The 144,179-nt window shown below is 37.2% G+C and overlaps 1 protein-coding gene and 1 long non-coding RNA gene across 6 annotated transcripts in view; one reads left to right on the forward strand and one right to left on the reverse strand.

Annotated features, from left to right (window-relative positions):
* Window positions 1-18,003: 18,003 nt before the first annotated feature.
* Window positions 18,004-61,320, reverse strand: LOC142537635 (uncharacterized). The gene is made up of 8 exons (XM_075643135.1): window positions 61,229-61,320; window positions 60,766-60,914; window positions 60,639-60,708; window positions 32,476-32,788; window positions 20,163-20,583; window positions 19,973-20,054; window positions 18,362-19,785; window positions 18,004-18,075 (listed from the first exon to the last, which is right to left on the reverse strand). Exons 1-7 carry the CDS (start codon window positions 61,318-61,320, stop codon window positions 18,783-18,785), a joined length of 2,130 nt encoding a protein of 709 aa, XP_075499250.1. The 3' UTR covers window positions 18,004-18,075; window positions 18,362-18,782.
* Window positions 61,321-143,453: 82,133 nt separating this feature from the next.
* Window positions 143,454-144,179, forward strand: part of LOC142537904 (uncharacterized) — a 15,705-nt gene continuing 14,979 nt past the window's right edge. For 2 of the 5 annotated variants that reach the window (XR_012818583.1, XR_012818588.1), the window contains exons 1-2: window positions 143,804-143,892; window positions 144,145-144,179. The exon at window positions 144,145-144,179 is cut by the window's right edge and continues 83 nt beyond it. This is a non-coding gene — a long non-coding RNA (uncharacterized LOC142537904). Of the gene's footprint in view, window positions 143,663-143,803; window positions 143,893-144,144 lie in introns of those variants that run through there. The other 3 variants (XR_012818586.1, XR_012818585.1, XR_012818584.1) reach the window with 2 other exon arrangements.

The raw sequence follows: 144,179 nt of genomic DNA on the forward strand, positions 1-144,179 counted from the left end.
TTTGGCTTTCATTCCTAACAGCAGAACTCGAGAGAACCATTCAAAAAAACCTTTGAAAGCTTCAAATTCTTTGGTATCTTGATATTGTGCTTGTACAATAATTAACCATCCGATTTGTAATCCGACTTTAGTTCTGAGTTCCTCTCGACACGAGCTACACAAGGACGTAAGTTTTATTACGTTTTGAGATTATTTGAAAATATGACATTGATGGAATTGAATATGATTCATATATGTTGTTCTCGAGACAGTAGACATCGCATAATCGAAACCGGACTGAAGAACAAATACTGTATGGAATTATTATGATTTTCAAAAGATATTGATTGGGATTTGATATCAGGTTCGTATCGTTATTGATTATGAAGTGAGAGTTGATTATTATTATGTGTTCTGGGTATATCGTTCTTGTGCAGTTATGCCGTTGAAATAGAATTTGATTTCGTTCTGATTGTATCCAGTATTGATTTGAGAATGTCTATTGATCTTATGGCTATTCGGTCTTGTCATTGTCAGAGTGGATATGGACAGATTTGAATACGAGACTTCGACTTCGTCAGACCGAGAAGAGAAAGGTATAAATCAATGTTAACTGGGAGATCGGCTTGAGTTAGATTTAACTCGAGTTTCCCTAAACCACATACTTGTATGGTATTGTTTGTATACCTTTGTTTCTTAATGATTATGTTTATTCTATTGAATTAGAAAATAGAAAGAAGAGAGCTATTGAGTGAGAGTCACGGACAGAGGGGCTAGATTTTGACAGAGTGATCACTGGCCCATTGCACCTTGTCAGAATAGGATTGGCAGACATGCCGAGTCTGTGGCAGATCTGCCAAGACACTGGACGTTTGGTATATCGAGATGCTTCAGATACAGATAGCATTCTTATTACAGATTATTCGATATAAACTAGACCAAAGTCCAGAAATAAGAACGTACCGCCACCACGACCGGTATTAGTAGGTGGGAGACTTGTTACGTTCTTATTCAGACCGGGATCCCTAGATGAGAGATGAGTCGAGTCTGAGAGATTGAGTCAGAGTCTTAGAATCACAGAGTGTGATTCAGAGTCTATATTGATTCATATTTCTTATGTGATACATGTTCAGAGTATGAATTACTGTTTGATATCAATTTATGATTTCAGATTATGATACATGTCTTGATATCTATTTCATGCTTTTATATATGCTGTTATATGAAATGCATGTATACATGATTTATACTGGGATTTATTCTCACCGGAGTATCCGGCTGTTGTCTTGTTTTGTATGTGTGCATGACAACAGGTGTGACAGGCTCGGGGTCAAGATGATGATAAGAGAAGACGAGTTTAGAGTGGTGATTCCGGACTTATTGTAGACTTGGTTTAATACTTGAAATTTAGTAGTTGAACCTTAGACTAGTTTGAATAATTGTTGTACATTATTGTACTTATATGCTGAGATGTATATTATTTACAGTCCATTACGTTCCGCACTTACATTTAAAAAAAAAAGAAAAATTTTTAGACCCTGTTTATCTTAATTGTTAATTAAATCCCAAAGATGATTAAGAAGATGATTAGCGTCCGGGTCCCCACAATAGGTGGTATCAGAGCTATAGATCCTTTAGACTGAGATAGAAGAGAATGAGCGGGGTAGATTGAGTTTTCTTTCCTTGCATGTGATTGCTAGCTTGAGATTTAGTTTAATGTTGATTTACATTATGTATGCTAGCATGATACTATGATTTACTGCTTTGAAATACATATTTAACTGATTATCTGATTTGAGTTGGTATTATGTATTATTGAGTATGAATCAGATCTGATTCATGATCAGCAGTAAGATGATCCGAGAAAGAATGGAACAGGTTTGTAGTATTTGGGTTACTAATGGTTTTGGTAATCATATATACCTCCTAGAAGAATTCCAGAACGGGACAGTACTTCGGTTGAACAGATAGATATATCAGAAACTCAGATGGAAGTACTGAAATGTCTGAAGAGTGTCAGAATTGGTTAGATGACATAGAACTATTGTTTGAGTTACTTGATTTTTCAGATGAACAGAGAATTAAATTGGTGCCCAACTTGTTACGAGAGGCCGCCAGGAGTTGGTGGATTACAATCAAAGGAATATTAGAACAACGTGGTACTGTGATCACTTGGGAAGTCTTCAAAGCTGAATTCTATCGAAGATTTTTCTCAGTTTCATACCGAGAAGATAAAAGAGCAGAGTTTGAGAATTTGAGACAAGGCCAACTGAATATTGAAGAATATGTTGCTAATTCTCTACTCTGCTGCATTTTGTTCCTCAGATAGCTGGAGTTGATGAAGCTATAGCTGAGCAGTTCATCAAAGGATTGAATTAAGAGATAGTTGCATTGATAAATATGCAGCGACCTTACCATCTTGCTGATACTTTGAGTAGGGCAAAGAGAGCTGAGGTGAGTCTGATTCGACAACGAGAAAGGTTAGATGTGATTCAACTCCCGACATAGCAACTCCCTCTTAGATTTGATAAAGGCAGTACGAGTGGAAAGCAAGATTTGCTGAAAGCTCGAAAGAAACCGTTTAAGAAGTTAGGAAGCGGACTGAGTGGTTCGTCTAGCTCCAGTGGTTCCAGCCCAAGTTATACTGGAGTATATTGCAGAACTTTCGGAGGGAGACATCCCACAGAGCAATGCCAAGGAGTGACTGGTAGTTGCCATATTTGTAGACAGCCGGGACACTTTGCGAGAGTTTGTCCTCAGAGAAGTTCACGAAGATTTTAGGGAGCAGAAGACCGAGGAACAGACATAGGACACACCTGATAATATAGTGGCAGGTACTGTTCTTTTATGATTATATTGCATAGATATTGATATATACTAATGCATTCCCTACGATTATCTTTGACTAAAATGCATTGAGATATGTTGTATCTGTTGAGTCAGTTTGTACTGTAGTATTGATTCCCTTACTTTTTGGGAAAGAAAGATTGATATCAGAGATTTCTGTGAAATATTGTATACTACAGTAAGATGAGAATGAGGTCGAGTTAGATTATGATGTACTTGTGTTTCTGATTTAACCGCATTATTGTTATTAATATGCTGACCAAGTACAGAATTACTGTAGATTTCTTCCAGAAAAATATAAGATTTAAACCAGATAGGGCTGATGAGTAGAAATTCTATGGTAAGGATTCTAGATCTAGAATTCCTTTGATATCTGTATTGTTTATGACTCGATTGATACAGAAAGGAGCAGATGGTATCCTTATGTATTCAGTAGACATGCTGAAATCGAGCCTAGTATTGGCAGATTTGCCAAGTGATTTACGAGTTGGTTGACGTCTTCCTAGATAAGATTTTTGATTTGCTTTATATCAGGAAGATAGATTTCAGAATTGAATTGATACCAGGTACTGTTTGTGTTTTAGAATTCAGTACAGAATGATATTGAATGTACAGAATGTCACTGAATGAAGTGAAAGAATTGAAAGATCAGTAGAAGAGTACTGGCCAGGAGTTACATTTTATTTAGGGTTTCTCTGTGGCATGTTTCAGTATGTTCAGAGATATTCTGATGATTTATGCTTATTATATCTATGATATGTGGATATATTCGCAGCGTCTGATCGATTGAATCAAACAATTGAAGATTGTATTGGATACTCTGAGAACTGGGATTATTGTATACAGAAATTATTTAGATAAGAATCTTGCTTGAAACATATTGTATTCAGAATAAGCAATAATTAAAGTTAATATACCGATTGATTTTGACACAGTTGAGATTGTGATCAGTGATTGAGAACGATACCGATACCAGAAAGATCAGAAATTTCAGAAATGTCAGAAATTTATTTTTGGTCTGATTTGGCAGATTATCTTATCCGATTATGTTTTGAACTGCTTGGGAATTGTTAGCTTCTAGATAAATATTTGATACAGATTATTCAAACCGAATCAGAGCTGAATTCGAGAATTTCGGCAGTTCAGAGATTAACCAGAATGTTCAGAACTTAAATTCGATAATCAGAGCAGAACATCGATCAGAGTGGCAGATATGTGATTTTTACTATATGAGAATGATTATCTTGTGATATCAAATGTTTCAGAATTGCACGACAGAATTTGATATCGATAGTCAGAACCGAATACAAGGTAGGTATATTTTTTTTAATTTAATTTATATTATTAACTGATTTGTTTGTACCAAATAGTTCGAATTTGAAATGACAGGTAGTGTCCGAAACGCACCGTAGTAGATTCGGTTTCATTTTGGTGAATTAGAATGTATGATATTCGAACAGATAGTTTTGACATAGACAGATTAAATCAGTTGTGACAGAATTTGTACTGAAATGTCTGAATCGCCAATAAACGATGATAGAGAGATAGAAATCAAAAGAGTTATTACAGAATTGGTATATTTCTGACTAGACATGGGGAGTATAATTCGATGAATTGCGTAGTGAGATCACTATAATACTTCCCAGATTGTGATATGATATGATTGTGATTGACAGATTGTTCAATCTATATCTAGTAATTGTACAAGATGACGTACACACACGACCAGATGACAAAGATCGATGTCAAAGAAATAGTCAGATTGACCAGAATGTTGAAATAGATTATATCAAATTATGAATTTTGATGGAGTTTGTAATTGACCGCACCTGCGGTCAAGAAGCCCGGAGGTCTACTTCAGAGTTTAGCTATTCCTGAATGGAAATGAGATCACATTTCCATGGATTTCGTTACGAAGTTACCTCGATCATCCCGGGGCTGTGATGCGATTTGAGTCATTATTGACAGACTGACCAAATCAGCTTGTTTTATTCCGTACAGAATGACATACCGACATGATCAGATGGCCGAGATATATGTTAGAGAGGTAGTCAGATTGCATGGTATGCCGAAGTCTATCGTATCAGATCGTGATCCACGGTTCACTTCACACTTGTGGCACAGTTTACATCAGGCTTTAGGTACGACATTACACCTAAATACTGCTTATCATCCTCAGACTGACAGATAATCAGAGCAGACTATCTAGATACTAGAGGATATACTTAAAGCTGTAGTGCTAGACTTTGGCACTAGTTGACAAGATTCACTACCTTTGTGTGAATTCTCGTACAACAACTGCTATCAAACGAGCATTGAGATGGCTCCGTTTGAGGCATTATATGGCAAGAAGTGCATATCTCCGTTGTACTGGGATGATGTATCTGAGGTACCAGAACTTGGACCTGATATAATACATCAAATGACTGAGAAAGTGAAGATCATTCAGAAGAGAATGAAGACGGCACAAGATAGACAAGCGAAGTATGCCAATATCAGACGTAGACCGTTAGTATTTGAGCAAGGAGACAGAGTGTTTTTGATGATTTCTCCTTTCAGAGGCATTGTCAGATTTGGCAAACGCGGAAAGTTGTCTCCTAGATATATCGGTCCGTACGAGATTCTTGAAAAGATTGGCGATCGAGCATATCGACTTACTCTTCCTCCTTCTCTATCTGGAATACATGATGTATTTCATGTATCGATGCTGCGTAGATATACGCCTGATGCTTTTCATGTCATTCAGCCTGACGAAGCCGAGCTTGATCAGACTTTGAGTTATGTTGAACAACCGATACAGATTCTTGAGCGGAAAGAGAAACAGCTCAGAACAAAGACTATTCCACTTGTGAAAGTTTGGTGGAGTCGTCATGGCATCGAAGAAGCGACTTGGGAGACAGAAGCAGATATGAGACAGAGATATCCCGAGTTATTTACATGATGTGAGTATGTCTTAAATTTTAATTATAGTGCTTTTCATATATGATTTGATAGATTGTTTGCGATTTTGAGGACGAAATCATTTTTTAGAGGGGGAGAAATGTAAGGCTTGAGATTTATTAGTCTTCATTGATGTGATATTCAGAAGATATGAGTATGCATGACATGTAATGAGAGGCACTAAATGAGATTATGAACTGTTGCATGAGATATAGAGCGCACCCGCGCCTAAAAAAGGACTGCACACGCAGTGCATGGACAGAAAGTTGAATAGAATTACAGTAGCAACACCGCACCCGCGGTCCCAGAGGCAGCGCACTCGCGGTGCTGCTACAGTAGGGTGAACGCACCCGCGGTGTAAACCAGAGCGCCCCCGCGGTCGATGGCTCTGCATTTTGGATAAGGCTGCCGAGAGCAGACATCACCTGCTGTCAAGAAGCCACCGCACCCGCGGTGCAACGTGTAGTGTGAAAAATAAGACACTTGGCCTAACCGTGCAATATAAGGTGTTGTGGCTTTCATTCCTAACAGCAGAACTCGAGAGAACCATTCAAAAAAACCTTTGAAAGCTTCAAATTCTTTGGTATCTTGATATTGTGCCTATACAAGAATTAACCATCCGATTTGTAATCCGACTTTAGTTCTGAGTTCCTCTCGACACGAGCAACACAAGGACGTAAGTTTTATTACATTTTGAGATGATTTGAAAATATGACGTTGATGGAATTGAATATGATTCATATATGTTGTTCTCGAGACAGTAGACATCGCATAATCGAAACCGGACTGAAGAACAAATACTGTATGGAATTATTATGATTTTCGAAAGATAGTGATTGGGATTTGATATCAGGTTCATATCGTTATTGATTATGAAGTGAGAGTTGATTATTATTATGTGTTCTGGGTATATCGTTCTTGTGCAGTTATGTCGTTGAAATAAAATTTGATTTCGTTCTGATTGTATCCAGTATTGATTTGAGAATGTCTATTGATCTTATGGCTATTCGGTCTTGTCATTGTAAGAGTGGATATGGACAGATTTGAATACGAGACTTCGACTTCGTCAGACCGAGAAGAGAAAGGTATAAATCGATGTTAACTGGGAGATCGACTTGAGTTAGATTTAACTCGAGTTTCCCTAAACCACATACTTGTATGGTATTGTTTGTATACCTTTGTGTTTTAATGATTATGTTTATTCTATTGAATTAGAAAGTAGAAAGCAGAGAGCTATTGAGTGAGAGTCACGGACAGAGGGGCTAGATTTTGACAGAGTGATCACTGGCCCATTGCACCTTGTCAGAATAGGATTGGCAGACATGCCGAGTCTGTGGCAGATCTGCCAAGACACTGGACGTTTGGTATATCGAGATGCTTCAGATACAGATAGCATCCTTATTACAGATTATTCTATATAAACTAGACCAAAGTCCAGAAATAAGAACGTACCGCTACCGCGACCGGTAGTAGTAGGTGGGAGACTTGTTACGTTCTTATTCAGACCGGGATCCCTAGATGAGAGATGAGTCGAGTCTGAGAGATTGAGTCAGAGTCTTAGAATCACAGAGTGTGATTCAGAGTCTATATTTATTCATATTTCTTATGTGATACATGTTCAGAGTATGAATTACTGTTTGTTATCTATTTATGATTTCAGATTATGATACATGTCTTGATATCTATTTCATGCTTTTATATATGCTGTTATATGAAATGCGTGTATACATGATTTATACTGGGATTTATTCTCACCGGAGTATCCGGCTGTTGTCTTGTTTTGTATGTATGCATGACAACAGGTGGGACAGGCTCGGGGTCAAGAAGATGATGAGAGAAGACGAGTTTAGAGTGGTGATTCCGGACTTATTGTAGACTTGGTTTAATACTTGAAATTTAGTAGTTGAACCTTAGACTAATTTGAATAATTGTTGTACATTATTGTACTTATATACTGAGATGTATATTAGTTACAGTCCATTACGTTCCGCACTTACTTTTAAAAAAATAAATAAATTTTAGACCCTGTTTATCTTAATTGATAATTAAATCTCAAAGATGATTAAAAAGAGGATTAGCGTCCGGGTCCCCACAAAAATCAACCTTATCAAGCGTGGTTTTGCATCCTTCTTGGCAAAAAGGTATCGAATAGCTGCATGGTCAGTGAAAACAATTACCTTTGTGCCGACCAAGTAAGGTCTAAACTTGTCAAATGCAAACACTACTGCAAGCATCTCCTTTTCAGTAGTTGTGTAATTTTGCTGTGCAGCATCCATGGTTCGACTTGCATAGTAGATTGATCTAAAAAATTTATCACGCCTTTGGCCCAACATCACACCTACTGCATAATCACTAGCATCGCACATCAATTCGAAGGGCTCCTTCCAATCTGGTACTATCATGATTGGTGCTGTCACCAATGCCTTCTTGATCTTCTCAAATGCCTGCAGACAATCATCATCAAAAATAAAAGTTGATTCATTTTCAAGCAAATTACACAAAGGTTTAGAAATCTTAGAAAAATCTTTGATAAATCTACGATAAAACCCGGCGTGTCCTAAGAAACTCCTTATCCCTTTGATGTTCTTCGGTGGTGGAAGCTTTTCAATTGCAACCACTTTGGCTCTGTCTACCTCTAATCCCTTAGAAGACATTTTATGTCCAAGAACAATACCCTCTTTGACCATAAAATGACATTTTTCCCAATTAAGAACTAAGTTTTTTTCTTGACATCTCTGCAAAACAAGGGAAATGTTATGTAAACAGTGATCAAATGAAGAGCCAAATACCGAGAAATCAACCATGAAAACTTCCATGATGTCTTCCACCATGTCTGCAAATATGACCATCATACACCTCTGAAAAGTAGCAGGTGCATTACATAATCCAAAAGGCATCCTCCTAAAAGCAAACGTGCCATAGGGGCACGTGAAAGTTGTCTTCTCTTGATCCTCCGGTGCTATAGCAATCTGGTTATATCGTGAATAACCATCTAAAAAACAGCAGTGGCAATAACCAGCAAGTCTATCAAGCATTTGATCAATAAAAGGTAATGAAAAATGATATTTCCGTGTGGCGTTGTTCAACTTCCTATAATTAATACATACTCGCCATCCAGTTACAGTACGAGTAGATATTATTTCATCATTTTCATTCTTTACCACAGTTATTCCACCCTTTTTAGGCACTACTTGCACAGGAGACACCCAACTGCTGTCAAAAATAGCATATATAACTCCAGCATTTAACAATTTCAACACTTCATTTTTCACTACCTCCTTCATGGCTGGATTTAACATTCTCTGATGATCCACATAAGGAGCGTATGACTCCTCCATTAAAATCCTATGCATGCATATGGTGAAACTAATCCCTTGATATCAGAAATCGACCACCCAAATGCAGTTTTAAATTTCCTCAACACTCTCAAAAATTTCTCTTTTTCATCTAAAGTAAGAAAAGAAGAGATAATTACCGGATATGTTGACTTCTCACCCAAGAAAGCATAGCAAAAATGACTTGGCAATTCCTTCAAAACAGGGGATGAATGTATAATCTCTAAACACTTTTCTTCATCCAACTTCTCCTTTTCGGCTTCCTTCACCCTTGGCAACTCCTCAAGAGCCAAAAGTTGCTCTCTCAATTCCCAATCATCATCATCAACTCTACCAACAGTACTTGAAAGGCATCTTTCTAATGGATCTTTTACTGTATGACTTATACCAATCTCAGCAACACAAGAGTCAATTATATCAATGCTTTTACAAGTACTCACCTCGTCGTTACCTTTAATAGCCTTATAGATGTTGAATATCACAGCTTCCCCACCAACTCTCAAGGTGAGTTCTCCTTTGTGTACATCTATCAATGCTTTTCCAGTGGCTAAGAAGGGTCGCCCAAAAATCAATGGAGAATCTTGATCTTCCTCCATATCAAGTATTACAAAATCAGCGGGGAAGATAAACTTGTCAACTTTTACCAAAACATCTTCAACAATTCCACGAGGATAGGTGAGTGACCTATCTGCAAGTTGCAAAATTATAGTGGTTGGTTTTACCTCCCCTAGATTCAAGTCCCTATAAGTAGAAAATGGCATAAGATTAATACTTGCTCCAAGATCACATAAAGCTTTATTAACATGATTACCACCAATAATGCAAGGAATAGTAAAACTCCCTGGATCTTTTAGTTTTTGTGGTAACTTCTTTTGGAGAATGGCGCTACACTCTTTGGTCAACTTTACTGTCTCGAACTCTTGCAGCTTCCTCTTCTTTGACATCACATCTTTTATGAACTTTGCATAGTTTGACATTTGCTCTAAAGCATAAGCAAATGGAATGTTGATGTGAATCTTCTTGAAAATTTCCAAAAATTTTGCAAATTGAACATCAATAATCTTCTTCCTAAATCTCTGTGGGTATGGAAAATTCGGCTTAAATACTGGAGGTTGTTCAACTTCAACTTCAGCTTTGGATCCCTCGGTTTCAACTTCTTCAATTGTCTTCTCTCTTTCCTCATTCTCTTTGGATTTTTTAACCTCAAGTTCTCTTCCACTTCTCAAAGTTACAGCTTTGCATTGCTCCTTTGGATTCACTTCAGTATTACTTGGGAATTGGCCTCTATTTTGATCTCTCAATGCATTAGCCAACTGTCCAATCTGTGTCTCCAATGATTTTATTGTGGCACCCATATTTCCCTTGTGAGTTTCCATGCCATCAAGACGAGATTCAGTCCTAGCCATCCTTTTACTAGATTCAGCAACAAATGTCCCAACTAGATCCTCAAGTGAAGGTTTTCCTTCCCCCTTTGATGTATTGAACCCCGGTGGAGGATTCAACACATTCTTATTATTAGCATATGAAAAATTCTCATGATTTCTCAAACCAGGATGATAAGTGTTAGGGGGAGGGTTACCTCGATATCCTCCATAGCCACCAAAATTCCTATTGTTAATATAATGAGCCTCATCAGGAATATGTGGTTCTTCAGTAACAATCGATGCATTTTCAACCTCTGTTGTACTAGCTTTATTCATAGCTGCAATTTGAGTTGTTAAAGCTGAAACTTGTGCAGTCAGTGATGTAATAGGATCTATGGCATAAATCCCAGCTGGCTTCTTTACTCCTGACCTCTCAGATGGCCACTGATAACTGTTAATGGTCATCTGTTCAAGCAAATCATATGCTTAATCAGGTGATTTGGCAAATATCGTGCCACCAGCTGCTGCATCCACAGTGCCTCTTGTTTGTCCATTCAAACCATTGTAAAAGGATTCAATCTATACCCAATCTTCAAAACCATGGTTTGGACACCTCCTCAACAAATCCTTATACTGTTCCCATGCCTCATATAATTGCTCAAAGTCAGTCTGCCTAAAAGTACTTATCTCAATTTTCAACTATGCAAACTTCGCAGGTGGAAAATATTTAGCAAGGAACTTGGTTGCTAACTCCTGGCATGTAGTGATACTCCCCAAAAGAAGCGATTGGAGCCATCCTCTTGCTTGGTCCCTAAGAGAAAAAGGAAACAAGCGCAATCGAATTATATCATCAGGAACACCATTTATCTTTACCGTGTCAGTGATTTCAAGGAATGTTCCGAGATGTAGATGAGGATCTGCGGTAGCTGCTCCTCCAAACTGATTCTGTTGAACCATGTTTATTAATGCAGGCTTGAGTTCAAAGTTGTTTGCATTAATTGTGAGGACCCGGACGCTAATTATCTTCTTAATCGTTATTAGGATCAATTTAATAATCAAGTAATTAGGGCCATAAAATTTTTTTTTCTTTAAACTGCGGAACTTAATGGGATTAATCTAATATACAAACAGTATTAAACTACAAGTTTTGTACAACATGCATTCTAGTTCAAAATTAAGGTTCAACTACTACAATCAAGTAATGAAACCTATCTACATCAAAGTCCGGAATCACCACTCTAATCTCGATCTCTCATCATCTTCTCGACCCTGATCCTGTCCCACCTGTTGTCATGCACACATACAAACAAGACAACAGCCGATAACTCCGGTGAGAATAAATCCCAGTATAAATCATGTATACATGCATTTCATATAACAGCATATATAAAAGCATGAAATAGATATCAATACATGTATCATAATCTGAAATCATAAATTGATATCAAACAGTAATTCATACTCTGAACATGTATCACATAAGAAATATGAACCAATATAGACTCTGAATCACACTCTGTGATTCTAAGACTCTAACTTAATCTCTCAGACTCGATTCATCTCTCATCTAGGGATCCCGGTCTGAATAAGAACGTAACAAGTCTCCCACCTACTACTACCGGTCGCGGTGGCGGTACGTTCTTATTTCTGGACTTTGGTCTAGTCTATATCGAATAATCTGTAATAAGGATGCTATCTGTATCTGAAGCATCTCGATATACAAAACATCCAGTGTCTTGGCAGATCTGCCACAGACTTGGCATGTCTGCCAATCCTATTATGAACAGGTGCAATGGGCCAGTGATCGCTCTGTCAAAATCTAGCCCCTCTGTCAATGACTCACACTCAATAACTATCTGTTATTCACTGCTTCTATATACATCAATAAAATCTACATACTTAGACAAAGCATACAAAAATATGAAAACAATAACATACACGTATGTGGTTTAGGGAAACTCAAGTCTAATCTGACTCAAGTCGATCTCCCGATTAACACTGACTTATACATTTCTTTTCGTTTTGTCGATCTGGTTCTGTCGAAGTCTCAAACTCACTGCCTGTCCAAAACAATTTGGCAATAACAATATCGAATACACTGTATCAATGTATAGCTTAATTCAAACTCTGTTCTGATTAATATCCAATCTACTGTATCAATATTCAATTCAATTTAAGATCTCTCAGTCTTATCAAATTTTGACGGCACAATGGTCCAATTTCCAAGTACCGGTAGTACAGATCAGTGTATATCAATCTCCATAACTCATAATCAATCGATTAACATAATCTGATACTAAATCGGCATCATTTCAATCCTATCAAATCTGATAAATTATAAACAATTGTATAAACAGTCTGTTCTTCGATCTAACTTCAAATACATACTGATCAGTATATCTAGCACACATAATAATAATCAACTCTCAATTCATAATCAGTAACAATACAAATCTGATATCAATTCCTACTCAATATCTTCCGAAATTCATAATAATTCCATATCATATCTGTTTTTCAATCCGGTTTCGATTCTACGATGTCTACTATGTCTAGAACATCATATATGAATCCTATTCGATTCCATCAACCTCATATTTTTAAATCATATCAAAACGTAGTAAAACTTATGTCTAGTTGTAGCTCGTAGCGAGAGGAGCACGATACTGCGTTCGGATTCAAATTCTGATACACGGATATTTCAAAATCACGATTTAAAGGTATGGGAAGCTTTAAGGAATTTGCTGAGGGAAAATCACGATTTCTTCTGCTGAAATCGTGAGGAATCAAGATCTATATATATATCTCAATTGCATGTAAAACATGTGGCTAAATCTTCATACTGCACGTCGCACCGCGGGTGCGCTATACCTTGGACCGCGGGTGCGCTCAGTGTACTGATATACATCAATTTTTTCAGAAGCAAGAACCGCGGGTGCGCTATTCTTTATACCGCGGGTGCGCTCACCTTACTGTAGCAACACCGCGGGGGCGCTCTGTCTGGTACCGCGGGTGCGCTGTCTTATTTCACCAAAAACGTACCCTACTTGCCAGTCACCGCGGGTGCGGTAGAATTTCTTGGCGCGGGTGCGGTCTCTCTTTGCCAAAACACTCAAATTGCAACGCCGCTTCTTCCCGTCTGTTCTTCTATCGCCTTATTCATAATATATACCAATTCATAAGTATCACACTCAAATCTCGGGCATTACATTTCTCCCCCTCTAAGAAATGATTTCGTCCTCGAAATCACAGACAATCATCTCCTAAGCAATAAGATCCAATGCAATAAACATGAAGAAATTATAGAAGCTGAATTAAATACTCACATCAGAGCCATAATTCATTCAATATTTAAATTCTTGTTGTAATTACCAATAGCTGTCGACTGATATCGACATATTTATCCAGTCTATACTGATCTGTCTATCCTCTTCCGAATCAATTTCAATTTTCTATTATATCTCTGACTATGTCAGGTTCAATCTCAGGTACCACAGAGATATTATCGCAATAAATAGAGAATCTGCACTTCTTTCTGTACAACGGTTCCATCTCAATATTCGTTTGATAGCTGCGCTGTACGATAACTCACAAAATGGCAAAGAATCTTGTCAACTAGTACCAAAATCAAGCACTGTAGTTCTAAGTATATCTTCTAATGTCTAGATAGTCAGCTCTTACTATCTGTCGGTTTGAGGATGATATATGGTACTCAGCTGTCACTTTGTACCTAGAACCTACTGTAAACTGTGCCAATGTACAAATAAACCAAAAATTATGAACTAATCCAATCAATTCCGGCATTTCATGCAATCTGACAACTTTTTTGACATAAATCTCTGTCATCGGGTCCTGTCTGTACGTTCTTATGTACGAATTAAAATTCGCAGACTTGGTCAGTCAGTCATTCTTAACTCAAATCAATGCTCTCTTTCGGCAGCATTGCAATAGCTTCATCACGATTTCCCTGGAAATGTGATCTTATTTCCATTCAGTAATCGATAAGCTATATAATCAATTTCCTGGTTTCTTTCTTTCGATCGCCAGGATGAATACTGAATTACTTACTGTACATATCTGACAATATCTTTCGTTTCAAATCCGAAACATCTGACACAATAAGTCAGTTATTCACATATTATACAGTACCACATACCTGATATTCTGATTGGATACCCCGCTCCAACTATCGATATCAATTTCCGAACATTCTGATCAACTTTCTGAGTCGCTTTAATTCTCAAAATCAGTTCTGATTCAACTGGAACAATATCAAATTTCTACAGTCTTTCATCTGTTTCAAATATTCATTCTGAACAACCGAAATATCAAATCAAATTCAGAACATCAGTGATAGATAATAGCCTGCTAATACTCCTAGAACTGCCAATATCTAACACTGACGTCAATTTTGACCAATTAATCACGATCTCACTCCGCTAAGATCAACAGATATATCATCTTTGAATATAACAAGCCCCGAATATAACTTGTCTCAATCAAGATTCACATTTTAACAGTTTCTGTATACCATATCTCAGTTTTCAAAATATTCAATACCGTCTTCAAATATTCAACAACTGAATACATAAGGAGTCCCTCTGCTCCTTTCGGTAATACTCAAATCATAATTAACACGGATATCAAAGGAATTCTAAATCTAGAATTCTTACCGTACTATATTCATTCTTCGGCCATTTCAGGTTCGAATCTTACCATCTTCTAAAATCCGTTTATGATAACTCTGTACTTGATTAGCATAGCCATATCAGTAATGCAGTCATACTCAGACACACAAGTACAGTACCAGCTAACTCAATCTCATTCTCACCCCACTGTATTATATGATGCTTACAGCAGATAAGTACTCAACAGATAATACATAAATCAATGCAATTCGTTCAAAAATAACGTATAGAATGCACTAGTATCTATCAATCACAATACAGGATAATCATAAAGAACAACTACTTGTCACTATATCATCAAGTGCATCCGGGGTCTGTTCTTCGGTAACTGTCACCAGATTCTTCTGTTCCCTGTACTCTTCAGGAATCTCTTTGTGGACATACTCTAGCAAAGTGTCCTTGCTGTTTGCAAATGTTGCAACTACCAAGTTCCTTGGCATTGCTCTGTAGTATGTCTCCCTCCGCAAGCGCTGCAATAAACTCCAGTATAACTCTGGCTAGAACCACTGGAACCAGACAAACTGCTGTCAGACCTCTTGAACTGTCTTCCTCTGGCTTCCAAATAATCTTTCTTTCCACCACTGCTACCACCAATCTCAAGTCTGAGAGGTGGTTGCTGTGGTCTCAATGTTGGAAGTACAAACGAAGCTCCTTTCCGTCTCATTAGACTAGCTACGGCTCTCTTAGATTTACTCAAAATATCAATAAAAGTATAGGGTCGGCTCACACTTATCAATGTCAATATCTCAGGATTCAATCCCTTGATGAAACGATCAATCACAGCTTCATTATTCTCAGCCACGTGAGGAGCAAAACGTAGCAAAATAGAAAAGTGGGCAACATATTCTGCAATGTTTAGTTGACCCTTTTTCAAATTTTCAAATTCTGCCTTCTTGTCCTCTCGGTACGAAGCTGGGAAAAACCTTCGATAGAATTCAGCTTTGAAGATCTTCCAAAAATCACTGTACCACGCTGTTCTAAGACTTCCTTGGTTGCAATCCACCAGCTCTTTGCGACTTCCCGTAACTGATGTCCAATCAGTTTAACTCTTCGTTCCTCTGGATACTCAAGTGAATCAAACAATATCTCTATATCATCTAGCTAACTTTCGCAATCAATAAACGTCTCAGTACCCCTTAAAATCGGCGGTTGAAATGACTGAAACCTCTGTAACTGTGTTTCCATCAGAGTTTCAGACACATCCATCTGATCAATCAAGATACTTCTATGTTCTATTATTCCTCGAGGAGATAGATCTGATTATCAAAATCATCAGTAACCAGATATAATAGTTCTGTTTCAATCCTCCTCCGATCATCTTACAGCGGATCAAGAATCGGGTCTGATTCATTCTCAATCATATATATTATCAAATCAATTCAGATATTCAGGAAATCAAGTATTAAAGCAATAAATCATGCTAGCAATCACGAGCAAGGAAAGAAAACTCAATCTACCACGCTCATTCTATCTTCTATCTCAATCTAAAGGATCTATCGCTCTGATACCACCTGTTGTGGGGACCCGGACGCTAATTATCTTCTTAATCGTTATTCGGATCAATTTACTAATCAGCATATGCGATTCTTACTTTTCATCAGATCAGAGCATCATGCATTTTAATGAAACTAATTATTCACATCCTTCCATGACATTGCATGAGACACAGTCATCAACTCAGTGTTGTATTTCCTATACGAGAATAAAAGCAGCTAAATAATACCTGCCACCCAGATGGAAGATCTCTTGAAAGTTCAACAAGATTGGGTTCTTCAGGTCCAGTAGGTTTTGAAACATTGTGTTCAGTTTCTTTCATTTGTTGGGCTCTCTTCCGCTTCACCCTTTCTCGCCTGTAACATAACATGCCAGTCGCCACATCTTTTACACCAAGGGGATCGATAACAGGGGTGTAAATGAACCGAGCCAGTTTGCGAGTTTTTCGAGTCAGCTCGAAAAATATTTGATTCATACTCAATATAATCAAATTTGAGCCAAACTTGGCCCCAAATTATATTGTTTACTAGTTCACGTGCAACTCACAAGCTTTAATATTTTATTAAAATAAAAAAATTATATGTTAAATAAATATTTATCGAGTTTTTTATTATCGAATAGCTCGTGAACATCCTCAAATATTTTCAACCGAGCTCGAACTTGAGCCTTGATTCGACGAAAATATAAAGTTTTCGGATTTCAAATCGAACTCGAGCTCGAATTTGAGCTTTCAAATTTTTGTGATATTCAGCTCGATTCGATTTGTTTACACCTAGAGTCCTCCATGAGGTAACCACTTAATTTTTACAGAGGGCGACTCTAATCCCACGTTCATGGGAACTCATGTATTCGACAGGGGCTACGTAGGGAGGATTCAAGCCTCAAGGTGTGCTCGAGAAACACAAGGAAAGGTCACAACACACCGTATGAGGGTATTACAGCAGAATAAGGCCAACAATCAACTACACAAGCTTAATTTTAAATTTTGATCTACAGTCAGAAAGTTACCTAATCACCACCCAGTGGCTGAAAATTAGCATTCTCTTTCGCCTCCCCACTGGAAATCTTCTGGGCTTGCCACTCCTGAGAAAAGAAAACAGTCAAAGAAACAGGGGAAGAAAGCCCAATTTAATGATAATAGAAACATCACTGGAAGTCTGAAATTTCTGTACCTCAATTTCTCGTTGCCGTTTCCTCTCTAACATTTCATAAACGTTTTCAGGTTCTTCTTCCTCTTCATGCAACTCTTCTTTTGCAGCTTTCCACTGAGAATAGAAGGGATACACTCAATTTTGTATTTCAAGGTAAAAAAAAAAACTAAGATAATTAAAAATAGATGAGTCAGTACCTTGTCCACCAAGCTGGAAACTTTCTTATTAGATCTCAATGTGGATACCATAGCAACATTTCTCTTTTTACTACGTGAAACTGTAAAGGTGGAAAAACCTAAAAATCAGGTGTCTTGAATCATTTTTAAAATCAAATCATGTGGCGCTGAAAGTCGGACTATATATAAAGTTTAATCACGAGTGTTTTCAGATGCAATGATATGTTATGCTTGATGTTTGATATGTCTTAAATGCAATACCTAGCACATAAGTTTACATTATCACACAATAATTATCTTGCTAGTTCCTATAAATTAATATCAGTACGTGCCACATTCATTAACTTTAACCATCGTGAACACAAAGAACACTTTAACAATTATTACCCTTGGATTGAACCTTGGAACTTGCAGCAGCAGCAGAAACCAAAGTTGGAGTATCAGAGGCTGACAAACCATTAGCACCATGGCTCGTGGAACTAGTCTATTGAGATCCATGGCTCGTGGAAGTAGTTGATTGAGATTCAATAGCAAGTTGAGCATCCAAGAACTCTGCCTCCTTTACGGACCCTTGACCATACTTGACAACACTAGGATTAGCTTTTGAAAATAAATCACAGGCAGTTTCTGCATGGGAACCTAACGAACATGTAGCATCAATGTCTCAGTTTGTGAGAACGGTTTCACTTTGAATCCTTGAAGACTCCACAGCTGCACCACTCACCAATGAAGGATGATTTAGACTGCCATTTTGAAGGCCGTAATATGAACTAGGTTCTCCAGGGTTGCCTACCAAAGGTGTAACTGCCTAGATATTCGAAACTGGTTCGTAATAAGGTGTTATATGGGAAGCAGAAACTTGCACTCCCTCAGGATGGGAATACAGAGTGGCGCCAGAAATTTCAGTGTTTGATTGCCCAAAATAATCAAGATTTGAGGAAGGATATGCCAGCACATAGTGCTCTGAATAAGGCAAAGAATGGACGGACTCGAAATGTGATGGTGGAGGATAAGATGTTTCTGGAGGCTCGTCAGGCGGTGGTGGGGGAAAAGGATAGTCATCAGGTGGTGGAGGGGGGAAAGGTTCATTATCAGGAGGTGGAGGGGGGCAAGGTCCGTTTTCAAGAGACAGTTGATGAATCCAACTTGTGGCAGGTGGTTGTACACTAAACATTTGCCCCTGCAGCAATGGCTCGTGGACTGCAGGTGGATGTTGTAGATTTGATTGTTCGTGGGATAGGATATCATAATGAGCACCTGATGCACCTCCAATAGATGATTTCAGTGAAGCAGATGTGTCCTCAACTTCCATGTCCACATCCATGTCTACCTCTTCTCCACAATAAACAACAGATTTGGCTATTATTTCACTATGCACTTCAAGACCAATGATTTCATCCTTTCCTTCAGTCTCAGTATTAGAACACGTGATGGGATTAACCACTGAAGACACAAGTCCAGTTGTGGTGCCAAGATCACTATAAGCTTCAATATGTGACTTCTCAAAAGTAGAATCAGGATGATTTGATTCTTTAGCAGCCTGACATGGTCCCTTCTTTTCATTTGAATCAACTTTGAAGGCTTCTTGTGATTTAACAGTAGCTTCATATTCACCTATAGGAGCAGAACCATATTGCCGAATAGCATCATCTATGGCTGCATCAAGTCGTTTTAACTGTTCCTCAGTATACAACCAAAATTGAAGTAAGGCTGATCCATGAGATGCTAAAGTCATAATGTCCGAGAGTCTGATCTCAACTTCCAATTTGTATTTTAATTTAATATCTTGCCACTGCATATTCCAATTCAAACTGAATTGAACAGATAGAGAAGAATCAGTTAAGTAAACTAAATGAAAGCGGTAAACTCACTTTATTAATTGGATATAGAAAACTAAAGAATCTGCATGGCTTAATCTTCATTTTCATAAAAAAAAGGGCACACTCAGTGATAATTGGAACGGAAATGAAGATACGATATGGACAGCTAAACTTGTACCTTTCCAAAGAGTTCAATCGCTCTAACAGGATGTCACAATGCTTTAACAGATGCGCAGAAAAATGAGTCCCTGATTTGCAGTCTACAGAAAGTAAATTGCAGTTATATTTAGCATCATTAACTATTGGAGCATCATCAAGCAAAGAAGTTCGACAATTTTGACAGGCATCTGTATTTCCTATTTCATTACCAAGAGAATCACCCTTGGATCCTTCCTCAAATCCATCTGCTTCTGCCCCTTTACTAGAATTACCACTAGTTTTGTAAATGGCCTCAGAACCTTTTTTAAGTTTCTCAAACGTGGCATCTTCTTGTTCTACATCCACAGATGTTCCTGATGTATCACCAACAGTTTTCTCTAGATGACTCACAACAGCGGCCTGAGTCAAAACGTCAGGTACTTCCCATGAAGTTTCACCAGTTAAAATATTCCAATAATAATATTGACTACTCTCTTCATGCAACACCTTTTTCCAGCTTGAACTCTCGTCTCCAACTTGTTCACTGTGTATTGCAGCATGTATACCTTCTTCAATCGACTTTGTTTCTCTGTGCAAATCATCAATATAACTAAATGAAGTGCCTCCTTTCCCAAATTTTTGCAAAAGATCCTGTGACACAGAGTCGGTACGTTCTTATTTCTGGACTTTGGTCTAGTCTATATCGAATAATCTGTAATAAGGATGCTATCTGTATCTGAAGCATCTCGATATACAAAACGTCCAGTGTCTTGGCAGATCTGCCACAGACTTGGCATGTATGCCAATCCTATTCTGACAAGGTGCAATGGGCCAGTGATCGCTCTGTCAAAATCTAGCCCCTCTGTCAATGACTCACACTCAATAACTATCTGTTATTCACTGCTTCTATATACATCAATAAAATCAACATACTTAGACAAAGCATACAAAAATATGAAAACAATAACATACACGTATGTGGTTTAGGGAAACTCAAGTCTAATCTGACTCAAGTCGATCTCCCGATTAACACTGACTTATACCTTTCTTTTCGTTCTGTCGATCTGGTTCTGTCAAAGTCTCAAACTCACTGCATGTCCAAAACAATCTGGCAATAACAATATCGAATACACTGTATCAATGTATAGCTTAATTCAAACTCTGTTCTGATTAATATCCAATCTACTCTATCAATATTCAATTCAATTTAAGATCTCTCAGTCTTATCAAATTTTGACGGCACAATGGTCCAATCTCCAAGTACCGGTAGTACAGATCAGTGTATATCAATCTCCATAACTCATAATCAATCGATTAACATAATCTGATACTAAATCGGCATCATTTCAATCCTATCAAATCTGATAAATTATAACAATTGTATAAACAGTCTGTTCTTCGATCTAACTTCAAATACATACTGATCAGTATATCCAGCACACATAATAATAATCAACTCTCAATTCATAATCAGTAACAATACAAATCTGATATCGATTCCTACTCAATATCTTCCGAAATTCATAATAATTCCATACCATATCTGTTTTTCAATCCGGTTTTGATTCTACGATGTCTACTATGTCTAGAACACCATATATGAATCCTATTCGATTCCATCAACCTCATATTTTTAAATCATATCAAAACGTAGTAAAACTTACGTCCAGTTGTAGCTCGTAGCGAGAGGAGCACGATACTGCGTTCGGATTCAAATTCTGATACACGGATATTTCAAAATCACGATTTAAAGGTATGGGAAGCTTTGAGGAATTTGCTGAGGGAAAATCACGATTTCTTCTGCTGAAATCGTGAGGAATCAAGATCTATATATATATCTCAATTGCATGTTAAAAATGTGGCTAAATCTTCATACTGCACGTCGCACCGCGGGTGAGCTATACCTTGGACCGCGGGTGCGCTCGGTGTACTGATATACATCAATTTTTTCAGAAGCAAGAACCGCGGGTGCGCTATGCTTTATACCGCGGGTGCGCTCACCTTATTGTAGCAACACCACGGGGGCGCTCTGTCTGGTACCGCGGGTGCGCTGTCTTCTTTCACCAAAAACGTACCCTACTTGCCAGTCACCGCGGGTGCGGTAGAATTTCTTGGCGCGGGTGCGGTCTCTCTTTGCCAAAACACTCAAATTGCAACGCCGCTTCTTCCCGTCTGTTCTTCTATTGCCTTATTCATAATATATACCAATTCATAAGTATCACACTCAAATCTCGGGCATTACATTAATAGTCCCTCGTGCTATTCCTGAATAATGAGTATTTAATACCGGCCTAAAATGATCTCTGATGGGTATTGCAGGGGGTGGATTTTCATTATCTCTGTTGTCAGCCATTGCTTGAATCTCTTCTCTTCTTGCCTTTCTTAATCTTCTTGCGGTTCTTTCGATCTCAGGATCAAAGATAAGCAAGTCAAGATTTTGCGATCTTCGCATGCACTGTCAAACAAGGATAAGAAACAGGTCAATGTTTAATGTAATACAATAAAAACAACTCTAAATTAAAATCAATACTAATTGGTAACAATGCTAATATAAATTTAAAATAAACACTCCCCGGCAACGGCGCCAAAAACTTGTTGCATATTTTCTTAATTGCTCGCAAGTGTACGACGTCAAGTTATAGTAAAATATATTATTGAGTACAAGTGTCGATCCCACGAGGAGTGTGTATATAAACGTATATTAATGCTTGTGATTAAAATAGTCTTGACTTTCAATTTAAGGATTTTGATTTTATGAATGACTAAATTGAAAATGGATTTAAAAATAAATAAATATAGATATATATAACACCAAATTTTAGCAAATAATTTTAGCAAATAACTTTAGCAAATAACAATGAGATAAAAGATCTAGAGGTCCGATTTCACGCAAAAATCCACCATGTGTAATTCTTATTAGCTTTGTTATAAAAGTCCTTTTTATTCATTAGCAAAAAATCATATTATTATCTACTCCCTCTTCCAAGTAATAAGTAGATATTTGTTATCTAAAAATGAATTGTGACATTCCCATCAACAATTTACATTTAAATAACACAACAAGCACTAGATTCTCTATAGGCTTCGATAGCATTATAGGCCTTCCGAACTCTATAAATACCATTGATGTATTTGATCTTTTTCTTGTTTATAATTTCATCTTCCGAGTGATACATTGTAAACATATAAATCATTCAAAATATGGCCAATAAATTGAAAGCATTAAGATTAGAACAATACAAATGAACAATATAAAGAACTTAAATAACTTAATTTATAACTTCTAACATATGGTTTCTAGTTTTGTTCCATCATTCCTCTAGAATTAAAACTTAGTTCATAATAACACAATCAAAACAACAAAACATGGTTTTAAAATAAGACATAACAAATGAAAAACAAAGGAAAGAAGAACTTAGAACAAGAGTTTGAAGAGCTGATTCCGTTCCCGGAGTTGTACAAAAGATTTCTTCCAAACTTGATGAATTTGATCTTCAATCTAGTAGTAGCCTCCTTCACTCTTTCCTTGGCTCCCCAATACCCTAGATAGTAGCAAATGATCTCTTAATATAGTCCAGACAAGATAGAAGTCGTAGCACACAAAAGTCTCAAACTTCCACGCGCAGCACACAAAGTTACAGAATTTCCGGATTCTGCTTTTCGAAGACCGCGGGTGCGGTGAAGAACAGACCGCGGGTGCGGTCCTCTTTCTGGTGTATGTGCGCAGGTGCGCTGCCTATTTCAGTGCGGGTGAAATAGCTTACCGCGGGTGCGGTACATGAATAAGCGCGGGTGCGCTGCAGCTACTGTATTTTTTTATCTTTTTGCACTTTCCAATTCAACACTTTTAATACTTCACACTCTTATTCTATACTTCGAAACTATAACAACAAAAACAACAACAAATCAAATAAACTGCTCAAGAATCACATAATTCTAAGTTAAAAACATGTAATAAAAGTGAAATAAATTACACTTATCACTACCGCACATGCTTCCATTAGTCAAGAATTGGAGGATGTGGATATTGTCAGAGACTTTCCTAGTGTCTTTCACGAAGACGTTCCGGGCATTCCACCCGATCCTGAGGCGGAATTTTCCATTGAGTTGATGCCAGACACTATTCCTATATCTAAAGCACTTTATCGTCTAGCACCCGCTGAAATGAAAGAATTAAAAGATCAAATCCAATAATTGCTAGACAAGGATTTTATTCGCCCTAGTTATTCTCCATGGGGCGCACCATTATTTTTGAAGAAGAAAGATGATAGTATGCGACTCTGCATTGATTATCGAGAGCTTAATAGGGTCACTATCAAGAATAAGTATCCTCTACATAGAATAGAAGATTTATTTGATCAATTACAAGGAGCATCGATATTCTCGAAGATTGATCTTCGTTCTGGATACCATCAATTGAGAGTGAAAGAGTCGGATGTTCACAAGACAGCATTTCGTACTAGATATGGGCACTACGAGTTTATGGTCATGCCATTTGGGTTGACCATGAGCCAGCGATCTTCATGGATCTCATGAATTGCGTATTTCAGCCGTATCTAAATCATTTTATTATAGTCTTCATTGATGATATATTGTTCTATTCGAAGAATAAAGAGGAGCATAGTCGTCATTTGAGGACAGCACAGCAAGTAATGCAAGATAGAAAGTTATATACAAAATTCAGCAAGTGCGAGTTTTGGCTTGATGGAGTGGCTTTCTTAGGCCACATCATTTCTAGTGATGGCGTGGAAGTTGATCCAAGTAAAGTTGAAGCAGCGAGAGAGTGACCAGTACCCAATAGTGTTACCGAGGTTCGCAGTTTCTTGAGACTAGCTGGCTATTATCGCAAATTTATTCAAGGATTCTCATCTATAGCGGTACCTATGACCGCCTTGACAAAGAAAAACACAAAGTTTGTATGGGGATCTGAGTGTCAAGATATTTTTGACAAGTTAAAGCAATCCTTGATATCAGCGCCAGTGTTATCGATGCCATCGAGGAAAGGTAAGTATGTTCTCTATACTGACGCTTCTAAACTTTGTTTGGGTGAAGTTCTGATGCAAAATGAGCGAGTTATAGCCTATGCGTCGAGACAATTGAAAATTCACAAGAAATACTACCCTACTCATGATCTTGAGCTTGTAGCGGTAGTTTTTTCATTGAAGATTTGGAGACATTACTTATATGGGGAAAAGTGAAAAATTTTCACCGATCATAAATGTTTGAAATACTTCTTCACCCAAAAGAAATTGAATATGAGACAGCGAAGATGGCTTGAATTAGTGAAGGACTACGACTGTGAGATTAGCTATCATCCGGGGAAAGCTAATTTTGTGGCAGACGCATTGAGTCGAAAAGCAGCAGTTATCACTCAATTATCACTCGAAAAGACCGTTGCAGTCTGAGATACCACGGTTTGAGCTTACAGTGTATGCTAGGGGCGAGGCCCCTAATCTTGTCACGTTTATCAGTGCAGTCGACTTTGAGAGATATAATCCATGAGGGACTGTTGTGACTTTGATTGTTGCACTCCCAAGAGCAGGTTGTCCACAAGTAGTATAATTCGGTGAGTTCGAGTATCGTATCCACAGTGATGATAAGGTAATTACAAGTCCACTACAATGTCTTTTTGTTTTTGTTTTTTTCTTTTAATGGTTTGAATCTTTAATTGGTAATTTTTAATTGTTCAAATTTTAATTTAAGTAGTTGAGATTAAAGGATCCACTATTGGTATTTTAATAAAGTTAACATTAATGAACATTATTGAAATCCACTTAATAAAATGATTTCAATATATATTAAATAATCATATTTATATTATATTATATATTATTATCTCATATGTATATAATATATACCAAAACTTGTAAATGTTGTCAAGTATTTATTGTGCTATTTATATATTTGTAAACACTAAATCAAGGTTCCCATTTTAAATGGTTGGTAAAACCAAACAAACATTTAAATGGTACTAAGAAATTAATATTATGATATTAATATATAATAAATCAAGGCATCTACTTTAAATTGTTGGTAATACCAAACTAACATTTAAATGGTTCCAAGAATTTAGTCTAACATATAGCAACAATAAATCAGAACTCTCACTTATAAGTAGGGTATAATAATACTTAAAGAAATAAATATAACATAAACAATAAATAATGATTAAATAATATAAAACATAGATTCTTAACTTTTAATAACCTTATTATCATGCCAAGAGTTTCACCATTTCATCTCAACTTTGGGAAGTTAGCTACTTATTATTCAAAGTATACAACTTTGAATATGAACTTAATATGCTATATATTTAAATGAAGAAATAAAGGAAAAAAAAAGAGAGAAATATTACGAACTCAAAGGTTTGTTCATAAAATGAGAGATATCTCAATACATTACAATGCACCCCTATTTATAGCAAAATTTGGGAGACAACCACAACTAAAATATTATTTTTTACACATAAGTCTTCATTGGTGTTCCAAAAAATTAATATTTTAATACACATCACTTTTGAAAATCTTTTTATCCAAATTTTCTTCTCCGCATAAAACAAAACATGTAGATATCTGAGTTGTTTTAATTGTGGTATTTTTTTTAACCATTTGACCAAGTAATTTTAGAGATATGAACAAAATGCTGGAGCTTCGAAAAACTGCCACTTCTTTGGTAACTTTAGTTGTTGCTTAATTTTATCCCACTTGTGAGAAGATTTTCATCTCATTCTTGCCACCAATATTGTAGATATTAACATCAACTTTCTACAGGTCCAATAATCATCTTAATCCCATTTGCAACGCCAAGGTTATTCTTGTTTTATCGAACCTGTAAAAAATAGTAAAAACTTATAATTACACAACAACTTATAGTTTATACAATTTATTATAAAACATATAATATTTAAACATTTAATAAAACAAAAATTATAAATTTATATTATAAAACATTTAGTTAATATAAAATTTTTTATCTTTATCACACTCCCCAACCAGCTTATTGCTAGTCCCTAGCAATTTAAGCGTTAATAGCAACACAAAACATATTGATTAATTTAAATAGAAATGTAAAAAGAACTATCCAAGTGTTTAAATTAAATTTGAAAACTGTCAAATTTATATCAAGATCATTATAATTATAATTTATGAAATAATCTGAACTGATCAATTCAAAGCTTATTTTCAGGTAGTTAAATATACATGGCCTTCAGAAATTCCTTGTAAGAGTCTCAACTCCCTATCCTCACAGGTTAATAAGTGTTTCAATTTATGGAAATGATTTCTCTCATGGAGTTGGAATACAGATAAATGATCAGGAAAATGGTTTACAGAATGCAGACAGACAAACGAGCCAAACTAATCAAAAGATAGGAAATCCATTGATTCAAAATCCAGTTGTTCTTATTATGTATTTTTCCCTGATTTTTTTTTTACACCATGGCATGAGACTAAGTTTATGCTTCTTGACCACATATTTATTTAATTTGTACAATATATTTCTCTCTTTCTTTCTATTTTTATTTTTTTATTTTTATTTTTATGAGAGATAAATTGGTCGCAGCATATAACTTAAAAATTTAATAGATCTTCAACATCTTTCTTTGTTTTTCTTTTTTCTTTTTTTTTTCAGGAAATAACATTTTTTTATTCAAAATAAGAACTCAATATCTAAACAATAGATAGCCTCTCTGATGATCAATAAAAGCTCGCAACCTGTTTTCTCAATCCTCTCCACTTACTCACAAAATATGTATGAGTTTAAAAATTTTAGGTACTCTTATCAGGTATATCTTGGGCCATATACTTTAATAACTGATTTTATCACAATGGTTAATCATTCAAAAAGATTTAATAAATCATATTTTTATAGTGATCAAAATATTAAAATTGACTTTTTTTTTTCAAATCAAAATTTAAACATCCTTAGATAGATTATTACAATTTCTAATCGAAATCTTTCAAACATGTAATGTAAGATATTTTTGCAAAAATTACTAAGATACAAACAAAAAACATGTTTTTATTTTAAAATAGAAATTTTTTTTAAGTTTGTTTTTCCCCCAATCAGAATATTACATTTTTCCTAATGTCAAAATAACTATTAATAAATAGTACATAATGAAGAGTTTATTTCCCTTTCTGATCCTTAAATTTTTATGTTGCATTTAATTTTGTTTGTTTTTATTTCAGGTTTCATTAATCTTTTTATTTTCCCGGTTAAATGATGGATAACGGTACTCCGTGACTCTCATAGTTGGTTAAATCAGTTTCTCACAATTGCTGATACAAAAATTAAAAAAAAATCATTTATTTTCTTTTCAAAATGGATGAAAATCGAGTGAAAGATTGAGATTGCTAATGAAAAAAGGAATTTCAGAAGATATTCGTCTTGTACTAGAAGTTAAGGTTCGATTAGGAAGAGAAGTTCCACAATCATTGCTAATTCGGTATTTTTATGGATTAGGAAAAACCATTTATGCGAAAAAACGAAGGCTAAAAGGTTAGGGGTTTGTCATAAGTGTGCAAGATGAACTTGTGACAAATGATGCAGATATTTGGGATGTATTTCCAATAAAAGAGAAGATAAAATTGGTTTCATTAAGAATGGGCTGAGTAAGGCGTCTTTAGATAACATCTTATTGACTCTTGAGACGCATTCTAGTGGACATGTGCATATTGAACTTTACGTTTATGGAAACAATTTCAAAATGAGCGTCATAGTCTTGGGAATCCGACTAAAAAAGACCCTGTTTGCAAATTTATAAGAAAATTGGATGGGAAGCATATCCTCGACTCATAGAATGCGTTGATGCCGTTTCTGGACGTAAAACTAGAGGAAAATTGTGATGAAATTTGTAGAGACCTGAAAATTCTTACTTGGAAATTTGTGGAAAATTTAAAAAAATTTTCTTTTAAATAATTAAAATTGCCTCATTCATAACTTAACTGATAAATAAAGTTTGATGTACGGTTTAAAATATCTGATTTACGTCGTTAACATCAACTATAACTTTTGGTAAAGCGACAAACAATCACATATATTTGGATTAAAGATTAAAGACAGATCAATTACTCGGAAATGTATCACCAAATTCAATTTCCATGCAAATCAATCCACATGTGATAGCTTCGTACTAAATGATTTTTTTAGTTGTATTTTAGTGATGTTTTTTAATGTAGAATGACATTTTCTGGCTACTGCTTATGGTTTTTTTTTTTTTACTGCAATATTGAATTTAAAGTTCTAATTTAATATAACAATTTGAATCCAATCCCGTTACTTGATTATTCAAAATTAAATCTTTAAATCCAAACACAATATGAGGATAATTATAGTTTTTTTCCAATGTAGCGCTGATCTAATGTTGATTGATTCTTATATGTGAAATGTCATATCAACATCTTGATGAAAAATATTTAAAATTACCAATATTGAAATATATATATTTAAGATCCGATTTTAACAATGTATATAACCAAAATTTTTAAGAGCAAAAAATCGCAATTTTCAATCGTGTATAATAAATTTGACTGGTAAATTGTTACTTGTTACAAATTTAATAGAATATACAAGAGAAAGGAGATGAGATAATTCAGATAATGACTCAGGAATCAATTCTTACCTCAACCAAAGATTTCTATGCACATGGAACAATTGAGTGATACATGTTTGGAAGTGTTACACAGAAAGATCTATTTACTTCCATAGCATTAATCATAATCATCTAAAAATCTACCCATTTATAACACTACCCTTAGATGGTTATTCATGTAACAAATATTTCATCAAAGAAATATCTTGCGATAGATTATTGGGGAAGATTTGGAGATTCGAGTATTGCTTCATTAAAATCTTGATAGTAAAACTTAGTGGGAAAAATATAAACAAAAGAAAATGAATACATCAATATATACTTCTCTTAAATGTCTTTCAGATGATGGATGTGCTTCTTTGAAACCTCATTGAAAAATAATCCAATGGGAAAAAGAATATGGCACCATCGCTATTTGTTGATTGTTCTTCCTCTTACAAGCATCACTTAAAATCTTTTCTTTGTTGTCTGATATTACATGCTACATTTTCAATTTTGATATCGATAATGGCCTAATGAAAAGATCGGTCACATTATCTTTCATCAATGTTCATATATGGTACTTTAGGACCAAAGACCTTTTGAATGTTTAAATAATCAAACAATCATCAATAGATATAATATATCCACATTGGTACGTATGTTTCTATTAATTAATCTTTAATCAATGCTTATATTTGATATTTTAGGACCAAAGACCTTTTCAGTATTTAAATAATCAAACAATCATACATTAGTACGTATGTTTATATTAATTGATTAAGGAGTAGGTGTATATTATATGATATCACATAATTATATATGTGAGACAGACTAATCGACAATGAAAATTAAATTTTTTGATATAAAAAAATTAATATTTTTTATAGATCGCGTCGAATCAAAAATTCATTCCGAAATTGACTAGTGAACGCATTTTCATAAAAGTTTTTTGTTTTCACATGTTAATAATTTATCTTTCTTCTATTCCTTTCACTTTTAGTTATAATAACTCAAACGTTTGACAAACATAATTTCAAAAAATCTATTCGACTATTTGTTTCAAAGTTTTTTTCATCAAATCATCTTATCCAGTAACCTTCAAGTCTGCAGTTCAAAGCACAATTATTATTCACATATATGTCCTTTTTTTAAAACTTTTATCAATCAATAATAATGTACATTAATATTTCATTTAATTGATATAATATCACTAACATATTGTTGAAAACATTATAGTTTTCTCCCTCAAATTTCTCATATAAAATCCAACTGAACAAAATATAGCTAATAAGACTTGAAGATAGTAGATAAACACTCACTCCTTGCTCAATGTACTTACATCAACAAAATCACATGTATACATACCAGAATACAAATTAACTACAATCAGAACATTTCATGAAAATATCAAATATTTACTGGAAAATACTAGCGCATTTTTCGTGCACGTTTAGGACGAATCCAGAGGACAGTCAGCCACTGTTTCGAATCAAAAGGAAACTTTAAATTTTATTGGCATCCTTTAATACATTGAATCGCTCATCTGCTCAAGTTTTGGATATGCTTCATTGCACTAGGAGGCAGGGCATGCAAGCCTAATTAGAACTTTGATCCAAAAGAATAAAGGCAATCCCTTTACAAGCAATGCGTTTCTAATATGTTTTGATAGCTATCAAGAAATATAGCCTTTACTCATAACTCGAGCAGAAAATTACCCACTTGTGGGAAATTCCGATGTCTTCGAAACATCGGAGTCTCTCACTTTCAACTGGTGATAACCTGAACGCAGATCTATTTTGGAGAATATCGAAGCTCCCTGCAACTGGTCAAACAGATCCTCAATCCTCGGAAGTGGGTATTTATTCTTCACTGTAACCCTGTTCAACTCCCGATAGTCAATACAAAGCCTCATAGAGCCATCCTTATTCTTAACAAACAAGACTGGCGCGCCCCAAGGTGAAAAACTCGGGCGAATGAACTCCTTGTCAAGAAGTTCCTGAATCTGCTTCTTAAGCTCTGCCATCTCCGTCGGTGCTAGTCGGTACGGTGCTTTGGAAATCGGAACCGTACCTGGCATAAGCTCAATAGAAAACTCCACCTCTCTCTCGGGTGGCTTACCAGAGACGTCATCAGGGAAAACGTCTAAGAAGTCTCTAACAATCGGAACATCTGCGGCTAACTGACTGGGCGCCTCGGGGACAGATATAAAGGTCGCTAGAAACGCCCGACACCCTCTATGCATGAGCTTCCTAGCCTGAACATACGGAATAATGCGCGGTAAAGGAAAGTACCTGTCCGGCTCAAATAAGAATTGGGTCATTCCAGGCGGTCGGACTAGAACAGATCTCCGCTGGAAGTCAATCAAAACTCTGTTCCGCAATAGCCAGTCCATCCCTAGGATGATGTCAAACTCTGGCATCGGCAACACGATCAGATCCGCATAAACGAGGTTTCCATGGAGCTCAAGATCTATGTCTCGGATCACATTGGTAGCTGCCATCTCCTCACCAGAAGGCAATACTACTGAATAGGCTACATCTAGCCCGATGGTCTTGACCTTGAGGAAGTTAGAAAAGACCTCCGAAATAAATGAATGAGTGGCCCCTGACTCTATCAGGTCTTTGGTAGTTGAGCCAGCTATGAAAATTCTCCCTGAAAGTTCGGAACACTAAGTTGAAACCAATAATCACAAGAGCTAAGCTTATAGGCATGCAAAGGTCAGAGTTCTTCTATCTTAATCCCGAAAATAATACTGAGTAGAGCATGCAGTCCTATCGCAATACTAAGTTCAAAATCTTAATCCCGATTGCCAAAACATTGGAATGCAAATATAAACTTAAAGCTGTAAGGTACCTATCATCAGCATGGTATCGGGGTTCGTCTCCTCAGCATGGAGAGCAAAAACTCTGCTTTCGGTGGGCAGATTCTTCCGGGGGTACTCCTGCAGCACGTGGTCTGTGCTGCCATACTTGTAACATTTCCCTGAGCCATACATGCATGCTCGAGGATGACGGCGTGAGCACTTGGGACAGACTGGGTAAAGTCCTCGGGACGGCACGTCCCTGCTTCTGCTGCTGCTGCTGCTGCTGCTGCTGAGGTCCTCCTCTGTTTCTGGGCGGGCCGTTATGCGGCCTCTTATGCTGATGCTGCTGAGGAGGAGGAAGACGGTGTGGTACCTGTACTGGTGGCTTTCCCAAGCGATCCCTCTCTATATCAATCAAATCTTGCTCTGCAGCCAGAGCCCTAGAAACAGCAACCTCAAAGGTAGTAGGGCCCGCAACCCTAACATCACGGCGTAAGATCAGCCGCAGACCATCCATAAAGTGCCTCAGCTTGGCACTGGCAGCGTTCGCAATCAAGGGCACAAAGTGACAGCCCCTGTCAAACTTATGGATCAACTCCGTAAAAGTCAGATCTCCCTATCTCAGGGTCATGATGTAACGCCCCAGATTCGACGACTGTCCTCACTGTACCAAGACGAGTCCTTCAAGCGTGCTTATGTCCTCACTCACACGCACCCTGGGAAATTTCCCAGGAAGTCACCCATCCCAAAATTGGCCCAACTCAAACGCGCTTAACTTTGGAGTTCATATGTGATGAGATACCGAAAAGAAGATGCACCTTCGTGATATGAGTAGTACCAATCAAATCTTTTTAAGCCTTCTTCAACTGTACAGTCCATTAAATTGAACAGTCTCGAAATCCCTCTCATTCCCGTATGGGATCGGTTCATACATGTTCCCTCCACCTAGAAGCCTGCTAGGAGCCGCTCATTGTCCGTGCAACTGATGGCACCGGCGATCACCCCCCGCCCTCTTCGGCCCCGGGCCTCACATGCCCACCAGCTTCCGCCTAGTTCGTCCCCGAACCACACCGTACTAAGAGAGTCGGCTCTGATACCAACTTGTAACGTCCCAGATTCGACGACTGTCCTCACTGTATCAAAACGAGTAATTCCAGCGTGCTTATGTCCTCACTCACACGCACCGTGGGAAACTTCCCAGGAGGTCACCCATCCCAAAATTGCCCCAAGTCAAGCGCGTTTAACTTTGGAGTTCTTATGTGATGAGCTACCGAAAAAAAGATGCTCCTTCGTGATATGAGTAGTACAAATCAAATCTTTTAAGCCCTCTTCAACAGTACAGTCCATTACATTGAACAGTCTCGGAATCCCTCTCATTCCCGTGTGGGTCGGTTCATTCATGTTCCCTCCACCTAGAAGCCTGCCATGAGCCGCTCATTGACCGTGCAACTGATGGCACTGGCGATCACCCCCCGCCCTCTTCGACCCCAGGCCTCACACATGAACTCCCTGGTCAAACGCGAACACACCTCATCCGTAAAGTATTTGGAGTAAAACACCTCCGTGAAGCGCACCCAAGACAGTGTAGCCAAGTTAAGGGCTATTGAAGCTCCTTCCCACCATAAGCGGGCATCTCCTCCGAACAGATAAGAGGCACAACGAACTCGATCTGAATCCCCAAGCTCCATAAACTCGAAGATAACCTCTAGGGACTTGATCCAGCCCTGGGCAATCATGGGGTCCGACGTCCCTGAAAACTCCTTCGGACGCATCTTCATAAATCTCTCATATACAGCCTCGGGCCATGCCGGCCTCCTCGCCACGGCATTGTTCCTCGCAAACTGTGCGAACAACTGAGTCATCCCAGCTAGCATCTGGGCATTCATGTCAGGCGGAGGTGGTGGTGGAGGTGGAGGTCCGTGCCTCTCTTGTCTCTGATCATCGCCGTCCTCATAACGGCGTTCCTCCTCTCTAGTGCGCTCGAGAATGCGTCTAGGGGGCATACTGTTACAATCATAACCCGTACGTAACTAACATGCATAATTCCTTAATTTAATTAAATTTAAATACTGAACAATAAAAATATGTACGTAAAATAATTCACGAAAACATGCTGTCAAATAATTCATGCTTTAAATAAAATGCGTAAATGTAAAACTTACAGACCGAAGACTTGACTTCATGAGCTTCTCGTGGTCAGTAGTATTACAACCCTATACAGAACCATTGCTCTGATACCAGCTGTAGAAGCCTGAAAATTCTTACTTGGAAATTTGTGGAAAATTTTAAAATTTTTTCTTTTAAATAATTAAAATTGCCTCATTCATAACTGAACTGATAAATAAAGTTTGATGTTCAAAGTGGCAGCGGAAGAAATTAACATTTTCGAAATAACAGTAAAAAGTTTATCCAACGATAGTTTGAGCAATCAAATAATAATAAATGCTGAACTGAAGTCCTCGGGTCCTACTACTGCCGACTCGAGCTGGCTCACTGGTCCCCGCCCTCGATCCCGACCTCATCAGTACCTACAACAATCAAGTCTAGTGAGTCTAAAGACTGAACATGCATATATCGCTAATAACAAGTAAATAAATAATAAGCTTGCATGCAAGTGAGAATATCATGTCATGAGGCATATCGTAAAAATATCGTGTCATGATTAATTATAATACGTGCATCACTGAACTGAAAATCATAGTGAAAATGTTTGCTCCTTGGAGCCCTGTACTGAAATAGCATATAATAATTTTCTGGTGAGATTATGGTCTACGCAAGTGGTCCCTGAACTGAACTAAACTGAGCTGACCGGTAACTGGCGACCAGACCGGTAACTGGCGACCGGGTTTAATAATGTGCGTCTGATCAGACTACTGCCACAGTATACTGGGTGAAACAACTGAACTGACCTGTAACTGGCGACCAGACCGATAACTGGCGACCGGATTTAATAATGATAGTAAAGTAACCACAAGAAATACCGCATAAATCTCAAAATTTGTATTTTTGCACGTAATATAATTAAATAACTGAATTAAATATCCTGTACTAATTTTACTGATTGGATTGGATTGCTTCCAGGCTCGCTGCAACCTAAATATTCGATGAAAAATATGCAATAGATTTAGGGGACCAAACTATGCAATAACATTAGAAAATGTGACAATTACGCCCAACGACTTCGTATTTAATCATGACTCCGAACCAACCCGAACCAACACTGAACCATCATGTAGTCATGATTAAAATATGCCCAAAATGATGAAGTAATGCTCCTAAAATGGGGAGGGTCGAAATCTAGGTGAATGGAGGCCAAAACATGAAACGTTCTTTCGATAGTCAATTTGGCACATCGCACCGTAAATTCTCGTACGACCTCAAAAATGATCCGAATCACAAACTGCCAAAAACATGACCTTCCTAACTCGATGAAGCACTGTCCAGTCCAAGGCCATAGGCTAAAATCCAACCGAGAACTCAAACGAGCCACTGAACCATCACAGCAAGTTGCTGTCCAAAAATACAGCAGCTGTGCTTTGGTTTCATGCATCGGTTGCGAGGCTAATGGCCATTGGGGCTTGAACCACCGACCAAAACCTCTTACCAATATCCCAAGGAAGGATTTGAACCATGGCTAAGGGCCCTAGGCCAGCCACAATTCGCATCACCCCAGCAACAATCCGAAAGTTCCAACCGAGAACACCTTGCATGCGTGTGTAGTGTTGTGCTTCGTTTGCTGTCTCGTGTCGTTCCAGTGGCCATTTGATTGGCCATGGCACGATCTAAACATCTAGGGGCATGGTGTAAACCGTGGCTTAGGGCCATAGGACAACCAAGATCCACACCATTCCCTAAAAATCGAAACAACACAAGCTGTAAAAAGAAGAGGGCCGAAGGGTGCAGGGGCTGTTCTTGAGTTTTATTTTAAAACTGATTCACCATGGACCAAGCCACCAAAAGGGCGACTTCGTCACGTCTTAGACATGCTAGGGGAGTGATCTAACCATGGCTATAGGCCTTCGGGCAGCCATGATCAGAAACTTTTTCCTTTTGACAGCAAGCTGGAGTTTCGAAAACACAAATGGCTAAGATTGAAGAGTTGCTGTCAAATTCGAATTCTATCATGCATGGGGCTTGTTTGAATGGACCAACATGGTCTTAATGCATCCTATTACATGTCTAGATGTCGCATTAGGAGCCTGGAATCGTACCAATACCTGAAACCATCAAAACAATTGAAACCCGTGAGGAGCACAATGAAAGCCGAAATCTGCATCTTTATTTTCTGAAAAACAATTTGATAGATTTCGGTTTTCTCCATGGAAATGATGATCATGTAATGAAAATAGATGATAATAGAACTTGATTGAAGAGTCAAGGAAGAATATATGCATGCCTGGTTTCGTTTGAAATAAAAACGAAAGAATGAGACGATACGGCGCGGAGGAGGTGGAGCGCTTATGCTACCTTGTTTGCTACTGATTTTTCTCTCTTGTTTTTCCCCTAGCACCTCACGATTTTTAACTCAATATAGGCTCTGAAATCTCTCAGATTTCGGTGATGGGGAGGGGAAGAAATGGTGGTTAGGGGAGTGAGGGAGATGGGTGCAAAATATAGGGAAAATACAAGACCAAGTCTACTCTTTTTGAATTTTGAATTTTGGTTGCTAACCAAATATTTGTTGGGGTGTTCTAGAATGAGGTGGCCGAATTCTCTTACTAATCTAGACTAGGATAATGCTCATTAATTAATTAATTAAGGTTGACTAATAATTAAAAAATATTAGCATGCTAACATAACAAAGAATGGGTCAAAGGGTGAGTTGGCAAAGGAATAGTCTAGACCCTAAGGGTGGCCGAAATTCATTAATTAAGTGGAGGGAAAATGTTGATTATTTAGTAAATTTATAACCCTTAAAAGCCTTACCTATCTTTTTAAATAATTTAGTGAACTAACCCCTTAATTATGGAACTTAAATGAATTTATTTTCTACTCACCTCAAGTTGCTTAAATAAATCCTCAAACCTCCTTTTAACTTAAATTAACTTACTTGCTAGCTAAAATAAATTCTGTAAATGTTTTCTAAATCTTAAATTTTATACCTAAACTCCAACTCTAGTCCGGCTTCACTGAATTAACTGAAATGATAAAAATTAAACTACTACATAAAATAATTAACTTTAAAGAAAAGCATTTAAATACTCATAAAATCATTTAAAATACTAAAATTATGCATGGCTTATACGTAGACTGATTTACGGGTTCTACAAAAATATTGGTGGCAAGCATGAGATGAAAATCTTCTCACAAGTGGGATAAAATTAAGCAACAAATAAAGTTACCAAAGAAGTAGCGGTTTTTCCACAATCTAGCATTTTGACCATATCTCTAAAATTACTTGGTCAAATTGTTAAAAAAAATACCACAATTCAAACAACTCAGATATCTACATGTTTTGTTTTATGTGGAGAAGAAAATTCGGATAAAAAATTTTTCAAAAGTGATGTGTATTAAAATATTAATTTCTTGGAACACCAATAAAGACTTATGTATAAAAAATAATATTTTATTTGTGGTTGTCTCCCAAATTTGGCTATAAATAGGGGTGCATTATAATGTATTGAGATATCCCTCATTTTATGAACAAACCTTTGAGTTCATAATATTTCTCTCTTTGTTTTTCCTTTATTTCATCATTTAAATATAATTAGCATGTTAAATTCATATTCAAAGTTGTACACTTTGAATAATGGGTAGCTAACTTCCCAAAGTTGAGATGAAAAAGGTGAAACTCTTTGCATGATAATAAGGTTATTAAAAGGTAAGAATCTTTGTTTATATTATTTAATCATTATTTATTGTTTATGTTATATGTATTTCTTTAAGTATTATTATACCCTACTTATAAATGGAAGTTTTGATTTATTGTTGCTATATGTTACACTAAATTCTTAAAACCATTTAAATGTTAGTTTGGTATTACCAACCATATAAAGTGGATGGCTTGATTTATTATATATGATTATATCATAATATTAATTTCTTGGAACCATTTAAATGTTAGTTTGGTATACCAACCATTTAAAGTGGATGCCTTGATTTATTATATATTAATATCATAATATTAATGTAATGCCCCAGATTCGACGACTGTCCTCACTGTATCAAGACGAGTCTTTCCAGCGTGCTTATGTCATCACTCACACGCACCGTAGGAAACTTCTCAGGGGGTCACCCATCCAAAAATTGCCCCAAGTCAAGCACGCTAAACTTTGGAGTTCTTATGTGATTAGCTACCGAAAAGAAGATGCATCTTCGTGATATGAGTAGTACCAATCAAATCTTTTAAGCCCTCTTCAACTGTACAGTCCATTACATTGAACAGTCTCGGAATCCCTCTCATTTCCATGTGGGATCGGTTCATTCATGTTCCCTCCAACTAGAAGCCTGCCAGGAGCCGCTCATTGTCCGTGCAACCTCATGGCACCGGCGATCACCCCCCGCCTTCTTCGGCCCCGGGCCTTACATGTAAACCAGCTTCCGCTTGGTTCGTCCCCGAACCACACCATACTAAGAGAGGTCGGCTCTGATATCAACTGTAATGCCCCAGATTCGACGAATGTCCTCACTGTATCAAGACGAGTCTTTTCAGCGTGCTTATGTCCTCACTCACACGCATCCTGGGAAACTTCCTAGGAGGTCACCCATCCCAAAATTGCCCCAAGTCAAGCATGCTTAACTTTGGAGTTCTTATGTGATTAGCTACTGAAAAGAAGATGCACCTTCGTGATATGAGTAGTACCAATCAAATCTTTTAAGCCCTCTTCAACTGTACAGTCCATTACATTGAACAGTCTCGGAATCCCTCTCATTCCCGTGTGGGATCGGTTCATTCATGTTCCCTCCACCTAGAAGCCTGCCAGGAGCCGCTCATTGTCCGTGCAACCTCATGGCACCGGTGATCACCCCAGCCTTCTTCGGCCCCGGGCCTCACGATTAATTTCTTGGTACCATTTAAATATTTGTTTGGTTTTACCAACCATTTAAAGTGGGAACTTGATTTAGTGTTTACGAATATATAAATAGCACAATAAATACTTGACAACATTTACAAGTTTTGGTATATATTATATACTTATAAGATAATAATATATAACATAATATAAATATGATTATTTAATATATATTGCAACCATTTTATTAAGTGGATTTCAATAATATTCATTAATGTTAACTTTATTAAAATACCAAGAGTGGATCCTTTAATCTCAACGACTTAAATTAAAATTTGAACAATTAAAAATTACCAATTAAAGATTCAAACTATTAAGAGAAAAAAACAAAAACAAAAACAAAAAGACATTGTAGTGGACTTATAATTATCTTAGCTTCCCTAAGGATACGATATTCGGACTCACCGAATTATACTACTTGTGGACAATCTGCTCTTGGGAGTGCAACATGTATGTCAACAAACTATCATAATAATTATTGATATTCAACAAGCCCCCAGGTTTATTATGGATATTAAGTTGTGCCCAAGAAACAGTGTTTAAAATTTCTTCTAATGTATTAAAACCACCTGGTAGTGCGATAAAAGCATCAGAATTTTCAATAATTTTGGTGATTCTTTCATACATAGAAGAAACTTTTAATTTCTCTCCAATCGTAACACCTATAAGATTTCCTTCAGCAAAAGTTGTATGAATAATACCCAAAACCTGACTACCTTCAAGACGAGCAGATGTTGAAACAGATCCCATTAACCCAATATTACCTCCCCCATATACCAAGTGAATTTTTCTCTCAGCCAATATCTTTCCAAAAATATTCGCTTTTTCTACAAATACTTCATTTTTTCTAGGACTCGACCCACAAAATAAACAAATATTTTTCAATTTTGTGCAGAGGATCCAACCATATTTTTACTTTCTTTTTGGTCTGCGAAAATAGAGAGAAACATGAGAGATTTTATCGGGGTAATATGTAATCATGACAAAAATATGGGTCATAGCTGTAATCAGAATTAACAGTAAAAATAATAATGACACACATGCATATAAACTGTAGTGTGGATGTGGCTCACAATTTTCCTCTAGTTTTACGACCAGAAACGGCATCAACGCATTCTATGAGTCGAGGATATGCTTCCTATCCAATTTTCTTATAAATTGGCAAACAGGGTCTTTTTTAGTCGGATTCCCAAGACTATGACGCTCATCTTGAAATTGTTTCCATAAACGAAAAAGTTCAATATGCACATGTCCACTAGAATGCGTCTCAAGAGTCAATAAGATGTTATCTAAAGACTCCTTACTCAGCCCATTCTTAATGAAACCAATTTTATCTTCTCTTTTATTGGAAACACATCCCAAATATCTGCATCGTTTGTCACAAGTTCATCTTGCACACTTATGACAAACCCCTAACCCTTTGGCCCTTCGTTTTTTTCGCATAAGTGCTTTTTCCTAATCCAAAAAAATACCGAATTAGCAATGATTGTGGAACTTCTCTTCCTAATCGGACCTTAACTTCTATTACAAGACGAATATCTTCTGAAATTCCTTTTTTCATTAGCAATCTCAATTTTTGAGAGATTTTCATCCATTTTGAAAAAAAAAAGAAATGATTTTTTTTTATTTCTGTATCAGCAATTGTGGGAAACTGATTTAACCGACTATGAGAGTCACGGAGTATCGTTATCCGCCATTTAACCAAGAAAATAAAAAGATTAAGGAAATCTGAAATCAAAACAAACAAAATTAAATGCAACATAAAAATTTAAGGATCAGAAACGGAAATAAACTCTTCTTGAAAGATTTCATTTTCTAAAAATGGTTTAAGCCTTTGTCCATTTACTTTAAAAACATCACCATTTTTAGGATTTTCAATATCCACAGCTCCATAAGGATACACATGCCTTACAACATATGGGCCTGTCCATCTTGATCGTAATTTTTCTGGGAATATGTGAAGTCGAGAATTATAAAGCAAAACTTTTTTACCAATCTCAAAAGATTTTCTAAGAATTGGTTTATCATGAAATGATTTGATTTTTGCTTTATAATTCCTTGAATTCTCATACGCATAATTTCTGAGTTCATCAAGTTCATTAAGTTGCAATTTGCGCAATTTGTTGCAATTATCCATGCTTGAATTAAAAGTTTTGATCGCCCAATAAGCTTTATGTTCCAATTCCATAGGCAAAGGGCAATGTTTTCCGTAAACCAACCTAATTCAATGATGTTTTAAAAGCTGTTCGATATGCCCAAAGTGCATCATTAAGTCGTAGAGACCAATCTTTTCTATTTGAGTTGACAGTTTTTTCCAAAATTTTCTTTATCTCCCTATTAGCTAATTCAACTTGTCCTTTTGTTTGAGGATGATAAAGATTAGTTACTTTGTGAGTAATACCATATTTTTTCATTAATGAAGCAAATGGTTTATTAACAAAGTGAGTTCTCCCATCACTTATCATGGCTTGAGGAATTCCAAATCTACTAAAAATATTTTCTTTCAAAAGTTTGATGACGATTTTATGATCATTTGTTCGACATGGAATTGCCTCTATCCATTTGGAAACATAATCAACTGCAACTAAAATATACAAGTATCCAAACGACGGTGAAAAATGTCCCATAAAATCAATTCTCCAACTGTCAAAGATTTCTATTTCAATGATAGGATTCAAAGGCATCATGTTTTTTTTTGAAATCGCACCCAATTTTTGACAATTTTCACATATCTTGCAGATTTCGTGGGTGTCTTTAAAAAAAGTGGGCCAATAAAATCCACACTGCAAGATTTTTGCACCCGTTTTCTTTGAAGAAAAATGTCCTCCGCATGCTTCTGAATGACAAAATTTAATGACAATACTTACCTCATTGTCGGGTATGCAACGTCGAAAAATTTGATCTGGACAATACTTGAACATATACGGATCATCCCAATAAAAGTTTTTTACCACATTCAAAAATTTTCTTATATCTTGGGAACTCCATTGCGGTGGCATTTTTCCTGTCACAAGAAAATTTAATATGTTAGCAAAACAAGGTGTAGTAGTAACTTAAAATAGATGTTCATCAGGAAAATTATCGTTAATTGGTGTCATTTCAAAAGATGATCCTGTTACTAGTCTCGATAAATGATCAGCTACGACATTCTCGGTTCTTTTTTTTATCTTTGATCACAATGTCAAATTATTGGAGCAACAAAATCCATCGTATCAGTCGTGGCTTTGCATCCTGTTTGGTCAACAAATATCTAATAGCAGAATGATCAGTAAACACAATAGTCATTGATCCAATCAAATAAGAACGAAATTCATCTAATGCAAATATTACAGAAAGTAGTTCTTTTTCCGTTGTGGAGTAATTCATTTGAGCATTATTTAAAGTTCTACTTGTATAATATATCACGTAAGGCTTACCGTTTCTTCTTTGACCCAGTACTGCACCGACTGCATAATCACTCGCGTCGCACATGATTTCAAATGGTAAGACCAATCAGGAGGTTGCATGATAGGATCTGATGTTAAATGTCGAACGATTTTATCAAAAGCATTTAGACATTCTTGAGTCCACTCAAATGCAGTGTCTTTTGTTAAGAGGTTACAAATGGGTTTAGAGATTGAACTAAAGTCCTTTATAAACCTCCTATAAAATCCAGCATGTCCCAAAAATGAGCGAATTTCTTTAATGGTTTTTGGAGGGGGTAAATTGGCAATAATATCAACTTTGGCTTTATCAACTTCAATTTCATGAGATGACACGACATGTCCCAAAACAATCCCAGAAGTAATCATGTAATGACATTTTTTCCAATTTAAAATAAGACCTTTTTCCTCACATCTTTTTAAATCTTTTTCCAAATTTTCAAAACAATTATCAAATATATTCCCAAAAACAGTTAAATCATCCATGAAAATCTCCAAACAATTTTCAATCATGTCGATAAAAATGCTTAGCATACATCTTTGAAATGTTGCTGGGGCATTGCATAATCCAAATGGCATCCTTCTAAATGCAAATGTTCCAAAAGGACATGTGAATGTAGTTTTATCTTGATCTTCGAGTGCAATGTGAATTTGATAATAACCTGAATATCCAAAAAGAAAACAGTAGTATGGATGACCTGCTACTCTTTCTAAAATTTGATCCAAAAATGGTAATGGAAAATGATCTTTTCTAGTGGCGTCATTTAATTTTCTATAATCAATACACATCCGCGAACTAGATGGGACTCGACTTGTTAGCAATTCACCTTTGTCATTTTTTATCACTGTGATGCTAAATTTTTTTGGAACTACTTGTGTTGGGCATACCCACTTACTATCAGAAATATGGTAGATAATCCCAACATCAAGTAGTTTGAGAACTTCAGTTTTCACAACATCTTTCATGTGTGGATTTAATCTCCTTTGTGGTTGTTGAGATGTTTTTGCATTTTATTCTAAGTGAATTTTTTGAGTGAAAATTAGTGGATTAATGCCCTTGAGATCTTTTAATGTCCAACCAATTGCATTTTTATGTCTTTTAAGCATATCAACTAATTTACCTTCTTGATCACTTGCTAGTTTGGAAGAAATTACCACCGGATATGTTTCATCTTCACCAAGAAATGCATACTTCAATATTTCTGGCAAGGATTTTAACTCCAATATGGGTGGTTCGTCTTTGTTCTCATATTTTGCCTCAAATTCTTTCTCTGATCCTGGTAACGAGTGATACCTGATAAAATCATCAAGATCAATTTCCATATTTTCTTTAACAGTTTCAATTGAACAAATATCTAATTGATCACGAGTACTCCCTTCTTGAATGTTTTCTTCCACAAGAGTTTCAATAAAATTTTCATCTTCACTTTCATCTCCTTTGTCATGTGGTTGCTTACAAAGATTAAAAACATTAAGCTCCAAGGTCATGTTACCAAATGACAACTTCATTATTCCATTCCTGCAATTTATAAGAGCATTAGAAGTTGCTAAAAATGGACGACCCAAAATTACAGGAATTGCATTACAAGCTTCGAAAAGTTGTGTATCTAAAACTATGAAATCGACAGGATATACAAAGTTATCAACTTGGACCAACACGTCTTCTACCATACCTCTTGGCACTTTTACAGATCTATCGGCAAGTAAAAATGTTATCGAAGTAGATTTTAACCCGCCTAGATTGAGTTCTTGATAAACTGAATATTGAAGTAAATTCACACTAGCTCCAAGATCAAGCAAGGCTTTCTTAATCTTTCGTTCTCCAATAATACATGAAATATTAGGACAATCAGGGTCTTTGTATTTCAAAGTATTATTATTTTGAATGATTGCACTTACTTGTTCGGTTAAAAATGCTTTCTTTTTCACATTCAATTTTCTTTTCACAGTGCACAAGTCTTTCAAAAATTTGGCATATGATGGTACCTGTTTTATTGCATCTAAATAAAATAATATTAACTTTTACTTGTTTAAAAATATCATATATATCAGAATTCGAATTTGATTTTTTTGTATTTTTCAATGCATGAGGGAATGGTGGTGACACTATCCGTTGAACCTCCTCTTCGCAAGTTATGGGTTCCACTTCCTTACCCTTTGAAGTTGATTTATCATCATCTTCACAAGGTTCAAGAATGGATTTTTCCACAACCTTACCACTTCGAAGGGTAATAACAGATTTTACATGATCCATCAGTTGAGTTTCAGAAGTTCCCGTTTGTGAATTATGATCCTTGGGATTAGGCTGTGGTTATGAAGGAAATTTATCTTTTTCATGAACATTAAGTGCAGATACAAATTTAGCAAGAGTATCTTTCAAATCTGTCATGGTTTGAGCGGTTTGAGTATTGATAGACTCTTGCTTTGCAACGAAAGAATTCAATATATCTTCCAAGTTTCTTTTAGGTAGAGGAACATAAGGTGCATAATTTTGAAAATTTTGTTGATTTTGAAAATGTGGTCGTGAAAATTGTGCAGCATTATCATTCCTCCAACTAAAATTTGGATGATTTTGCCAACCTGGATTGTAATTTTGAGAAAATGGTTCAAAATATGGCTTTTTGAAATTGTTCAAAACATTGGCTTCTTCATAGAGACATTCTTTAAAAGAGGGCAAAGTGGACAATCTTTTGTAGAATGATCACTTGTATCACAAATGTGACACTCAATTTCTTGAACAGATTTTAATTGACAATTCTTTTTCAATTCAAGTGCCTCAACTTTTCTTGCCAAAGAGGTAAATCTAGCTTGGAGATCATGTTCATCTTTGAGGGTGTACATACCTCCACCAGATGTGGGAGATTGAATCATGTTTGATGGTTCGATTTTACCTATAGTGTCCTAATTTTGAGCATTTTCAGCTAATGATTCGAGATACTCAATTGCCTCGTTTGGATCTTTATCTTCAAATGTTCCATTACACATAAATTCAACCATTTGCCTATCTTTAGGTGTTAAGCCTTCATAAAATTGAAAAACAACTCTCCATATTTCAAAACCATGATGTGGACAAAGATTAAGCAATTCTTTCTATCTATCCCAACACTGATAAAAAGTTTCTCCTTGTTTTTGAGTGAAAGTGATGATTTGCCTTTTGAAAGAATTTATTCTATGAGATGGAAAAATTGTTTTCAAAAATTGTTGCAATTCATCCCAAGTTCGAATGGATCCCGATCTAAGATTTTGTTGCCAAGTTTTAGCTTTATCTTTTTTTTAAAAAAAGGAAAAAGCTTAAGTCGAATGGTGTTCATGATACAATTTAGATCATTATATGTGTTGCACACTTCTTCAAACTCTCGTAAATGTATGTATGTATTTTCAGAATCTAAGCAATGAAAATTGGGTAAAAGTTGGATAATACCAGGCTTAAAATTGAAATGAGATGCATCAGGGGGAAAAACTAGACATGAAGGCGCACTAGTACGTGTAGGATTCATGTGATCTCTAAGTGTTCTTCGTCTATCATGATCATGTTGAGATTGAATTTCATCTTCATTTTCTTGGATGGGTTCTTCCCCCATGTTTTGTAAAAATAAAGGGTAATTTCGAATGAGTCGACCACTAAGTGTACGTGACCAAATGCTCATGCAAATGCAAATGAAAAAGAATAAAAACACACAAAGACAATAAAATTTCAAATAAAGAAAAATAAACTATAAACAAAATTAAATAGACTTGAAATTAAATTATACTTCCCCGGCGATGGCGCCAAAAACTTGTTGCGACTTTGATTGTTGCACTCCCAAGAGCAGGTTGTCAACAAGTAGTATAATTCGGTGAGTCCGAATATCGTATCCACAGTGAAGCTAAGGTAATTACAAGTCCACTATAATGTCTTTTTGTTTTTGTTTTTGTTTTTTTTCTTTTAATGGTTTGAATCTTTAATTGGTAATTTTTAATAGTTCAAATTTTAATTTAAGTAGTTGAGATTAAAGGATCCACTCTTGGTATTTTAATAAAATTAACATTAATGAACATTATTGAAATCCTCTTAATAAAATGGTTCTAATATATATTAAATAATCATATTTATATTATGTTATATATTATTATCTTATAAGTATATAATATATACCAAAACTTGTAAATGTTGTCAAGTATTTATTGTGCTATTTATATATTTGTAAAAACTAAATCAAGGTTCCCACTTTAAATGATTGGTAAAACCAAACAAACATTTAAATGGTACTAAAAATTAATATTATGATAATCATATATAATAAATCAAGGCATCCACTTTAAATGGTTGGTAATACCAAACTAACATTTAAATTGTTCCAAGAATTTAGTCTAACATATAGCAACAATAAATCAGAACTCCCACTTATAAGTAGGGTATAATAATACTTAAAGAAATAAATATAACATAAACAATAAATAATGATTAAATAATATAAAACATAGATTCTTAGCTTTTAATAGCCTTATTATCATGCCAAGAGTTTCACCTTTTCATATTAACTTTGGGATGTTAGCTACTCATTATTCAAAGTGTACAACTTTGAATATGAATTTAACATGCTAATTATATTTAAATGAAGAAATAAAGGAAAAACAAAGAGAGAAATATTATGAACTCAAAGGTTTGTTCATAAAATGAGGGATATCTCAATACATTACAATGCACCCCTATTTATAGCCAAATTTGGGGAGACAACCACAAATAAAATATTATTTTTTACACATAAGTCTTCATTGGTGTTCTAAGAAATTAATATTTTAGTACACATCACTTTTGAAAATTTTTCCATCCGAATTTTCTTCTCCACATAAAACAAAACATGTAGACATCTGAGTTGTTTGAATTGTGGTATTTTTTTTTAAACCATTTGACCAAGTAATTTGAGAGATATGGTCAAAATGCTAGAGCATGGTAAAATTGTCACTTCTTTGGTAACTTTATTTGTTGCTTAATTTGATCCCACTTGTTAGAAGATTTTTATCTCATGCTTGCCACCAATATTGTAGATATTAACATCAACTTTCTACAGGTCCAAGAATCATCTTAATCCCATTTGCAACACCAAGGTTATTCTTGTTTTATCGAACCTGTAAAAAATAGTAAAAACTTATAATTACAAAACAACTTATATTATATACAATTTATTACAAAACATATAATATTTAAACATTTAATAAAACAAAAACTATAAATTTATATTATAAAACATTTAATTAATATACAATTTTTTATCTTTATCAGGGACAGTCTACTAATGAGCAATTGTAGAAATGGAGAGAAAGAGATGAAGCCAAGGGCCGGAAGTTATATTCTGAGGTGGATGGTATAGTTCGTTATCAAGATCGTTTATAGGTTCCTAGTGACGATTTTTTGATGGGTCTCATTATGAAGGAAGCTCATGACACACCATATTCCATTCATCCGGGAAGCACGAAAATGTACAAGGATCTGCAGTTATTATATTGGTGGCCGGGCATGAAGCGTGATATTTTGCGTTTTGTGACCAAATGTTTTACATGTCAAAAAGTCAAAGCAGAGCATCAAAGACTAGTAGGGAAACTTAAGCCACTCCCTATTCCCGATTGGAAATGAGAAAATATTACTATGGACTTCGTGGTGGGATTACCAAAGACTGTTATGGGATTCAATGATATATGGGTGATGGTGGAACGTCTTACGAAATCAGCGTATTTTCTACCTATTAAGATGACATTCACCATGATTCAGTATGCAGAGTTATATATTCGAGAGATAGTTCGTCTGAATGGGATTTCTGTGTCTATTGTTTCTGACAGAGATCCGAGATTTACGTCATCTTTTTGGAAAATTCTGCATGCAGCGATGGGGACCAAGTTATTATTCAGTACAGCCTTCCATCCTCAAACCGATGTAAGTTCGAGAGAGTTATTAAAATTTTAGAAGATCTTTTGCGAGCTTGTGTGATCGATTTCCAAGGCAGTTGGGAATCAAAATTACCTCTAGTAGAGTTCACCTACAATAATAGTTTTCAATAATCTATCGGGATGGCTCCTTTTGAGGCACTTTATGGAAGGAAATATAGATATCCTATTCATTGGGACAAGGTTGGGGAAACAAGAGATATTGGTCTGGAAGTGATTGAAGAGACTGCCGAGCTTGTAGTCAAAATTCGTGACAGAATGAAGACTGCACAAAGCCGACATAAGATTTATGCTGACAAGAGACGAAGGGACTTAGAGTTTGCAGCGGAGGGACATGTATGTGTGAAAATAGCACATATGAATGGTGTTATACGATTTGGCAAGAAAGGCAAGTTTAGTCGAAGATTTATAGGTCCGTTTGAGATTTTGAAGAGGATTGAGACACTAGCTTTGTGGGGACCCAAACCTAATTCGTCTTCTTAATCATCATTAGGATCAATTAATTAATCTGGGTCTAAATTTTTTTAAAAAAATACACAAGTACGGAACATATAATAATTAGTCTGATATAAATATCAACAGTAAAGTACAAGTCTTGTACAAAGTACATTCATCTCAAACTAAGGTTCAACAACTACATCAAGTGCTGAAAACCAAATCTACTTCTAAGTCCGGATCTCCACGCTAATCTTTAATCTCTCATCCTCTTCTTGACCCTGATCCTGTCCCACCTGTTGTCATGCACACATACAAACACAACAACAGCCGGATAACTCCGGTGAGAAATATATTCACAGTATAAACAACGTATACATGCAATCATATAAACAGATATAAAAGCATGGAACAGATATCAATAACATGTATCAAAATCTGAAAGACATGAATCGATATAAAACTATAAATCAAACTCTTGACTTATAATCTCTGACTCGACTTTTCTCTAATCTAGGGATCCCGATCCTGGACATTGGCATTCTGTACCGAATCTCAGCAATAGAATTCGATCTACTCCTAAGCAACATCGATACACAAAAAGTCCAGTGTCTTGGCAGTTCTGCCAAAGACTAGGCACATCTGCCCAAACTCTAATACAATAAATGCTCTACTATAAATCAATAGACTAAGCATATCAATCTCATGAATTTCAAACATCAATGCAATAAAATAAAGTATGTGGTTTTGGGAAACTCAAGTCGAATCTAACTCGAGTCGTATCTTCATGGTTCAACATTGATTTATACATTTCTCTTGTCGATCTGACAAAGTCGAAGTCTCGAATTCTATTCTGTCAATACTCAATCTGGCACTGACAATATTAAGTAGTACAATATCAGTATACAACGCAAATCAATACTGGATATAATCAGAACTCAATTAAATTCTGTTTCAATGGCATAACAGCACAATCTCGATATACCCATCAATACAAATATCAACAGATACCAATCTCAACTCATAATCAATAACAAACTCAATCTGATATCAAATCTGTAAAATCTCAATCAAATTCAATTCTAAAAATGATAACAAATTCATACGGTATTCGATCTTCAATCCGGTTTCAATTTTACAATGACAACCATCTCAGAAACAGATAATAACAGTCATATCATGATTCCTCTCATATCAGATTTTCAAATCATATCCAAATATAATAAAACTTACGTCCAGTTGAAGTCTTTGTCGATAGGAACACCGTACTGAAGTGGGATTGAAATTATAACGGCCGGATCTTTCGCAAATCTAAATTCTAGTATCAAGAGACTTGGAGCTTTCCAGGAAGAATTCTCGTTCATTTTGCTGGAAATCCGAAGGGAAGAAGGAATATACATATTTATTGCATGTCCAAGCAAAACGTGGCTTCATCTTTGAACTGCACGTCTCGCGCATATGCGCGAGGCCTACGGGTCTCGGCATTTTTCCTTGTACATGCTCGCGCATATGCGCGTCCTCTCCCGGCGCATATGCGCGAGGTTCTCTGCCATACTCGCGCATATGCGCGCGTCCTGGTCGTGCATATGCGCGAAGTTCTCTGCCTACCTCACGCATATGCGCCCTGTCCGGTCGCGCATATGCGCGAGGGGTTCAGTCCTCGCACATAATTCAGTCTTCTTTTGCCTTTCTCGGTCTGATCCTTTCCATATTTAATCATATCAAATCACAAATCAATAATCTCATATTAACAGAATAAAAATCTCAGGCATTACAATTCTCCCCCTCTAAGATCTGATTTCGTCCCCGAAATCACAGGCAATCAAATCAGATAACGAATCAGATACAATAAGAAATGGAGGATAGAAGTTAAACAATAAACTCACATCAATGAAATTACTTTGGGAATTTCTGTCTCATATCTGATTCAGTCTCCCAGGTAGCTTCTTCAATGCCATGACGACTCCACTGAACATTCACAAGCGGAATAGTCTTCGTTATGAGTTGTTTTTCTTTATGATCGAGAATCTGAATCGGCTTCTCAAAATATCTCAGTGTCTCATCAAGTTCGGCCTCGTCTGGATGAAGAATATGAGAAGCATCAGGAAGATATTTCCGCAATAAAGATACATGAAAGACATCATGTATTCCAGATAGAGAAGGCGGTAAGGCGAGTCGATAGGCACGATCTCCTATCTTCTAGAGAATCTCATACGGACCAATGTATCGTGGAGACAACTTTCCTTTCTTGCCAAATCTGACAACGTCCCTGAAAGGAGAAATCTTCAGGAATACTCTGTCTCCTGCCTCAAATACCAACGGTTGACGACGAACATTGGCGTATTTGGCCTGTCAGTCTTGAGCTGTCTTCATTCTTTTCTGAATCAGCTTCACTTTCTCAGTCATTTCTCGGATCATATCAGGCCCAATCTCAAATACCTCAGAAATATCATCCCAATAAAGAGGGGATCTGCACTTCTTGCCGTACAACGCTTCAAATGGAGCCATCTTTATACTCGTCTGATAGCTGTTGTTGTACGAAAACTCACAAAGTGGCAAAGAATCTTGCCAGATAATGCCAAAATCTAGCACTACAGCTCTCAGCATATCCTCCAATGTCTGGATAGTCCGCTCTGACTGTCCGTCAGTCTGTGGACGATATGCGGTACTCAGATGTAACTTCGTACCTAGAGATTGCTGCAAGCTGTGCCACAAGTGCGAAGTAAACCGAGGATCACTGTCTGATACAATTGACTTCGGCACTCCATGCAATCTGACCACTTCTCTGACATATATCTATGCCATCTGGTCATGTCTGTACATCATCTTGTACGGAATAAAACACGCTGATTTGGTCAATCTGTGAATCACGACCCAAATCGTATCACAACCTCGGGAGGAACGCGGTAGCTTCGTAGCAAAATTCATAGAAATGTGATCCCACTTCCATTCAAGAATAGACAAGCTGTCTAATAGACCTCCTGGTTTCTTTCTTTCTGCTTTTACCTGTTGTCAATTCAGACATTTTGATACAAATGGTGCAATATCTGCTTTCATCTGTTTCCACCAAAACTGTCTTTTCAAATCATTATACATCTTTCTGCCACCAGGATGAATACTGAATCGACTACTGTGCGCTTCTGTCATTATCTGTTGTTTCAAATCTGAAACATCTATAACAACAAGACGATTATTCACATACAGTACCTCATCACGTACCTGATACTCTGATCGGTGCCCTTCTCTGACTATCGAAATCGAGTTCTGAACATTCCGATCAACTTTCTGAGCTTCTTTAATTCTCAAAATCAGCTCTGGTTCGACTTGAATAGCATAAAGTCTCAACGGTCTACAATCTGTTTCAAATGCTAATCCAGCCAAACAGTAGTGTTCAATAAAATTTGAAACACCAATCGTCGATAAGGATAAAAACATACCTTTCGACTCAGTGCATTAGCTGCTGCATTAGATTTCCACGGATAGTATTTGATTTCACAATCAAAATCTTTAAATAAATCAAGCCATCTTCGTTGCCTCATATTCAATTTTGACTGTGAAAACAGATATTTCAGACTCTTGTGATCAGAATAAATCTCAAACTTCTCACCATATAGATAATGTCGCCAAATCTTCAATGCAAATACGATGGCTGCAAATTCAAGATCATGAATTGGGTAGCGAGACTCATGTAAATTCAATTGTCTTGAGGCATAGTCAATAACATGTCCTCGCTGCATTAAAACACAACCCAATCCTCTGTGAGAAGCATTACAATAAACAACAAAATCACCAATACCTGACGGGATAGTCAACACCGGAGCACTGGTCAATCTCCTCTTCAATTCGAGAAAGCTGGATTCACACTCTTCAGACCATACAAACGGAGCATTCTTCTTCGTCAACTGAGTAATAGGCTTAGCAATACTTGAGAAATCTTTAATAAATCGACGGTAGTAGCCTGTTAAACCCATAAAACTGCGTATCTCTGGCACAGATGCCGGTCTAGGCCAACTGATCACTGCCTCAACTTTGCTAAGATCAACAAAAATACCATTTTCAGATATAATATGACCCCAAAATTCAACTTGATTCAGCCAAAATTCACATTTAGACAGTTTCGCATACAGTTTCTCTTTTCTCAGAATTCTCAATACAATTCTCAAATGCTCAGCATGATCATTCATATTCTTTGAATATATCATAATATCATCTATAAACATAATCACGAAATCATCAAAATAATTCTGAAATACACGGTTTATCAATCCCATAAACACAGCTGGAGCATTGGTTAGACAAAACGGCATGACAATAAACTCATAATGGCCATACCTGGTTCTGAAAGCTGTCTTCGAAATATCAGAATCTCTGACTCTCAGTGATGATATCCAGATCTCAGATCAATCTTGCAATAGACAGAAGAACCCTGCAACTGATCAAATAAATCATCGATATGAGGCAAAGGATATTTGTTCTTTACCGTAGCCTTGTTCAGTTGCCGGTAGTCAACGCAGAGTCTCATTGAACCGTCCTTCTTTCTCACAAACAATATTGGAGCACCCCAAGGAGAAACACTCGGTCTGATGTAACCCTTGGCCAGTAAATCTTCCAACTAATCTTTCAATTCTTTCAGTTCAATCGGTGTCATTATGTACGGAGCTCTAGAAATCGGAACTATACCTGGTACCAATTCAATGCTGAAGTCTATCTCTCTGACTGGAGGCAAACCCGGAATCTCATCTGGGAAGACATCAGCAAACTCACATACCACTGGCAAATCAGCCAATGATGGGCTCGATTTCAGTACGTCAACTAAATACACAAGGAATCTCTTTGCTCCTTTCTGTAATAATCGAGTCATAGATAATGCAGATATCAAAGGAATTCTAGATCTAGAACCCTTACCGTAAAATTTCCATTCATAAGCCATCTCAGGTCTGAATCTCACAATCTTCTGGAAACAATCTACGGTAGCTCTGTACTTGGTCAGCATATCAATACCAATAATGCAGTCAAAATCAGACAACCCAAGTACAATACAATCTAACTCAATCTCATGCCCATCATACTATAGCATACAATGTCTAACAGACGTCACTGATACAAGATCTCTCCCCAAAGTTGAAGAGACAGATACTACAGCAGATAAAGACTCAACAGGCAATGCATGAATCAATGCAAATCGATCAGAAATAAATTTATGGGATGCACCCGTATCAATCAATACGTAAGCAGGATAACCACATAAAGAACAGTTACCTGCAACATCATCATCTGGTGCTTCCTGAGCCTGTTCTTCAGTCAAAGCGAATACTGTGGCCTGCTGTCTTGGAGGCTGACTAACAGTCTGGCTTCCTCCTGGTCTCTGCTGTGACTGAGTGGTAGTCGGTGGCTGGAAAGAGTGAACATCAGATGCTCGTCTATCTGTCTGAGCCACTGATCCAGATGATTCTGCTCCGTGGGATCTTTGGGAACTTCTCTGTAGACAAACTCTGCAAAATGTCCTTGATGTTTGCAGATGTTGCAACTACCAGATACTCCTTGGCAATTCTCTGTGGAATGTCTCCCTCCACAAGTTCTGCAGTAAGCTCCGATATAAATCTGTCTGGAACCACTGGAGCTGGATGAACTACTACCAGGTTTCTTGAACTGTCTCCCTCTGGCTTTTAAATACTCTTTCTTCCCACCACTGCTACTGCCACTCTCAAATATGGGAGGGGGTTGCTGTGGTCTCGGTGCTGGAGGAACATACGAAGCTCCTTTCTGTCTCATCAGACCTGCTTCTGCTCCTTTTGCTCTGTTCAAAGTATCAGCGAAGTTATTCGATCTACCAATGTTCACCAATGTAAAGATCTCAGGATTCAGCCCATTGATAAATTGATCAGCAACAATTTCATCATTCTCAGGAACACGTGGAGCAAATCTTAGCAATGTAGAGAACTTAGCCAGATATTCTTCTATGTTCAACTGACCCTGTCTCAGATGGGCAAACTCTGCTCCCTTGTCTTTTCTGTACGACACTGGGAAAAATCTTTGATAAAATTCAGTCTTAAAGATTTTCCAAATAATCACTGTACCTCGATGCTCCAAAGCCCTCTTCGTCGTGAGCCACCAATTCTTCGCAACATCATGCAACTGGTGCCCAATCAGTCTGACTCGGCGCTCATCTATATAATCTAGTGAATCAAACAACATCTCAATGTCATCAAGCCAACTCTCACACTCATCAGAATTCTCTATGCCCTTCAAAGTCGGCGCATTAAAAGACTAAAATCTCTTCAGTAGTGTTTCCATCGGAGTTGCTGTAACATCCATAGGATTAGTCGAGGTAATACCCTGTTTTAGGATTCTTCGAGGAGGCATATCAAATTATCAAAAGGATTAGTAACCAAATACAACAATTCTGTTTCAGTCCTCCTCTGATCATCTTACTGCTGATCAAGAATCGGTTCTGATTCATTCTCCACAACACATGTTCCCAATCAAATCAGATATTCAGGTAAACATGCATTTCAAAGCAGTAAAACATGCAAGCATAGCAAAAGCAGGAAAGAAAACTCAATCTACCCCGCTCACTAGCTTCTATTTCAGTCTAAGGAACCTAATGCTCTGATACCACCTTCTGTGGGTACCCGAACCTAATTCGTCTTCTTAATCATCATTAGGATCAATTATTAATCTGGGTCTAAATTTTTTTTAAAAAAATACACAAGTGCGGAACATATAATAATCAGTCTGATATAAATATCAACAGTAAAGTACAAGTCTTGTACAAAGTACATTCATCTCAAACTAAGGTTCAACAACTACATCAAGTGCTGAAAACCAAATCTACTTCTATGTCCGGATCTCCACGCAAATTTTGAATCGCTCATCCTCTTCTTGACCCTGATCATGTCCCACCTGTTGTCATGCACACATACAAACTCAACAACAGCCGGATAACTCCGGTGAGAAATATATTCACAGTATAAACAACGTATACATGCAATCATATAAACAGATATAAAAGCATGGAACATATATCAATAACATGTATCAAAATCTGAAAGACATGAATAGATATAAAATTATAAATCAAACTCTTGACTCATAATCTCTGACTCGACTTTTCTCAAATCTAGGGATCCCGATCCAGGACATTGACATTCTGTACCGAATCTCAGCAATAGAATTCGATCTACTCCTAAGCAACATCGATACACCAAAAGTCCAGTGTCTTGGCAGTTCTGCCAAAGACTAGGCACATCTGCCATAACTCTAACACAATACATGCTCTGCTATAAATCAATAGACTAAGCATATTAATCTCATGAATTGAAAACGTCAATGCAATAAAATAAAGTATGTGGTTTTAGGAAACTCAAGTCGAATCTAACTCGAGTCGTATCTTCCCAGTTCAACATTGATTTATAGCTTTCTCTTGTCGATCTGACAAAGTAGAAGTCTCGAATTCAATTCTATCAATACTCAATCTGGCACTGACAATATTGAGGAGTACAATATCAGTATACAACTCAAATCAATACTGGATATAATCAAAACTCAATCAAATTCTGTTTCAACGGCATAACGGCACAATCTCGATATACCCAGCAATACAAATATCAACAGATACCAATCTCAACTCATAATCAATAACAAACTCAATCTGATATCAAATCTGTATAATCTCAATCAAATTCAATTCTGAAAATGATAACAAATTCATACGGTATCTATTCTTCAATCCGGTTCATTTATACAATGACAACCATCTCAGAAACAGATAATAACAGTTATATCATGATTCCTCTCATATCAGATTTTCAAATCATATAAAAACATAATAAAACTTACGTCCAGTTGAAGTCTTTGTCTATAGGAACACCGTACTGAAGTGGGATTGAAATTATAACCGCCGGATCTTTGGCAATTCTAAATTCTAGTATCAAGAGACTTGGAGCTTTCCAGGAAGAATTCTCGTTCTTTTTGCTGGAAATCCGAAGGGAAGAAGGAATATACATATATATTGCATGTCCAAGCAAAACGTGGCTTCATCTTTGAACTGCACGTCTCGCGCATATGCGCGACCTTCCTCGACGCATATGCGCGAGGCCTACTGGTCTTGGCATTTTTCCTTGTACATTCTCGCGCATATGCGCGTCCATTCCCGGCGCATATGCGCGAGTTTCTCTGCCATACTCGCGCATATGCGTGGGTCCTGGTCGCGCATATGCACGAGGTTCTCTGCCTACCTCGCGCATATGCGCCATGTCCAGTCGCGCATATGCGCGAGGGGTTCAGTCCTCGCACATAATTCATTCTTCTTTTTCCTTTCCCGGTCTGATCCTTCCCGTCTTTAATCATATCAAATCACAAATCAATAATCTCATATTAACAAAATAAAAATCTCGGGCATTACAAGCTTATAGAGTGGCATTGCCACCGATGCTTTCTGGAGTTCAAAATGTGTTCCATATTTCAATACTGCGAAAGTACATGTCGAACCCATCACAAACCTCTAAAACTAACTCCAAATATGACTTATGAAGAAAGACCTGTCCAAATATTGGCAAGGCAGGAAAGAAGACTCCGAAACAAAGTCATTACAATGGTCAATGTCAAGTGGCTGAATCAATCGGAAGAAGAAACTACTTGGGAAACCGAGAGGGACTTTAGGAGTCGCTATCCAGAGCTATTCGATAAGTTCTAATTTCGAGGACGAAATTTTATTTAGGGGGGAGGAATTGTAAGGTCGAAAATTAAGATGACGTAATCCAACTGAATGCAAATATATGAAATATGAAAAATGATTAATTAATTGATGTTAATTTTTAAATTGATTATGTGACAGTTTATATGATATTTTAGTAGTTTTTCTACTTACATGCATTAAAATGTATTTTAAGGGTTATTCATGTTGCGATCGAGGAACGGAGACCGACGGCGGAAAAATGGAAAACATTTTTACTAAATAATTTTTTTACTTATTTAAAATATGATTGATGCTTTTTCTTATCATTGAAAATAAGAGAGTTTTGAGGTGATTTTATACGCCGGGAGTTAAATTTTATCGTTGTTGGTTTTTCAACAAAAATACGAATGTTTTGGCAACCCTGCTAATAAATTCAAAAACTTTTCTACTCAAAATAATTTTTAATATTTTATATAAGCACTAATGGGCCTAATTTAATTCTTTAGTGGGCCTAAGACTTATTAGTGGCTTAATTAAGTATTTAATGTTCAAAACCCAGCTCATAACCCAACAACCCCACGCCTCACACACACCATCAGGTTTCAAAATTCTCTCGAACATATTTACACGGCACACACATCAAACTTCAAGAGAAGGGTTCGAATATTGCAAGGAAAAATCAAGCCATCGTCTTCGTGTCATCGTTCTTCAATCGCCAACGTTAATTTGTACGTAAATTACACAAAGGCACGCCATATTCTTTTTTTCAAACATCTATCACACCATAGTAATTGTTAAAGCATGTTTTGAATGAAAACAAAGCACACAAACTATGATTTTCGAAACTATACATATGCATATGTTTAACTTTTGTTTATTGATTCAAAACCATGTTTTTATGTTGATTAATGGGCTGCCATGAATTAGGATTTGATCAAGGGTGTTTTTACACGAGTTAGGGTCCTAATATCACAACCAATATGCTACACGACATGAAAAGAAAAGCTGAAACCATCGGGTGTCAAGTGTGATTGTAGGGGATGGGTTTTGAAACTTGTTGCTTGTCTTGGGTTTCGGTTGGGACCAAGGCTGGGTAGGGTCTGTTTTGAGTTAGAGAAAGGGTCCTAGCCATGCTAGAACACGAGTTAGAGGGTTGGGGAGGAGTCCTAGCAAGCTAGGAGTCCTACGCGAGAGGAGCCATGTTGCACGCTGTTGGTGCAGCAGCGCGCAAGGGCTCAGGGGCTCGGCCAGGGCTAGGTCAAGGGGTTAGGGTCCTAAGAGGGTACACAAGGAGTTGGTCCAGGGGCTGGCTCGGTTGGCTAGAGCCTAGGCGCGAAAGAAGAGTCCTAAGTTTACTAGGTGTTCTTGGCCGCAACTTGCACTTGTGGGTGTGGCTGCGGGTTCGAGTTAAGGGTCGAGTCCTTGGGTTCATAGGGTTCTGTAGGGTCCCGGAGGAGGCTGGCTCAGGGTTGGCTCGTGAGGGCTCAAGCTTGGCTCGATGAAAAATTGATATGCCTCGAAGATGACTTGGATTGTATGTCAAGGGTTTTCAACTAGGAAAATAAATCGAAACAAGGCTTACGGGGGTCGAGTCATGGTTCAGGAGGGCTAAAATAATTTAAAAAGTATAAGTTTTAAATTTAGGAATTTTATATTTAAGTTTGAAATGATTCGGGTTTAAAACGCCTAAAATACGAATAATTAAAGATTAATTAAAAAGTCTACTATTTAAGCTAAATAAAATTATGAAAAAATTAATTTAAGCTTAAATAATTATTTGAGACATTTTAGAGTCAATGAAATTAAGAAAAAGTAAAAAACGTGAAATTTTATGTCTAGGAGTAAAACAATAATTTTACCCCCCGAAAATTAGTAAATGTCATGGCAGTGATCTGAATGCTGTTTAATATGCTAAAATGTTATTTTACATTTTTATAGAATTTTATGATTATTATGGAATTTATGATGAAACGATAAAGTTAAAAGAAATGTTGCATTCTTGATTTTAAAAGGAAAAATGATATTAAACGCATGATATTTTTTTTTCAGTAACGAAAATGTGAAACATTGGAGGAGGTGAAGTAATTGTGACTATTATGATGATATGATGATATGATTGAGGATATCGTGAGAGAAAAGTCCCAAGAGGGAGCCCATTTACTGGAGAAGGCCCCAGAGAAATCCCATTCGTGGGAGAAGGCCCCAGAGAGAGCCCGTCTATGGGAGAAGGCCCCAGAGGGAGCCCGACGATCGTATTTACATATGATGATGATAGGCCAAGGCTCGGTTGACGGGTGAGAGTGTCGCTGATGTCCCCGTCGCCCAGTACTGTGGTTACATGATAGATGGACCATCGACCTTATGTTGATATGAAAGTCACAATTAACGATCCAAATTCAATAAAAGCAAAACGTATGTGCTTCAGATGAAAAATAGAAATGTTTACGAAAATATTCATGTTTAAAGGCTATGCATCTTCATGAAAACGATATTTCAAGTACAAGTATTTTAAGTGTTGTATGTGATCTTTATATTTATTACTCGTTATCAAGATTATGGTATATTAAGTCTTTAGACTCGCAAGGTGTGTTAAGTCTTTAGACTCACTCGGTCGAAATCTTGTAAGGTTTTTTTTTTAAAAAAAATTTCTAGTACTTTTTAAGAAAACGAGTAGTAGACATTTCATAGATGATTACATTCCTTACATAGTGGCCTATCCTCATATTTTGGTGCTCCAGGTTGTGGTGGCTTTGGTGATCCTGGCTTCTTCACTTGCCGTTGGGGCTTTTGCTACCCTTGAGGTTTAGGAGGTTCCATACGTGGTTTCTTATTCGGCTGGGAATTCTACTGGTGTTGCTACCTTTTGCACTGCATCTCAAAAACAATATCTTTCAAGGCTTGCTCGGCTTGGAAAGCATAGGCAGTGGCAGCTGCATAATCCATGGGTCGCATCATCATCACATCACGGTATATAGTAGGTCATATACCATCCAAAAAGTGTCTGAGTTTCTTAGCAGCATCCCTAGCAATGAGGGCAACAAAGTGACAACCTCTATCAAAATTCCTCACAAACTCAACCACAGTAGGGTCTCCCTGATGTAGAGTGAAAAATTTCTTCTTCAAACATTCTTGACGTCTGCAGTAAAGTACTTCTCATAGAAAATATTCTTGAATTGCTCCCAAGTAAGTGTGGCGAGATTAATACCATGCTTCGCTCTTTCCCACCAAAGGGAAGCATCATCTCTAAACATATAAGTAGCACACCTCACGCGGTCAGCATCTCCCATATTCAGATAGCGAAAGTGAACCTCAAGTGATCGAATCCAACCCTCAAAAGCAAATGGGTAAGTGGTGCCAAAAAATTCATTCGAACAGAGCATCCAGAACTGATCATTTACATCATGTTGTGGCCTCGGAGCATGCTGAAACTGCTACTCAAAGAAGCGTGACATGCCCTCTAATGCACGAATAACAGCATCCCCATTAGGAGGTGGGAATGCATTCTCTTGACGATCCCCAACATCCTCAGCTTGTCTATCCATACTAGGTACGCGTCTAGGAGGCATTATATATGAACATTTTACAAATTTCTAAACGGAACCAACATCCATTTAAATATAAGTTTTCTTAATCATGCGGCATATACTAATCCATTTTTGAGCAATTTTAAGCATATATAACATTTATCCTCGTAAAGCTAACAAACATACATCGTAAACGTATAATCCATGTAATCAAGCAGGTATTATCACAAAAATTATATAAAGCAATTAAACTTACAGATTGAGGCTTGACGACAGAGCTTCCCGGCACTGACGGTGGTACAACTTTTAGCAAGAACATTGCTCTAACACCAACTGAAACATCCACTACTCATTTTTCTTAAAAAGTAATAGAATTGTTTTTCCCTCTAATTAATTGGCCGAAACTCCTATAAATAAAAATATACTTTAAAAATAACCTTGCACCATTTTTTTAAAAAATAAAACAACCATCTATCATTTGAAAATCAAACGGAACTCAATTCAAAACGAAAATCGTAAATCGTCAATCAACCTAAACTAACAACATTTTCAAAATACAAACTAATTCTAGCATCCTCTCAAAAACCACTCAAAAGCATCGTAAAAGTCTTAGAAATCTTTAGCCTAACATAAATCATAAACTTAATCTAATTTTGCAGAAAACTAGCATCGGGTTATGTGCACCTTCAGTCCAGCAAGATAAACCATCAAGTTCCTCAACCACATCACTATCATGCTCACCTGTATCGATCACATCTAGTGAATCTAATGACTCAACAAACCATAATCATGGTAACAAGAAATAACATAATATTTCATCCAACAGTGAAATTACTTTTACATCAAATTACATTTCATGAACATGCATAAATTTAAACATTTTCCTTTCTTCATAAACATTTTTCTTTTCATCATATACATTTTTCTTTCCATCATATACATATACGTTTTCCTTTTCGTTGAATTCAAATCGTTAATTGTTACTTTCGTATTAGCTAAAGGTCGATGGATCCATATACGTGTTACCACAGTACTGGGCAGCGGGGACATTAACGACACTCACACCCGTAAACTAAGACTTGGCCTTACATATCATCATATCATCATAATTATTGTATCATCGTATTTGTCACAATTACATCATCTCCTTCAACTTTTCGTATTTTCATCACTTATGAAAACTCAAGCATTTATATAAAAATAATTTTTCCTTTAAACCAAGTATGAAACATATCTTTTAGCATCAACGTTTCATCATAAAATTCCATAAACATTTAAAGTATGCATATTATCATTATTTACAGCATTCAAGGCACTGCCAGGAAGTTTACTATTTTCAGGTGTAAAATGACTGTTTTACCACTAGACGTAAAATTTCTCGATTTTGACTTTTTCTTACTTTCGTTGACTCTAGACCATCCCAAATAATTATTTAAGTTTAAATTAAATTTTTTATATTTTTATTTATCTTAAATTCATGGCTTTCTATTTATTTCATAATTATAAATTCGTAGAGCGTTTAATTACCGAATTAATTCTTACTTTAATATTAAATTCCCAAATTGTAAGCATTGAATATTTATACCTAAACTACCCTCATGAACTATTATTTAACCCCCGTGGACCACGGTTTGAGCCATTAGCAAATAAAACCCTAAAACCGAACCCTTAACTTAACCCTTGAGCCAACACTCAGTTTCATCGTGCCATGCCTAAGCCACCTTGAGACAACCTCTTCCCAGACCACCTATGGACCATACTGACCAGCCATGACCCCTTTGAACCAGCCCCTAGCCCACTGCAACCTCCTGTACGAAAACAAGAGCTGCGCGAGTTCCCTTACATGTGCGCCTATGGACTCTAGTTCAACAAAGCCCCTTCACCCGAGTCACCACCCAAGCCATCACCCTCGTGACCCTCACTGGACCACCCTCAGACCAATCCTAGTCCAGCCTTGACCACCCTGGGCGAGTCGGGACTCCCCACACGCAACAGCATCCTCGATTGGCTTGGGAAGAGTCACATCGTGCATGGGCTCTTTCTCTACTGCCGTGCTTGAGTCCTAGCATGGCTAGGACTCTTTCTCACACCTAGCTACGTCCAACCCGAGCGCTGGTCAAGCCCTGGTCGAGCCGTACGCTGGTTTTCCCTTCAACCGTAGCCCTCATGTCCCAACATGCCATTAATTCGTTCCAACCTATTGCAGTTCATTTGTAGCCTTTAAACCTTGATCAAGGGATGCTTAATCACCCTTAAACTCCTCCCTTTTGGTATCCTTATGATGGTAGCCCCTTGATGCAATAATTCTCTAAGTTTTGGATCATGGAATCATAATTTAATAACACCACAAGCATAAAAATGAAAATAATCATAAGAAATCATGTTTTTCATGCAAAGGATAATCAAACACGTAATATGGTGTTATAGATGGGAAAAAGAAGATTTATGGCATGCATTTTCGTATTTTACGCTCGAAAACGAATCGATAATGCGAAAAACGGCGATGTAGAACTCCTAGGCTGAAAACCTTTGAAAAACCGATGATTCTCCTTCAAAAATTACATGTGATATGTGTGCTTTGGGGGAGGGGAGAGTTCTTGAATTATGGAGGGGAAGGGGCGTGAGTTTGATTAAAGTGGAGGGCTTAGGCTTTAAATATTTGTGAATTGATAAGTGTACAAGCCTAGGCCTAGGCCTATTAGCATGGTACAATAGGCCCATTAAGCCCATTAGTGCATATTTAAAAGATTTTGTTTAGGGAAGTTCGTGAAAATATTAGTTGAGTTCTCGAAAAATTCTAATTTTAGTTGAAAAATGAATACCGTAAAAATTTACATCTTGACATATAAAATCACCTCAAAATTCATTATTCTTAAAATATCATAAAGCATCAACCTTATTTTAAATAAGTAAAAACAATTATTTAAGTAAAATATTTTCCCTCTTTCAGCCCTCGATCTCTGTTCCTGGATCGCATATCGAATAATCTTTTATAAATACAATTTACATGCATTCATGTGGAAAGTACATTTTATACATGCAACCATGCACATAATATTCAATTAAGCAATTAAAATAATTTAATTAGCTATTTTTCATTTTTCTTAAATTTGCATGCAGTTGGATTACGTCATCTCTTTTTTTTTTTGGACCTTACAGTCAAAGTCAAGTGGCTGAATCATTCCGATGAGGAGCCTACTTAGGAGACAGAGGCCGAGATGATGAGTCGCTACACAGAGTTATTCAAAATATTTTTAGTTTCGAGGAAGAAATTCTGTTTGGGGGGGGGGGGGGGGGGGGGGAAATGCAAGGTCCAGAAAATTCGAACTACGTAACTTGACTGCATGCAATCTAGATTTTTTAATTTAAAATATGTATCTAATGATTTATTTGAATTTAATGCATGATTATTGCATGGATATGCATTTATTTCATTGTTCGTCAAGATTTCATGCATTAGGGTTTTAAGTTGCATTTCGCGCTTGAACAAGGAACGGAGACCGGGGATAATTAGGAAAAATATTTTTATCAAATAATTCTTTTTAATTATTTAATTTAATGTGTATTTAGGTGATATTTTTAAAAATGGGTCTTGGTTCGGTATTTTTACCCGCCGGGTCATATTTTTAACCGATACGCAAAATTTAGCAAGTCGGGGGACTTTTTTGAGGGTTCGGATAATATTTTCAAAAATGTACTACAACGAAATATTTTTGTGAGTGTTATTGTGCTCGATGGATTTATTTTATTGTTTGATGGGTCCAAAACACTTTTAATCCCTTTATTTTTTATTTAAGGGCCCATTAGTGCTTAAGTATACTATTTAAACACTCCACACTCTAACACTAACCTTAACATGCCTCTTGGCCGCCCTCCCCATAGCAGCAACATCAATTTTTCGAAAAATATTCAGTAGCCATCTCTGTTTTCTCTCAAGTTTTCAAGAAAAATTCTTCCCGCCTCTCCAGTTTGTGCTCTACGCAATGATTTCCAAGTTTTCGAGTGGTTAAACGCTAAGGCACACCATGTATCTCTTTTTCTCATCATTTACACCATTTATAAGCTAATATATATGTATTTACATGAGGAATCCTTTGATTTATCATGTGGGGTCATTTTCGCAAAGGTTTGACATGAAATATGCATCATTTAACTCATAACTCACGTCGTTCTTGATATTGATGCAAGGGGATGGAGTTGGCTGAGGGTGAGAATTCGTGAGGGCAGATCGGTATTTGTGGTGGTTTGGGCTTGGGTATTGCTAGATCATGGGTTTATGGTGAGCCGGTTGTTCAAGGGCCGTCTCTAGTTATGGAGCAGACCCTGGTGGGTGAAAGCGGATCGGTTACTGTTGGAATATTTCTTGTTCGCAATCTTGATTTTGATGTTAACAAAACTTGTTTATTTATTTCTAATGAGTTTACCAAAGTGCGTAGAAACTGAAACTGACCAGGCTTCGAACTGATCAATTACCAAGCTTAAGCTGAAGCTATCGAGACGCAAACTGAAAGTGCCAACTGATTTATCAAACTGAACCAGTACAACTGAAGTATCAAGAGCAGTTCAACTGACTATCCAGTTAATAGGTGGTTCAGTAGAAGACCTTCAGAGGCCCGGCCAGCTGATGAAGTGTCCAACTGATGAAAAGCCCAACTGATCAGTATAACCGAATCAGTGAAATCACTTCAGCTGACGAGTCAACTGATTTCACGTCACCAGTTCAGGACTAATTAACCCGACTAGTTCAGAACATCAGTTAGGAGCGAACCAGTTTGCAGATATGACAAGCTTAATCCAGCTGTGCACAAAGGTACAAAAGCTATTGTACGATCAAAGTAAAATAAGAGACGTTGCATCAGAGCTTAAAGCCAAAAGTTCCAGATTGTATTTCGAGGAACAAATTCAAAATGCAACGGTCACAATAATTGAGTCTCACTGTACGTTCAACCAAACTCCTATAAATTGAAGCCAAAGCTCAGTGAAGACGATCATGAGAGTTGATGTGTGAAGATAAAAAGAAAGTGCACGCATATTGCATATCAGCTTACAAGAAGCAATCAGCCTAGAGGGGACACTTCATCGTGTTATCAGCTTAGTTTTAGAAGCATATTTTCTCAGTGTGTGAGAACACTTTCGGGTAGTTTTCATAGATCAATTCTCACACACACACAAACACCACCACTCAAATTCTGTCTTGCACAATGACGTAAAACTTGTGTATGTAGTCTTTCTCACATAGACGTTAAAGAAGTGTTGGCTGGAAGGTGATACCTTCAGTCTAGTCTAGGAGTTCAGTTAGGAAGTGGGTAAGTCCTACGCTGGGTGGGTTATTATAGTTGATGTAATTAATCAAAGTCTTCTAGTGGATCCTACCCGAGATGGTAGAAGGGATGACGTAGGAGCAGTTGAATTCTCAGAACATCGATAAACATATCTTGTGTTATTTCTGTTTAACTGCTTGTTTTTGTTCTTAACTGATTTGATCAGTCCAACTGATATAAGTTCAGTTATATCTATAACTGAACTGATATAAGCCAGAACTGATCCTATGTAATTTTCAGTTGTTCAGTAGCACATGATATTTAAAATATATCAGTGTTTTCTTAAAAAAATATTATTTCGAGTATTTTCCGCTTGATTTTATTACAAACTCGATTTAATTCACCGATTTCATCATTCTTAGAACACGAGCTATTACAGCTCATCAGGTTTTTAAGAAGATTTTCCCGTTCCAACAATTGGTATCAGAGCCAAAGTCACGGGTTCGATTCTCATTGATTGCGAGGAGTGCTGTTATTGGGAGGGAGATTGTTGGGTGCAATAATTGTCCTTGCTTGGTAGAGCAATAAAACCGTGGTGCTTGAGTTGATGTGCGGTTTAAAAGATTTGAGTTGCACCATTACTACTACCTATTGTTTTTGGTAAAGCGGTAAGCACTCGATCAAAGCTAGTTGCTCTAAGAAGGAGATTTGAAAAACTGATATTTCTTTTAAAATGTGTTATAATATCTTTTAAAATGGTTTTCAAAACCCTCTGACAATATTTATATGTTTTCTGTGATGTTTTGTTGTTTAACTGTTTGCAGGATTTTTGTGTTCAACTGACAGCAAAGTAGCTAAACTGATCAGTGGACAAGATTTCAGTTTCCAGCTTACCAGTTCAACTAATCAACAGACGAAACCCAACTACCAGCTGAAACTGATGAGTTAAGTGGAGCTTAATCATCAGAAGTGCAGCCGCTTCATTTCCATAGCAGATCCTAGTTGTTGATCATTGCGGTTCAGCATCAGTTGAGTCCAGTTTCCATCAGTTATACCAGTTAGCCAGCACAGAGATCAAGTCCAAGTCAATTAGATGTTCTTATGGCTAAAGAAACTCAAAATTGATGCAGCATTTCAAGCTTTCTTGGCGACCAATTTTTGGTACACTCAGTTCTATTTTATATAAATTGACTGATACTTGATGTTATTTAATATTTGCTAAGTGTAGTAGAAATTCCCTTACATAAGATGGTGTGATTTATATTAATACAAGGGACGCGTAACAGATTAAAATAACGTCATCTGTATCCAGTTAGTTTGCATGTAACTGAACTAATTTTGCCAGTTTATACGTTTCCTTAACTGCATGAATGTTTATTGCTTTAACTTCTTTTAAAAATTGCGCAACGATTATATTTTTGAGGGGGAGTTTTTAATTCAATTCTAGAGGAGGAGCTATTCTTTAAAACTGATTTTAAATTTGCTATCTCTCGAACTGTCAAATTGTTTTCAAATCATTTTATTGAGTTGTTGAGGGGGAGATTTTCTTTTTGATATCCCTCGAACTGAAAATTCTTTTATTCGGTTTAATGTTTTTAAGTGTTTTTTATTCTCACAAAGGGGAAGAATTATTAATTGTTTAAATTTATTTTAAATCGCTTTAATTGTTCAAGTTTTGTGATCGTCAAAAAGAGGGAAATTGTTGGAACATTTCATGTTCGCAACCTTGATTTTGATGTTAACAAAACTTATTTATTTATTTCTAATGAGTTTACCTAAATGCGCAGAAACTGAAAGTGACCAGGAATCGAACTGATCAGTTACCAAGCTTAAACTGAAGCTATCGAGATGCAAACTGAAAGTGCAAACTGATTTATCGAACTGAACCAGTGAAACTACAGTATCAAGAGCAGTTCAACTGACTATCCAGTTAATAGGTGGTTCGGCAGAAGACCTTCAGAATCCCGGCCAGCTGATGAAGTTTTCAACTGATGAAGAGCCCAACCAATCAGTTCAACTGAATCAATGAAATTAGTTCAGCTGACGAGTCAACTTATTTTACCTCACCAGTTTAAGACCAGTTCAACTAACCAGTTCAGAACATCAGTTAGGAGCGAACCAGATTGCAGACACGACAAGCTTAATCCAGCTGTGCACAAAGGTACAAAAGCTATTGTACGATCAAAGTACAATAAAAGACGTTGCATCAGAGCTTAAAGCCAAATGTTCAAGAATGGATTTCGAGGAACAGATTCAAAATGCAACGGTCACAATAATTGAGTCTCACTGTACATTCAGCCAAACTACTATAAATAAAAGCCGAAGCTCAGTGAAGACGATGATGAGATTTGACGTTTGAAGATAAAAAGAAAGGGCACGCATATTGAATATCAGCTTACAAGAAGCAATCAGCCTAGAGGGAACACTTCATCGTGTTATCATCTTAGTTTTAGAAGCATATTTCCCTCAGTGTGTGAGAACACTTTCGGGTAGTTTTCATAGATCAGTTCTCACGCACACAAACACCACCACTAAAATTCCGTCTTGCACAATGACGTAAAACTTTTGTATGTAGTCTTTCTCACATAGACGTTAAAGAAGTGTTTGCTGGAAGGTGATGCCTTCAGTCTAGTCTAGAAGTTCAGTTAGGCAGTGGGTAAGTCCTAAGCTGGGTGGGTTATTACAGTTGATGTAATTAATCAAAGTCTTCTAGTGGATCCTACCCGAGGTGGTAGAAGGGATGACGTAGGAGCAGTTGAATTCTCAGAACATCCATAAACATATCTTATATTATTTCTGTTTAACTTCTTGTTTTTGTTCTTAACTGATTTGATCATTCCAACTGATATAAGTTCAGTTCTGTCCATAACTGAACTGATATAAGCCATAACTGATCTCATGTAATTTTCAGTTATTCAGTAGCACATGAAATATAAAATATATCAGTGTTTGCTTAACGAATTATTATTTAGAGTATTTTCCACTTAATTTTATTTTAAACTCGATCTAATTTATCGATGTCATCATTTTTAGAACACGAGCTATTGTAGCTCATCATGTTTTTAAGAGGATTTTCCCGTTCCAATAGTTACGGTGCCCAAATGCTCAACAGAAGTTTCAAAAATCAAATTTTACAAGCAAAAATCGAGCACCTCACTATGATGTGTAGCAAATAATATAAAACACAAAATGTCATACATAGGGTGTTTTAGAATTTTTTACCTATCAATCACAAAGTATTGATGATGGTTCCAACTAAGTTGTTAAACAACTTAGTTCTTCAATGGCTAGACAATCTACAATCTTCCAATGAGCACTCGTAGCTCAAAAATTAAGCCCACCACCAACATGGAAGATCCCCTCTAGTTTTGCACTAGAAAAATTAGAGGATTTTTCTTTGAGAATGCTATGCAATCTTCAACAATTGAAGAAGCAAAAATGAATGAAAATATGGGGAGCAAGGTTCGGCCCTTGCTTGTCTTGGAGGAGGGAAGGCTGATTTGTCTTTGTTGTGTAAAAATTACTTAAAATAAGCAAATGCATGTCATGCCTTGGATATTGAAAAAGTAGCCTCTAACCCTTCACCTCCCATGCATGCAATTCTATTTGGGCTTGTAACAATTATAAAGCCCATGGACTTTAATTTAAATGTCTCAAACAAATTTGAGACCATCTAAACTTTACTTTATTTTACTCAAGCCCACTAGTTGAATAATTATTTCTAATTAGGCTCTACAAGGTCCAATGTTATTTAAATAATTCAACACTTGAATTAATTTAATTATTTGGACTCTACTAGGCCCACTAGTGTTTAATTAATTTAACACTTGAATTAATTTAGTTTAGTCCATAATAATGTGATATGAATCTGGCCGGGCATGGTATTCAAAGAATTGGGAGAAGGTTCGAGGAAACATTGCATGAACTAATGAGCAACTAAGGAGAGCTTGCAAACAAGATTTCAAGCCTCGTGATGCATGGAAATGAGTTTGAAGGCCATAAAGATCATCGTGCAAGTGTTAAATGAACTTCAGAGCCGAACGACTCGCGCCCGGGCGGACCAAAATTACCGCCCTAGCGCAACACGTGCGTCCAGAAAAAAATAAATCGCCGTACACTTCCCGCCTGGGCGGACATGAATTCCCGCCCGGGCGCGCCCTGTTGCGAGGAAATTATTCCTTTCCTGCTTTAGATTTTTAATTTATTAGGTAATTTTATTTTGAGTATCTTTTTGATTTTGTATCAATATATGGACGAATTTTGGGCATTGTAAACAACTTTTGAATTTTTGATTGAGTTTATAAAAATCTCTTTGAGAATTCTCTCAAAAACAAGCTTAAGTTTCGTTATAACTTTTGCGTCGTATCAAATCAAACTTATCAAAAGATTTATCTTTTGTGGCGTTTGTCAATCGAATATCACGAGGGTTGCCAAGGACGGGTTCTTTGGAGGTTCTCTTGAACGCGATTGTTTCTATCGTTGATTAATTGTTGCTAGGCCGCGTGATCTAGAGGCGATTATCACATCTATCAATTATTTGTTTCAAAGATCTGGACAAATCAAAGATCTCGTGGGCGGGATCCCGTCAAGTTGTATCAGACCTTTTGGTTTTTGATTCAAGTAAGCGTATCCGTTCAATTCTTTGTAGTATTTTCAATACCGATTTTCGTGTAGCGATTTCTACGTATTTGTTGAATCTGCAAAATAAAAAAAAATTTCGCGATACTGTTCATTCGCCGGAATTATTGTTTACGGTACTGTTCATCCACCGTTTTACTGTTCATATTCCGGTATATTGTTCATCGAATCGGATTTACTGTTCATTCTTCGGAGTTACTGTTCACGCGGATTTACTGTTTATTCATCTGGTTTACTGTTCATATTCGGATTCACTGTTCATCGCAATCGGATTTACTGTTCATTCGCCGGATTTACTGTTCACGTAATGTTCACCCGAAAAAAAAAATGAATCGGGTGTTTGTTGGAATTTTAGCGCTTATATTTCAGCGTTAAGTTTGTCCTTGTCATTTAGTCGCATTCTAGTCAATCTCCAAAGTTTCTTATTCTTGTGTGGTCTAAGTGAGTCGAATTTCGAGCGTCGCAGGATTGACGAGACTTAAGCGCCCCTTTGAGAATTCTCACTTGAGTGAAAATATTTGAGTGGAGTGAATTTTCATTGGAGTGATTTGTGAGGTTTTGTGGTGAGGGAAAAAGACGAGTGCGAGTGTCCTTCCAGTTGGAGTGACCCGTGAGGAAATTGGGTGAGGGACATAAATGCTTATTATTTCTTGCTAACCTTTCTTGCAGGTACACCATGACTAATGATGTTCAAATAATGCTTGGTGAGTTTGAGAAGATGTGGGAGGAGGAGTTTAAACCCGTTCGTGAGAAATATAGGCGGTGTGGAATGGATGATCCACATGAAGTTGATTGGGCTAGGAGAGTCAAGGTGAGTGGAGCACCACGCCTGGTATCAGGTGATGATAGGAGGTGCAAATCGAGTGGTAGGTATGGAAGTGACTCGTGGAAGGAGTTTTTGACATCCGCACGAAGGTCGAGTGAAGAGAAGAAGGTCATGACTAGACCGAAGTTTGTTTTGAAGCATTGGTATCAAGGTACATCTAAAATTTCAAATGTTAGTACTTATGATATTCAATGTATTTGGTGTCTAGAGTTTGGACATGATATTAGCCAATGTCCAAATGAGGAGGTGAATGTACTGGATTCTAGAGTTGAATGTGAATCTAAGGATGCAGTCGAATGTGGAGTTGCAGTGAGCATTGATGTTGAACCTAAAGTGGAGGTTGAGAGAATTGAGGAGGTTGGTATTCCACTGATTTCTGACTTGAGTATAGAATGTTGTGCTGTGGAGGGTGAATCCTTAGATGATGAATTTACTTCTAATGTGTGTGCTATGGAGGAGAAAGAAGAAAGTAGTAATAATTTGTTGCACGCATGTTATGATTTATCATGTACCTTTCTTGATCAACCTATTTCAATTGTAATTACTAATGATCAACTGCAATTTAATTGTGGGAGTGAAAAATAATTTAAAATGGCCGAAAGAATGAGTGATCAAAAGAGTGAGATGGCCATAGGAAGAAAAGAAAAAGAAAATGCAAAAGAGGCCAAAAGAAGAGAAAAAGATAATAAATTAAAGGCCCAAAGGATTGAATATGAGCGTGATTTAATTTCATATAAATCTCTCCAAGTATCTTTGTACAAAGATGAGATTTATATACTTAGTGATAATATAGCCGGTTCAACCCCGAGCAGTATTAATTCTTCTTTGCAGGACTTTGGCGCCCTCGAGATGAGTAGGCAAGTGAGTGTCGAGGATGGATGGGTTCAATGGGTTGATCCACATATCAATCGAGGAGAGGTAAAAATATTTGTTAATACAACAACTATGAGGTATGAGCTACTTCTCCCTATTAATTATGTGAGTTTTAGTTTTCATGGGTTTGATGGGAAATTTGCACTTTTGAGTTATAAGAGATGTGATTTGGACTTACCTTTTATTTCCATATTTTATGGGTTTGATATTAGTGAGGAACCACATGCTTCAAATTTAAATGTTAGTGATTGTGATTTTTCAAAAGTTGTCAAATTGATGAGTCTTTGTTGTGACAATGGGTTGTATTCATTATGCTCAAATCTTTGTGATGTGTTAAATGTTTACATGGGTAGTACATCTAGTGTGTCCTATTTGCATGATTCATATCTGTTTGATGATGGCATTGGAAAGAGCATGAATGAATATAAGAATTTTTATGTGCATAATGAATACAATTTTAAAGAGAATAAATTCTTCATTCAATTTTCGTTGCATGAGTTACTTGCTAAGGAGGCATATTGTAGTGGTTTAATTGCTGATAAAATACGTGATTATATGTGTTGGTTGCATATGAAACGTCATGTTGAGTGTGATTGTGATACATGCGTTGCATACGGGAGAATGACATGTCGAGTGTATTCATATGTCGTGCATCATTTATATCTTATTCCTAGTGAACTATGGTCGTACACGTGTGAGTATTATTTTGGTGTTGACTAGGTCTAAGAAGGGGAGAAACCTTATTTTTGTGATACTTAGTGATATTTAATTATTTAGTGTCAAGTTTTATTTGGTATGTGTTAAAGTCGATGAGTTTATAGGAAAGACAACAGGAATGTTGGGGTTTCCAGTGCAGATGGAGCGCACAAACTATAGCACCTACAAACATAAGTTTCAAGGTAAGCATGTTGATAATATATTCCTTTTTATTACTAACTTGAGTCGTTTTTGTGTAGGTGGGCAAGATTTGAGGACAAATCTTTTTGAAGAAGGGGAGTATGATATGAATCTGGCCGGGCATGGTATTCAAAGAATTGGGAGAAGGTTCGAGGAAACATTGCATGAACTAATGAGCAACTGAGGAGAGCTTGCAAACAAGATTTCAAGCCTCGTGATGCATGGAAATGAGCTTGAAGGCCATAAATATCATCGTGCAAGTGTTTAATGAACTTCAGAGCCGAAAGACTCGCGCCCGGGCGGAACAAAATTACCGCCCGAGCGCAACACGTGCATCCAGAAAAAATAAATCGCCGAACACTTCCCGCCCGGGCGGACATGAATTCCCGCCCGGGCGCGCCCTGTTGCGAGGAAATTATTCCTTTCCTGCTTTAGAGTTTTAATTTATTAGGTAATTATATTTTGAGTATCTTTTTGATTTTGTATCAATATATGGACGAATTTTGGGCATGGTAAACAACTTTTGAATTATTGATTGAGTTTATAAAAATTTCTTTGAGAATTCTCTCAAAAACAAGCTTAAGTTTCGCTATAACTTTTGCGTCGTATCAAATCAAACTTATCAAAAGATTTATCTTTTGTGGCGTTTGTCAATCGAATATCACGAGGGTTGCCAAGGACGGGTTCTTTGGAGGTTCTCTTGAACGCGATTGTTTCTATCGTTGATTAATTGTTGCTAGGCCGCGTGATCTAGAGGCGATTAGCACATCTATCAATTACTTGTTTCAAAGATCGGGACAAATCAAAGATCTCGTGGGCGGGATCGCGTCATAATGTTTATGAAAATCACAATTTTCAAATACATTATTTATTTGTCCCATCTTTTAATTTAGGAACACTTTCATAACTTAAAAGTTACATTCCCCATAATTCTCTTATAGAAGTCATACTTCTATTTTTCTTTGCGCGTTCAACACATTTAACTAGTTTTACTTCTCAACGGGATCTAGAAAGTTAGCACTTGTGTGGCCCTCAATGGTTAAATGATACAACTAGCCGTGAGTTCATTTCTCAATCTGATTTGGGACTAAACATTTTTTTATATGAGCATACCCTAAATGCTTCATTCTTACTCATCAACTCCTTGATAATAAGAATGTCAGAACCCAAGTCTGATAGTACCCAACCAATCATTTTAAATGCCTAGCAGCATCGCTTACATGATTCCCTAGGTATCAAATGATAGAGGCTGCAAAAACCATTCAATTATGGTTAGCGTCCGATTCGACAATTATTGGTAAATCGAGGCTGTCAATGAATCGATACTATGAGTCATGTCGTAGTTGCATCGATGATGCAATCGATGAAACCCCTTTCATAATGACCACCAACACTCTGATCAAAGATTTCAAACTATATACACATCTGATATCCATACCCGAAGGTAAGCGGTGAATCTCCGACTACAATGCATCGACTCCTATATGTTTCGACAGAACACCCAACCTTGCCACTTGATGACCGCATGAGAGTCTGTAAACAAGTTAAAGTGCAATGCTAGCATATAGATGTTCGATCTCAGTTTTCTCGTGCCCAAACGCCTGGTAAGTTTAAAAATTTTTATTTTATTTTGACAATCAAAATATGTTTTTGTTGGGAACTTGTATGGTTTTAAGAATAAACATTCGTAGAGCGTTAGAATATTAGATTAGATCATTTGGCTCTAACTAATCCGGTATTATCGATCTAGCTCTTGATGAATCCCTACGATGTTTCTTCAAAACCTCATTTCTTTATTCTTCTAATAAGGTCCACGACTAGATGGTTTGATCCTCTTACAAATTTCACAAGAAAATTTGGAACAAGTTTTGCTGTTGGAGATCAAAGTATGAGAGACTGCTCAAACCTTTTTGGCAAAGGAGTTGGCCGAAATTATCAACCCTTTTGGGAGAGGGGATTTCGAAAATTATGGTGGTGGAGGCTAGGGTTATGCCTTGATTACACCTATTAATAATTAAGCCATGACCTAACATTCATAATTAACATTAATGGGTTTTATTAATTATATGGGCTAGTACAACTAGTTTAATTAACTAATCAAGGTCCATTAAAAACTTTAATTATTTAGTATGTTGAACTTGTACTCCTACAAGCTCATTAATCACACTACTCAATATATTTAATTTAATGTTTAATAAACTCAATTTTTCAGCTTAATAAATTAAATTAATTATAAATTCAACATTTGAATTTATTATTTAAATTATAAATTCAACAACTTGAATTTTATCTCCTCCAATTTTTAATATTTAATTAACTCAACTTTTGAGTTTAATAAATTAAATTCTCAGATTTTATAAATTCAACTCCTTGAATTTATTCTCCCAAAATTTATTTATCATAAATTCAATTCCTTGAATTTACTATGTCATAATATAAATTCAACTTCTTGAATTTATTCTCTCAACAGGAACAAAGAATCCAGTGCTTGTGTGACCCTCAATGGTTCAGAGATACAGCTAGCCGTGGGTTCACAACTCCTTGTGATTCAGGACATAATCCTTTATTCGGGCTTACCCTTATTTGCCTCATTCTATGTATCAACGATTGATCATAAGAATGTCAGAAATCATATTTCTTATTAAACCAATCGAACCATGGTAAGAGCGTTTAGTAGTATCACCCCATGATTCCCTAGGTATCATTGATAGTGCCTGCAAGAACCAGTCGATTATGATTAGCGTACAGTACGGTCCCTTCATCTCATATATCTCGATCGAATTTGCAACCATAGGTTCACCGAGGGTTTCATATTAATTCGATAACTATGTGATAACTATAAATAGTGGCATCGCATGTACGGTTGGAGAACTCCTTCTCTAACGTACATCTCATACTTTGGCCAGAGATTCCACACACTATTATTTCATCAGATCAAATAGAATATCCACACCCATAGGTGAGCGGTGAATCTCCGACTACAATGCACTGGCTCCTATATGTGTCGCAACTGTACCTAACCTCACCACCTGATGACTCTCCTGGTGCCGGAAAACGAGTCAAAGCACAGCCCTAGCATATAGAGCCTCGGTGTTTTCCCGGGTCGTAAGGACTAATGGTGTACAATCATAACCACGGACTTATCCTCTCGATGAATGATAGCAACTTGGAAAGTCCGAGGGAGGGTTGCTCGGTATAATCATCATACGACTACCCATCTGCATGTTTGGACATCTCTATGTTCTTACCAAGAAACGCAGTACACAACATCACAGATGTTAGTCTCGATCTCAAGCGACCTTTATCCATGTTTTAGGCGACTGATCGACTAGGAACGAATTTAGATCATACAATGTTTACAAACGAGTTTCAACATCGAATTAGGATTCATTTGTATTAAAGTATAATCAAGTTCATTATCTATGTTTGATAACATGGATATACAGATAAAGAAATAACAAACCATGAAATAATGAATTATATTAAAATAAAGATTGTCAATTACAACTGAGTCAATAAAATCCCAAGCCAACAGTTGGCTTGCAGGGAATCTACTCTAACAATAGAGTCTCAATGTTGTCCCGGGTCATAAGGACTAATGGCGTACAACCATAAACTAGGACGTTTCCACTCGATAAATGAGAACCACTTGGAAAGTTCTTTATGGAGGGTTATTCAGTGCACTCTACAAGGAGCACCTATCTGCATGCTCAGACATCACAAAGTCCCCTATCAATGAAACATGGTAAACAAATTGAAGATACTAGTCTCAAGCTCGAGCGCTATTTATCCTTCGTAGTGACGGCTGAATCGACTAGGAACTGCTTAGTATATACAATATTCCAAATATGAGTTTCATGATACTCATCATACTAGCGTGGTTATACATATAAAGATGTGCCAAAACAATAATTTCAATTATTATTAAAATAAAATTTTTTATACATAGAGTTTCAACGTGAACCCTCGGCCAACACTTGGATCGACGGGCACCTACTCTAACAATCTCCAACTTGCACTAGAGCCAACTACCCATATGCTTCAAACCCTTTGATTCGTGATGTTTCTCGAATAATGGTCCAAATAAAGGCTTATTTAGCGGATCATCAAGATTATTTGCGGAGCCGACTTTGTCAATCGATACTTCTCCTCTTTCCACAATCTCTCGAAGGATGTGGTACTTTCTCAATACATATTTGGATTTCTAATGATACCTTGGCTCTTTTGCCTGAGCAATGGCTCCCGTGTTGTCACAAAACATTAGGACAGGAGCAACTCCGTTAGGAATGACGCCCAACTCTTGGACAAAATTCCTTAACCAAACAGCCTCCTTTGCTGCAGTTGATGCAGCAATATATTCGGCCTCAGTGGTGGAATCCACAGTACTGTCTTGCTTGGAACTATTCCAACAGACAGCAGCACCATTGAGCATGAATATAAACCTAGAGGTTGACTTTGAGTCATCGATATCGCTTTGAGAGCTAGAGTCGGTATAGCCTCTAGATTTCAGTTGTCCACCCTCATAGACAAAGTACAACTTATTGGTCCTTCTCAAATACTTGAGGATGTCTTTCACAGCTTTTGAGTGTTGAAGACCAGGGTTCGATTGATATCTACTCACTACACTTAGTGCATAAGTCACATCAGGACGTGTAGATATCAATCTCATGCATGATACTGCCAATTGCGGATGCATATGGAATACGTGTCATCACCACTATCTCTGCATCAGTCTTGGGAGACATAGATTTGGATAGGGACACGCCATGACACATTGGTAGATGTCCTCTCTTGGTCTCATCCATCGAGAACCGCATAACGATGGTATCAATGTATGTGGACTGGGTGAGACCAAGCAATCTTCTCGATCTATGTCTATAGATCTGTATTCCTAATACAAAAGATGCTTCACCCAAATCCTGCATCGATAACTTACTCGCTAACCATATTTTAGTTGATTGCAACATCCATACATCATTCCTAATGAGTAGAATGTCATCAAAATAAAGCACAAGGAATATCACAGCACTCCCACTGACCTTCTTATACACACAAGGTTCCTCAGAATTCTTAGTAAAATCAAACTCTTTGATTGTACTATCGAATATGAGGTTCCAACTCCTAGTTGCCTGCTTTAGACCATAAATAGTTATCTGATGTTTGCATACCAGATGCTCACTTCCGACAGATGTAAACCCTTCAGGTTGAGACATGTAAATCTCTTCCTTAATATCCCCATTAAGAAAGGTTGTCTTGACATCCATCTGCCATATCTCATAGTCATACCATGCGGCTATGGCTAGCAATATCCTTATAGACTTTAACATTGCAACTAAAGAAAAGGTTTCCTCAAAGTCAAATCATTGTCTTTGAGTATATCTTTTTGCTACCAATCGCGCCTTGAAGGTCAATACCTTCCCATCTGCCCCAAGTTTCCTCTTGTAAATCAATTTACACCCTATGGGAACAGTTCCCTCAGGTGGATCCACAAGATTCCACACTTGATTTGAATGCATGGAATTCATCTCAGATTCCATTTCTTCAAGCCACTTGAATGAATCGGCATCAGATAACGCTTCCTTGAAGGTTAATGGATCACATCCATGGTTAGGCTCATCATGGCCCTCTTCAAGAAGCAGACCATACCTCATAGGTGTTCTCGAGAATCTCTTGGATCTTCTAGGAGCTCGTATCTCCTCTCTTGGCTCTTCGAGTGTGGGTTCTTAAATTATGGGTGTTTCTTGAAAGTCTTCGAGTTCTATCATCTCTCCTTTTCTATCCAATAGAAATTCCTTTTTCCAAAAAGGTTACATTCCTAGAAACAAAAACCTTTTTTTCTTGGGGATGATAGAAATAATATCCAATTTAATTTCTTGGATATCCACCAAAGTAACATAAAATGGATCGACTATCCAATTTATCTCCCACTACCTGATTCACATAAGCAAAGCATCCCCATATTCTAAGAAAAGAATATTTGGGAGGCTTACTCATCCATATCTCATATGGTGTCTTATCAACTGCCTTTGAATGGACATTGTTCAACAACAGTGCCGCTGTCTCAAGCGCATATCCCCAAAAGGATGGCGGCAACTCCATGAACCCCAACATAGACCGAACCATGTCCATCAAAGTCCGATTACGACGCTCCGAAACACCAGTCAACTATGGTGTGGCAGGCGGTTTCCACTGAGAGAGAATCTCATTCTTCTTAAGATACTCTTGGAACTCGGCACTCAAGTACTAACCACGTCGATCCGCTCGAAGTGACTTGATGCTTCGTCCCAATTGTTTCTCTACTTCATTTCTGAATTCTTTGAACCTTTCAAAGGCTTCAAATTTGTATTTCATCAAATACACATACCCATACCTCGAAAGGTCATCGGTAAAAATGATGAAGTAGGCATGTCCATGCTTAGTCGTGACGTTGGAAAGAACGCTTCTTTCCCTTCCCATGTGGACCAGTCTTCGTACCATATGAAGGACCCATATAAAGAACTGGCTTCTCTTTCTTGATGGTGGACTCAAACGTAACAAGCATGTTCACAAACTCTTCAAGGGTAGGCTCTAGCTTGTTCATGTTGAAATTAACCACAAAAGGATCAAATGAGCTAGGCAGTGACAACAGCAACAGGTCAGTGGTCAACTCCGAAGGCAACGTAAGATCCATTCCAACGAGCTTGTCAACAATTCCAATCACCTTTAGGTCATGCTCATGGACCGAGGACCCATCTCGCATGCGTAAAGTGATCAGCTCCTTGACGGTAGCATGCCTAAGAGGTCGATTCTGCTCACAAAAGAGCTCCTTGAGATGCAAATGAATGTCATCAGCACTATTTGCTTCATCAAAACGCCTCTGTAGCTCATCATTCATAGAAGCCTGCATATAACACTTTCCTTTCAAGTCATGGTCACACCATTCTTTGTAAGTCTCAAATTCCTCAGGAGTGCAGCTAGTCAGAGCCTCAACAGGGGCGATTCAGTAAGTGTATATGCTATCCTTTCCAAATTCAAGAAGATTTTCAGGTTTCTTAGCCAATTGAGGTAATTAGGTCAGGTCAAAATGTGTTTGTCGAGTATTGCACATAATGGATTTCGAATCGAAGACATTGTCAAAATTGTACTGAAAAGTTAAACAGATAAATGTTAATGACTATTTCAAAATATTTAGTCAGATATAAAGTATGGACTTTTACTTCATAAATTTTTGCTCCCACTGTTTTGATATTTTTCACTACCTTATAGTGAAAACAGGAAATTTTTTTCCTCAGTAGGTATGCAAGGTCCAATTAGAAAATTATGATTCGGAATAATATCAGTCAATCATAATTTCTAAAAGGTAATTTCCAATTGCATCTCCATGTAACCCTTTACATAAAATTTTGTCCCACGTTTGATTATGACACAATAATATGAAGTCGTTCATCTTTACGTGTCAAGCCTTACCCATCGATGTTGAACTTTAATGGACGGTCGCCATGAGTTCCCTCAATAATATGATCCGAAATCACGAGAGTTCCACGTAGTTCACATCACCATGTCAAAGGATGTCACAGCTTTCCGGTGTCCAGGGCTCCCCCAATAATATGAGCCGAGCCCCGAGCACTAGTAGCGTTCATCGTGCACCCATTGTCGATGGAAGACATGGAAATTATAAACACCTTTATAATTCCCATTTTCGGGCATGATATTTATTTTGAATCTTATTCGAAATGAGGGCAGACCGAGCTACCCTTAATGGGCAGCAACATGCTGCCCGAAAATGCCCCAAAATTTGGCCTCGGTTTGTTGCAACAAATTATCTAATGCGGTTAGAAATTGACCTCAATATAATATCAAGTATTTGCTACACAAAATAGTAACCATAGCTCTTGATGCCACTTGAAAGTGGATCGGTTAGGGTGCCCCGATGCGCAACGGAAGTTTCAAATATCATATTTTACAAGCAAAAATCGAGCACCTCACTATGATGTGTAGCAAATAACATAAAACACGAAATGTCATACATAGGGTGTTTTAGAATTTTATACCTATCAATCACAAAGGATTGATGATGGCTCCAGTTAAGTTGTTAAACAACTTAGCTCTTCAATGGCTAGACAATCTAAAAGCTTCCAATGAGCACTCCTTGCTAAAAAATTAATCCCATCACGAACAAGGAAGATCCCCTCTAATTTTGCACTAGAAAAGTTAGAGGATTTTTCTTTGACAAGAGTATGCAATCTTCAACAATTGAAGAAGCTAAAATGAATGAGAATATGGGGAGCAAGTTTGGGCCCTTGCTTGTCTTGAAGCTCAAGAGACCTTTATCCATGTTTTAGGCGGCTGAATCGACTAGGAACGAATTTAGATCATACAGTGTTTACAAATGAGTTTCAACATCGAATTACGATTCATTTGTATTAAAATATAATCAAGGTCTTTATCTATGTTTGATAACATGTCTATACAGATAAAGAAATAACAAACCATAAAATAATGAATTATATTAAAATAAAGATTGTTAATTGCAACTGAGTCAATAAAATCCCTAGCCAACAGTTGGCTTGCAGGGCATCTACTCTAACAATATCCCACTTGCCCTAGAGCCAACTACCCATAAACTTTAATCCCATTGCTTCGCGATGCTTTTCAAACAATGGTCCTAGCAAGGGCTTTGTAAGTGGATCAGCAACATTATCTGCAGAGGGGACTCTTTCGACTGATATATCGCCTCTTCCCACAATCTCTCGATGATGTGGAACTTCCTCAGTACATGTTTAGATCGCTGAACAGACCTTGGTTCCTTTGCTTGCGCAACGGCACTAGTGTTGTCGCATTACACCGGGACTGGATCAACTCCATTAGGAATAACGCCCAACTCTTGGACAAAATTCCTCATCCAAACTGCCTCTTTGGCTGCAGCAGATGCAGCAATGTACTCAGCTTCAGTGGTGGAATCCGCAACGGTGTCTTGCTTGGAACTTTTTCAAGAGACAGCCGCATCATTAAGCATGAATACAAAACCAGAAGTCGATTTCGAATCATCTACATCAAATTGGAAGCTAGAATCAGTGTAGCCTTCCAATTTTAATTCTCCACCCCCATAGAACATGAACAAGTTCTTAGTCCTTCTCAAGTACTTAAGAATATCTTTCACGACCTTCCAATGTAGTGGACCATGGTTTTCCTGATATCTGCTTGTAACACTCAGAGCGCAAGAAACATCGGGACGTGTCAATATCATACCATACATGATACTACCAATGGCTGACGCATATGGAATACGTGTCATCATCTCTATCTCTTCATCAATTTTGGGACACATAGCTTTAGATAGAGTAATACCATGACACATTGGTAAGTATCCTCTCTTGGACTCTTCCATAGAGAATCGCTTCAGAATGGTATCGATATAAGTGGCTTGAGTGAGTCCTAACATCCTTTTTGATCTATCTCTATAGATTTGTATGCCCAATACATAGGATGTTTCACCCAAGTCTTTCATGGAGAATTTACTTGCTAACCATACTTTAGTCGATTGCAATAATCTTACATCATTCCCAATGAGTAGGATGTCATCAACATAAAGTATAAGTAATGTCACTGCACTCCCACTAACTTTCTTGTACACACATGGTTCCTCAGGATTCTTAGCAAAAACAAACTCTTTGATAGTGCTATCAAATCTGAGGTTCCAACTCCTTGACGCCTCCTTGAGACCATATATTGATCTCTAAAGTTTGCATACCTTATGCTCACTTCCTACTGATGTGTATCCCTCAGGTTGAGACATATAAATTTCTTCTTTGATGTCTCCATTGAGGAATTTAGTCTTTACATCCATTTTCCATATCGCATAGTTATACCATGCTGCTATGGCTAGTAGTATTCTAATGGACTTAAACATAACAGCTGGTGAAAATGTTTTCTCATAGGCAATTCCTTGCCTTTGAGTATAACCTTTTGCAACTAGTCTTACTTTGAAGGTCAATACCTTCCAATCCGCTCCAAGCTTTCTTCTGTAGATCCATTTGCTTCCTATGGGAACGATTCCCTCAGGTGGATCCACCAATGCCCAGACTTGGTTTGAATATATAGAGTCCATCTCAGACTGCATGGCTTCAAGCCATTTGGATGAATCAGTATCAGATATTGCTTCTTTAAAGTTCATTGGATCACATCGAACATAAGACTCATCAAGGTCTTGTTCATGAAGAAGCGTATATCTAGCAGGTGGTCTAATAACCCTATCAGACTTTCTAGGAGCTTGTACTTCAACTACTGGTTATTGGTGATTAGGTTCAACTACTATAGTTGAGGGAGTATCTTGAATTTCTTCAAGTTCTATCATCATGCATTTTCTATCTAATAGAAATTTCTTTTCCAAAAAGTGGCGTTTCTTGAAACAAACACTTTTGCTTCATTGGGGTGATAGAAATAATATCCAACAAAATTGTTTGGATATCCTACAAAGTAGCACAAAGTGGATCTACTATCCAATTTGTCTCCCACTGTCTGCTTCACATAAGCAGGACATCCCCATATTCTCATGTAAGAATATTTGGGAGTTTTTCTCATCCATATCTCATATGGTGTTTTATCCACTGCTTTAGTATGGACATTATTCAACAACGTTCCCGCAGTTTCAAGCGCAAAGCCCCAAAACTTTGTAGGCAATTCAGTGTCCCATCATAGATCGAACCATGTCCATCAAGGTTCGATTACGATGTTCCGAAACACCATTCAATTGTGGTGTTGCTAGTGGAGTCCACTGTGAGAGAATCTCATTTTCTTTTAGATAACCCAAAAATTCAGCACTCAAGTATTCTCCATCTCGATCAGATCGAAGTGTCTTAATACTCCTTTCTACCTGTTTTCCTACTTCAGATCTGAATTCTTTGAACCTTTCAAATGCTTTAGATTTGTGTTTTATCAAATAAACATACCCATACCTCGAATGGTCATCAGTAAAGATAATGAAGTAGGATTGCCCATATTTTGTGCTAACACTTAGCGGGTCACAAACGTCTGTGTGGATCATATCTTGTAGACCATGCGCACGTTCCACGTTTCCATTGAATGGAGTCTTTGTCATTTTTCCTTTTAGACATGATATACAAGTAGGTAGAGAATTTATGTCTGACAAGTCAAACATGCCTTCTCCCACTACTTTGTGCTTCCTTCTTTAAGAAATGTGACATAGTCTAGCGTGCCATATTTGTGTGGGATTTGGATCATCTAAATTTCTTTTGTTTGTTGTTGAAATCATGTTTACTTGGACATTCACTTATCATTTCCAGAACATTTCTGGCATATATAATTTCTTATGTTCGGACTTCTTGCAATGAAATAAATATGTTCTGACTTAACTGGCTTTGTAGGCCTTTTAAGTGTTCTTCGAGTTAGCCTTTTACTGGGTTTGTTTTTCTTGTGAGGGGCACAACATTTCTTTCCCTTACCTTGTGGGCCATTTTTTGTTTGACGAGAGACTCATTAGAAAAACAACAATTCCCTGTTTTATGGTGATATCATAAGTTATAAGCGTATTGACTAGCTCTTCAAGGCTATCATATATCTTATTCAAATTGAAGCTCACCATAACCCCGTCAAATGAGGAAGAGAAAGATAACAAATTGATGTCATCAATTAACTCGTTAGGAATCATATATTCCAGGCCCACCAAATTCTCAATAAGCTCAATCATATGTACACCACGCTCATGGTCCAGAGCCACATCTTGCATGCATGTAGTAATGAGCTTTTAAAAATGGTGTGCATCACTGTACGAGTTTCATGTACCATGCGACTCTTGCATGTGTATTCGAATGTCAGCAGCATTCAACATTTCCTCAAACTGTCCCTACAGTCTATTTGATATAGAAACGAGCATGTTCCACTTTAGCTTGCATACTATGGTCCTACCATCTTGCATGCTTTGTCAGTTCAGCAGGACTGACAATAGTGTGTATTTCATTTTCTCCGAATTTAGAACAATTTTTCCAACCAGTCTTGAAAATTAGATTCGATTAGCTTGTTAATAATAAAAATAAAGTACGTGACGAAATCGAAAATATACTGATACAAAAACAGAATAATGGTTGCTGATAATTTTAAAATAATTTTAAGATATAAAATATGGATTTTTAATTTATAAATTCACTCCCACTATTTTGACATTTTCACCACCCTCTGATGAAAAAGGGAAATCGTATTTCCTTAGTCGGCACGTAGAGTCCAATTAGTCAATTATAATCCCGAATAATATCAGCCAATTATAATTTCTAAAAGGTAGAATCCAATTGCATCCCTATGCAACCTCCCCGTGTTTTGCCTCACGTTTAATAAGGACCCAATAATATGACGCCGTGTATTTTCGCGTGTCAAACCGACCCATCAATATTGAATTGTAGTAGACTGTCGCCATGAGTTCCCCCAATAATATGAGCCGAAGTCATGGGAGTTCCACTGTAATGCCCTAGATTGTATGTGGATAAAATGAAAAGATGAAGTGTTGCTTGAAGAAAGAGACCGCACCCACGCCTAGAGAAGCACCGCACCCGCGGTGGATAGGCAGAAAGTTGGTCATTTTTACAGTAGGGTCACCGCACCCGCGGTCCAGAAGCAGCGCACCCGCGGTGCTGCTACAGTAGTACAACCGCACCCACGGTGCAAACCAGACCGCACCCGCGGTCGGCGATGCTAGGATATTGATAGGGTTGCCGAGAGTTAAGCGCACCCGCGGTCCGGGAGAAGCGCAACCGCGGTACCTTGTGCAAGAAAGCCACCCTTGATTCTTATGTTGACACATGGCATATATATATACACACTTGGGCTGAGTCATTCTTTCTTCAGACTTGCTGGAGAGAATCGAGAGCTATTCCAAAAGAAGTGAAAGGTTTCTTTCATTTAGACTTGAAGTTGTGCAAAATATACTCATCCAAACTTCAATACAAGCATAGATTTGTGTTCCTTGTATCAAGAGCTATCTAAGGATGTAAGTTTGGTTAAATTTCAGCATGATTTAGATTCCATATGTTGAAAGAATTATAATATGATAGTTATATCGTGTTCTTGACATATTGAGCATAGTATATACACAACCGGATCGAAGAACGGATGTTGTATGCTATTATAACTTTTTCCCAGCATGTTTAGAGTTAACTTGTGCAGATTTTGAGTACTATCATATGCTTATGATGATGATTATGAGTTGAGACCTATGAATTATTGATATATGTGGGAGTTGGATTGACCGGTATTGAGAAATTACGTCGTTATGCCGTCAAATGATACCGAGGTCAAGTATTGAATTGGATATGTGTTGATTGAGATTAGAGATTGATAGAATATGTATCAACATTTCCATTTCAGATTTGATATTGACAGATTCGTCTTCGAGACTACGACTACGACAGATTGTTCGACGAAAGGTATAATGCATGTTTTGTTTAGGGAAGACACAACTCAAATAAGATTCAATTTGAGTTTCCCAACAAAATCACATACTAGATTAGTTGATTGTCTTTTGATATGATGATGATTTGTTTATAGATTATATTTAAATATTTTGATATGATTATGCATTTTATAGATTTATATTCATGCATTTAAGATAGGAGAGTCATTGGCAGATTTGCCAAACTTCTAGACGTTCGGTGTATCGACGCATAGAAGCAGACATCCTCCGATTGTAGACATTCGATACAGACATGACCGAAGTCTAGCAATAAGACGTACAGTTACCCCGATTGGGAGGGTAGGTGACAGACAGTGACGTCTTATTCACACCGGGATCCCTAGAGTAGAGTCGAGTCGAGTCAAGACATGATTTGATTTGAATTGCATGTTTATATAGATTGGTTTCATAGACTATGAAGCCCATTATTATTGCTTTGATTTATGATTTATGATTATGTATCAGCATGTATACATGTTTTATACTGGGATTTGTTCTCACCGGAGTTTCCGGCTGTTGTTATGTCTGTATGTGTGCATAACAACAGGTGGGGCAGGTTAAGGGTCGCGACAGAGATGAGAGATGGACATAGCGTGGTAATCACAGGCGTAGCAGATGAACTAGTAGTTGTACTTTTGATATGTACTGTATTTAATTACTGGTTTGTAGAATATGAATAAAACGAGGCATGTATATTATGTTTGTTGTAATGAAATGAATATAGATTTATCTTGTGCTTGATTTATAAACATTTGATTTAATGTTAAAAGCAAAATTTTGACCCGTATTTTTGAACAAGGATGCGATTAATCCCGAAAAGAATTGAGTTAGAGCCCGGGTACCCACATCCACTCTTTTAATTTTTACTTTTACGGTTTGATATGAATTTTGAATCATATTCAAAATGAGGAAATTTAATTTTAAAATTGTCTCATCATTTTAATTTTTAAATCGTGTGCCACGAGTTTGTATGTTTGTCGGATTCATGAAACTATATGATTTAATAATATACATACATGCATACTACTATATATCGCATATATCATAATATGACATTCAACAATAAAAAAGGATAATCGATCGCCAATACTATTAGATCCATGTGAGCCATATATGGATCCAGGTCCAAAATCTAAGTGAATGCAGGGATGCTAATGCAACTATTACAAGAGCTTCCAATATTTTACATGTCTTCATCTTGTGCATCAGGCCCACCATCTTCCAATCTTGATCTCCCACTATTTCTAATAATTACATTTAAATAGTCATGGCACATAAGAGATACATCTCATGGGGTGAGAACATGCCATAAACCAGTTCCACTTTAATAATATCAAATATTAACAAAATGAATAAAACAGTAAAATATACTAACATACACCTAACACATTGGTCAAGGCTCTCGATCATTCTTCATGCATTTAATATCAAATATTAACATCAATTAATTAAACAAATTTAATTAAATGATAAATCATGTATCTAATAATTTTATCACTAACCACCACAATTATTAAAGAATTTAATAAATTAAATAAACACTTTTATTTAATTTCCAATTAATTCAATAATAATTGATTTCTTGTAAAACTCATTTTTACCATAAATAATTAAAATCATATTATAATTATTTGTTTTACAAGAAAAAAATTAATTTTTCAAAAGATAAATTGAACTAATTTTCATAAAATATCAATTTAATCCAAAGTTTTGAAAAATCAGAAAATCGCACCCTAGGCCCAAACAATTCAAGCCTAATATCCAGCACGATTCCCGAGACACTCCCGGGCAGCCGCCCGCGCACTGCTCGAATGTTTCGGGCAGTCGCAGGCCTGCGCGCCGCGGGCGCATGATGAGCGCCCACCTCTCTTGCGCCGCGCGCACTGTGGAGAACCGGACGCTAATCATACTCTTAATCATCATAGGGACAATTAATCAATTATAATAAACAGGATCTAAATTTTTTTTTCTTTTTAAAATACAGTATTAAATACGGAACGTAATGGAAGATATTCTAATATACATGTCAGTATTAAAGTACAAGTCTTGTACTATATACAATCATTCAAACTAAGGTTTAACGACTACAAATCAAGTGTTTAAACCCTATCTCTAATCAAAGTCCGTAGTCTCCACTCTAGTCACGATCTATCTTCATTTCCTCGGCCCTGATCCTGTCCCACCTGTTGCCATGCACACATACAAACACGACAATAGCCGGATAACTCCGGTGAGATATATATATCCCAGTATAAACAACGTAAACATGCAGTCATATAAAAGCATATATAAAACATGAAACACATATCAATAACAAGTATCAAATCTGAACAATATGTATCAATACAAACTCTGAATCACACTCTGTGACTCCTAAACTCTGACTCGACTCATCCTAATCTAGGGATCCCGATCTGAATAAGAACGCAACGTTCTCCCATCTAATTTACCCCAGCTAGATGGTGGTACGTTCTTAGTCCCAGACTTTGGCTGTCTATATTGAAGATCTGCAATAGGAGTCGGTCTTCTACTCAGTCTATCAATATATATCCAAAAGTCCAGTGACTTGGCGGTTCTGCCATGGCGGTTCTACCGAAGACTAGGCGGATCTGCCCAACTCTAACTCATGATTTGCTACAATACAATAGAGTAAGCATATCAATATCAAGCATTGCAATATCAAATGCAATAATCATTCAGTATGTGATTTTGGAAAACTCAAGTCAAATCTAACTCGAGTTGTGCAATCCCGAATCAACATTTATTTATACCTTTCTTTCTGTCAATCTGAATCGGCCGAAGTCTCGAATTCAAATCTGTCAATACTCAATCTGGCAATGACAATAACGAGGAATACCATATCAATATCCCACTCAATCAATACTGGATATAATCATAACTAATCAAATTCTGTTTCAACGTCATAACTGCACAATCTCAATATACACAGCTATACAAATCAATAGATATCAATTTCCAACGTCTCATAATCAATACAATACAAATATGATATCAAATCTTAATCAAATCAACTCCGAAAATCATAGCAATTCTATACGGTATCCGTTCTTCAATCCGGTTTCGATTATACGATGTCTAACATATCAGAAACACCATATATGAATCATATCTGATTCCTTCAACATCATATTTTCAAATCATATCAGAACATAAGAAAACTTACGTCCAGTTGAAGCCTGCGTCGATAGGAACTCAATACTGAAGTCGGATTCAAAATCAGAAGGGCGGATCAAAATCTAATGGCGTAAGGATTTTTATCAATCTTTCTCGTTTTCCTTTCTTCGTTATATGAATTCTGAAGGATGAACTCATATATATATCACCTTGCATGTTAATGATACGTGTCATCATTTTCCACCACTTTCAGGCGGCGCTCGGGCGGTCGAGATTTTCTTCCCGGGCGCTTGCTCGGCGCTCGGGCCGTTAAAACTTAGCGCCCGGGCGCGGGAGGTTCTGTCATCACCAATAATCATTGGCGCTCGAGCGGTCAGAAACTACCGCCCGGGCGCCACATCTTCTAACCGAAGCATATTTTGTCGAACATTGGCGCTCGGGCGGTCACTTTCTACCGCTCGGGCGCCAATAGTTCTGTCCAAAACTTGTACAATTCATATGCTTTGCCAAATCTGGTCTCGTAATGGCCCGGCTATAATCACATCAGTTCATAATCAATAATCTCAGATTAATAGAATTAAAATCTCGGGCATTACATGCACGCTGCGCAAACACTCCGCGCAGATCATGCGCGCGAGCCGCGGGTTCGCTGCGCGGACACTCCGTGCAGCTCCTCCGCGCGCAGCTCCTGCGCACGCAGCATGCACGCGGTCGGACCCTACGCGCGCAGTGCGCACGTGGTCTGCCCGGAAATGTTCCGGGCAGATCCGAAAATATATATATTTTTTTATTTCTGGAAAAATAATTTTGTTATGGTGCATCAATTTTCTGAAAAATTTTCTTGTGTGGTTAGAAATAAATTAATCTATATGATTTAAAACCATACGATTTAGAAAGTCTGGCTCTGATACGATTGTTGGATCACGGTTTTCTCTTGCCCCAAACGCAGCTTAAAAATTTTCGTTTTACTTTGACAATCAAAATATGTCTTTGTTTGGCCACTTGTATGGTTTTAAGAATAAATGATGTATTTGTTTGAACACTCGTATGGTTTTAAAGAACAAACATACATAGGATGTTTAGTAATTATACATTTGGTGATTAGATCACTTGTCTCCAACTAATCCGGTATTACGGATCTAGCCCTTGATGAATCCCTACAAACTTTCTTGAAAAGCTCCTTTGTTTATTCTTCTAATTAGGTCCACGACTAGATGGTTTGATCATCTTCCAAATTGCACTAGAATATTTGGAAGAAGTTTTAACGTTGGAGATCAAAGTATGAGAGACTGCTCAAACCTTTTTGGCAAAGGGGTTGGCCGAAATTATCAACCCTTTTGGGAGAGGGGATTTCGAAAATTATGGTGGTGGAGGCTAGGGTTATGCCTTGATTACACCTATTAATAATTAAGCCATGACCTAACATTCATAATTAACATTAATGGGTTTTATTAATTATATGGGCTAGTACAACTAGTTTAATTAACTAATCAAGGTCCATTAAAAACTTTAATTATTTAGTATGTTGAACTTGTACTCCTACAAGCTCATTAATCACACTACTCAATATATTTAATTTAATGTTTAATAAACTCAACTTTTCAGCTTAATAAATTAAATTAATTATAAATTCAACATTTGAATTTATTATTTAAATTATATATTCAACTACTTGAATTTTATATCCTCCAATTTTTAATATTTAATTAACTCAACTTTTGAGTTTAATAAATTAAATTCTCAGATTTTATAAATTCAACTCCTTGAATTTATTCTCCCAAAATTTATTTATCATAAATTCAATTCCTTGAATTTACTATATCATAATATAAATTCAACTTCTTGAATTTATTCTCTCAATGGGAACAAAGAATCCAGTGCTTGTGTGACCCTCAATGGTTCAGAGATACAGCTAGCCGTGGGTTCACAAATCCTTGTGATTCAGGACATAATCATTTATTCGGGCTTACCCTTATTTGCCTCATTCTATGTATCAACGATTGATCATAAGAATGTCAGAAATCATATTTCTTATTAAACCAATCGAACCATGGTAAGAGCGTTTAGTAGTATCACCCCATGATTCCCTAGGTATCATTGATAGTGCCTGCAAGAACCAGTCGATTATGATTAGCGTACAGTACGGTCCCTTCATCTCATATATCTCGATCGAATTTGCAACCATAGGTTCACCGAGGGTTTCATATTAATTCGATAACTATGTGATAACTATAAATAGTGGCATCACATGTACGGTTGGAGAACTCCTTCTCTAACGTACATCTCATACTCTGGCCAGAAATTCCACACACTATTATTTCATCAGATAAAATAGAATATCCACACCCATAGGTGAGCGGTGAATCTCCGACTACAATGCACTGGCTCATATATGTGTCGCAACTGTACCTAACCTCACCACCCGATGACTCTCCTGGAGCCGGTAAACGAGTCAAAGCACAGCCCTAGCATATAGAGTCTCGGTGTTGTCCCGGGTCGTAAGGAATAATGGTGTACAATCATAACCACGGACTTATCCTCTCGATGAATGATAACAACTTGGAAAGTCCGAGGGAGGGTTGCTCGGTATAATCATCATACGACTACCCATCTGCATGTTTGGACATCTCTATGCCCTTACCAAGAAACGCAGATTCAAGCGACCTTTATCCATGTTTTAGGCGGCTGAATCGACTAGGAACGAATTTAGATCATACAATGTTTACAAACGAGTTTCAACATCGAATTAGGATTCATTTGTATTAAAGTATAATCAAGGTCATTATCTATGTTTGATAACATGGATATACAGATAAAGAAATAACAAACCATGAAATAATGAATTATATTAAAATAAAGATTGTTAATTACAACTGAGTCAATAAAATCCCTAGCCAACAGTTGGCTTGCAGGGCATCTACTCTAACAATAGAGTCTCAATGTTGTCCCGGGTCATAAGGACTAATGGCGTACAACCATAAACTAGGACGTTTCCACTCGATAAATGAGAACTACTTGGAAAGTTCTTTATGGAGGGTTATTCAGTGCACTCTACAAGGAGCACCTATCTGCATGCTCAGACATCACAAAGTCCCCTATCAATGAAACATGGTACACAAATTGAAGATACTAGTTTCAAGCTCGAGCGGCATTTATCCTTCTTAGTGACGGCTGAATCGACTAGGAACTGCTTAGAATATACAATATTCCAAATATGAGTTTCATGATACTCATCATACTAGCGTGGTTATACATATAAAGATGTGCCAAAACAATAATTTCAATTATTATTAAAATAAAATTATTTATAAATAGAGTTTCAACGTGAACCCTCGGCCAACACTTGGATCGACGGGCACCTACTCTAACAATCTCCAACTTGCACTAGAGCCAACTACACATATGCTTCAAACCCTTTGATTCGTGATGCTTCTCGAATAATGGTCCAAATAAAGGCTTATTTAGCGGATCATCAAGATTATTTGCGGAGCCGACTTTGTCAATCGATACTTCTCCTCTTTCCACAATCTCTCGAAGGATGTGGTACTTTCTCAATACATATTTGGATTTCTAATGATACCTTGGCTCTTTTGCCTGAGCAATGGCTCCCGTGTTGTCAAAAACATTAGGACAGGAGCAACTCCGTTAGGAATGACGCCCAACTCTTGGACAAAATTCCTTAACCAAACAGCCTCCTTTGCTGCAGCTGATGCAGCAATATATTCGGCCTCAGTGGTGGAATCCGCAGTACTGTCTTGCTTGGAACTATTCCAACAGACAGCAGCACCATTGAGCATGAATATAAACCTAGAGGTTGACTTTGAGTCATCGATATAGCTTTGGGAGCTAGAGTCGGTATAGTCTCTAGATTTAAGTTGTCCACCCTCATAGACCAAGTACAACTTATTGGTCCTTCTCAAATACTTGAGGATGTCTTTCACAGCTTTCCGGTGTTGAAGACCAGGGTTCGATTGATATCTACTCACTACACTTAGTGCATAAGTCACATCAGGACGTGTAGATATCATCTCATACATGATACTGCCAATTGCGGATGCATATGGAATACGTGTCATCACCACTATCTCTGCATCAGTCTTGGAAGACATAGATTTGGATAGGGACACGCCATGACACATTGGTAGATGTCCTCTCTTGGTCTCATCCATCGAGAACCGCATAACGATGGTTTCAATGTATGTGGACTGGGTGAGACCAAGCAATCTTCTCGATCTATGTCTATAGATCTGTATTCCCAATACAAAAGATGTTTCACCCAAATCCTGCATCGATAACTTACTCGCTAACCATATTTTAGTTGATTGCAACATCCATACATCATTCCTAATGAGTAGAATGTCATCAAAATAAAGCACCAGGAATATCACAGCACTCCCACTGACCTTCTTATACACACAAGGTTCCTCAGGATTCTTAGTAAAATCAAACTCTTTGATTGTACTATCGAATATGAGGTTCCAACTCCTAGTTGCCTGCTTTAGACCATAAATAGTTATCTGATGTTTGCATACCAGATGCTCACTTCCGACAGATGTAAACCCTTCAGGTTGAGACATGTAAATCTCTTCCTTAATATCCCCATTAAGAAAGGTTGTCTTGACATCCATCTGCCATATCTCATAGTCATACCATGCGGCTATGGCTAGCAATATCCTTATAGACTTTAACATTGCAACTAAAGAAAAGGTTTCCTCAAAGTCAAATCATTGTCTTTGAGTATATCTTTTTGCTACCAATCGCGCCTTGAAGGTCAATACCTTCCCATCTGCCCCAAGTTTCCTCTTGTAAATCCATTTACACCCTATGGGAACAGTTCCCTCAGGTGGATCCACAAGATTCCACACTTGGTTTGAATGCATGGAATTCATCTCAGATTCCATTTCTTCAAGCCACTTGGATGAATCGGCATCAGATAACGCTTCCTTGAAGGTTAATGGATCACATCCATGGTTAGGCTCATCATGGCCCTCTTCAAGAAGCAGACCATACCTCATAGGTGTTCTCGAGAATCTCTTGGATTTTCTAGGAGCTCGTATCTCCTCTCTTGGCTCTTCGAGTGTGGGTTCTTAAATTATGGGTGTTTCTTGAAAGTCTTCGAGTTCTATCATCTCTCCTTTTCTATCCAATAGAAATTCCTTTTTCCAAAAATGTTGCATTCCTAGAAACAAAAACCTTTTTTTCTTGGGGATGATAGAAATAATATCCAATTTAATTTCTTGGATATCCACCAAAATAACATAAAATGGATCGACTATCCAATTTATCTCCCACTACCTGCTTCACATAAGCAAAGCATCCCCATATTCTAAGAAAAGAATATTTGGGAGGCTTACTCATCCATATCTCATATGGTGTCTTATCAACTGCCTTTGAATGGACATTGTTCAACAACAGTGCCGCTGTCTCAAGCGCATATCCCCAAAAGGATGGCGGCAACTCCATGAACCCCAACATAGACCGAACCATGTCCATCAAAGTCCGATTACGACGCTCCGAAACACCAGTCAACTATGGTGTGGCAGGCGGTTTCCACTGAGAGAGAATCTCATTCTTCCTAAGATACTCTTGGAACTCGGCACTCAAGTACTAACCACGTCGATCCGCTCGAAGTGACTTGATGGTTCGTCCCAATTGTTTCTCTACTTCATTTCTGAATTCTTTGAACCTTTCAAAGGCTTCAAATTTGTATTTCATCAAATACACATACCCATACCTCGAAAGGTCATCGGTAAAAATGATGAAGTAGGCATGTCCATGCTTAGTCGTGACGTTGGAAAGAACGCTTCTTTCCCTTCCCATGTGGACCAGTCTTCGTACCATATGAAGGACCCATATAAAGAACCGGCTTCTCTTTCTTGATGGTGGACTCAAACGTAACAAGCATGTTCACAAACTCTTCAAGGGTAGGCTCTAGCTTGTTCATGTTGAAATTAACCACAAAAGGATCAAATGAGCTAGGCAGTGACAACAGCAACAGGTCAGTGGTCAACTCCGAAGGCAACGTAAGATCCATTCCAACGAGCTTGTCAACAATTCCAATCACCTTTAGGTCATGCTCATGGACCGAGGACCCATCTCGCATGCGTAAAGTGATCAGCTCCTTGACGGTAGCATGCCTAAGAGGTCGATTCTGCTCACAAAAGAGCTCCTTGAGATGCAAATGAATGTCATCAGCACTATTTGCTTCATCAAAACGCCTCTGTAGCTCATCATTCGTAGAAGCCTGCATATAACACTTTCCTTTCAAGTCATGGTCACACCATTCTTTGTAAGTCTACAATTCCTCAGGAGTGCAGCTAGTCAGAGCCTCAACAGGGGCGATTCAGTAAGTGTATATGCTATCCTTTCCAAATTCAAGAAGATTTTCAGGTTTCTTAGCCAATTGAGGTAATTAGGTCAGGTCAAAATGTGTTTGTCGAGTATTGCACATAATGGATTTCGAATCGAAGACATTGTCAAAATTGTACTGAAAAGTTAAACAGATAAATGTTAATGACTATTTCAAAATATTTAGTCAGATATAAAGTATGGACTTTTACTTCATAAATTTTTGCTCCCACTGTTTTGATATTTTTCACTACCTTATAGTGAAAACAGGAAATTTTTTTCCTCAGTAGGTATGCAAGGTCCAATTAGAAAATTATGATTCGGAATAATATCAGTCAATCATAATTTCTAAAAGGTAATTTCCAATTGCATCTCCATGTAACCCTTTACATAAAATTTTGTCCCACGTTTGATTAGGACACAATAATATGAAGTCGTTCATCTTTACGTGTCAAGCCTTACCCATCGATGTTGAACTTTAATGGACGGTCGCCAAGAGTTCCCTCAATAATATGATCCGAAATCACGAGAGTTCCACGTAGTTCACATCACCATGTCAAAGGATGTCACAGCTTTCCGGTGTCCGGGGCTCCCCCAGTAATATGAGCCGAGCCCCGAGCATTAGTAGCGTTCATCATGCACCCATTGTCGATGGAAGACATGGAAATTATAAACACCTTTATAATTCCCATTTTCGGGCATGATATTTATTTTGAATCTTATTCGAAATGAGGGCAGACCGAGCTACCCTAAATGGGCAGCAACATGCTGCCCGAAAATGCCCCAAAATTTGGCCTCGGTTTGTTGCAACAAATTATCTAATGCGGTTAGAAATTGACCTCAATATAATATCAAGTATTTGCTACACAAAATAGTAACCATAGCTCTTGATGCCACTTGAAAGTGGATCGGTTAGGGTGCCCAGATGCGCAACGGAAGTTTCAAAAAACATATTTTACAAGCAAAAATCGAGCACCTCACTATGATGTGTAGCAAATAACATAAAACACGAAATGTCATACATAGGGTGTTTTAGAATTTTATACCTATCAATCACAAAGGATTGATGATGGCTCCAACTAAGTTGTTAAACAATTTAGCTCTTCAATGGCTAGACAATCTAAAAGCTTCCAATGAGCACTCCTTGCTAAAAAATTAATCCCATCACGAACAAGGAAGATCCCCTCTAATTTTGCACTAGAAAAGTTAGAGGATTTTTCTTTGACAAGAGTATGCAATCTTCAACAATTGAAGAAGCTAAAATGAATGAGAATATGGGGAGCAAGTTTCGGCCCTTGCTTGTCTTGAAGCTCAAGAGACCTTTATCCATGTTTTAGGCGGCTGAATCGACTAGGAACGAATTTAGATCATACAGTGTGTACAAACGAGTTTCAACATCGAATTACGATTCATTTGTATTAAAATATAATCAAGGTCTTTATCTATATTTGATAACATGGCTATACAGATAAAGAAATAACAAACCATAAAATAATGAATTATATTAAAATAAAGATTGTTAATTGCAACTGAGTCAATAAAATCCCTAGCCAACAGTTGGCTTGCAGGGCATCTACTCTAACAATATCCCACTTGCCCTAGAGCCAACTACCCATAAACTTTAATCCCATTGCTTCGCGATGCTTTTCAAACAATGGTCCTAGCAAGGGCTTTGTAAGTGGATCAGCAACATTATCTGCAGAGGGGACTCTTTCGACTGATATATCACCTCTTCCCACAATCTCTCGGATGATGTGGAACTTCCTCAGTACATGTTTAGATCGCTGAACAGACCTTGGTTCCTTTGCTTGCGCAACGGCACCAGTGTTGTCGCATTACACCGGGACTGGATCAACTCCATTAGGAATAACACCCAACTCTTGGACAAAATTCCTCATCCAAACTGCCTCTTTGGCTGCAGCAGATGCAGCAATGTACTCAGCTTCAGTGGTGGAATCCGCAACGGTGTCTTGCTTGAAACTTTTCAAAGAGACAGCCGCATCATTAAGCATGAATACAAAACCAGAGGTCGATTTCGAATCATCTACATCAAATTGGAAGCTAGAATCAGTGTAGCCTTCCAATTTTAATTCTCCACCCCCATAGAACATGAACAAGTTCTTAGTCCTTCTCAAGTACTTAAGAATATCTTTCACGACCTTCCAATGTAGTGGACCATGGTTTTCCTGATATCTGCTTGTAACACTCAGAGCGCAAGAAACATCGGGACGTGTCAATATCATACCATACATGATACTACCAATGGCTGACGCATATGGAATACGTGTCATCATCTCTATCTCTTCATCAGTTTTGGGACACATAGCTTTAGATAGAGTAATACCATGACACATTGGTAAGTATCCTCTCTTGGACTCTTCCATAGAGAATCGCTACAGAATGGTATCGATATAAGTGGCTTGAGTGAGTCCTAACATCCTTTTTGATCTATCTCTATAGATTTGTATGCCCAATACATAGGATGTTTCACCCAAGTCTTTCATTGAGAATTTACTTGCTAACCATACTTTAGTCGATTGCAATAATCTTACATCATTCCCAATGAGTAGGATGTCATCAACATAAAGTATAAATAATGTCACTGCACTCCCACTAACTTTCTTGTACACACATGGTTCCTCAGGATTCTTAGCAAAACCAAACTCTTTGATAGTGCTATCAAATCTGAGGTTCCAACTCCTTGACGCCTGCTTGAGAACATATATTGATCTCTGAAGTTTGCATACCTTATGCTCACTTCCTACTGATGTGTATCCCTCAGGTTGAGACATATAAATTTCTTCTTTGATGTCTCCATTGAGGAATTTAGTCTTTACATTCATTTTCCATATCGCATAGTTATACCATGCTGCTATGGCTAGTAGTATTTTAATTGACTTAAACATAACAGCTGGTGAAAAAGTTTTCTCATAGACAATTCCTTGCCTTTGAGTATAACCTTTTGCAACTAGTCTTATTTTGAAGGTCAATACCTTCCAATCCGCTCCAAGCTTTCTTTTGTAGATCCATTTGCTTCCTATGGGAACGATTCCCTCAGGTGGATCCACCAATGCCCAGACTTGGTTTGAATATATAGAGTCCATCTCAGACTGCATGGCTTCAAGCCATTTGGATGAATCGGTATCAGATATTGCTTCTTTAAAGTTCATTGGATCACATCGAACATAAGACTCATCATGGTCTTGTTCATGAAGAAGCGTATATCTAGCAGGTGGTCTAATAACCCTATCAGACCTTCTAGGAGCTTGTACTTCAACTACTGGTTATTGGTGATTAGGTTCAACTACTATAGTTGAGGGAGTATCTTGAATTTCTTCAAGTTCTATCATCATGCATTTTCTATCTAATAGAAATTTCTTTTCCAAAAAGTGGCATTTCTTGAAACAAACACTTTTGCTTCATTGGGGTGATAGAAATAATATCCAACAAAATTGTTTGGATATCCTACAAAGTAGCACAAAGTGGATCTACTATCCAATTTGTCTCCCACTGTCTGCTTCACATAAGCAGGACATCCCCATATTCTCATGTAAGAATATTTGGGAGTTTTTCTCATCCATATCTCATATGGTGTTTTATCCACTGCTTTAGTATGGACATTATTCAACAACGTTTCCGCAGTTTCAAGCGCAAAGCCCCAAACCTTTGTAGGCAATTCAGTGTCCCATCATAGATCGAACCATGTCCATCAAGGTTCGATTACGACGTTCCGAAACACCATTCAATTGTGGTGTTGCTAGTGGAGTCCACTGTGAGAGAATCTCATTTTCTTTTAGATAACCCAAAAATTCAGCACTCAAGTACTCTCCATCTCGATCAGATCGAAGTGTCTTAATACTCCTTTCTACCTGTTTTCCTACTTCAGATCTGAATTCTTTGAACCTTTCAAATGCTTTAGATTTGTGTTTTATCAAATAAAATACCCATACCTCGAATGGTCATCAGTAAAGATAATGAAGTAGGATTGCCCATATTTTGTGCTAACACTTAGCGGGTCACAAACGTCTGTGTGGATCATATCTTGTAGACCATGCGCACGTTCCACGTTTCCATTGAATGGAGTCTTTGTCATTTTTCCTTTTAGACATGATATACAAGTAGGTAGAGAATTTATGTCTGACAAGTCAAACATGCCTTCTCCCACTACTTTGTGCTTCCTTCTTTAAGAAATGTGACATAGTCTAGCGTGCCATATTTGTGTGGGATTTGGATCATCTAAATTTCTTTTGTTTGTTGTTGAAATCATGTTTACTTGGACATTCACTTATCATTTCCAGAACATTTCTGGCATATATAATTTCTTATGTCCGGACTTCTTGCAATGAGATAAATATGTTCTGACTTAACTGGCTTTGTAGGCCTTTTAAGTGTTCTTCGAGTTTGCCTCTTATTGGGTTTGTTTTTCTTGTGAGGGGCAGAACATTTCTTTCCCTTACCTTGTGGGCCATTTTTTGTTTGACGAGAGACTCATTAGAAAAACAACAATTCCCTGTTTTATGGTGATATCATAAGTTATAAGCGTATTGACTAGCTCTTCAAGGCTATCATATATCTTATTCAAATTGAAGCTCACCATAACCCCGTCAAATGAGGAAGAGAAAGATAACAAATTGATGTCATCAATTAACTCGTTAGGAATCATATATTCCAGGCCCACCAAATTCTCAATAAGCTCAATCATATGTACACCACGCTCATGGTCCAGAGCCACATCTTGCATGCATGTAGTAATGAGCTTTTAAAAATGGTGTGCATCACTGTACGAGTTTCATGTACCATGCGACTCTTGCATGTGTATTCGAATGTCAGCAGCATTCAACATTTCCTCAAACTGTCCCTACAGTCTATTTGACATAGAAACGAGCATGTTCCACTTTAGCTTGCATACTATGGTCCTACCATCTTGCATGCTTTGTCAGTTCAGCAGGACTGACAATAGTGTGTATGTCATTTTCTCCGAATTTAGAACAATTTTTCCAACCAGTCTTGAAAATTAGATTCGATTAGCTTGTTAATAATAAAAATAAAGTACGTGACGAAATCGAAAATATACTGATACAAAAACAGAATAATGGTTGCTGATAATTTTAAAATAATTTTAAGATATAAAATATGGATTTTTATTTTATAAATTCACTCCCACTATTTTGACATTTTCACCACCCTCTGATGAAAAAGGGAAATCGTATTTCCTTAGTCGGCACGTAGAGTCCAATTAGTCAATTATAATCCCGAATAATATCAGCCAATTATAATTTCTAAAAGGTAGAATCCAATTGCATCCCTATGCAACCTCCCCGTGTTTTGCCTCACGTTTAATAAGGACCCAATAATATGACGCCGTGTATTTTCGCGTGTCAAACCGACCCATCAATATTGAATTGTAGTAGACTGTCGCCATGAGTTCCCCCAATAATATGAGCCGAAGTCATGGGAGTTCCACTGTAATGCCCTAGATTGTATGTGGATAAAATGAAAAGATGAAGTGTTGCTTGAAGAAAGAGACCGCACCCACGCCTAGAGAAGCACCGCACCCGCGGTGGATAGGCAGAAAGTTGGTCATTTTTACAGTAGGGTCACCGCACCCGCGGTCCAGAAGCAGCGCACCCGCGGTGCTGCTACAGTAGTACAACCGCACCCGCGGTGCAAACCAGACCGCACCCGCGGTCGGCGATGCTAGGATATTGATAGGGTTGCCGAGAGTTAAGCGCACCCGCGGTCCGGGAGAAGCGCAACCGCGGTACCTTGTGCAAGAAAGCCACCCTTGATTCTTATGTTGACACATGGCATATATATATACACACTTGGGCTGAGTCATTCTTTCTTCAGACTTGCTGGAGAGAATCGAGAGCTATTCCAAAAGAAGTGAAAGGTTTCTTTCATTTAGACTTGAAGTTGTGCAAAATATACTCATCCAAACTTCAATACAAGCATAGATTTGTGTTCCTTGTATCAAGAGCTATCTAAGGATGTAAGTTTGGTTAAATTTCAGCATGATTTAGATTCCATATGTTGAAAGAATTATAATATGATAGTTATATCGTGTTCTTGACATATTGAGCATAGTATATACACAACCGGATCGAAGAACGGATGTTGTATGCTATTGTAACTATTTTCCAGCATGTTTAGAGTTAACTTGTGCAGATTTTGAGTACTATCATATGCTTATGATGATGATTATGAGTTGAGACCTATGAATTATTGATATATGTGGGAGTTGGATTGACCGGTATTGAGAAATTACGTCGTTATGCCGTCAAATGATACCGAGGTCAAGTATTGAATTGGATATGTGTTGATTGAGATTAGAGATTGATAGAAAATGTATCAGCATTTCCATTTCAGATTTGATATTGACAGATTCGTCTTCGAGACTTCGACTACGACAGATTGTTCGACGAAAGGTATAATGCATGTTTTGTTTGGGGAAGACACAACTCAAATAAGATTCAATTTGAGTTTCCCAACAAAATCACATACTAGATTAGTTGCTTGTCTTTTGATATGATGATGATTTGTTTATAGATTATATTTAAATATTTTGATATGATTATGCATTTTTTAGATTTATATTCATGCATTTGAGATAGGAGAGTCATTGGCAGATTTGCCAAACTTCTAGACGTTCGGTGTATCGACGCATAGGAGCAGACATCCTCAGATTGTAGACATTCGATACAGACATGACCGAAGTCTAGGAATAAGACGTACAGTTACCCCGATTGGGAGGGTAGGTGACAGACAGTGACGTCTTATTCACACCGGGATCCCTAGAGTAGAGTCGAGTCGAGTCAAGACATGATTTGATTTGAATTGCATGTTTATATAGATTGGTTTCATAGACTATGAAGCCCATTATTATTGCTTTGATTTATGATTTATGATTATGTATCAGCATGTATACATGTTTTATACTGGGATTTGTTCTCACCGGAGTTTCCGGCTGTTGTTATGTCTGTATGTGTGCATAACAACAGGTGGGGCAGGATAAGGGTCGCGACAGAGATGAGAGATGGACATAGCATGGTAATCACGGGCGTAGCAGATGAACTAGTAGTTGTACTTTTGATATGTACTGTATTTAATTACTGGTTTGTAGAATATGAATAAAACGAGGCATGTATATTATGTTTGTTGTAATGAAATGAATATAGAATTATCTTGTGCTTGATTTATAAACATTTGATTTAATGTTAAAAGCAAAATTTTGACCCGTATTTTTGAACAAGGATCCGATTAATCCCGAAAAGAATTGAGTTAGAGCCCGGGTACCCACATCCACTCTTTTAATTTTTACTTTTACGGTTTGATATGAATTTTGAATCATATTCAAAATGAGGGAATTTAATTTTAAAATTGTCTCATCATTTTAATTTTTAAATCGCGTGCCACGAGTTTGTATGTTTGTCGGATTCATGAAACTATATGATTTAATAATATACATACATGCATACTACTATATATCGCATATATCAAATATGACATTCAACAATAAATAAGGATAATCGATCGCCAATACTATTAGATCCATGTGAGCCATATATGGATCCAGGTCCAAAATCTAGGTGAATGCAGGGATGCTAATGCAACTATTACAAGAGCTTCCAATATTTTACATGTCTTCATCTTGTGCATCAGGCCCACCATCTTCCAATCTTGATCTCCCACTATTTCTAATAATTACATTTAAATAGTCATGGCACATAAGAGATACATCTCATGGGGTGAGAACATGCCATAAACCAGTCCCACTTTTATAATATCAAATATTAACAAAATGAATAAAACAGTAAAATATACTAACATACACCTAACACATTGGTCAAAGCTCTCGATCATCCTTCATGCATTTAATTTCAAATATTAACATCAATTAATTAAACAAATTTAATTAAATGATAAATCATGTATCTAATAATTTTATCACTAATCACCACAATTATTAAAGAATTTAATAAATTAAATAAACACTTTTATTTAATTTCCAATTAATTCAATAATAATTGATTTCTTGTAAAACTCATTTTTACCATAAATAATTAAAATCATATTATAATTATTTGTTTTACAAGAAAAAAATTAATTTTTCAAAAGATAAATTGAACTAATTTTCATAAAATATCAATTTAATCCAAAGTTTTGAAAAATCAGAAAATCGCACCCTAGGCCCAAACAATTCAAGCCTAATATCCAGCACGATTCCCGAGACACTCCCGGGCAGCCGCCCGCGCACTGCTCGAATGTTTCGGGCAGTCGCAGGCCTGCGCGCCGCGGGCGCATGATGAGCGCCCACCTCTCTTGCGCCGCGCGCACTGTGGAGAACCGGACGCTAATCATACTCTTAATCATCATTGGGACAACTTAATCAATTATAATAAACAGGATCTAAATTTTTTTTTCTTTTTAAAATACAGTATTAAATACGGAACGTAATGGAAGACATTCTAATATACATGTCAGTATTAAAGTACAAGTCTTGTACTATATACAATCATTCAAACTAAGGTTTAACGACTACAAATCAAGTGTTTAAACCCTATCTCTAATCAAAGTCCGTAGTCTCCACTCTAGTCACGATCTATCTTCATTTCCTCGGCCCTGATCCTGTCCCACCTGTTGCCATGCACACATACAAACACGACAATAGCCGGATAACTCCGGTGAGATATATATATCCCAGTATAAACAACGTAAACATGCAGTCATATAAAAGCATATATAAAAACATGAAACACATATCAATAACAATTATCAAATCTGAACAATATGTATCAATACAAACTCTGAATCACACTCTGTGACTCCTAAACTCTGACTCGACTCATCCTAATCTAGGGATCCCGATCTGAATAAGAACGCAACGTTCTCCCATCTAATTTACCCCAGCTAGATGGTGGTACGTTCTTAGTCCCAGACTTTGGCTGTCTATATTGAAGATCTGCAATAGGAGTCGGTCTTCTACTCAGTCTATCAATATATATCCAAAAGTCCAGTGACTTGGCGGTTCTGCCATGGCGGTTCTACCGAAGACTAGGCGGATCTGCCCAACTCTAACTCATGATTTGCTACAATACAATAGAGTAAGCATATCAATATCAAGCATTGCAAATATCAAATGCAATAATCATTCAGTATGCGATTTTGGGAAACTCAAGTCAAATCTAACTCGAGTTGTGCAATCCCGAATCAACATTTATTTATACCTTACTTTCTGTCAATCTGAATCGGTCGAAGTCTCGAATTCAAATCTGTCAATACTCAATCTTGCAATGAAAATAACGATGAATACCATATCAATACCCCACTCAATCAATACTGGATATAATCATAACTAATCAAATTCTGTTTCAACGTCATAACTGCACAATCTCAATATACACAGCTATACAAATCAATAGATATCAATTTCCAACGTCTCATAATCAATACAATACAAATATGATATCAAATCTTAATCAAATCAACTCCGAAAATCATAGCAATTCTATACGGTATCCGTTCTTCAATCCGGTTTCGATTATACGATGTCTAACATATCAGAAACACCATATATGAATCATATCTGATTCCTTCAACATCATATTTTCAAATCATATCAGAACATAAGAAAACTTACGTCCAGTTGAAGCCTGCGTCGATAGGAACTCAATACTGAAGTCGGATTCAAAATCAGACGGGCGGATCAAAATCTAATGGCGTAAGGATTTTTATCAATCTTTCTCGTTTTCCTTTCTTCGTTATATGAATTCTGAAGGATGAACTCATATATATATCACCTTGCATGTTAATGATACGTGTCATCATTTTCCACCACTTTCAGGCGGCGCTCGGGCGGTCGAGATTTTCTGCCCGGGCGCTTGCTCGGCGCTCGGGCGGTTAAAACTTAGCGCCCGGGCGCGGGAGGTTCTGTCATCACCATTAATCATTGGCGCTCGAGCGGTCAGAAACTACCGCCCGGGCGCCACATCTTCTGTCCGAAGCATATTTTGTCGAACATTGGCGCTCGGGCGGTCACTTTCTACCGCTCGGGCGCCAATAGTTCTGTCCAAAACTTGTACAATTCATATGCTTTGCCAAATCTGGTCTCGGAATGGCCCGGCTATAATCACATCAGTTCATAATCAATAATCTCAGATTAATAGAATTAAAATCTCGGGCATTACATGCACGCTGCGCAAACACTCCGCGCATATCATGCGCGCGAGCCGCGGGTTCGCTGCGCGGACACTCCGTGCAGCTCCTCCGCGCGCAGCTCCTGCGCACGCAGCATGCACGCGGTCGGACCCTACGCGCGCAGTGCGCACGCGGTCTGCCCGGATATGTTCCGGGCAGATCCGAAAATATATATATTTTTTTATTTCTGGAAAAATAATTTTGTTATGGTGCATCAATTTTCTGAAAAATTTTCTTGTGTGGTTAGAAATAAATTAATCTATATGATTTAAAACCATACGATTTAGAAAGTCTGGCTCTGATACGATTGTTGGATCACGGTTTTCTCTTGCCCCAAACGCAGCTTAAAAATTTTCGTTTTATTTTGACAATCAAAATATGTCTTTGTTTGGCCACTTGTATGGTTTTAAGAATAAATGATGTATTTGTTTGAACACTAGTATGGTTTTAAAGAACAAACATACATAGGATGTTTAGTAATTATACATTTGGTGATTAGATCACTTGTCTCCAACTAATCCGGTATTACGGATCTAGCCCTTGATGAATCCCTACAAACTTTCTTGAAAAGCTCCTTTGTTTATTCTTCTAATTAGGTCCACGACTAGATGGTTTGATCATCTTCCAAATTACACTAGAAAATTTGGAAGAAGTTTTAACGTTGGAGATCAAAGTATGAGAGACTTCTCAAACCTTTTTGGCAAAGGGGTTGGCCGAAATTATCAACCCTTTTGGGAGAGGGGATTTCGAAAATTATGGTGGTGGAGGCTAGGGTTATGCCTTGATTACACCTATTAATAATTAAGCCATGACCTAACATTCATAATTAACATTAATGGGTTTTATTAATTATATGGGCTAGTACAACTAGTTTAATTAACTAATCAAGGTCCATTAAAAATTTTAATTATTTAGTATGTTGAACTTGTACTCCTACAAGCTCATTAATCACACTACTCAATATATTTAATTTAATGTTTAATAAACTCAACTTTTCAGCTTAATAAATTAAATTAATTATAAATTCAACATTTGAATTTATTATTTAAATTATAAATTCAACTACTTGAATTTTATCTCCTCCAATTTTTAATATTTAATTAACTCAACTTTTGAGTTTAATAAATTAAATTCTCAGATTTTATAAATTCAACTCCTTGAATTTATTCTCCCAAAATTTATTTATCATAAATTCAATTCCTTGAATTTACTATGTCATAATATAAATTCAACTTCTTGAATTTATTCTCTCAACGGGAACAAAGAATCCAGTGCTTGTGTGACCCTCAATGGTTCAGAGATACAGCTAGCCGTGGGTTCACAAATCCTTGTGATTCAGGACATAATCCTTTATTCGGGCTTACCCTTATTTGCCTCATTCTATGTATCAACGATTGATCATAAGAATGTCAGAAATCATATTTCTTATTAAACCAATCGAACCATGGTAAGAGCGTTTAGTAGTATCACCCCATGATTCCCTAGGTATCATTGATAGTGCCTGCAAGAACCAGTCGATTATGATTAGCGTACAGTACGGTCCCTTTATCTCATATATCTCGATCGAATTTGCAACCATAGGTTCACCGAGGGTTTCATATTAATTCGATAACTATGTGATAACTATAAATAGTGGCATCGCATGTACGGTTGGAGAACTCCTTCTCTAACGTACATCTCATACTCTGGCCAGAGATTCCACACACTATTATTTCATCAGATAAAATAGAATATCCACACCCATAGGTGAGCGGTGAATCTCCGACTACAATGCACTGGCTCATATATGTGTCGCAACTGTACCTAACCTCACCACCTGATGACTCTCCTGGAGCCGGTAAACAAGTCAAAGCACAGCCCTAGCATATAGAGTCTCGGTGTTGTCCCGGGTCGTAAGGAATAATGGTGTACAATCATAACCACGGACTTATCCTCTCGATGAATGATAACAACTTGGAAAGTCCGAGGGAGGGTTGCTCGGTATAATCATCATACGACTACCCATCTGCATGTTTGGACATCTCTATGCCCTTACCAAGAAACGCAGTACACAACATCACAGATGCTAGTCTCGATCTCAAGCGACCTTTATCCATGTTTTAGGCGGCTGAATCGACTAGGAACGAATTTAGATCATACAATGTTTACAAACGAGTTTCAACATCGAATTAGGATTCATTTGTATTAAAGTATAATCAAGGTCATTATCTATGTTTGATAACATGGATATACAGATAAAGAAATAACAAACCATGAAATAATGAATTATATTAAAATAAAGATTGTTTATTACAACTGAGTCAATAAAATCCCTAGCCAACAGTTGGCTTGCAGGGCATCTACTCTAACAATAGAGTCTCAATGTTGTCCCGGGTCATAAGGACTAATGGCGTACAACCATAAACTAGGACGTTTCCACTCGATAAATGAGAACCACTTGGAAAGTTCTTTATGGAGGGTTATTTAGTGCACTCTACAAGGAGCACCTATCTGCATGCTCAGACATCACAAAGTCCCCTATCAATGAAACATGGTACACAAATTGAAGATACTAGTCTCAAGCTCGAGCGGCATTTATCCTTCTTAGTGACGGCTGAATCGACTAGGAACTGCTTAGAATATACAATATTCCAAATATGAGTTTCATGATACTCATCATACTAGCGTGGTTATACATATAAAGATGTGCCAAAACAATAATTTCAATTATTATTAAAATAAAATTTTTTATAAATAGAGTTTCAACGTGAACCCTCGGCCAACACTTGGATCGACGGGCACCTACTCTAACAATCTCCAACTTGCACTAGAGCCAACTACCCATATGCTTCAAACCCTTTGATTCGTGATGCTTCTCGAATAATGGTCCAAATAAAGGCTTATTTAGCGGATCATCAAGATTATTTGCGGAGCCGACTTTGTCAATCGATACTTCTCCTCTTTCCACAATCTCTCGAAGGATGTGGTACTTTCTCAATACATATTTGGATTTCTAATGATACCTTGGCTCTTTTGCCTGAGCAATGGCTCCCGTGTTGTCACAAAACATTAGGACAGGAGCAACTCCGTTAGGAATGACGCCCAACTCTTGGACAAAATTCCTTAACCAAACAGCCTCCTTTGCTGCAACTGATGCAGCAATATATTCGGCCTCAGTGGTGGAATCCGCAGTACTGTCTTGCTTGGAACTATTCTAACAGACAGCAGCACCATTGAACATGAATATAAACCTAGAGGTTGACTTTGAGTCATCGATATCGCTTTGGGAGCTAGAGTCGGTATAGCCTCTAGATTTCAGTTGTCCACCCTCATAGACCAAGTACAACTTATTGGTCCTTCTCAAATACTTGAGGATGTCTTTCACAGCTTTCCAGTGTTGAAGACCAGGGTTCGATTGATATCTACTCACTACACTTAGTGCATAAGTCACATCAGGATGTGTAGATATCATCTCATACATGATACTGCCAATTGCAGATGCATATGGAATACGTGTCATCACCACTATCTCTGCATCAGTCTTGGGAGACATAGATTTGGATAGGGACACGCCATGACACATTGGTAGATGTCCTCTCTTGGTCTCATCCATCGAGAACCGCATAACGATGGTATCAATGTATGTGGACTGGGTGAGACCAAGAAATCTTCTCGATCTATGTCTATAGATCTGTATTCCCAATACAAAAGATGCTTCACCCAAATCCTGCATCGATAACTTACTCGCTAACAATATTTTAGTTGATTGCAACATCCATACATCATTCCTAATGAGTAGAATGTCATCAAAATAAAGCACCAGGAATATCACAGCACTCCCACTGACCTTCTTATACACACAAGGTTCCTCAGGATTCCTAGTAAAATCAAACTCTTTGATTGTACTATCGAATATGAGGTTCCAACTCCTAGTTGCCTGCTTTAGACCATAAATAGTTATCTGATGTTTGCATACCAGATGCTCACTTCCGACAGATGTAAAGCCTTCAGGTTGAGACATGTAAATCTCTTCCTTAATATCCCTGTTAAGAAAGGTTGTCTTGACATCTATCTGCCATATCTCATAGTCATACTATGCGGCTATGGCTAGCAATATCCTTATAGACTTTAACATTGCAACTAAAGAAAAGGTTTCCTCAAAGTCAAATCCTTGTCTTTGAGTATATCTTTTTGCTACCAATCGCGCCTTGAAGGTCAATACCTTCCCATCTGCCCCAAGTTTCCTCTTGTAAATCCATTTACACCCTATGGGAACAGTTCCCTCAGGTGGATCCACAAGATTCCACACTTGGTTTGAATGCATGGAATTCATCTCAGATTCCATTTCTTCAAGCCACTTGGATGAATCGGCATCAGATAACGCTTCCTTGAAGGTTTATGGATCACATCCATGGTTAGGCTCATCATGGCCCTCTTCAAGAAGCAGACCATACCTCATAGGTGTTCTCAAGAATCTCTTGGATCTTCTAGGAGCTCGTATCTCCTCTCTTGGCTCTTCGAGTGTGGGTTCTTAAATTATGGGTGTTTCTTGAAAGTCTTCGAGTTCTATCATCTCTCCTTTTCTATCCAATAGAAATTCCTTTTTCCAAAAAGGTTGCATTCCTAGAAACAAAAACCTTTTTTTCTTGGGGATGATAGAAATAATATCCAATTTAATTTCTTGGATATCCACCAAAGTAACATAAAATGGATCGACTATCCAATTTATCTCCCACTACCTGCTTCACATAAGCAAAGCATCCCCATATTCTAAGAAAAGAATATTTGGGAGGCTTACTCATCCATATCTCATATGGTGTCTTATCAACTGCCTTTGAATGGACATTGTTCAACAACAGTGCCGCTGTCTCAAGCGCATATCCCCAAAAGGATGGCGGCAACTCCATGAACCCCAACATAGACCGAACCATTTCCATCAAAGTCCGATTACGACGCTCCGAAACACCAGTCAACTATGGTGTGGCAGGCGGTTTCCACTGAGAGAGAATCTCATTCTTCCTAAGATACTCTTGGAACTCGGCACTCAAGTACTAACCACGTCGATCCGCTCGAAGTGACTTGATGGTTCGTCCCAATTGTTTCTCTACTTCATTTCTTAATTCTTTGAACCTTTCAAAGGCTTCAAATTTGTATTTCATCAAATACACATACCCATACCTCGAAAGGTCATCGGTAAAAATGATGAAGTAGGCATGTCCATGCTTAGTCGTGACGTTGGAAAGAACGCTTCTTTCCCTTCCCATGTGGACCAGTCTTCGTACCATATGAAGGACCCATATAAAGAACCGGCTTCTCTTTCTTGATGGTGGACTCAAACGTAACAAGCATGTTCACAAACTCTTCAAGGGTAGGCTCTAGCTTGTTCATGTTGAAATTAACCACAAAAGGATCAAATGAGCTAGGCAGTGACAACAGCAACAGGTCAGTGGTCAACTCCGAAGGCAACGTAAGATCCATTCCAACGAGCTTGTCAACAATTCCAATCACCTTTAGGTTATGCTCATGGACCGAGGACCCATCTCGCATGCGTAAAGTGATCAGCTCCTTGACGGTAGCATGCCTAAGAGGTCGTTTCTGCTCACAAAAGAGCTCCTTGAGATGCAAATGAATGTCATCAGCACTATTTGCTTCATCAAAACGCCTCTGTAGCTCATCATTCATAGAAGCCTGCATACAACACTTTCCTTTCAAGTCATGGTCACACCATTCTTTGTAAGTCTACAATTCCTCAGGAGTGCAGCTAGTCAGAGCCTCAACAGGGGCGATTCAGTAAGTGTATATGCTATCCTTTCCAACTTCAAGAAGATTTTCAGGTTTCTTAGCCAATTGAGGTAATTAGGTCAGGTCAAAATGTGTTTGTCGAGTATTGCACATAATGGATTTCGAATCGAAGACATTGTCAAAATTGTACTGAAAAGTAAAACAGATAAATGTCAATGAATATTTCAAAATATTTAGTCAGATATAAAGTATGGACTTTTACTTCATAAATTTTTGCTCCCACTGTTTTGATATTTTTCACTACCTTATAGTGAAAACAGGAAATTTTTTTCCTCAGTAGGTATGCAAGGTCCAATTAGAAAATTATGATTCGGAATAATATCAGTCAATCATAATTTCTAAAAGGTAATTTCCAATTGCATCTCCATGTAACCCTTTACATAAACTTTTGTCCCACGTTTCATTAGGACACAATAATATGAAGTCGTTCAGCTTTACGTGTCAAGCCTTACCCATCGATGTTGAACTTTAATGGACGGTCGCCATGAGTTCCCTCAATAATATGATCCGAAATCACGAGAGTTCCACGTAGTTCACACCACCATGTCAAAGGATGTCACAGCTTTCCGGTGTCCGGGGCTCCCCCAATAATATGAGCCGAGCCCCGAGCACTAGTAGCGTTCATCATGCACCCATTGTCGATGGAAGATATGAAAATTATAAACAACTTTATAATTCCCATTTTCGGGCATGATATTTATTTTGAATCTTATTCGAAATGAGGGCAGACCGAGCTACCCTAAATGGGCAGCAACATGCTGCCCGAAAATGCCCCAAAATTTGGCCTCGGTTTGTTGCAACAAATTATCTAATGCGGTTAGAAATTGACCTCAATATAATATCAAGTATTTGCTACACAAAATAGTAACCATAGCTCTTGATGCCACTTGAAAGTGGATCGGTTAGGGTGCCCAGATGCGCAACGGAAGTTTCAAACATCATATTTTACAAGCAAAAATCGAGCACCTCACTATGATGTGTAGCAAATAACATAAAACACGAAATGTCATACATAGGGTGTTTTAGAATTTTATACCTATCAATCACAAAGGATTGATGATGGCTCCAACTAAGTTGTTAAACAACTTAGCTCTTCAATGGCTAGACAATCTAAAAGCTTCCAATGAGCACTCCTTGCTAAAAAATTAATCCCATCACGAACAAGGAAGATCCCCTCTAATTTTGCACTAGAAAAGTTAGAGGATTTTTCTTTGACAAGAGTATGCAATCTTCAACAATTGAAGAAGCTAAAATGAATGAGAATATGGGGAGCAAGTTTCGGCCCTTGCTTGTCTTGAAGCTCAAGAGACCTTTATCCATGTTTTAGGCTGCTGAATCGACTAGGAACGAATTTAGATCATACAGTGTGTACAAACGAGTTTCAACATCGAATTACGATTCATTTGTATTAAAATATAATCAAGGTCTTTATCTATATTTGATAACATGGCTATACAGATAAAGAAATAACAAACCATAAAATAATGAATTATATTAAAATAAAGATTGTTAATTGCAACTGAGTCAATAAAATCCCTAGCCAACAGTTGGCTTGCAGGGCATCTACTCTAACAATATCCCACTTGCCCTAGAGCCAACTACCCATAAACTTTAATCCCATTGCTTCGCGATGCTTTTCAAACAATGGTCCTAGCAAGGGCTTTGTAAGTGGATCAGCAACATTATCTGCAGAGGGGACTCTTTCGACTGATATATCACCTCTTCCCACAATCTCTCGGATGATGTGGAACTTCCTCAGTACATGTTTAGATCGCTGAACAGACCTTGGTTCCTTTGCTTGCGCAACGGCACCAGTGTTGTCGCATTACACCGGGACTGGATCAACTCCATTAGGAATAACGCCCAACTCTTGGACAAAATTCCTCATCCAAACTGCCTCTTTGGCTGCAGCAGATGCAGCAATGTACTCAGCTTCAGTGGTGGAATCCGCAACGGTGTCTTGCTTGGAACTTTTCCAAGAGACAGCCGCATCATTAAGCATGAATACAAAACCAGAGGTCGATTTCGAATCATCTACATCAAATTGGAAGCTAGAATCAGTGTAGCCTTCCAATTTTAATTCTCCACCCCCATAGAACATGAACAAGTTCTTAGTCCTTCTCAAGTACTTAAGAATATCTTTCACGACCTTCCAATGTAGTGGACCATGGTTTTCCTGATATCTGCTTGTAACACTCAGAGCGCAAGAAACATCGGGACGTGTCAATATCATACCATACATGATACTACCAATGGCTGACGCATATGGAATACGTGTCATCATCTCTATCTCTTCATCAGTTTTGGGACACATAGCTTTAGATAGAGTAATACCATGACACATTGGTAAGTATCCTCTCTTGGACTCTTCCATAGAGAATCGCTTCAGAATGGTATCGATATAAGTGGCTTGGGTGAGTCCTAACATCCTTTTTGATCTATCTCTATAGATTTGTATGCCCAATACATAGGATGTTTCACCCAAGTCTTTCATGGAGAATTTACTTGCTAACCATACTTTAGTCGATTGCAATAATCTTACATCATTCCCAATGAGTAGGATGTCATCAACATAAAGTATAAGTAATGTCACTGCACTCCCACTAACTTTCTTGTACACACATGGTTCCTCAGGATTCTTAGCAAAACCAAACTCTTTGATAGTGCTATCAAATCTGAGGTTCCAACTCCTTGACGCCTGCTTGAGACCATATATTGATCTCTGAAGTTTGCATACCTTATGCTCACTTCCTACTGATGTGTATCCCTCAGGTTGAGACATATAAATTTCTTCTTTGATGTCTCCATTGAGGAATTTAGTCTTTACATTCATTTTCCATATCGCATAGTTATACCATGCTGCTATGGCTAGTAGTATTCTAATTGACTTAAACATAACAGCTGGTGAAAAAGTTTTCTCATAGACAATTCCTTGCCTTTGAGTATAACCTTTTGCAACTAGTCTTACTTTGAAGGTCAATACCTTCCAATCCGCTCCAAGCTTTCTTTTGTAGATCCATTTGCTTCCTATGGGAACGATTCCCTCAGGTGGATCCACCAATGCCCAGACTTGGTTTGAATATATAGAGTCCATCTCAGACTGCATGGCTTCAAGCCATTTGGATGAATTGGTATCAGATATTGCTTCTTTAAAGTTCATTGGATCACATCGAACATAAGACTCATCATGGTCTTGTTCATGAAGAAGCGTATATCTAGCAGGTGGTCTAATAACCCTATCAGACCTTCTAGGAGCTTGTACTTCAACTACTGGTTATTGGTGATTAGGTTCAACTACTATAGTTGAGGGAGTATCTTGAATTTCTTCAAGTTCTATCATCATGCCTTTTCTATCTAATAGAAATTTCTTTTCCAAAAAGTGGCATTTCTTGAAACAAACACTTTTGCTTCATTGGGGTGATAGAAATAATATCCAACAGAATTGTTTGGATATCCTACAAAGTAGCACAAAGTGGATCTACTATCCAATTTGTCTCCCACTGTCTGCTTCACATAAGCAGGACATCCCCATATTCTCATGTAAGAATATTTGGGAGTTTTTCTCATCCATATCTCATATGGTGTTTTATCCACTGCTTTTGTATGGACATTATTCAACAACGTTTCCGCAGTTTCAAGCGCAAAGCCCCAAAACTTTGTAGGCAATTCAGTGTCCCATCATAGATCGAACCATGTCCATCAAGGTTCGATTACGACGTTCCGAAACACCATTCAATTGTGATGTTGCTAGTGGAGTCCACTGTGAGAGAATCTCATTTTCTTTTAGATAACCCAAAAATTCAGCACTCAAGTATTCTCCATCTCGATCAGATCGAAGTGTCTTAATACTCCTTTCTACCTGTTTTCCTACTTCAGATCTGAATTCTTTGAACCTTTCAAATGCTTCAGATTTGTGTTTTATCAAATAAACATACCAATACCTCGCATGGTCATCAGTAAAGATAATGAAGTAGGATTGCCTATATTTTGTGCTAACACTTAGCGGGTCACAAACATCTGTGTGGATCATATCTTGTAGACCATGCGCACGTTCCACGTTTCCATTGAATGGAGTCTTTGTCATTTTTCCTTTTAGACATGATATACAAGTAGGTAGAGAATTTATGTCTGACAAGTCAAACATGCCTTCTCCCACTACTTTGTGCTTCTTTCTTTAAGAAATGTGACATAGTCTAGCGTGCCATATTTGTGTGGGATTTGGATCATCTAAATTTCTTTTGTTTGTTGTTGAAATCATGTTTACTTGGACATTCACTTATCATTTCCAGAACATTTCTGGCATATATAATTTCTTATGTCCGGACTTCTTGCAATGAGATAAATATGTTCTGACTTAACTGGCTTTGTAGGCCTTTTAAGTGTTCTTCGAGTTTGCCTCTTATTGGGTTTGTTTTTCTTGTGAGGGGCAGAACATTTCTTTCCCTTACCTTGTGGGCCATTTTTTGTTTGACGAGAGACTCATTAGAAAAACAACAATTCCCTGTTTTATGGTGATATCATAAGTTATAAGCGTATTGACTAGCTCTTCAAGGCTATCATATATCTTATTCAAATTGAAGCTCACCATAACCCCGTCAAATGAGGAAGAGAAAGATAACAAATTGATGTCATCAATTAACTCGTTAGGAATCATATATTCCAGGCCCACCAAATTCTCAATAAGCTCAATCATATGTACACCATGCTCATGGTCCAGAGCCACATCTTGCATGCATGTAGTAATGAGCTTTTAAAAATGGTGTGCATCACTGTACGAGTTTCATGTACCATGCGACTCTTGCATGTGTATTCGAATGTCAGCAGCATTCAACATTTCCTCAAACTGTCCCTACAGTCTATTTGACATAGAAACGAGCATGTTCCACTTTAGCTTGCATACTATGGTCCTACCATCTTGCATGCTTTGTCAGTTCAGCAGGACTGACAATAGTGTGTATGTCATTTTCTCCGAATTTAGAATAATTTTTCTAACCAGTCTTGAAAATTAGATTCGATTAGCTTGTTAATAATAAAAATAAAGTACGTGACGAAATCGAAAATATACTGATACAAAAACAGAATAATGGTTGCTGATAATTTTAAAATAATTTTAAGATATAAAATATGAATTTTTATTTTATAAATTCACTCCCACTATTTTGATATTTTCACCACTCTCTGATGAAAAAGGGAAATCGTATTTCCTTAGTCGGCACGTAGAGTCCAATTAGTCAATTATAATCCCGAATAATATCAGTCAATTATAATTTCTAAAAGATAGAATCCAATTGCATCCTTATGCAACCTCCCCGTGTTTTGCCTCACGTTTAATAAGGACCCAATAATATGACGCCGTGTATTTTCGCGTGTCAAACCGACCCATCAATATTGAATTATAGTAGACTGTCGCCATGAGTTCTCCCAATAATATGAGCCGAAGTCATGGGAGTTCCACTGTAATGCCCTAGATTGTATGTGGATAAAATGAAAAGATGAAGTGTTGCTTGAAGAAAGAGACCGCACCCGCGCCTAGAGAAGCACAGCACCCGCGGTGGATAGGCAGAAAGTTGGCCATTTTTACAGTAGGGTCACCGCACCCGCGGTCCAGAAGCAGCGCACCCGCGGTGCTGCTACAGTAGTACAACCGCACCCGCGGTCGGCGATGCTAGGATATTGATAGGGTTGCCGAGAGTTAAGCGCACCAGCGGTCCGGGAGAAGCGAACCCGCGGTACCTTGTGCAAGAAAGCCACCCTTGATTCTTATGTTGACACATGGCATATATATATATACACTTGGGCTGAGTCATTCTTTCTTCAGACTTGCTGGAGAGAATCGAGAGCTATTCCAAAAGAAGTGAAAGGTTTCTTTCATTTAGACTTGAAGTTGTGCAAAATATACTCATCCAAACTTCAATACAAGCATAGATTTGTGTTCCTTGTATCAAGAGCTATCTAAGGATGTAAGTTTGGTTAAATTTCAGCATGATTTAGATTCCATATGTTGAAAGAATTATAATATGATAGTTATATCGTGTTCTTGACATATTGAGCATAGTATATACACAACCGGATCGAAGAACGGATGTTGTATGCTATTGTAACTATTTTCCAGCATGTTTAGAGTTAACTTGTGCAGATTTTGAGTACTATCATATGCTTATGATGATGATTATGAGTTGAGACCTATGAATTATTGATATATGTGGGAGTTGGATTGACCGGTATTGAGAAATTACGTCGTTATGCCGTCAAATGATACCGAGGTCAAGTATTGAATTGGATATGTGTTGATTGAGATTAGAGATTGAAAGAATATGTATCAACATTTCCATTTCAGATTTGATATTGACAGATTCGTCTTCGAGACTTCGACTACGACAGATTGTTCGACGAAAGGTATAATGCATGTTTTGTTTGGGGAAGACACAACTCAAATAAGATTCAATTTGAGTTTCCCAACAAAATCACATACTAGATTAGTTGCTTGTCTTTTGATATGATGATGATTTGTTTATAGATTATATTTAAATATTTTGATATGATTATGCATTTTATAGATTTATATTCATGCATTTGAGATAGGAGAGTCATTGGCAGATTTGCCAAACTTCTAGACGTTCGGTGTATCGACGCATAGGAGCAGACATCCTCCGATTGTAGACATTCGATACAGACATGACCGAAGTCTAGGAATAAGACGTACAGTTATCCCGATTGGGAGGGTAGGTGACAGACAGTGACGTCTTATTCACATCGGGATCCCTAGAGTAGAGTCGAGTCGAGTCAAGACATGATTTGATTTGAATTGCATGTTTATATAGATTGGTTTCATAGACTATGAAGCCCATTATTATTGCTTTGATTTATGATTTATGATTATGTATCAGCATGTATACATGTTTTATACTGGGATTTGTTCTCACCGGAGTTTCCGGCTGTTGTTATGTCTGTATGTGTGCATAACAACAGGTGGGGCAGGATAAGGGTCGCGACAGAGATGAGAGATGGACATAGCATGGTAATCACGGGCGTAGCAGATGAACTAGTAGTTGTACTTTTGATATGTACTGTATTTAATTACTGGTTTGTAGAATATGAATAAAACGAGGCATGTATATTATGTTTGTTGTAATGAAATGAATATAGAATTATCTTGTGCTTGATTTATAAACATTTGATTTAATGTTAAAAGCAAAATTTTGACCCGTATTTTTGAACAAGGATCCGATTAATCCCGAAAAGAATTGAGTTAGAGCCCGGGTACCCACATCCACTCTTTTAATTTTTACTTTTACGGTTTGATATGAATTTTGAATCATATTCAAAATGAGGGAATTTAATTTTAAAATTGTCTCATCATTTTAATTTTTAAATCGCGTGCCACGAGTTTGTATGTTTGTCGGATTCATGAAACTATATGATTTAATAATATACATACATGCATACTACTATATATCGCATATATCATAATATGACATTCAACAATAAATAAGGATAATCGATCGCCAATACTATTAGATCCATGTGAGCCATATATGGATCCAGGTCCAAAATCTAGGTGAATGCAGGGATGCTAATGCAACTATTACAAGAGCTTCCAATATTTTGCTTGTCTTCATCTTGTGCATCAGGCCCACCATCTTCCAATCTTGATCTCCCACTATTTCTAATAATTACATTTAAATAGTCATGGCACATAAGAGATACATCTCATGGGGTGAGAACATGCCATAAACCAGTCCCACTTTAATAATATCAAATATTAACAAAATGAATAAAACAGTAAAATATACTAACATACACCTAACACATTGGTCAAGGCTCTCGATCATCCTTCATGCATTTAATATTAAATATTAACATCAATTAATTAAACAAATTTAATTAAATGATAAATCATGTATCTAATAATTTTATCACTAATCACCACAATTATTAAAGAATTTAATAAATTAAATAAACACTTTTATTTAATTTCCAATTAATTCAATAATAATTGATTTCTTGTAAAACTCATTTTTACCATAAATAATTAAAATCATATTATAATTATTTGTTTTACAAGAAAAAAATTAATTTTTCAAAAGATAAATTGAACTAATTTTCATAAAATATCAATTTAATCCAAAGTTTTGAAAAATCAGAAAATCGCACCCTAGGCCCAAACAATTCAAGCCTAATATCCAGCACGATTCCCGAGACACTCCCGGGCAGCCGCCCGCGCACTGCTCGAATGTTTCGGGCAGTCGCAGGCCTGCGCGCCGCGGGCGCATGATGAGCGCCCACCTCTCTTGCGCCGCGCGCACTGTGGAGAACCGGACGCTAATCATACTCTTAATCATCATTGGGACAACTTAATCAATTATAATAAACAGGATCTAAATTTTTTTTTCTTTTTAAAATACAGTATTAAATACGGAACGTAATGGAAGACATTCTAATATACATGTCAGTATTAAAGTACAAGTCCTGTACTATATACAATCATTCAAACTAAGGTTTAACGACTACAAATCAAGTGTTTAAACCCTATCTCTAATCAAAGTCCGTAGTCTCCACTCTAGCCACGATCTATCTTCATTTCCTTGGCCCTGATCCTGTCCCACCTGTTGCCATGCACACATACAAACACGACAATAGCCGGATAACTCCGGTGAGATATATATATCCCAGTATAAACAACGTAAACATGCAGTCATATAAAAGCATATATAAAAGCATGAAACACATATCAATAACAAGTATCAAATCTGAACAATATGTATCAATACAAACTCTGAATCACACTCTGTGACTCCTAAACTCTGACTCGACTCATCCTAATCTAGGGATCCCGATCTGAATAAGAACGCAACGTTCTCCCATCTACTTTACCCCAGCTAGATGGTGGTACGTTCTTAGTCCCAGACTTTGGCTGTCTATATTGAAGATCTGCAATAGGAGTCGGTCTTCTACTCAGTCTATCAATATATATCCAAAAGTCCAGTGACTTGGTGGTTCTACCGAAGACTAGGCGGATCTGCCCAACTCTAACTCATGATTTGCTACAATACAATAGAGTAAGCATATCAATATCAAGCATTACAAATATCAAATACAATAATCATTCAGTATGTGATTTTGGGAAACTCAAGTCAAATCTAACTCGAGTTGTGCAATCCCGAATCAACATTTATTTATACCTTTCTTTCTGTCAATCTGAATCGGTCGAAGTCTCGAATTCAAATCTGTCAATACTCAATCTGGCAATGACAATAACGAGGAATACCATATCAATACCCCACTCAATCAATACTGGATATAATCATAACTAATCAAATTCTGTTTCAACGTCATAACTGCACAATCTCAATATACACAGCTATACAAATCAATAGATATCAATTTCCAACGTCTCATAATCAATACAATACAAATCTGATATCAAATCTTAATCAAATCAACTCCGAAAATCATAGCAATTCTATACGGTATCCGTTCTTCAATCCGGTTTCGATTATACGATGTCTAACATATCAGAAACACCATATATGAATCATATCTGATTCCTTCAACATCATATTTTCAAATCATATCAGAACATAAGAAAACTTACGTCCAGTTGAAGCCTGCGTCGATAGGAACTCAATACTGAAGTCGGATTCAAAATCAGACGGGCGGATCGAAATCTAATGGCGTAAGGATTTTTATCAATCTTTCTCGTTTTCCTTTCTTCGTTATATGAATTCTGAAGGATGAACTCATATATATATCACCTTGCATGTTAATGATACGTGTCATCATTTTCCACCACTTTCAAGCGGCGCTCGGGCGGTCGAGATTTTCTGCCCGGGCGCTTGCTCGGCGCTCGGGCGGTTAAAACTTAGCGCCCGGGCGCGGGAGGTTCTGTCATCACCATTAATCATTGGCGCTCGAGCGGTCAGAAACTACCGCCCGGGCGCCACATCTTCTGTCCGAAGCATATTTTGTCGAACATTGGCGCTCGGGCGCCAATAGTTCTGTCCAAAACTTGTACAATTCATATGCTTTGCCAAATCTGGTCTCGGAATGGCCCGGCTATAATCACATCAGTTCATAATCAATAATCTCATATTAATAGAATTAAAATCTCGGGCATTACACGCACGCTGCGCAAACACTCCGCGCAGATCATGCGCGCGAGCCGCGGGTTCGCTGCGCGGACACTCCGTGCAGCTCCTCCGCGCGCAGCTCCTGCGCACGCAGCATGCACGCGGTCGGACCCTACGCGCGCAGTGCGCATGCGGTCTGCCCGGAACATTTTCTGGAAAAATAATTTTGTTATGGTGCATCAATTTTCTGAAAAATTTTCTTGTGTGGTTAGAAATAAATTAATCAATATGATTTAAAACCATACGATTTAGCTCTGATACGATTGTTGGATCACGGTTTTCTCGTGTCCCAAACGCAGCTTAAAAATTTTCGTTTTATTTTGACAATCAAAATATGTCTTTGTTTGGCCACTTGTATGGTTTTAAGAATAAATGATGTATTTGTTTGAACACTCGTATGGTTTTAAAGAACAAAAATACATAGGATGTTTAGTAATTATACCTTTGGTGATTAGATCCCTTGTCTCCAACTAATCCGGTATTACGGATCTAGCTCTTGATGAATCCCTACAAACTTTCTTGAAAAGCTCCTTTGTTTATTCTTCTAATTAGGTCCACGACTAGATGGTTTGATCATCTTCCAAATTGCACTAGAAAATTTGGAAGAAGTTTTAACGTTGGAGATCAAAGTATGAGAGACTGCTCAAACCTTTTTGGCAAAGGGGTTGGCCGAAATTATCAACCCTTTTGGGAGAGGGGATTTCGAAAATTATGGTGGAGGAGGCTAGGGTTATGCCTTGATTACACCTATTAATAATTAAGCCATGACCTAACATTCATAATTAACATTAATGGGTTTTATTAATTATATGGGCTAGTACAACTAGTTTAATTAACTAATCAAGGTCCATTAAAAACTTATTTATTTATTATGTTGAACTTGTACTCCTACAAGCTCATTAATCACACTACTCAATATATTTAATTTAATGTTTAATAAACTCAACTTTTCAGCTAAATAAATTAAATTAATTATTAATTCAACATTTGAATTTATTATTTAAATTATAAATTCAACTACTTGAATTTTATCTCCTCCAATTTTTAATATTTAATTAACTCAACTTTTGAGTTTAATAAATTAAATTCTCGGATTTTATAAATTCAACTCCTTGAATTTATTCTCCCAAAATTTATTTATCATAAATTCAATTCCTTGAATTTACTATGTCATAATATAAATTCAATTTCTTGAATTCATTCTCTCAACGGGAACAAAGAATCCAGTGCTTGTGTGACCCTCAATGGTTCAGAGATACAGCTAGCCGTGGGTTCACAACTCCTTGTGATTCAGGACATAATCTTTTATTCGGTCTTACCCTTATTTGCCTCATTCTATGTATCAACGATTGATCATAAGAATGTCAGAAATCATATTTTTTATTAAACCAATCGAACCATGGTAAGAGCGTTTAGTAGTATCACCGCATGATTCCCTAAGTATCATTGATAGTGCCTGCAAGAACCAGTCGATTATGATTAGCGTACAGTACGGTCCCTTCATCTCATATATCTCGATCGAATTTGCAACCATAGGTTCACCGAGGGTTTCATATTAATTCGATAACTATGTGATAACTATAAATAGTGGCATCGCATGTACGGTTGGAAAACTCCTTCGCTAACGTACATCTCATACTCTGGCCAGAGATTCCACACACTATTATTTCATCAGATCAAATAGAATATCCACACCCATAGGTGAGCGGTGAATCCCCGACTACAATCCACTGGCTCCTATATGTGTCGCAACTGTACCTAACCTCACCACCTGATGACTCTCCTGGAGCCGGTAAACGAGTCAAAGCACAACCCTAGCATATAGAGGCTCGGTGTTGTCCCGGATCGTAAGGACTAATGGTGTACAATCATAACCACAGACTTATCATCTCGATGAATGATAACAACTTGGAAAGTCCGAGGGAGGGTTGCTCGGTATAATCATCATACGACTACCCATCTGCATGTTTGGACATCTCTATGCCCTTACCAAGAAACACAGTACACAACATCACATATGCTAGTCTCGATCTCAAGCGACCTTTATCCATGTTTTAGGCGGCTGAATCGACTAGGAACGAATTTAGATCATACAATGTTTACAAACGAGTTTCAACATCGAATTAGGATTCATTTGTATTAAAGTATAATCAAGGTCATTATCTATGTTTGATAACATGGATATACAGATAAAGAAATAACAAACCATGAAATAATGAATTATATTAAAATAAAGATTGTTAATTACAACTGAGTCAATAAAATCCCTAGCCAACAGTTGGCTTGCAGGGCATCTACTCTAACAATAGAGTCTCAATGTTGTCCCGGGTCATAAGGACTAATGGCGTACAACCATAAACTAGGACGTTTCCACTCGATAAATGAGAACCACTTGGAAAGTTCTTTATGGAGGGTTATTCAGTGCACTCTACAAGGAGCACCTATCTGCATGCTCAGACATCACAAAGTCCCCTATCAATGAAACATGGTACACAAATTGAAGATACTAGTCTCAAGCTCGAGCGGCATTTATCCTTCTTAGTGACGGCTGAATCGAATAGGAACTACTTTGAATATACAATATTCCAAATATGAGTTTCATGATACTCATCATACTAGCGTGGTTATACATATAAAGATGTGCCAAAACAATAATTTCAATTATTATTAAAATAAAAATTTTTATACATAGAGTTTCAACGTGAACCCTCGGCCAACACTTGGATCGACGGGCACCTACTCTAACAATCTCCTACTTGCACTAGAGCCAACTACCCATATGCTTCAAACCCTTTGATTCGTGATGCTTCTCGAATAATGGTCCAAATAAAGGCTTATTTAGCGGATCATCAAGATTATTTGCGGAGCCGACTTTGTCAATCGATACTTCTCCTCCTTCCACAATCTCTCGAAGGATGTGGTACTTTCTCAATACATATTTGGATTTCTAATGATACCTTGGCTCTTTTGCCTGAGCAATGGCTCCCGTGTTGTCACAAAACATTAGGACAGGAGCAACTCCGTTAGGAATGACGCCCAACTCTTGGACAAAATTCCTTAATCAAACAGCCTCCTTTGCTGCAGCTGATGCAGCAATATATTCGGCCTCAGTGGTGGAATCCGCAGTACTGTCTTGCTTGGAACTATTCCAACAGACAGCAGCACCATTGAGCATGAATATAAACCTAGAGGTTGACTTTGAGTCATCGATATCGCTTTGGGAGCTAGAGTCGGTATAGCCTTCAGATTTCAGTTGTCCACCTTCATAGACCAAGTACAACTTATTGGTCCTTCTCAAATACTTGAGGATGTCTTTCACAGCTTTCCAGTGTTGAAGACCAGGGTTCGATTGATATCTACTCACTACACTTAGTGCATAAGTCACATCAGGACGTGTAGATATCATCTCATACATGATACTGCCAATTGCGGATGCATATGGAATACGTGTCATCACCACTATCTCTGCATCAGTCTTGGGAGACATAGATTTGGATAGGGACACGCCATGACACATTGGTAGATGTCCTCTCTTGGTCTCATCCATCGAGAACCACATAACGATGGTATCAATGTATGTGGACTGGGTGAGACCAAGCAATCTTCTCGATCTATGTCTATAGATCTGTATTCCCAATACAAAAGATGCTTCACCCTAATCCTGCATCGATAACTTACTCTCTAACCATATTTTAGTTGATTGCAACATCCATACATCATTCCTAATGAGTAGAATGTCATCAAAATAAAGCACCAGGAATATCACAGCACTCCCACTGACCTTCTTATACACACAAGGTTCCTCAGGATTCTTAGTAAAATCAAACTCTTTGATTGTACTATCGAATATGAGGTTCCAACTCCTAGTTGCCTGCTTTAGACCATAAATAGTTATCAGATGTTTTCATACCAGATGCTCACTTCCGACAGATGTAAACCCTTCAGGTTGAGACATGTAAATCTCTTCCTTAATATCCCCATTAAGAAAGGTTGTCTTGACATCCATCTGCCATATCTCATAGTCATACCATGCGGCTATTGCTAGAAATATCCTTATAGACTTTAACATTGCAACTAAAGAAAAGGTTTCCTCAAATTCAAATCCTTGTCTTTGAGTATATCTTTTTGCTACCAATCGCGCCTTGAAGGTCAATACCTTCCCATCTGCCCCAAGTTTCCTCTTGTAAATCAATTTACACCCTATGGGAACAGTTCCCTCAGGTGGATCCACAAGATTCCACACTTGGTTTGAATGCATGGAATTAATCTAAGATTCCATTTCTTCAATCCACTTGGATGAATCGGCATCAAATAACGCTTCCTTGAAGGTTAATGGATCACATCCATGGTTAGGCTCATCATGGCCCTCTTCAAGAAGCAGACCATACCTCATAGGTGTTCTCGAGAATCTCTTGGATCTTCTAGGAGCTCGTATCTCCTCTCTTGGCTCTTCGAGTGTGGGTTCTTAAATTATGGGTGTTTCTTGAAAGTCTTCGAGTTCTATCATCTCTCCTTTTCTATCCAATAGAAATTCCTTTTTCCAAAAAGGTTGCATTCCTAGAAACAAAAACCTTTTTTTCTTGGGGATGATAGAAATAATATCCAATTTAATTTCTTGGATATCCACCAAAGTAACATAAAATGGATCGACTATCCAATTTATCTCCCACTACCTGCTTCACATAAGCAAAGCATCCCCATATTCTAAGAAAAGAATATTTGGGAGGCTTACTCATCCATATCTCATATGGTGTCTTATCAACTGCCTTTGAATGGACATTGTTCAACAACAGTGCCGCTGTCTCAAGCGCATATCCCCAAAAGGATGGCGGCAACTCCATGAACCCCAACATAGACCGAACCATGTCCATCAAAGTCCGATTACGACGCTCCGAAACACCAGTCAACTATGGTGTGGCAGGCGGTTTCCACTGAGAGAGAATCTTATTCTTCCTAAGATACTCTTGGAACTCGGCACTCAAGTACTAACCACGTCGATCCGCTCGAAGTGACTTGATGCTTCGTCCCAATTGTTTCTCTACTTCATTTCTGAATTCTTTGAACCTTTCAAAGGCTTCAAATTTGTATTTCATCAAGTACACATACCCATACCTCGAAAGGTCATCGGTAAAAATGATGAAGTAGGCATGTCCATGCTTAGTCGTGACGTTGGAAAGAACGCTTCTTTCCCTTCCCATGTGGACCAGTCTTCGTACAATATGAAGGACCCATATAAAGAACCGGCTTCTCTTTCTTGATGGTGGACTCAAACGTAACAAGCATGTTCACAAACTCTTCAAGGGTAGGCTCTAGCTTGTTCATGATGAAATTAACCACAAAAGGATCAAATGAGCTAGGCAGTGACAACAGCAACAAGTCAGTGGTCAACTCCGAAGGCAACGTAAGATCCATTCCAACGAGCTTGTCAACAATTCCAATCACCTTTAGGTCATGCTCATGGACCGAGGACCCATCTCGCATGCGTAAAGTGATCAGCTCCTTGACGGTAGCATGCCTAAGAGGTCGATTCTGCTCACAAAAGAGCTCCTTGAGATGCAAATGAATGTCATCAGCACTATTTGCTTCATCAAAACGCCTCTGTAGCTCATCATTCATAGAAGCCTGCATATAACACTTTCCTTTCAAGTCATGGTCACACCATTCTTTGTAAGTCTACAATTCCTCAGGAGTGCAGCTAGTCAGAGCCTCAACAGGGGCGATTCAGTAAGTGTATATGCTATCCTTTCCAAATTCAAGAAGATTTTCAGGTTTCTTAGCCAATTGAGGTAATTAGGTCAGGTCAAAATGTGTTTGTCGAGTATTGCACATAATGGATTTCGAATCGAAGACATTGTCAAAATTGTACTGAAAAGTAAAACAGATAAATTTTAATGACTATTTCAAAATATTTAGTCAGATATAAAGTATGGACTTTTACTTCATAAATTTTTGCTCCCACTGTTTTGATATTTTTCACTACCTTATAGTGAAAACAGGAAATTTTTTTCCTCAGTAGGTATGCAAGGTCCAATTAGAAAATTATGATTCGGAATAATATCAGTCAATCATAATTTCTAAAAGGTAATTTCCAATTGCATCTCCATGTAACCCTTTACATAAACTTTTGTCCCACGTTTGATTAGGACACAATAATATGAAGTCGTTCATCTTTACGTGTCAAGCCTTACCCATCGATGTTGAACTTTAATGGACGGTCGCCATGAGTTCCCTCAATAATATGATCCGAAATCACGAGAGTTCCACGTAGTTCACATCACCATGTCAAAGGATGTCACAGCTTTCCGGTGTCCAGGGCTCCCCCAATAATATGAGCCGAGCCCGAGCACTAGTAGCGTTCATCATGCACCCATTGTTGATGGAAGATATGAAAATTATAAACACCTTTATAATTCCCATTTTCGGGCAAGATATTTATTTTGAATCTTATTCGAAATGAGGGCAGACCGAGCTACCCTAAATGGGCAGCAACATGCTGCCCGAAAATGCCCCAAAATTTGGCCTCGGTTTGTTGCAACAAATTATCTAATGCGGTTAGAAATTGACCTCAATATAATATCAAGTATTTGCTACACAAAATAGTAACCATAGCTCTTGATGCCACTTGAAAGTGGATCGGTTAGGGTGCCCGGATGCGCAACGGAAGTTTCAAAAATCATATTTTACAATCAAAAATCGAGCACCTCACTATGATGTGTAGCAAATAACATAAAACACGAAATGTCATACATAGGGTGTTTTAGAATTTTATACCTATCAATCACAAAAGATTGATGATGGCTCCAACTAAGTTGTTAAACAACTTAGCTCTTCAATGGCTAGACAATCTAAAAGCTTCCAATGAGCACTCCTTGCTAAAAAATTAATCCCATCACGAACAAGGAAGATCCCCTCTAATTTTGCACTAGAAAAGTTAGAGGATTTTTCTTTGACAAGAGTATGCAATCTTCAACAATTGAAGAAGCTAAAATGAATGAGAATATGGGGAGCAAGTTTTGGCCCTTGCTTGGCTTGAAGGAGGGAAGGATAATTTGTCTTGGTATTGCAAAAAGTTAAAGTAAGCATGTGCATCCCATGCCTTGGATATTGAAAAAGTAGCCTCCAACCTTTCACCTCCCATGCATGCATTCTATTTGGGCTTGTAACAATTACAAAGCCCATGAACTTTAATTTAAATGTCTCATACAAATTTGAGACCATTTAAATTTTACTTGATTTTACTCAAGCCCACTAGTTGAATAATTATTTCTAATTGGGCTCTACAAGGACCAATTTTATTTAATTAATTCAACACTTGAATTAATTTAATTATTTGGACTCTTATAAGCCCACTAGTGTTTAATTAATTCAAAACTTGAATTAATTTAATTTAGTCTATAATAATATTTATGAAAATCACAATTTTCAAATACATTATTTATTTGACCCATCTTTTAATTTAGAAACAATTCCATAAATTAAAAGTTACATTCCCCATAATTCTCTTATAGTAGTCATACTTCTATTTTTCTTCGCGCTTATAAACTCTTTTATAAGCCGTTCAACACATTGAACAATTTTACTTCTCAACCGGATCTAGAAAGTTAGCACTTGTGTGGCCCTCAATGGTTCAATGATACAACGAGCCGTGGGTTCACATCTCAATGTGATTCCGGACTAGACATGTCCTTATATGAGCATACCCCAAATGCTCCATTCCTACTTATCAACTCCTTGATAATAAGAACGTCAGAACTCAAGTCTGATAGTACCCAACCAATCATGTTAAACGCCTAGCAGCATCGCTTACATGATTCTCTATGTATCAAATGATAGTGTCTGCAAGAACTATTCAATTATGGTTAGTGTATAGTACGGTCCTTTCATCTCATATATCCTGACCGATTCGACAACTATTGGTATATCGAGAGCTGTAATGAATCAATACTAAGTGTCATGTCGTAGTTGCATCGATGGTGTAATCTATGAAACCCCTTTCATAATTACGACCAACACTCTGATCAGAGATTTCAAACTACTTACACAGAGGATATCCATACCCAAAGGTAAGCGGTGAATCCCCGACTACAATGCATCGACTCCTATATGCTTCGACAGAACACCGAACCTTGCCACCTGATGACCCCATGAGAGTCGGTAAACAAGTCAAAGTGAAATTCTAGCATATAGAGTCTTAATGTTGTCCCGGGTCATAAGGACTAATGGTGTACAACCATAAACTAGTACGTTTCCTCACGATAAATGAGAACCACTTGGAAAGTCCTTTATGGAGGGTTGTTCAATGCACTCTACAAGGAGCACCTATCTGCATGCTCGGACATCACAATGTCCCTTACCGATGAAACATGGTACTCACATCGCAAATACTAGTCTCAAGCTCGAGCGGCCTTTATCCTTCTTAGTGACGGCTGAATCGACTAGGAATTGTTTAGAATATACATTATTTCAAATATGAGTTTCATGATACTCATCATATGAGAATCTCATATTATTTCTACTATTTGTATATTCAAGGACTTTATCTATGCAACTAGCATTAGTATACAGATAAAAATGTGCCAAAACAATAATTTCAAATATTATTAAAATAAAGATTGTTTATACTTAGAGTTTCAACGTGAACCCCCCGCCAACACTTGGCTCGACGGGAACCTACTCTAACAGTAGATCTGAGACATGGCCTTGGATGGCTCGAATGTTGCTGGACTTAGTGAGGAGGCCGATCGAGCATGGGGTGTAGAGGTTGGTCTCGGTTGGGGAGATATTGGTGGCTAGCAGATGTTTACGTCTTGCAACATGCATGAGGCTGTGAGCTTAGGTTAGGTTGGTCCAAGAGGGTCCAAAGGTGGGATAGGAAGGATTGGTTCAGGGCTAGTCCTCGTTGGTTTGGGCTAGAGTCGAGGAATCAGGCTATAGATGCAACTATGGTTTCGTGGTCTGTGCGTTTATTCGTAGGTCCTAAGGGGTCTGAAACGAGTGGTTTATGGGCTGGTAGTGTAGGTTCAAGTCACGGTTTTAGTTGGACAAAATTTGGTTAAGTTTCGGGTAGATTCAGGTTAAAACCGAGACCCCGGTCCAAGTTTTAAAGCGAATCGCGTAAGTTTTAAAGCAGGCTCGAGTTTTCATCTATGAATTGCATATAAATATTTTTTTAGCTATTTTAAGGAGTTTGGTTGGCTTCGGATCGAAATTAGAGGTCCGTGGGTAAAATGGTCAATTTGGGTTTCCAGGGGCAAAATGGTCATTTTGCACTCGGGTCGAGCTTTTAGTCCTAGCAGTGGCCTAAACACGATTTGACATGTTTTAAATGTTTATGTTATTATGAACATTATTTTTTACGTAAATATGAAATACTTTATATGCTTGATTCTAAGGAAAATTTACGTTTATGCATGATTTTATTAAGTGATGAATATGATGACATGTTTTGAAGGATGAAAGTTGGTTGTGACTAATACGATAATATGATAATACGATGACATGTAAGGCCAAGGCTCAGTGGATGGGTAATGTTGTCACTGATGTACCCGTCGTCGAGTACCGATATTATACGTAAATGAATCCATCGTCTAATACGATGATACGGAAGTCACAACTAATGAATGAAATTCAAATCAAGGAAACAAACACGCATATGTTGATATGATGAGATACATTATGAAAATGTTTATGCTTCGACATGTTATGATTATGCATACGACTTTTTAAGATCATGAAATGTATTTTTATTACAATACTTTTCACTGTTGCATGTTATGTATATGTACTTGCTATAACGTTATAGGTGTGTTGAGTCTTTATACTCACTAGGTATGAATGATGCAGGTGAGCATGTTGATGAGGAGACTGGAGGTGCCGAAGACTGAGTAGGCGGGGTTGGATGTTTGCACGCTAAGATGGGGACCATATTTTCTGCACATCATGTTTAGGAGTAAGGAGAGATCATGTATATTTTCATACTCTTTCATTTTATTATGTTGATGATTGTCAGGATTTTTTCATTGTTCTTATTTGATTTGACGACTTCACATATTTTTAACTACAATATTTTTACCAGTATGGATCTTCGTATTTTAAAATGTTTGATTTATAGTTGATATTGCATACATGCATTTAAATATATTTTCGGTAATAAGCTTACACAAAACAAAAAAATTTCTTGTAAAATTTTGAGTAGTAGACGCTCAATGCTTTTCAACATAGCCTCCAAGGCTATTTGTGAAGAGCTTGGCTCTGCCTCCTGCTCATTTGGTTGTGTCGATTCAAAGTTTAGCTATATATATGAGGCAACTGATTTGATTACTTCATCAACGTTGCTCAAAGATAATTCAACATCTGTATATAGAGTTTGTCTAGCTAGCAAGGATCTCGGAGTAGCAGATGAAGTTGAGGGTTGGGTATCCTGAGGTTAGAGCTTTGTTCAGCAGCTTGCTCCTTGGCTGGTTCTGACTGAGCTTTAATTGTCTGAGCCTGCTCTGCTGATTTTTGACTTTGGGAGTCAACTGGTATGTACAATTGTTGATCCATCTCCCATAATTTGATCTTCATTTGCAGTAATATTATATATGATTCAAACTGCTGAAAGACTACTCTGTCATCATATATAGTTGGACTGGTTGGATAATAGTTCAGTTTGAGTTCTCCAGTCACATCAGTCAGCTTCTTCATTCACATTAGATCAAAGAAGTAATTTCTTCGTTCCAGTGCTTATGCGATTTTGATAGCTTCGACTGTCTTCAAGACCATTGTCTCCAGAGTAATGAATTCCTTCAAAACTGACTTTTTCTTCAGCCGTCTGGCAAAAACTATAGTTCGGAATCTTACCCATCAATAGTAGAATTTTTTTGTTTTTAATTCGTCAATGGTTACTTCGGGGATTATTAATTATAATGTCATATATACCAATCAACTTCGATAATAACACCGACGAAGTAAAACATTTTTTTTACTTCAAAATTTAAAAAACACGGGCTTCAATTCTTATTTTTTGTAACATTTTACTTCGACAGAGTAATTTTGATGAAGTAAAAATGAAAAAAAATTAAAATTTATATTTAGTGAAGTAAAAAAATGAACCATAATTTAAATTTTCCCAAAATCCAACACTATTTCCCAAAACTCAATCCTATAACCCCTTTTCTTCCCCAAACCCGTCACCCTTCTTTCCTCACTAGAATCGGATCGCACAGTCACCGGGATCGGAGCAGCAACCATCGTAGAAGGTAGCTGAGTTCTGGAAAACGGTTGATTGACATGCGAGGCTCTAGGGTAGGGTTCAATTGAAAAAACCATAAAACCCAATTTGCTTCCAAGTCTTCCCGCAATGTTCACAAAGTTTCTTCAAAAGGTGAAGTTCTTAATTGCAAGTTGTTTTATCTATCTCTTCTAAATACAAATAACCTAAATTTCTACTTTTTTGTTTCGGTCAGATAAAATCAAGAAGTCAAAAACTGAACATAAAGTTTTCAAAGGAGCGAAAGCTGCTCGACTTCAGCGCAACAAGATGGTATCGTTAAATTTTTTATAGATAACTCGCTACAAGAAAATCTACATTCAACTATACTTCAAAGACAACGATTTTACGAAAAAGTGTTGTGTTTTTCTTTTAACAATTTGTGCGTTTTTTTCTTATCAAAGATCACGGTTTTTAAAAAATCGTTGTCTTTTATGGGTCAAAGACAACGGTTTTTCAAAACTATTTTCTATGAGAGACTTTTTTTGAAGACACGACAACGGTTTTCTAAACATTGTCTATGAACAGGTTTTTTAGTAGCTACGACAACGGTTTTGAAAAATCATTGTAAAAAACTATTATTTTCACTAAAAAAAAGCTTAAAAGAAAAAAACAAGGAAAAGAAAGAGAACCCATCCCAGCCCAATTATCTGAAACGTCTGCTTAATCGTTTTCTTAAAAAGTACTAGAATTTTTTTTAAAACCTCACATAGCATCGGTCGAATTGCATACACAAGCATAAAATATTTTTAACATCATTTTAAAATAAATCAACCAACTAACGTTTGAAAAGTATAGCCCATACTATGACCTCTCAAAACCACTCATAAATAAAACGTCGTAAAAATATTCTTAACACTACTTAAAATCATAAATCATAACTAGTGCGGAAAACTAGCGTCGGTCTTGGGTTATATGCACCTCCAGTCCAGTCAGATCAACCATCAAGACCTCCATTAACATTATCATAATCACCTGCATCAATCACACCTGAGTCTAAAGACTCAACACGTCATATCCTTGATAACAAGTAATACGTAATACAGTTAACATATAACAGTGAAAAATACTTTTACTTAAAATATAATTTTCCTGAAGATGCATAAACTTAAACTTAAACATTTTCGTAAACATTTTCATTATGCATAAAAACATTTTCATAAAAATATAAACATATTCATATTCATATTCGTATTCATATTCATATGCATATCCATATTCGTATCCATATTCATATTCGTATTCATGTTCATGTTCGTGTTTGTTGAATTTAGATCGTGATTGTGACTCGTATTCTTGATATTATTGGGCGATGGATCCATCTAAAGAAACCACAGTACTGTGCGGCGGAGACACCAGCAACACTCTCACCGGTCAACTGTGCCTTGGCCAACGTATTAACATATTCTTATTCGTATCACGTATTCGTATTCGTATCACGTATTCGTATTCGTATCCAAGGAAACACGATCGTCGGGCTCCCACTGGGACCATAATCCTCACGATATTTCCAACATATTCAGTAGTCACAATCCCTTCAGATCCTTCAAAATGTTATCATCACTTAATAAAAACATGCATATAATATCATTTTTTATTTTTAAAACCAAGCATGCAACATATCTTTTAAATGCTCATATTTAAATCATAAAAATCATAGACATTTAAAAATCATAACTTAACATATTAAAAATCATAAAAATCCATGAACATTTTTAAAATAAACATTTTAACATCATAAATGTTTAAAATAAACATTTAAAATAAACGTTTTAGCATATTAAATTAAATCATAAAACATTAAACATATTAACATCTTCAAAATCCATAAACATTCAAAACTGACATATTAACATATAAACATCCATTATCATTGAAAATAGTCATATTAGTATATAAAACAACATTTAGAGCATTGTCATGATGTTTACTAATTTTTAGGTGTAAAAAGACCGTTTTACCCCTATACGTAAAATTTCACGTTTTTGACTTTTTCTTAATTTCATTGGCTCTAACATGTCCCAAATAATTATTTAAGCTTACATGAATTTTCTCATATTTTTATTTAGCTTATATCACCGACTTTTAAATTAATCTTTAAATATAACGTATTAATGCGGTTTTAATCTCGAATTAAACCAAACCTTAACATAAAATTCTCATATTAAAAACTTAGACTTATAATAATTTTTTAAGCTTAAACTTAATTTTTCATAATTTTATAAAGCTTAAAAGTAGGCGTTTCAATTAACTCGTTAATAAGCGTTTCGTGCGGCGCTTAAATCCCGAATAAATCCAAAACTCATTATTTTGATTCCAAATTTTAAACATAGCATTTTTAATATTTATTCTACTCTTTCAAGTCATGAGCCACCCCCGTGGGCCCATAGATTCAATTTTTCTTCTTTAATTTTCGTTTTTGACCCTTTATCGAACACACCGAGCCATCTCCTAATTTACTCGAGCCATGCCCGAGCCACCTTGAGCCAAAACCTAGCCAACCCACCTAAGGACCCTACTGAGCAAGCCCAGCCCAAAAACCCGGCCCTGGCCCGCTCAAAAACTTGCTGGACAGAAGGCCCGATTGCATGCTTGTGTGCGTGTGTTAGTGTCTTTGAACAAAAGAGTTCCTAACTAGTCTAGGACTTCTCCCAACCCTTAACCACCGAACCCACCTAACCCTGACCATCCCTGGACCACACCCAGACTCGACCCAGACCAGCCCAAGCCCCTAAACCCGATCAGCGAACCCCTGAAGCTGACAGCAACCTCACGCAGCCCCCTTGCTGCCAACTCACGTTGCCCACGTTTTTTGCTGCTAGGGCCCCAACCACCAAGCCAACCATTGAACCATCCCCTCAAGCACCTTCCTAGGACCCTAAGAATCTAACCTAGCCCAGACCCAAAGCCCCTGGCCGAGCCACAAGCCTGCACAAGCTGCTGCCAACCTGCGCAACTTTCACAGCTTATTCTCGGGTGGAGTCCTTGTTGGCAAGGACTCCTCCCAGCCCCTGGATTTCGAGTCCTAGCATGGCTAGGACTCTTCCCCTGGCCCCTCACTGACCCTAGCCAAGCCATGGTCCCAACCGAACACCAGCCAAGCAACCCAACTCAAAAAGACGAGCCCCTCATCCCCCTTGACAGAAAAGTGGTTCAGCTTATTTCCCTTGATCGTGTGCTGTGTTATGGTTGAGTTTTATGACCCTAATGCTTCGAGTAAACCCCCTTGATTGTACTCCTAACATGGCAGCCCTCATAACCACATAATAACATGAATATGGAATCAAAAACAAGCCAAAAACAACCAACACATGAAAAGAACGTGAATATCACAAGTTACCCCTTATTTTCCATGCAAACTAATTTTAAAAATTACTATGGTGTGAATGATGAGTAAAAGGGAGAATATGGCGTGCCCTTGCGTAATTTACGCACGAATAACTGTTGATGTCGAAGAATGGGGCAAGACCTTTGGCTTGAATCTCCCTTGGCAAATTCTCGATTTTTCCTCTTGAATTGTTGTGTGTGCCGCGTCAATGAGTTGGGAAGAATTTCAGAATTTGTGAAGTGTGTGGCCGTGTGGTTGGATGCAAAGTGTAGGGTTTAGGTGCTTTAATATATTAAATACACTAATTAAATAGTTAATTAGGCTTTAGGCATATTAAGGGGTTTAATTAGGCCCATTAGTCTTAATTAAAATATTAAAAATAATTTTGGTAAAATAAGTTTGTGAATTTAATAGCCGGGTTGCCAAGAAGTTCGTATTTTTGTTGAAAAACCAACACCGATAAAATTTACGTCCCGGCGTATAAAATCACCTTAAAACCCCTTATTTTCAAAAATACTAAAAAGCAACAACCATATTTTAAATAATTAAAAACAATTATTTAATAAAAACATTTTCTATTTTTCAGCTCTCGGTCTCCGTTCCTCGATCGCAACTTGAATAACTTTTAAAAATACATTTTAATGCAATAATGTAGAAAATATATTTTTAACATACAATTATGCACAACATAATTAATTCATGCAACTAAAACATTTAATTAAAATACAGGAGAATTTAATAATTTATATGCATGTGGTTCGCGTGGACTTTTAAATTTTCGGGGCGTTACAATCTCCCCCCCTTAAATTGAATTTCGTCCTCGAAATTCGCTTATCCTTAATATCCCAAAGTTTAGACTTAGTTCTAGTATCCCAAAAATCCACGCTTCCGTTGCGCTACTCTGATCAAACATAAATTCTAGAATGTCCTTACGTCTCCCTTATCCGAATTTTTTTCACATTCTAAATCCTTGTTTTCGAATTGGAACTTAAAAAGACCCATAATGACTTAGTGCTATTACTATTATAACCTCGAATTTCAATTTTTCTTACAATTCCCAATATCAAAAGATGGATGACCATATTTATCGAATATTATTTTCCTTATTTTATACCCAAAATGTTCATCAACCTATCAAATCTCAATCTTAAAATCCCAAACACATCCGCTAACACCTAGTTTTTTTTCAAGCCTAATATTTATTCATCCTTAAAAACCCTTGATTAGCATTCCTTACAACCTTACAACCAAATTATCTCAAGGTTTCAAATATTCTTAAAAGTCTAAATCATCGAAAATTCTTATCATTTAAACCATTTAATTATCGCTTATTGCTAAACTAGTCCCGAAATTCCTTAAAAATTGCAAAATCAATTCTTAATTTCTCCAAAAATTATCCTAATTGGTCCTAAATTTCGAAAATCTTACGATTAACCCATAAGTTTTTGGCATTTTTAACTCACTTCTAGGGGTTTCCCATAACATAAATTTCAAAAAATTTTAAACTTATCCACCCAAAAATCAATTCCTATAACCAATCTTATCTTTCATCAAACTTAAAATCCCAATTTATATATTTTCTAATTCCCAAATCCTTGCAAATCCTTAAATCATTATTCCTTACGTCTAATTCCCAAATATTAATTCGACTAGTAACCATGAATCATAATATTTTCTTAGAAAATCTACATGTCCCAAAGCATTCATAATATTCATGATTAACTTATAGCCCAAAAAGTAAAACGTCAATACTAAAACCCAAAAATCAACATAGTCCAATTCCACCACAAAGCCAACATTCGTTGAAATCAATAATTTCTTATTTCATATCGTATCACGTATAAAAATTCTAAAGCATGTAAGTCATATATTATCATGAAGCTATTAAACATGTGACGTGAACATATAATTCATGTACTTATGCAGGTAACATCATAAAATCATATAAAGCATGTAAAAACTTACAACTTTGAGGCTTGACGACTGATCTTTTTGGCGCTGATGGTGGCACAATCCTTTACAGAACCATTGCTCTGATACCAATTGAAATGCCCTAGATTCGACGACTGTCCTCACTGTACCAAGACGAGTCTTTCCAGCGTGCTTGCTTATGTCCTCACTCACACGCACCCTGGAAAGCTTCCCAGGAGGTCACCCATCCCAAAATTGCCCCAAGTCAAACACGCTTAACTTTGGAGTTCTTATGTGATGAGCTACCGAAAAGAAGATGCACCTTCATGATATGAGTAGTACCAATCAAATCTTTTAAGCCCTCTTCAACTGTACAGTCCATTACATTGAACAGTCTCGGAATCCCTCTCATTCCGGTGTGGGATCGGTTCATTCATGTTCCCTCCACCTAGAAGCCTGCCAGGAGCTGCTCATTGTCCGTGCAACCTCATTACACCGGCGATCACCTCCCGCCCTCTTCGGCCCCGGGCCTTTCATGCCCATCAGCTTCCGCTTGGTTCGTCCCCGAACCACACCATACTAAGAGAGGTCGGCTCTGATACCAACTGAAACGTCTGCTTAATCATTTTCTTAAAAAGTACTAGAATTTTTTTTAAAACCTCACATAGCATCGGTCGAATTGCATACACAAGCATAAAATATTTTTAACATCATTTTAAAATAAATCAACCAACTAACATTTGAAAAGTATAGCCCATACTATGACCTCTCAAAACCACTCATAAATAAAACGTCGTAAAAATATTCTTAACACTACTTAAAATCATCAATCATAACCAGTGCGGAAAACTAGCGTCGGTCCTTGGGTTATGTGCACCTCCAGTCCAGTCAGATCAACCATCAAGACCTCCATTAACATTATCATAATCACCTGCATCAATCACACCTGAGTCTAAAGACTCAACACGTCATATCCTTGATAACAAGTAATACGTAATACAGTTAACATATAACAGTGAAAAATACTTGTATTTAAAATATAATTTTCATGAAGATGCATAAACTTAAACTTAAACATTTTCGTACACATTTTCATTATGCATAAAAACATTTTCATAAAAATATAAACATATTCATATTCATATTCGTATTCATATTCATATGCATATCCATATTCGTATCCATATTCATATTCGTATTCAAATTCATATGCATATCCATATTCGTATCAATATTCATATTCGTATTCATGTTCATGTTCGTGTTTGTTGAATTTAGATCGTGATTGTGACTCATATTCTTGATCGTATTGGGCGATGGATCCATCTAAAGAAACCACAGTACTGGGCGGCGGGGACACCAGCTACACTCTCACCGGTCAACTGGACCTTGGCCAACGTATTAACATATTCGTATTCGTATCACGTATTCGTATTCGTATCCAAGGAAACACGATCGCCGGGCTCCCACTGGGACCATAATCCTCACGATATTTCCAACATATTCAGTAGTCACAATCCCTTCAGATCCTTCAACATGTTATCATCACTTAATAAAAACATGCATATAATATCATTTTTATTTTTAAAACCAAGCATGCAACATATCTTTTAAATGCTCATATTTAAATCATAAAAATCATAGACATTTAAAAATCATAACTTAACATATTAAAAATCATAAACATCCATGAACATTTTTAAAATAAACATTTTAACATCATAAATGTTTAAAATAAACATTTAAAATAAACGTTTTAACGTAATAAATTAAATCATAAAACATTAAACATATTAACATCTTCAAAATCCATAAACATTCAAAACTGACATATTAACATATAAACATCCATAATCATTGAAAATAATCATATTAGCATATAAAACAACATTTAGAGCACTGCCATGACGTTTACTAATTTTTAGGTGTAAAAAAACCGTTTTATCCCTAGACGTAAAATTTCACGTTTTTGAATTTTTCTTAATTTTATTGGCTCTAACATGTCCCAAATAATTATTTAAGCTTACATGAATTTTCTCATATTTTTATTTAGCCTAATTCGCCGACTTTTAAATTAATCTTTAAATATAACGTATTAATGCGGTTTTAATCTCGAATTAAACCAAACCTTAATATAAAATTCCCATATTAAAAACTTAGACTTATAATAATTATTTAAGCTTAAAATTAATTTTTCATAATTTTATAAAGCTTAAAAGTAGGCGTTTCAATTAACTCGTTAATTAGCGTTTCGTGCGGCGCTTAAATCCCGAATAAATCCAAAACTCATTATTTTGATTCCAAATTTTAAACATAGCATTTTTAATATTTATTCTACTCTTTCAAGTCATGAGCCACCCCCGTGGGCCCATAGATTCAATTTTTCTTCTTTAATTTTTGTTTTTGACACTTTATCGAACACACCGAGCCATCTCCTAATTTACTCGAGCCACGCCCGAGCCACCTTGAGCCAAAACCTAGCCAACCCACCTATGGACCCTACTGAGCAAGCCCAGCCCAAAAACCCGGCCCTGGCCCGCTCAAAAACTTGCTGGACAGAAGGCCCGATTGCATGCTTGTGTGCGTGTGTTAGTGTCTTTGAACAAAAGAGTTCCTAACTAGTCTAGGACTTCTCCCAACCCTTAACCACCGAACCCACCTAACCCTGACCATCCATGGACCACACCCAGACTCGACCCAGACCAGCCCAAGCCCCTAAACCCGATCAGCGAACCCCTGAAGCTGACAGCAACCTCACGCAGCCCCCTTGCTGCCAACTCACGTTGCCCACGTTTTTTGCTGCTAGGGCCCCAACCACCAAGCCAACCATTGAACCATCCCCTCAAGCACCTTCCTAGGACCCTAAGAACCTAACCTAGCCCAGCCCCAAAGCCCTTGGCCGAGCCACAAGCCTGCACAAGCTGCTGCCAACCTGCGCAACTTTCACAGCTTATTCTCGGGTGGAGTCCTTGTTGGCAAGGACTCCTCCCAGCCCCTGGATTTCGAGTCCTAGCATGGCTAGGACTCTTCCCCTGGCCCCTCACTGACCCTAGCCAAGCCATGGTCCCAACCGAACACCAGCCAAGCAACCCAACTCAAAAAGACGAGCCCCTCATCCCCCTTGACAGAAAAGTGGTTCAGCTTATTTCCCTTGATCGTGTGCTGTGTTATGGTTGAGTTTTATGACCCTAATGCTTCGAGCAAACCCCCTTGATTGTAATCCTAACATGGCAGCCCTCATAACCACATAATAACATGAATATGGAATCAAAAACAAGCCAAAAACAACCAACACATGAAAAGAACTTCAATATCACAAGTTACCCCTTATTTTCCATGCAAACTAATTTTAAAAATTAGTATGGTGTGAATGATGAGTAAAAAGGAGAATATGGCGTGCCTTTGCGTAATTTACGCACGAAAAATCGTTGACGTCGAAGAACGGGGCAAGACCTTTGGCTTGAATCTCCCTTGGCAAATTCTCGATTTTTCCTCTTGAATTGTTGTGTGTGCCGTGTCAATGAGTTGGGGAGAATTTCAGAATTTGTGAAGTGTGTGGCAGTGTGGTTGGATGCAAAGTGTAGGGTTTAGGTGTTTTAATATATTAAATATACTAATTAAATAGTTAATTAGGCTTTAGGTATATTAAGGGGTTTAATTAGGCCCATTAGTCTTAATTAAAATATTAAAAATAATTTTGGTAAAATAAGTTTGTGAATTTAATAGCCGGGTTGCCAAGAAGTTCGTATTTTTGTTGAAAAACCAACACCGATAAAATTTACGTCCCGGCGTATAAAATCACCTTAAAACCCCTTATTTTCAAAAATACTAAAAAGCAACAACCATATTTTAAATAATTAAAAACAATTATTTAATAAAAACATTTTCTATTTTTCAGCTCTCGGTCTCCGTTCCTCGATCGCAACTTGAATAACTTTTAAAAATACATTTTAATACAACAATGTAGAAAATATATTTTTAACATACAATTATGCACAACATAATTAATTCATGCAACTCAACATAATTAATTCATGCAACTAAAACATTTAATTAAAATATAGGAGAATTTAATAATTTATATGCACGTGGTTCGCGTGGACCTTTAAATTTTCGGGGCGTTACATTATCATTCCCGACGTAAGATCAAAACCTACTCCCGTTGCTCTCTCCATCACTATGCCAGCTGCCGCCGAGCGCTGCCCTGACCACCGGACTAGAAGCGTCGAGCTCCATAAGTTTTTCCCCAAGCCCCTGCACCTATTTTCTGTACTGAATCGAGAAGAAATCTAGTGGATCCAGCCCTGTTCGAAGTTGTCTGTGCGCACGAGTTCTTCTTCGATCCGGTGAGATTTGGCTTTGATTCTTGGTTGTTTGTGATCGAGAACTAATACATGGTTCTTACGTCGATCATTTCCAATATTTAATGTTATTTAAGTATATTTTCCAAGAATTTTTTAGTTAAACTTTTTGAAAAAAAATTTGAAGTATCATGGTGGGACTAACTTCGGCCGGAGTACTGGTGGACCTTTCATTACAACAAGCTATGATTATGATGCTCCAATTGATGAATATGGTACGGGTTTTGTGTGTGTGTGTGTTTGTGTGTGTGTATATCTAGTATACTTGACCAATTATCGCAACCAAGAACATCACACAGGTTCGTGTTTAGAATCCAATATTAAGACCACAAAGCTAGCTTGGGAAATGAATATATAAATAGACGTGAATTGCGTGACTCAGGATATAAAAGATTGGTTACATCTAATGTTTCCAAAATATCATTCTTGATATGGATTTTTTTAGTTCGGATTTTACTGTGTTTTAGGCCTATTAAGGCAACCAAAATGGGGTCAGTTTAAA

Source organism: Primulina tabacum, chromosome 2, assembly GCF_025594145.1.
Source record: "Primulina tabacum isolate GXHZ01 chromosome 2, ASM2559414v2, whole genome shotgun sequence".
In the NCBI taxonomy this organism is placed as follows: domain Eukaryota; kingdom Viridiplantae; phylum Streptophyta; class Magnoliopsida; order Lamiales; family Gesneriaceae; genus Primulina; species Primulina tabacum.

Excerpts from the sequence above, each read along its gene's own strand:
- LOC142537635 (XM_075643135.1), bottom strand. The coding sequence starts at position 61,320 with ATGGATAGACAAGCTGAGGATGTTGGGGATCGTCAAGAGAATGCATTC. Across the intron at positions 60,915-61,228 it reads ATTCGTGCATTAGAGGGCAT|ACGTCAAGAATGTTTGAAGA; the intron begins GTCACGCTTCTT and ends ACTTTACTGCAG. Across the intron at positions 60,709-60,765 it reads ACTCAGACACTTTTTGGATG|CTGCCACTGCCTATGCTTTC; the intron begins GTATATGACCTA and ends TGGATTATGCAG.